The 144,179-nt window shown below is 39.9% G+C and overlaps 3 protein-coding genes across 8 annotated transcripts; all 3 read left to right on the top strand.

Moving 5' to 3' along the window:
- Positions 1-27,123: 27,123 nt before the first annotated feature.
- Positions 27,124-101,410, top strand: RGS17 (regulator of G protein signaling 17). 5 transcript variants are annotated; one of them, XM_032101892.1, is made up of 7 exons: positions 27,237-27,305; positions 28,625-28,787; positions 71,128-71,271; positions 92,714-92,791; positions 94,657-94,891; positions 97,923-98,044; positions 98,286-101,410. In XM_032101892.1, the coding sequence occupies exons 2-7, from the start codon at positions 28,747-28,749 to the stop codon at positions 98,383-98,385; spliced, it is 720 nt and encodes a 239-aa protein (XP_031957783.1). In that variant the 5' UTR covers positions 27,237-27,305; positions 28,625-28,746; the 3' UTR covers positions 98,386-101,410. The 5 variants fall into 5 exon arrangements, with proteins under 5 accessions (XP_031957787.1, XP_031957783.1, XP_031957782.1 ...); XM_032101891.1 differs by having other exon boundaries at positions 27,240-27,305; positions 92,702-92,791; XM_032101896.1 differs by lacking the exon at positions 28,625-28,787 and having other exon boundaries at positions 27,124-27,305; positions 92,702-92,791.
- A 3,083-nt stretch (positions 101,411-104,493) lies between these two features.
- Positions 104,494-116,358, top strand: MTRF1L (mitochondrial translational release factor 1 like). The gene is made up of 7 exons (XM_032101890.1): positions 104,494-104,885; positions 106,248-106,327; positions 107,556-107,739; positions 111,524-111,687; positions 112,596-112,713; positions 114,527-114,663; positions 115,262-116,358. The coding sequence occupies exons 1-7, from the start codon at positions 104,603-104,605 to the stop codon at positions 115,475-115,477; spliced, it is 1,182 nt and encodes a 393-aa protein (XP_031957781.1). The 5' UTR covers positions 104,494-104,602; the 3' UTR covers positions 115,478-116,358.
- On the top strand, positions 115,750-124,211 carry FBXO5 (F-box protein 5). Of its 2 annotated transcripts, none has more exons than XM_032101889.1 (5): positions 115,750-115,767; positions 119,758-120,494; positions 120,812-120,902; positions 122,061-122,222; positions 123,480-124,211. In XM_032101889.1, exons 2-5 carry the CDS (start codon positions 119,773-119,775, stop codon positions 123,729-123,731), a joined length of 1,227 nt encoding a protein of 408 aa, XP_031957780.1. In that variant the 5' UTR covers positions 115,750-115,767; positions 119,758-119,772; the 3' UTR covers positions 123,732-124,211. The 2 variants fall into 2 exon arrangements, with proteins under 2 accessions (XP_031957780.1, XP_031957779.1); XM_032101888.1 differs by lacking the exon at positions 115,750-115,767 and adding an exon at positions 117,834-117,914.
- Positions 124,212-144,179: the final 19,968 nt, after the last annotated feature.

Below are 144,179 nucleotides of genomic sequence, written 5' to 3'. Positions count from 1 at the left end.
ATATAAAATATAGATATTATACATACAGCTATACTATATATATATATATATATACACTATATAGCCGCTCCACTAAGACAGAGCTCCAACTCTAGCACAGTGACATTTCATCTACTATATAAAAATCAGGGAGGTTCAGGTGCTGAGGCTGAAGAAGATACTTCATGTGGCTGTGCATGTGTGTACCAACACCCACTCGAGTTCTATGCAGAAACAAGGCAACCTTGAATTTACTGCTGTCTTTGCAAGGATACTTAGTTGAAGACGGTTGTCTCTTGATTTTCACCATGACTCTAACAGTGTGGTAATCCCAATTAATATGTGGAAAGGAATATTGCCTCATCTACAATTCCTGTCATGACAATGACAAACAAAGGGATGACTTGTCTGTGGTGCTATGTCCTAATGCGTGTAGCAGCTGAGACATATTCAATAGATACAGCACTTTCAGAAGTTGGTCTTGCTTCTGCCTGATTCTGAGTTTCTAAATATGATCATGCAACATTTTGTTGCGTCTGTGAGCACAAATATCTAATGGTAATCATAATGGTAATGATGATCATGTTAACGATAATGATAATCAGCCCTACTGCCCTTTCCAAAGAGCCAAGTCCCACTTGTCAAAGCACTTAAAAAGTTCGCTGAAGATACAGTCAACAAAGGCTTCTGAAAAGTTCCCGATATTCTACAAGCTTTAAATGAGCCCTATTCCATACACTTTTGAACAGTGTCCAATAGGATTACCTAATCATAAAAGAGGGATGCAGAAAAAAGAGAGGGGAAAAAATTTGAATTTATCTCTGTCACAATTTGAATGTAGATCTGTCCCTGGATTAAAACCGGTCATTTATTTTTAAAAAAAAATTTAAAAAATCAAAAGCCTTATCAAGCAGAATAACCATTGTAACCATACCTCTGTTTCTCTCAGGAGTATGAGAAATATCACATTGATTGAAATCTTTGTCTCAAGAATAACATCCACAGGAATCTTTTATTGATTTTTAGTTAGTTAATCAAAGTGCACTGAGGACCAGAAACCAAAAAAAATAAGGTCTTTTGAAATCTTTTAGGAATTTGATTTTGCTATTTTTTTATGAAAGGCAACAAAGCACCATGAGAACAGCAGCATATAAGAGTGCATTACACCATAAGGGGTTAATACATGAGCAGAATGAGACCTAAAGTGGTTTCAGCTGAGCTTACTTACTGATCCACTCAAAAAAAATTAGCTTTTAATGCTTTTTGAGTTAATTTTCACTCAGCTTTAGTTGTAGCTTTGCTTGGCTTTGTAAGACACTTGAACAATTAGAGATAAATTTTATAAAAATATGCTTGCCTTCCTTGGAAAAATGCTGTTGTTGTTACTTTCAAGAACATCTACACACTTAACTCCTCTTGAAAATCCCAGTGGGTACATACCTGCATATTTTCATACTCAGGTACTTGTGTGAACTTGCATCATAACTGAATTTTCCTAAGCTGAAGAAACTTTTTTTAAAGGGACAAACCATGAGTATTAAGTGCTCAGCTTGAATCATTAGTTATTTTTATTTGCTATCTTGTCCAGGTCCTCCCATTCTTTTCTGCCTTCTGATTTAATATTTAAAAATTGTTAAGCAATTATTGCTGATTTAGAGGAAAACAGGCTTGTACAATAGTGATGATCCTTACAAGATTTCATTCTAGAATACCAGGAAAGCTTTGGTGCTACATGTACATATTTCTATAAATGAGAGCTATACACAGGTAATTTGTAAGTCCCTACAATAATGTTTCATGTGACCCAAAAGAAAACCTTTTAAATTCTGGTCATTACAACTACTGATTCAGGAGCCAAATAAACATCTTGTATTTGATGAAGTAAGATAATTTTCACAGTCTTAATATTTAAGGAATTATTCTGTGCAACCCATTAAAAACACTTTCCTAATATTTAAGGGTATCAAAGGAAAACCACATCAAGAGCACTTAGAAATCTTGATGCACCACTGTAAGGTAACCTAGGCTGGATTTCAAGAGCATCTTCATTGTGTTTATAGCTGAGAACTTGCTGAGACCACCAGAGCATTATAAATACTCTATGATATAGTTTTACGGCATTATAAACACTCTACCAAATGTTGCAGTGCATCTACTGGAGGCCATTGCTGCAGAGCATTCAGAGTCATGGAAGACAGGCCTCCAGAACACCAAGTCCAATCCTCCCTCACCCCGTGGTTATGGCAAGTTCCCATGTTCCCAGTGGGTCTTCGTTTACATGTTTTAAGTTTATTGGTTTAGGACTTCTCCACCCAGTTTTATGTAAAAGTTCATGTTTATGCATTTTCCTTAATTGCCTATGTATTAGTTCTGGAAAGTTCTCCCACTGTCGATGCCCCATTGGTCTACTCATGTAATTCCCTCCCTTAAGTTATCCCTATTGGATATTCCTCTGTTGTCTCCTCCTCCTCAGTCACTCTCCATTGGTTGTTTCCCTTTGTTCCACCCCCATATAAAATACTGCGTTCTCCCTTACCCCTGATGTTTGGCCCTGGACTCTCCCGGTGCAATAAACCGGCTGGGACTTATACAAAGACCCGGCTCTGATCCTTTGCCTCCACCGATGCTTTTACATCATCTATTTTTGGGGCTCTCTCCTTGCAAAGGAGCCAGATTTCCCTGCTTGCTGCAGCTGACACCAAGGACATCTGCAGCTGGATGCTGTGCTGCCTCGGGCAGCCCCAACAGTGTCAATGAAATAGTTTTAATTGACATATTCCTTTACTTAAACGTACTCAGTTAGAAGTGATCGTTTTGCAATTTCTAACAGACATTTTCTAACCAGTCTGCTCTTTTCAGTGTTGTTAAAAATGTGATGTACAGCTGATCCTATCAGCCTCAACTTCGGCTAAGAAACTTTAGCTTTAGCCTGAAATATTTTCTTTTTACATGGTAATAAACTAAGTCTTACGTTTCTGTGGCAATTGTTAATGACTGTGAATATGTTGTGTTACACAATTTAGTGTTACATTGTGCATGAGTTTTGTTAAATACTAGAGTTAATATATAATTTGTTAAATACTAGAGTTAATATATTAATATCTAGTATTAATATATAATACTAGAGTTAATATATCTAGTTAATACTAGAGTTAATATATAATAAATACTAGAGTTAATATATATAACTAGAGTTAATATATATATACTAGAGTTAATATATATATTAATATTAATTAATTGATTAATTAATCAATTAATATTGATTTTGTTTTCCACATAAAATGTATGTTTTAGATTTGTTTTGTTTTTTAACAGATAAATTTCCACTTACTTCTGTAACTGTTCCATGTTTTGAAATATGTAGTCATTTTCATAATTCTGGTGGCATTAACATCACTTCTTGAGAAAATAAATTTCAGAAAGCAGTTTGAAAGAGATGACTTTCCACTAAACAATTATTTTTCTCGAGTTTTGAAATGAATTTATTGCAAGAATTAATCTGCTTCTCTGATGACAGCAATTAAGTCAATGTGAGTCACATGAGGAAAAAAAAGTTTATAATTCTTAAGGACAATGGCCTGAAACTCTGGAGAGAGAAATTTTCCCATTTAACATGGAGTTATATTTATAATAGTAGGCTTAAAATTTTTTAAAGATCTGGCCCAGAACTTTGATAATTATAAATGCTGATTTTTCAGTAGGTGTTACAAGAAAAGCAGATTCCAAAGATTTGGAAGAAAAACAATGTTGTTCCAATAACTGGGAAGTATAAATAGAAATTATCTGCCTATTGATGGGTCTTTCAGTCTGATTTTGTTCACGAAAATAAAATGGAACTGTTCAATCTGGACTCAGTTAATAAAAAAAGTCAGTAGTCAATCAATGTGGCTCATTTAAAAAAAAATTACCAAGTTTTTATTATACCGATTAATTTCCAAGAAAAGGGGTTAAAACTAGAAATCTTATCTCTGTGTTTAGTAGTGATATAGTTGAAATACAGTTGCTGTCCTCATTTTTTGACGGTTGCACTGCAAGGAAAAAATATTGCTACGTTGGGAGAAACTTACAAAAGATCCACAAAGATGATTAAAGGACTGTGAAACAAACATTTTTACCAAGGATTAAGAAAAGATGGAGTTAGGACAGGTAATGTTATCACAGAGTAAAATCACCTATAGGCATTTAATAATAATGTCTTAAAATGACTGGCAATAAATAATTATTATAGCAGAATGAGATATAGCAAAGCTTGGTGACTGGGTGAAGAGGAAGTTAGAGAAATGCACAAATGTGCAAAAAAGATGGTATCAAAAAATCTGACCAGTTGTATTCTATTGTTCATCACAGTAATTTATCCATAAAAGATAACGTGTCTAGTTGAAAACATATGAGTTACAGTATATACATTGATTTAATCTTATGAAAGATTAAATATCACCATACTGTGACTCTATCAACTAAGTCAACGAGAGCTCCAAAGCATCTCAACTAGTGTTAGATAGGGTCTACTGAGAAAGTAAAGTGCTGCATAAGGAAGGATGGAACTAAATAAAACATATTTCACTTTCTCATTTATATAATACACATTTGTATCCTAACTTCTGTCTTACAGTCTCCAGCTTGTGCTTGCATAGTATTTGACATGAAAGCAGTGCTGTTTGCCCCATTTAGACTCACTAAACCCTCTCCTGAAGGTAGTAGGTCACTGTCTATTCTATTGAATGACCCATTTGGCCCAACAGATTGATTTTATTGATAAACCATCCACTTGCCCAATAGTCATCATTAGGCTGAAGCCATCTAGGGCAACTCAGCAGTTTATATCTTTCATAAATGTGTAAATAAATATATCTTTAATATAAATTTATTTGTGCATTTTTCTTATAATTGCAGGTGACACAGATTTAGAAGGTCAAATTCCATTTTCAAAAGTCCTTTACACTCTAATCCTCAAAGAAATTTAAGTCTCTAAGAGTCATTAAATGACAGAAATATCTTACAGTAAATACCACTAGTTAGTAAATGAAATATCAAACATCACTGCTGAAAATATGACTGGGCCACCTGAATCACTCAGGCAACATCAAGTATGTAGAAACCATGATACTAAATTCTGGTTTTCAACATAGTAGTGAGTGTTTACATATGAATTGCCTGATTCTCCAGTAACAGTAACTTGTCTTTAAACTATTCTTCAAACTGTAGAAAAGTTTAGAATTCTATAAAGTTCATGAACTTCATTTACTAAAACTTAAGGATCTGAGTAAGGTCAAAATAGCAGAGAAATTTCTGTGTGATCTCATGAAGAACCATGGTTCTTACATATCTGTAAGAAACCAGTGTTTATAATTATCAAATCCCTTATTGGACAGATGTGAAGTGTAATAGTCTCATTTCTTCCATGTAGGAGTTACACCCACTTCTAAGTAACTTGTTGGTCTTCTCAGTCCCACTTCTCAATACCAAACAGCAAAGGCTGTACTCTGATGTCCTTATCATCAGATTTGCATTTTAAGTATAGTTGATAGCACTGCAGAAAAACTGCCTGAGGACCATAGGAGGGTCCTTGTCATTGATAAACTCATTAGATCTAGCATTACAAGACACATTGATTAACTTCTAGGAAAATAAAGGAACAAATAAAAGAAGTTCTGGTACTGTCAATTGGATTACTATCATAATGAGAAATACTTTCAGAGACAGAGTAACACTGCCTTAAGAGAAGCAGTTTCACTGCTGATTTTACATATGTGGGTACATGATGTGGGTACATCACCTTACCGAGGGTATGTGAGTCACCCGCAGCCCTTCACCGGAGTGCTTCTCTGATAAAGCAGTCTTCCAGAGAACAGAGAGAGTAAATTTTCGTTCATGTAAAATTGTGCAGAGCTCCACTGAAAGGAGAAACTCAGCATGCCCAGGTAACCTGTCAGTGCTCCTGCCCTTGATTCCATGAACTACCATTCAGGTCTTTGGAATCAGAGTTTGTAGGGAGGCGTTCAGTCCAGTAATGCTTTTTTGGCATGATGGGAGTAATGATAGTGGGGGCCTGAGACTGAGAGCCCTGTTACTGCAAAATGTTTGAGGTTTCAGAAGTTTTGTGCATATTACATCAGCATGAAAGTAAAGCCTTCAGAAGATTTCCAAAAAAAAAAAAAAAAAAAAAAAGAAATCATAGTGATGACTTCATTTATGATCAAAAGGCTCTTTTTTTTTCATGCAAGTTTTCTTCTTTCCCCTGAGAACAGACTGGAGACTATATGTTGAACTGCAAAGGAGTTTTCCCTTAGGTAAAAACCAGTGTCTCTAAAGACATCTTTTTTTCAGTAGAACAATGCTTAATGATAAAAAAACCCCATTTTCTGAAGGTGATTGTCTGTTCACTTGATGAATTAGGCAATAGTCTAAGGTACTTGGATAACACAGAGCCTCTGTTATCCACAGAGACCAGATAGGTCATAATTCTAATTAGCTAAAACATAAAAATTTATGTGGAATTTGGCTGCAAGGTTATGTTTGTGATGACTTCATAGGTAAAACAATATTAAATACATCTCTCTTTTTGCACTACCAACGGCATTCCTGACTGTCTGTCTTGCAATTCATTTTCAAAATTCTCAGTGGTAAAAACCTCAAATGGGATCCCTCAACTCTGTCTGGAGATACTCTTACTCACTTGAAAATACTTCATTAGAGCTGTTAGACTTGTCATGTGTTTCTTTTCCTCATCTGCTTCCTTAAAATAGTCTGCTTTGGTTGGAAGTGACTGACAAATAGAAATGAACTAGGTTTTTTGTTGTAATGATTTAACCCCAGGTGGCAACTAAAAGCCATGTAGTTGCTTATTCATACTCCCCCCAGGTGGGACAGGGAGGAAAATTGGGTAAAAAAATGGTAAAACCTATGCATTGAGATAAGAGCAGTTTAAGAACTGAAATAAAATAAAACATAAGAATAATAGTAATTATGAGTGGGTAATCAAGCTCAGGTCATATACATATTCAAAATTAATATATATAGTCTCAGATTGTTGAAAATAGGTAGCAATATATGCATAATAATTTGCAGTAATAATTTGGTAAAGAGGTGAAATTCAATTCAATAGGAAGACATTTGAAAATTTATTTAGGTTGCTTTTGTCACAAGAAGTAAACCTTCAGGGAAGTTGGATCTTTCAGCAAGAAGAAAATTTGCTCTGAAATTTCTGCTCTCACAGAAATCAAATTAATGCCTATTATTTCTTTTTCCCATCCTATGTAATGTCACTACCACAGTCTTCTCTACTGCATTGGTAAAATCTTTCTAGTAAACTTAATTTTCCATGCTATTCTGAACAATTACAAAAAAAAGTGTGATCAACCTTTGCACTGAATTGATCAGAAATTCATAATATAAATAATTGGATTTTAATTAGTTCTTTCAATAGTCTATTTCTGAAATTTGCTACAGATAATCAGTCACTATACTAATGCAGACCAGCAGTAATTAACATTCAGCTTTCTGGCACTAATCGCCGGAACCATGGCTTGCTTCCTAGTATTTAGGGCAGTCCTTGAAAATAATGTGATAAAGCACTCAAGAGTGTTCAACCAATTAGCGTGCTTGGATGAGTGAGCTTTCCAAGCCATCTGATTTTAAAAGTGGGTGCCTCATGCTGTGGAATATTCTCTCTGCTGAATTTCCAAAAGACTGTTCCATTAAATAATGGGGCTGGAGAGGAAAACTGGAATCAGAATATATTAACCTGAAATGAAGCTCTGTTAGTTGGTCAAAGAAAATGGATGCCACTTAAAAAGGAAAAAGAAAAAAAGAAAAAGAAAAGAAAAGAAAAGAAGAAAAAAGAAAAGAAAAAAAAGGTGGAAAAAAAAAGTAGTGTCTGGTAAAAAAGGGTCTGGTTGCACTTGTGAATTTTTCATTCCATTCCAAAAGCCAGATTTGCGTCACGATAGCAAGCTTATAATGGGTAGGTAAACCATGGTTATGTTACTGTGAGAATTAACCTTTCAGAATGTTTTGTGGAATCAAGAGGGTTACACTCTCTGTGTTGTTTTGCTTATGATTTAAGAGGTTCAGCAGTCTCTGAATGCAGTGTTCTTCTTAATATTTATTACAAAGAGTCACATTTCATTGAAAAAGCATCCCACAAGTCTTAGGAAAAGTTCCAACATTTTCACAAGATCTAAAAGCAGCTGAAAATTCCTTTTGGTTAATACATGCCATTAAATAAACAAAATAGCTGTGTTTTCTGTGTTGGCTAAATTTGCACACAGCACTCTAAAAAATATATCTTTTATTCAAAGTCATGCTGTTAAGCAGAACCTGCAAATTATAATCTGTTTATTCTCAGGTGGTTTTTATCTAGTGTACTAAAAAAGTGTCTGATTTATACATTTGAGATTTTAAAGTTTATAATCTGCTAATAACATAGTACTTAACTAGAAAAATCTCAATTAAAATACACTTTTAGGATTTTTTTCCTAAAGCTCTTGAAAATTGTTAGTCTATGCTTTAATGGGGGGAAATGAGATCTATAGGATATTATTGGAAAAAAATTGAACAATTTTAATCTAGATGATAAAGATCATTTATATCTATGCTTTCTATGTTACATCTGAAAAGTAATAAGGTGTATGGAACTGTGAACTGCATCATTAAGTCTCACCCATACGCGCATGCCTTCATTTTCATGCAAAGAAAATGTGAGTATACTCTAGGGAGAGGAGCCACTGCAGAACATCTTGAAAATTACATTTGAACACAAGCCTATAGGCTCATCCATGGAGAGGAATTTTTTTTGTCTATGCTGACAAGTGAGAAGTTTCAGGATCACTCTGATAATACTGTGGCTAAAAGCCCCAATATGCTTGCTCCATTTTCAGTCTTAGTATTTCTTTCAATCTTTCTGCCTCTAATATGACATCTGAATTTCAAGGACTGTCTTTAAAGTTACACAAGTGCCTGTTAGACTGTCTTCATCTTGTGGGAATCACACAGTACACAAGCCCAGGAGGCCTAAGTTGTACTCCCCAAATGCAAGCACAAAGCTGAATACTGGTAGTTCTCACTATGACTGTTGTATTCACCACTGAATTGAATTAGCTGCATATTTTCCTTAAAAAACAAAATAAACCCAAACAAACAAACAAAAGCCAAAACTAAACAAAAAAAGCCCACAAAACCAAACCAAAACCAACCAACCAAAAACAAAACAAAAAAACCCCACAAAACAAAATCAAAAAACTGCAACACCCCCCCCCCCCCCCCAAAAAAACCCAACCAAACAAAAAGAAGCCCACCACACGCCCCCCCCCAAAAAAAAAAAGTGCTAAAATTGATTGGAAGAAATGACTGTGAGGAGCTAGGATGTAAGATGACTACATAGAGTTCTTTCAATAGATTTTGCTCTTTCAGAGATAAGCTCAGTGATGGGGAAGGTCACTTTTAGCTCCTAAAATCCTCACTAGCTGCTGTGAAAAATAATAGAGATTAAAATGTCAAGGAGCTCCCTGAGATGTAGGAGATCAAGAAAAATTTGCTGAACATTTCCTACATCCTGAAGATCAAACCTCTCAAGAAGATACCACACAACAAATGGTAGGCAGCAATGTGGAGAAATATTCAAAGAAACCCAAACCCAGCAAACCAACCAACCAACCAAATGAACAAACAAAAAAAAAAAAAAACCTGCAAAAAAGAATCTCCTTCCAAGAACTATAGAAGACAAACTCAGGAGATGTGTAAAGCTAAAGATTTCTGCAGTAATTTTAGCTTCCTTGAATATGCTGTGATTTGTCACACACATCCTCATCAAAGGAATGCAAAACAAGATTTCTACCTGGAGATACTAGCTCAGTCCTCCTGCCTTCACTATTATCCATGTGGAAAATCTTTTTCTGCATTTGAAAATAGAATTGAATGGTTTAAGATGTGCATGCTCTTTCCTAAGCCCTTTTTGTGCTCACAGTCCTGCAGACCAAGGGGGGTAGGTGGTATGATGCTTCCTGAGCTCCAGCATAATTCTCATAAATTCCTGTCGCTTGTGTGCACTTGTGAAAAAGAGAAACACATGGGTCTGCTTTCCTACTTTAATCATCCCAATCAAGTCATTCCTTTGATCAACATCACAAATCACAGTACATTGCATATTCTACAGCAAGTAAGGGAAGGGTGTGCTGTAGATTGATATTCAAATGGCACATAAAAGATGTGGAGCACAGATCAAAGAGGAGAATGTTGTGTTTGGGCTTGTCAGTTGTGTTGTACTGTATTACTTACGTCTTTGGTTAACAAGGGTTCTGAAAACAGGCTGGGTCAATGAGCTGCTAGGGGAAAACTCACTTTCTGTTGGCTATTCAGAGAGCTATCATGCCAACCTTTTATTGACTCTGTTTTCTAATTTGATCACAAAACAGCTGAAGAGGCATGAAAATATGTATCCACACAAGGAACATCTAAAACTTTTACTGTGCTTTGGGTCGCACAACATCATTTTTCAGCCCATTAAGTCCTTATATATTGTTTCCATTTGCATGATGCTTATATATGGCTTCCATTATCATGCGAATCTGGCGAGACATGGAAGTTCTGCTACCCCCTTCACAGATGGGAGACCTGAGTATCTAAAGCTTAAGATCAACACTGAGCTTCTTTTGCCCAATTCTCTCTACAAGATATGCTATGCCCTGCAAGGACCCCACATCAGCTCCCCTTCTGCACTCTGAACATACACATCACCAAATCTGTTCCTATCACATGGTTGTCAATTAGCAGCTGGCCCTTTTTTATCTCTCTGAAAATTAATAGCATGGCCCTCCTGTTCAGTTCTGTTCCTTCCAAAGCACTTCAAGCCTTCATTTATGCATGTGAGTATTGAGTTTTTTCAGGTTTGTTTTATTTATTACTATTATTATTATTATTATTATTATTATTATTATTGTGGTGGTAGTGAGTTAAGCATTATTTTTGTTTGATTTTCCTTAATAAATGAAGAATCACAGAATGGGTGAGATTGAAAGGGGCCACAGTGGATCATCTGGTCCAACCTCCCTGCTCAAGCAGGGTCATCCTAGAACACACGGCACAAGATTGTGTCCAGATGGCTCCTGAATATCTCCAGCAGGGAAGACTCCACAACCTCTCTGGACAATCTGTTCCAGTGCTCAGTCACCCACACAGTAAAGTTCTTCCTCATATTCAGGTAGAACTTCCTGTGCAGCAGTTTCTGTCTCTTGCCTCTTGTCCTTTTGCTTGCCACCACCAAGAAGAGCCTGGAAATGTCCTCTTGACACCATTCTTTCAGATATTTATAGACACTGATGAATTCTTCCCTCAGTTGTCTCTTCTCCAGGCTGAACAGGTCGAGTTACCTCAGCCTTTCCTTGTAAGAGAGGTGCTCCAGTCCCCATCATCTTCATTGCCCTCTGCTGGACCTGCTCCAGGAGCTCCATGTCTCCCCTGTCCTGAGGAGCCCAGAACTGGACACAGCTATCCAGATGAGGCCTCACCAGGGCTGAGCAGAGGGACAGGATCACCTCCCTCAGCCTGCTGGCAGTGCCCTTCCTAATGCACCCCAGAATACCATTGGCCTTCTTGGCCACCAGGGCACACTGCTGGCTCATGGACAGCTTGGTGTCCACCAGGACCCCCAGGTCCTTCTCTGCAGAGCTGCTTCCCAGCAGGTCACCCCCAGCCTGTGCTGGTGCCTGGGGTTATTCTTCCCCTGGGGCAGGACCCTGCGTTGGCCTTTGCTGAACTTCAGAGAGTTCTCTGCCTCTCTCTCCAGCCTGTTGAGGTCCTTCTGAAGGGCTGCACAGCACTCTGGAGTATCAGTCATTCCTCCCAGCTTTGTGTCATCAGCATACTCTCCAAGAAGGCATCTGTCCCTTTTTCCAAGTCACTGATGAGTAAGTTAAGCAATCATGTGCACAGTATTGAACCTTGGGGAACACCGGTATTGACAGGCCTCCAACTAGACCCTGTGCCACTGATTGTGACCCTCTGGGATTTGCTGTGTTTTATTTCTTAGAAATCCAATACTTTCATCCTCTAAAATCTTTAAAATTTACTGGCACAGATTGTCCACTCATATATGTAAAATTGACCGTATAAAATAGCCCATTTGCATATAAGTAAGCACATGCAAAACTGTTTGCAGAATCATGGCTTCACTGTGCACATCATAAATTTGGAGAGGGCTGCCTGTGGCTCTGGCTGGGCAGCTATACAAATGGCTGGCAAATAAGGAGCCAGCAGACACTTCCTTTTCCTTGCTTTTAGGAGTGGTCTACATCCCAAGGCACATACCTATTCAGTAAAAGAGAAACGCAGGCACTTCTTCCTGTGCTTCTGTTTCTCAGATTGAGGTTTGGGAACACTTACAGTGGGACAAGTAACTTATGCCAAGTCACAGTGGTTATTTGCATTGTGATCATCAGGGTGCAAGGCATGATTGGATGGTGATTCTCAGAATTAAATACTCTCCTTTTCTTGGAGTACTCAGTAAAGAATGAATAGCTAATTAGTAATTTGCTTTGGTGTTGTACGGTCAATGTAACTACCCTTAGATTTGTTGTTTCATTCAGTTGGGAGGAATTGAGCTAAAATAATGTGCAAAAAAGACTTGTGTGGGTTTTTTTTTGGTTTTTTTCTTCCCTAATCCATTTCAAAGCCTTGAGCTCTTACACAGGGCCTTTCGGCATATCTGAATGCCTTTGTCTGATTAGCTCTCAGAGAATGATTTCATGGGGGCATCCTTTTTACTGGGGTTCATGTGCTGGTAGCAAGATGTGTCCTTACTGGGCATTTTATTTGCTGAAGATTGAGAAAATGCTTGTGAAGGTGAGATACCGGCATGCTCATCACCTTTTACTAAGCATATTTCCATATTTCACCAAGGCTTTGTAAGTACTTGGTACAGAAACAGCTCTGTTTATTGGAGGTGCTTGTTCCCCAACCTCCTGGGACTGTGCCCAGTTGCAATCACAGCAGTGTTAGAGCAGTTCCTTCCTGTCCCTTTGATGTAGCATTTGCTTTTTAAATTCCTGCTGCTTTCACTCATTTTTCTCAGTCTGCTTTTTGGCTTGATTTCTGAAGGTACTGGAGCTCTTTCAGGGACAAAGCTTTAATAGGGAGCGCATGTTCCTCCCACCTCACTGTTTTGTTAATTCATAGTGTTAAAGCTTGAGCTATTTAATAGCTCAAACAACCTCTGCAAGGACTGCAGAGATCTGCAAGGACTACATCAAATACAGCATTCACGACATAATGCTTAGGAGAAGTCAGCTCTAATAACCAAGAGACTGAACTCTGTTTATTTCCCAGTTTCTCTCCTTAATCCTTCAAGTTACTGCAGGAGTTTAAAGAGTTTAGGGCTTTGGACGAGGCACTTGGTGCTTGCAGGATGAAACTATTAGATGTCAACTGCCTTGCAGCAAAAAGTGTAAGAATATCACTGTTAGAAAAACTGAACAGACTCTTGTATTTACTTTCATGATCCAAGAAGACCAAGGTGCAGATGGCAAATCTGACATCAACACCAGATCTAAATAGGTTATAAAGCATTTTGATTTAGACTGTCCAAGGTGTTTTATATAATTACAAAGCTTGTGTTTACAATTTTTTATCATAAAATTGGCAGAGGTCTTACAGCACAACACATGGATATTAGAGAACAACAGGCATTTTTCTCTCCATATACAGAAGAAGAATGAAGATATAAAACCCCAACTGAAAGCAGAAGGAATTGAATCTAGTATTTTTTCCCTATAGTGTGACTAAAAGCACAATATATATTCCAAGTATACCTGGTATACCTGGAGGGATTTATTTTCCTTTAGACAACTCTTTTAAACCAACTTTTTTTCTTTTTTTTACAAACACAACATGTGAGAGCTCAGGATTTCCTAAACAAATGTACTGTAAATTAACAGTTGGATTGAAAGAAACTGTAAGTGTTGTTTAATGGACTCAGCACACTTATTGTTCTTTATGTGAATAGTGTTATCTCTTCATTCGTGGTTAAGCAACTTACATTAATATTTTAAAATGGAAACAACACTCATTTCCTTTTAACATGTCCTACCTCCGTAGGATCAAGGTCCCAGTCCTACTCCAATGAAGTCTAGTAGGAGGAGGATCCAAGTTAATTTTAGGAACTGTCAGACAAATTTTGCCTTCAGTTAGACCGTATGGGCTTCTGTGGGAGTAAGTGGGTGGTACAAGAAGCAGAATTACTCTGTTGTCCTTTCTTATTCATACTGTGCCAATCATCACAGCATCTGAACACTTTCCCAAATTAAGACTAAACAAAGAAGACTAATGTCTCTGTCATGTGAAATTTCCTCTCTGTTCCTCCCCCACAGAGAAAAGTTATGTGAATTCTGTGTGGGAGGGATGTTGTGATAATCACATAAACAAAAAAGGTAAATGTACATTATAAAAAAAAAGGAAAAAACCAGCAGACATGCTTATTTACTGCATGTTGGGAAAGAAAAGCCTACATAAGTGAGCTTTATAATTGAACCAGAAATGCTTCTAGTTTGTTGATATACTCTTCCTTGAAAGAGATTTTCAAAATCCAGACGTGGTTTTCACTCACTGTAAACTTTCAGTAATGAACACTGGAGTCAAAATGGGAAGCCTAACAGTGTCAACCTAACAGTGGAAAGTATCATTATTACACACTGAAAAAAAAAATAAATGTAAAGGACATCTTATAATAATTTGAATTATTCACTAAAATCTACAGTGATAATATTTATATTTATTTAATAAATTAAATTAATTGATCCATACGACAGAGAAACTCTGCAGCGTCAGTTTGTTTTGGGGGCTAAATGCAATGCAGAAGAAAATCTTGTCAGTTACATTTCAAGCCATCCATCCCAATACTTAGACTTGCACGACCTTAGGTACAAATCTTCTGATGATGTTAATTAACCCTGTGTTAATTAATTCCCCGGTTTCAATGTTCCTGTGAATCTATTGATTGATAGCGTGCTTGCAGAAATTTTGCAAGTTCAAGGGACAACATCCCACAAAAAGGAGAAGACAAGGCAGAGACCAGGACATACTCCAGTCCAACACACATTACCAATCAGATAATCTTGCTGCTGCACTAAACCTGGAAAATGCTGGACTATTTAAATAGAATCTAGGCTAATACCTCATCATACTGAAATGGCATTGTCTTTGCTAGGCAGAAAGCAGGGATGCTACAAAGTTCCTAGAGAGAATCAAACCAGCCCTTTCCCTAGGTATAAACTCTGCTTTCTTCCAGGTTTCTGTGACCACACTTAACACTGAGCCCGTTAAGTGCTGGGTATCCTGGTTTCAGCAGTTACAGCTCTTTCTCCATAAAACAAGCACTGATGTGCACAACTGTCAGTCCTGATGGTCTATGCTGGTAGCTCCTTGTGCTAGTTTCATCTGGGATAGAGTTGATTTTCTTCATAGTATTGGGCTATGATATTATGCTGAATACAGACTGTTAATAATATTGAGATGTTTTTTGTTATTGCTGAGCAAGGCATACACAGAGACAAGGCCTTTTCTGCTTTTCATACTGCCATACTGGTGAGGAAGTTGGGGGTGCACAGGAGGCTGGAAGGAGACACAGCCAGGACAGGTGACCCCAAATGACCAAAGCGTTATTCCAGACCGTATTACAGAAATATTAAGTGGAGGGAAGAAGGAGGAAGGGTGGGACCTTTGGAGTGGTGATGTTTGTCTTCCCAAGTCACTGTTACACATGATGCAGCCCTGTCCTCCTGGAGATGTCTGAACACCTGCCTGCCCATGGGAAGCAGTGAATCAATGCCTTGTTTTGCTCTGCGTGTGTGAGTGGCTTTGGCTTTCCCTATTAAACTGTCTTTATTTAAACCTATGAGTTCTGTAACTTTTACCCCCCGATTCTCTCCCTGATAGTGCTGGTGGCGGAGTGAGTGAGGGACTGCCTGGCACTTGGCTCCTGGCTGAAGTTAATCCGTGACAGTCCTTTACACAGAAATGTTAAGCTCTCTGCCATTAGCTTTTTTCCTCTCCCTTTTTTCCTGTCTTATCAGCAAAATTATCCCACTCCTACAACTGTATTTCTTGTGTGTTGATCAGGTTGTTATTCTCTTAAATTGGATGTTCTCAAGCATTGCCTTTTTATTTACTTCGAAATGCAAACTTCATTTCCAATTCCAGCACAATAGTTCTACACCAAAACCCAGGGGAGCTGTGAGTGGGTAAGGAATAAAATACCAGATTCACTTCAGACATATATATTTTATATAGAAATCACATAGCCTTTGGTTTCACAGTCAGGATTTTTTTATAGTCTCCTACATTTAGACTTGCTCCATCCCTGGAGCTGCTCAAAGCCAGGCTCGATGGGGCTCTAAACAACCTGACCTAGTGAAAAGTGTCATTGCCCACGAAAAGGGAGTTGGAACTAGATGATCTTCAAGGTCTCTTCCAGCTCATGATTCTATTTGACTGGATGACATGATTTGTGATTTGACTCACAGCAAATTGATAGATTGAGCCAGGGCTTAAGAGTTTGGTAATTAAACTTCCCTTCAATTTTCTGTATGCACAAACAGATTACCTGGTGATTCAGAGATTCTTACAAATGATAATCCAGCTGTCAGCATCACCAGAAAAGTCGGACACCTTTCCTTTGTTAAGTTTCATAATAGGATATGATCTAAAAACCTCTAAAAGATGCTGTTGAAGCATGCTCCCAAGCCTGCTCAGAGCTGAGGAGGTGGGATTTATCATAAATCAGATGAGGTCTGGAAGGCACTGAGCAAATCTCAGGTACAAAAGCAGACTTATAAAGCAGTTTTCTCAATCTTGTGTAACTGAACTACATCTTCATCTAGGTTGTGAAGCAGAATTGAATTTGGCGATTGACTCCCAGACTGAGCTTGTATAATTGAAAGGACAACTTTATCCAAGATCTGAATTTATAAAGGGCTGTTAAAAGAATGACCTGGATAGTTGCTTGAGTAATTTTTTTCATCAAAATGATTTCACAGAAAGCCCACAGCACCAAAGGCATTGTGTGTCTGTGCATGCATGTGCAAAACCATTTATATTATTTTCTCCTATAGCCAGTGATTATGTATGTCTCTCAGAGGCTGCTACTGCATGTAACACTGTGAGAAACAGAGCAGAAATAATTTTAAAAATACACAGGCACTGCTTATACTCCTCTTTTCTTACTCTTATTGCCTCTTATTGGAAATATCAATCCTATACTAAAAAAAAAAAAAAGATTTTATTGTTCATTGTTGGTTTGCAGGGGTTTTGTTGTTTTGGTTTGGTTTTTAAGGTTGTATACCAAAGGTCCCTTTCTTGGATTATGTTCTTACCCATTAGGGATTTATATGACAAAGAAATGTTTTCATATTACTGGCTATGGGACCTAAATGTACTGTGAACTTCATTTGATCTAAATTAAAATAGCACTACTATATATACATGTACTTTTATATATATATATATATATATATACATACATTATTTCAATGAATTCTATTAAATTTGGTGGAGTTGTTTTTTAATTTATAGTCTTTTAACTGAGATCAAACTATGACCATGATTTTTATAAAATGGTAAGTGAATTAGAGGAACCAATTTAAGATGTTTCTAGAAGGTCATCATTACAGAGCAGACCATGCTTCTTTCCTGTCCTTTCTCTTTGGGTGTCTTAGGTTGTTAAGTCAAAATAATGAATAATTTCTGAAATACTATTTTTTTTAGTGTTGGCAACTTTATCTATCTGCCTTTGAAAACACATCAATCATGAGAAATACCTGGATCTCATAAATAACAGTTGGTCAGTATAAAAAAAGATCTGCAGTTTAAGGTGCTTTGATGTTATTTCATTTTATGTCCTTTGATTTGATTCATAAAGTGGTAGTTAGGAATTCTTTGTAGTACTCCTTAACTATATTCCCAGATGCTTTCCCTCTACTATAGCTTTGATTATATCTCAGGAGCAGTCCTTTTTGATTAGAAGGTGCCAGTTTTAAACTTCCATTCTTCAGGCTTAGTTTGCTGTTCAGGTTCTGGTCTGTTGCCTTCTGGGCTGTGACAAGAATTGGTCTCAAAAAAAACAAATCATTCTCAAAAAGACTCTTTTTCAGCTTGTTTCTTCTTTCTAAAGTATTTTATTGGGCAATATCAGCCACATGTCATTTTTTGAATTATTAGACTTCAGAGAGATTTACCAAACAAAGGATTGATCTTTAAAAGCTTGATTTTCACACTTGCAAAGAGTGATGTTATCCACAGCACATTTATAGTTCTATCTTAGTTTTGAGACAAACTAGAGTTGAAAAGACGTTGGGTTTCATTGTGGGGAAGAAGAAGAAACTTGGTGAGCAGATTTTGACTTTATACAAATTTCCCAGAGTTTATCAATTATCTTTTATTATAGAAGATATCATGAAACCTAATTTACCACACTGTGATTCTGGATTCTGTTAAATTAAACAAAGTTTCTCAGGATTTACAGTAATATGCCCTAAATTAGGTTCTAGCCAACAGTTTCAAAAGGGAGAGAAGGTTTTGGCTGATTTCATTTTAGGAGCTCACAGTGATTTTTCTGGAAAAAAAAAGTGTGAGTTCACATTTCTCTGTACAATGTTATTGGGTCATGTTTATGGATTAGGTTCATCAAACTGCACAATATTAAACAACTGACACAATGGCAAGCTCCTTCCCTTTTTTTAAAGTGCAGTAGGCATATGTGTTAGAAAATAAAGATGGAGTCTTCCTTAAGAGAAATGACGTAGGAATTCAAAACAAGGGTGACAGAAGAGGAAAATAAATACAGGAAATTTTTAAGGGAGGGAGGATAAAAATGAAATAACGAGCTGATGTGGCTGTCTGGTTTTAACTTCAGAATTGCTTTATCATTTTAAGATAAATAAAGACCAGTCGAAAAGTCTTTAAATAAAGACTTATCCAGGAGTCTACTTAGGGAACTGAGTTTTGACAGATAAATAATAACCATATATGAGAAATAAGCATGTATGAGAGTAACCTGATGAAGCCTGTTGGTTTCCAGTCAGGTACTCAGGTTATTGAGACACAATGACAAATTTGGGTGGCAAATTTACAAGTCTTCTTATAATTTGGATTGATGTTGTAATTATGATATACTCAAATAGAAATGCTTTCGGTTCTGCAAGTAAGGCAAAGACCTTCTTCTTTACGCTCTAAATGAACCATAAGTTTAGGACATAAAATATTACTTTAAAAATTAAGAATGAAGTCTTCAGGACTTTATATCATCTAAAATGATACATAGCTGGAATAAAGGACCACTTCCTTTTCTTGTTAGTGAGAGTGCAGCTTCGACTCTTCCAGAGTCATAAAGCCAGAGGTCCATAAGATTGCAAGAGTGATAACAGAAACAAAAAGCTGAAAAAGTCCAAATGGAGCCATAAAAAGGCCATTTTGCACAAACCAGCATATTTTCTAATTAATTCTTTACAAATCACTGGATTTACACCCATTCCCTATTTTTCACCTGCAAATTTCCAAAGGAATTAGGGATGCTGTTGGTCCAAACCTGATGCAGTTTACAACAGTAATGCTGGCCAAGGAAAGCTTGGTATAAGTCACTACTTACCAGCTTGGGATTGCCACACAAAGTGACTGTGGGAAAAGAGGAAACAGAACACATCCTAGATATCCTAACACCTGCAACTGAGAGAAGAAATTAAATTAGGAAAAGCAAGCTATATAAAAGCATTCTGAATTTATGCTAATTTTGGGCTGAGTGTAGCAAAACTGCATGAGCACTGGGATGTTCTCAAAAAATTTTAGATGGTCTTTAATAGGAAAGTTTGAAAAGCACCATTTTCTGATCAGCTGCATATGTCACTTGCAGGTCAACGTCACTCTATTGTTCAGTGAGAAGGACATTGAGGTAAAAAACGTCCTGATCTCTCAGCATTTCGATAAAGCCATTTGTTTTCAGACTAAACAGTAAATTTATCATGCAAGAAAATCCATCGGGGGACTGTCTCTTGATTTTCAGGAGAGTATTTCAGAAGTCAGGAAATTGCCACTAGGTTTCCAGTATCCTGCATAAGACTGAAATTGGAAAAAAAATAAAAAGTCAATAACTTAAATGAAAGCCACAGTGCTTGCACATGGCATATCCCTTCTGTGAGGGGAATTAAACTTACTGAAACTATGCTTGCTCAAGTAGGCAGAAAACACATTTCTGTTCTACCTGTGACCTCTCACCAGGTCAATTCCATGCCCATCTACAAAGTCTGTTGTTGGCTAGCTAACCTGTGGGTTGTGTCTTAAGGTCAACAAAGTCATTGATTTGTAAGGACTGATGGAAATTTCTTCATAACTTTTATTAGAAGGTTATTTTCAAATAAAAAGCATTGCTTTTTTATTATACAAATTCAAAGTTTTCTGACTAGGGCAGTAACCACTTCATTGTTCTTGCGTCATATACAAGTTTTGACATGACATTGCTTTTCAAATATTCAGACAAGTGATCAGACACAGCCAAAAACAATTAATTAAGAAAATGACACAAGAAGAGCTTCAAATTTTCTTGTGGTGGTCAGACTAAATAAGCCCTTGCAGTACATTTTGCAGCCATTTGTTCTGGTTTTATAAAAATGCTCCAATCACTTTTTTCAGTCTTTATTGATAAGTTCTTAAAACAAACTAAATCATCTGGAAGTGTTTGTATAAGTGCTTACAAGACAGAGAATTAAGTTCATACTTCCATTTACTATTGGCTTGAAGATGGGATACCCCAAAAGGATGTGTTACAGAATACGAGGCATCCTTCACAAGGACAATTTAATGACATTTGCTAACTCTCTTGGCTAACGTTGCTCACCTAAGCCACCTTGTGTGGACTCTCTTTGGCTGTGTACCATTTTACTTCAAAAACTTTTCATTTTATACATCACAAAGAGGAAAAAGCAAGCACTGACCAGAGAACAGTGTCTACATGGTTGTTTATATGCAAATAAAATACCATTAGAAAGACCTGACATCGTCTAAAGAGGAGTGTGTTAGAAGTAATCTACTGTGTTGAATCGCATAACTAAATTATTTGCCCCCACATGAAGGGCTCTAAGTCCGCAGGTAGAGCACAGTGGCCAAGCCCCGGAGAGGGAGAGCTCTGCCTCCATCTCTTGGTGATCGAGAGGAAGGGCAGCCAAAGGAGACTTTTTCATCTGGATTCTTCGTTGATCCAAAAGCCGGGTGAGCAGATGCTTGAAGGGAGAGGACAGCTGTGCTGTGACACACAGGGAAGCTCAAGTAGAGATCCATTCATGTAAGCTTGTCGCCCAGGGCCTTCCCACCACTGCTTTGGGACCCACCCTAACTGCAACCAGAGGCTGTGGAGCTGATTCAAGAAGACAGGAAGAAGGTCTAGTTTGCGGTAAGGAATTTTTTCAAATTACTATCAGATACTGATTCCCAGTCATTAAAACCCATATGAATTTGGCAGGGTTCTTCAATATGCAGTGACAAAGAGGGAATCAAGAACAGAGAAATGCCTTTGCAATGGGATATGACATTTACTGCTGAAGCCAACAAGGTTGTCAGCACAAGGACCAAAGCTAAATCCTCGCTGCAGTGCTAAAGGGTGCAGCTGCAGATGATAAGCCCGGGAAACTTCCCAGCTGCCTGGAACCAAGGCTACCCCATGTGTCTGGAGATGGTGGGAACACACAAACCCCTGGCACCAGCCTTTGGCACCAGAGCCAGGTGGGAAAGCTGCCTCTCTGATGCTGGTCAGCTCTGGGCTGAGTTAAAAAACTCCTGCCACACAAAATGGGGATGATTTACAGGGTGATACACCACCCATAGCAGAGGAAGCTGCTCACCCTGCTCCTTTGACCATACAATAAAACTTCTGAGGCTGAGAGCTGTAAAACCTGCCTTACAGGGTGCTGAGGAAAGGGGAAAGTCTCAGCCACAGATCAGATCCTCGCTGCCTTGCCACCAGCTGCATAGCATAGGCAGAAATATGCAGGATTAAAGCCACATAAATGTCAAAAGCTTCAGGTTAAACAACTTTTAAAGATATACCATGACCCTTTACTTCCATAACATATGGTGTTTCATGGTTTTTCTCCTTGAAAAAAAGTTCTTAGTTCTCTCAGAAACCCCGGGTAGTCACCTATATGTGCTCCCAATCCCAAGTCTTGCTACTGCTACCAACTTTGGAAGAGGAATTAAATATATTTCAAAAATAACAATTAAAAAAAATGGGCTCATCTAATTGCTAGACACAAAATTCATTTCTTCACATTATACTGAACACATTACCTGTACTTATAATAGAGAACAGATACCACCCAAACTCACAAAATAAGATAACCAACTTTATTGCAACACATCTACCTTGTTCTATATTTAGTTACAGTTTTCCACCTGGAATATTTGCCTCTTTTGAGAGGTGGGCTTGTATTCACCCCTATTCTGTGGTTTCAAGTGCTCAGAGGTTTTAAGTCGAATCACGCCACTTTGAATTTCAACAGTATAAGCTCCTATAGCCACTCTTGTGCTATGACCTGGAGGGGGTTTGGGGCTTTTTATCCACTATTATTTGCACTCTGACCTTTAGCTTCAGCTTAACTGAGATTTTCATGGAAACATGAAGTAGACCAACTAAGGAGAAATAATATATAAAGCACAAGTCTTTGTTATTTCCTTTTACCTCCGAAAAATATATGACATTATAAACTAAGTAAAAGACAATGAAAATTATAAACTTCTACTTGAGAAAGCAATCAACATGCTATTCTTACAAAACTTCTTAAATATGGAATTACCACTGAATCTCTATATAAGCCTCATTTACTGAGAACAAGCATGTGCTTACAGGCTTTCTTGAATCAGGGTCAATTTTTAAAAGTAATTATTCACTGAGAAAAAACAAAGTTTTAGGGACATCACGTTATGATAATCCCATGACTTTAAAGGGTAGGGATGATATCGTGGATGTCAACATTAAAAAAGAAACATTAAAGAGTTTGTGGATCAGCACACTAAGTAAAAACTAGTATTTCATTGTTTAACCTTAATCTTGATAATTTATTGTGAATTTGTCAAGATTCATTAACCCTGAGATTCTCAACCACTAAGGAAACAGACATGTTCCAAATACTTCATGCTAAATGTCATTTCTTGGGAGATACAAGTGGGGTTTATGACTCCTAGTCTTAAAATCTTACCATTGGTCCTTTCTGCTCAGTGCCACTTTAAGACCAGAAATGTTTTGCTGCAGAGCGCAAAGATCACTTGGTTACTGAAGCAAATCTCCATCTCCTGCTTTTGTGCAATGAAACCTTTTAAAATCTATTCGCTCTAGCTGCTAAAGAAAGGGAATGTAATACATTTAGCTCTAGGAATGGTGCTAGGAATCTGCCTAGCTTGCAATGAAAGAATATATTTGGTGAAATGGTAAAATGAAAATACCACTTTACTACTGAGCTGTGATTGAGACCACCAGGGCAGCTCAAGCCCGTATGAAGCCATCTCAAGCACTAGAGCTATAGTTCAGTTTGGTTTAGTGGCAGTGACATTTTTCTTCTGAGTCAACAGACTTTTGGTTTTTGGTGGCTGTTGGCACATAATACCAGCCTTTGAAACACTGATTGCTCAGCCAAAGTTAACAGAAACAGCTGCAAAACAAGATGTCATTATCTCTGGGTCTAGCTCTGAGTAAGATACAAGAGCATTGCCATCTGTAAAGAGCAGTTCTTTAATAAGGGGACTTCTGAAGCCTTTGTTTTCTGCATACAAACAAGCCAAATTATAAATGTTGCTTGGGGAAATCTGAAAGTGGACTCTCAGAGACAGACTCTGTGTTCAATTTGCTGCTACTGCAAGAAAAAAATCTCCCTTCCACTGAGATGCTGTAGCTCTAATCACATTTTACAAGCCAGCTTTCCATGCAAAGAGCCAACAGAAGATGATGACTTCTTTGACTCATTTGCTTTGGGATGAAGAGTTAGGTGGGGGAGTTGGTGGTAGTTTGTTTTTTTAAAATTTCATGGTTTTATGTATAGCAGCACAGAAAGGTCTATTTAATCCTTTAAATGAATCTTAATAGTGTCAAATAACATTAGACAGTCTGATAGTTATTAAAAAACCATGCCTGATAAAGAACCACAGTATTGCACAGACATAGATAAGAAAGATTTTTGCATGAAGCCAACCATAAACACACATAAATACATCTCTGTAACTGCAGGACATTTTACTGACCCATTTCCCAGCTGACGCTACAAATATAAGTGCCTTTAAGCTGTTACAGTACTGCTGCTTACAAACAAAAAGTAACACATTTTAAATATTTCATTTTGTATCACATTGAAGTCATGCTGGGGCCACAAAAGAAGATCATGACTTTATGATCAATATTAGGTCTTCAACTATTGAGTTGTTTTAATGTTAGCCTTTGATTTCTTTTATGTTGAAGATATGCAGGGAATACTATTAACTGACTCTAATCTTGAAGAGTTCATGACCGTGACAAGTGTTAAATGCCTGGATTTCTACAGGTAGAATATAAAGTTGACTGAAATTATATAGCCAACCAACAATTGTGTAGACTTAATACTGGAAAATAAGGGACCTAGCTTCATGCCCTTTAAATTCTACAGACATTTAATGCTGAAGTAAAATGATTTTATTAGAATTATTTGGACTCTTTGTTCCAGAAGGCCTTCGCAAGTACATGTTTTTATAGATCTTCACAAGTTGTTTTATAACACATTTCTCCATCCATTTCTATTTTTTCAAAAGACAGTGACAATTCTTTGGAAAAACAATGCAAACAGGTTTTAATTTGAAAAAAAAAAAAATAATGCATGGTAATAAGGAAACTGTTTGGGTTAAGAAATGCAAAGCATGGAACAAAACACATATACCAGGGAGAGAGGATAGAAAGGCCGGGAAGAAAAAGTCATTGAGAGCAATTGCAGGGCTCTAAAATAGGCAGAAGGATTAGGCAGTGGCCAGAACAGAGCAGTAGAACAGCTATTGAAAGGAAGTGGATTTATAAACAGGAGTTCAAGCAACAACAAGGAATGGCTTCAGTGCAGGAAGCTATGGTAAATAGGAATGGCTGGGCTTGTCCAGAGCTGTGGAAAACATTAAAAGAGTAAAAAAAGCTGAAGTTTTTTATTCATTTAAACATTTTAAGCATAGCATTTTCAAACTTATAGAATTTGGTATTTTTCTGATACATGGATAAAATTATTTTCTTTCAATCCTACCCACTACTCAGTCTCCCTTTTAAGTTGAACATCTCTATGTAGCTACTAAATCTGTAGGAGAAGACACTTGCTTTGATTGGTTTCATAGTTTTTGCCAGAGTGGAACTATCTTCCTAATATTAAGCAGGTATGAAGGCTCACAGTCTTTACTATGAAGTCATTAAACTTCAACATGTGAGTTTAAAGTTAAACAAATCTTCAGATTATTTCCTAAATATGCAGGTTTTTCCTAACTGAGGCCTTAGAATAGCACTGGTGCTCTTAAAAGCTGTGGACAGATACTCAAAAAATATTTTAAGCACTGCAATTAACTAGTAAAAACGCTGTTAATGTTGCATACATACATTTTATCCTTTACAATACTCTTTTGAGAACTGTTTCTAAACATAGGGAATATAACTTAAATTTCTATTAAGACTCCAAATTGCCATGCCATTAACCTTTGGTAATCAAACAGAGTTGTGGCTTCCAGTTCAAGGACTTTTCCTTCACAAGAATCAAGACCAGAAGAAAAGAGAAGTCATGGTTTTGTGGGGAGAGACTTTCAGGGAGCTTAACACTGGCTCTAGTCCTTGTGAGATTCAGAATTTGAAGCTCCTATCCCAGAAGACAAAAAATAAGCCAGACAACCAACACAACATACTGTCATGTTTTAAATGAGTTGTGTTTTGAACACAGATTCCCGAGAGCCGAGCTGATTTTGATGTGCCTATGCTCTTACAGCTCTCATGCAAGCTAGCCCTTCTGGACTGCTTTCAATCCTTTTAATTTCAACCCTACTAACATATGTGTCATTTTGGCTTCAGTTTTTGTAGCACTCCACTTTGGGCTTTAGATGGGATACACAGGTGTGTTGACCAGTTTTGCAAAGAGATTTGATACACATTGTTGGTGAGCCGCAGAACCACCTTAATGCAGCCTTGTGCCTTTTTGTACCATCTTGCCAGACTGTTTTAGTGGAGTGGTAAATACAGTAATGCATTCTCTCCTGAGATATTAACATTTCTGGATTCGTGGCATGATTTGACAGGATCCAGATGCCAAATATGTATTTTTCCAGTGCTGTTGCCTGGAGGCATATCAGGCTCCAGATTTCTAAGGTGCAGTAGGAAAGCTAAACAGCATTCTCTATTGAGCAAAAATTTGGAAACTGGAGTTTGAAAAGATCGGACAAACTAACTGGCATGACGTGGCAGGATTCAGGATTCAGACGCAGATTTTCAGAGCATCCTGGTCTTGATTCTCACAGTTGACACCAACAGATCCATGCAGATCCACACTGGTTCTTTATTCAGAAATTGTGCTTCAGGTGCCCAACATCAAAAAGTAACCTGGCCACTAAATCCCTGCCTCTCCCTTGGCTTCAGAGAAGAATGAAGTGTTGGATAGTGGTTTATAGACTTTTTATTTTTTTAAATCTATTTGGACATGCCGATGTGGGGACCAAAATAAAAACAAAACCGGAGCCCAGCACCGCTGGGCTTTCACTCCTCAGCACGGCGGCGTGCTGCTCCCGCCGTCACACGCTGCCAGCCCACGAGCGGGGATGCTGCCGCTCCGCCGCCCCGGCCCCGCCGCCTGCAGAGACCCCTGCCCCTGGCTGCCGGCGGAGCGTCCCTGCGACCCGCGACGGCGCCCGGCCGAGCAGCCCGGGGCAGCGAGCGGCGGTGCCGGCCCGAGCCGGGCCGGGCCGTGACTCACCCGCCGGGCCAAGCGGGGGAACTCCCGCTGCCGCCGGGCTCCGCCGCCGCCGGCAGAGCGCATGTGCGGGGGCTCCCTGCTCCGCGCTGCTCCTCGCACCCTCCCGCCCTCCCTTCCTTTCCGCCGCCCTCTCTCCCTCTCTCTCTCCCTCTCTCTCTCCCCCCCCTCCCTCCCTTCCTCCCTCCCTGCCTGCTGCCTGCCCGCCTGCCTGCCTGCCGCCGCCTCCCTCCCTCTCCCCGCCGGCTGGGTGCTGAAGTTGGGCGGATGGCAGCGAACCAGCTGCGCTAGGGACGAGCCGCACCAACCCTTCCCGGGATCTCAGCGCCAACTGCACGCAGCCGGGCGGGGGTGGGTAAGGCGCTCCGCGCTTATTTCAGCCTGAACCGTGGTAAACGGCACCAAAATGTCTGCTTTATAGTGATGCAAAGGGGGGGGGGGGAACCACACCGACCAAAGGGAGGGAATGGGGGGGAAAGAGGAAGGAGGGAGACGAGAGGATGGATGGATGGATGGATGGATGGATGGATGGATGGATGGATGGATGGATGGATGGATGGATGGATGGCGGTAGAGTGCAACAGCAAATGCATTCACCGGAGGGACAGGCTGTGTGTAAGCGTGCCTGTGTGTGTGTGTGTGTGTGTGTGTGTGTGTGTAAGTGTAACAACGGGCGGCTTCGGCGCCGAGGCTGCAAGGTGGAGTGTGTGTGTGTGTGTGTGTGTGTGTTTGTGTGTGTGTCCTGCCCGCGATGCACAAAGGGGTGGGGAGAGGTGCGCCGGGCTCTACCCGCGCCCCCCCCATCTCCGCCGCCTCCCGGTTTGTGTTGAGGGTGCCGCGGGGCATCCGCCGCGCCGGGCGATGCCTACCAGCCCGAGCAGGGGAGGGATTGGGCCGCCCCCGGGGAAGCCGGGGGCACGGGCTGGCGGTGTGACAGCCGCCAGCTCGGAGGCGAGGCAGCGCTCCTCCTGCCTTTCCTCTTGACCTTCCCCTGCCTGTAACGTGGGTCTGCTTCGCGCGAGGAGAGCTGGTGTATTTATTATTATTGTTGTTGTTGTTATTTCAATCCGAGGAGCCGGCGGAAGGTGAGGGTGAACAAGCGAGTTGTTGCTCTAAGATCAGGAGTTGGTTTCCCATCCCTCCCTCTGCCCCGTTTCTCGGCTGCCCCACCGGGCCGGACCGGACCGGCGCCGGGGAGCCCCTGCAGGCAGCGGCCGCGGAGCCCCGGGCGGCACCCAGCCTCTCCCGCCCGCCCTACCCTGCGGCACCGCCATCCCTCTGCCCCGGCCTCCTTCCCGCCCCTCCCCGGGAAATGTCGGCGGGAGGCGGGCGGGGGCCGCGGGAGGAGCAGGTGGCCGGGCGCGGTCGGCGGGGCAGGGATGCTCCCGGTGCGCCGCGCCCGGCTCTGGGCAGCGCGGGACAGAGGCGAGGCGGCACGGCCCCGGGCGGAGCAGGGCTTCCCCGCGCCGCTGGGGAAACACCCGCTGCCGCGGCGCTCGGTGCGGCGGGGATGCGGTGCTGCTGCCCAGCGCCCGAGACCCGCCGTGTGCTGCTCCTGCGGGCTGCGCCTCTCCTCGGGATGAAACCGCCCGCAATTAAGAATTCCGAGGTTACCTCGCTTGCTCGGCTGCCAACCTAACATTCATCTCTATCTGTTCTTTTTGATTTAGAAGGAAGCCTTACTGGTGCTGTCAGGCTTAGAAACAGCTGGGGTGAAATTTATGGTTTTCGGTATTCGGTTTCATTTCTGTATCTGGATTTTCACCAACGTGTGTCATAGGTTTGCAGCCAGATGCTTTTGCAAAATGGATGGAATCTGAAATACCTTGCTAGGTAAATATAAGTAAGTTACATATTGTCTGGCAATACTGTTACGGGTAACAGGTGAAAAATAGCTTCCTACAAATGTAATATTCACGCATTACAAATGTGGGGAGTTCTATAAAGGAAGTTGATTCTTTTTCACATCAATGGATGCCAGTGTCATCATCCTTACATAAATCATTGGGGAATTTTCCTGTGGCACAAGCCATTTAGGCAAACAAACTATTTAACCTTTAAAGAGAAACAGTGTTGCACACTGTTATCACTCTTATCAAGCACATATTTTTATTCTACCTCATACCCAGAAAAGCAAAGTCCTAATAAAAGATACATGAGCCCCACCCCAGTAAGTTTATGGCCTAAGATGCAAATGCTATGATACACACAAGTATTTGCCTCCCTGAAATAACATGAGCATTAAAGCATTTAAATGCCTTTCTCCATCAGGGCCTTAGATCCTTTTAAGTAGCCAAAATAAGAACATAATTTAATTAAAAGAATACGATCAAATAAATTGCTATAGTGAGTTGAACATCTAGTCCAATATCCTGGCTCTGACTACAGTCATTAGCAGATGCTGAAGGGAGAAAAACGTAAGAAACAGGATTGGCATACAGGGATCTTTTCCTGGTATATCCTTTCAAGTTTCAGCAACACGTAGAACATGGATTTCTTAAACTGGAGTTTGCTCCCAGACCATCATGTTTAATAAACTTTGAGTTTCCCTACTCCCTTTTTTACAATCTGTTTATGCTTTGGTCTCAACCTTGTTCTGTGGCAATGAGCGCCACAATTTAATTATGATTTGTGTGAAAAAGTACTTCCTTTTGTTTGCTATGAACCTGCTGCCTGATAATTTCAGTCAGTGCTTCTTAGCTTTCATATGTGACAAGGAGCACATACTGTGTCTGTGTAAGGTGCCAGGAGTGTCCACTGTCACCAGAGCAGGCACAGCACTGGCAGGCCAGGTCCCTTCATTTTACCAATCACCAAGCTGAGAGGCCTACCTAGGAGTGCAAAGCTGCACTCAGCCCTTGGTCTTTATGTTGAAATCTACAGATAGGAATAGTTATTCTTCTCCTTGTTGTGCAACATGGATACTTATGCACAAAGAATTGCCCTGAACCCATGAACTCATTTCAAGAAGGCTACTGAAAAGCTGTCTGTTGAAAAACACTCCCTGCACTATTGATTTGAATTGAAATCTGACTGACAGCATGGTGAAAAATTCCCTATCCCAATGCAGTTTTCTACCTACCCTGAAAAGAAAATGAACTATTTTATTCTTAACTGCAATTCTTATTTTTAACCAGTGTATTAAATACAAAGTGCAAGCTATATGTCAAGGGACATATATATATATATGAACTCTGTGCATTTGAAGTAGCATCATTTTCTAATTGTTCTGTGTAATGTTCATTATAAGGATGTGCATATTGAACAACATGCATAATTTCAAAAGTAAAGTTTAAATGTCCCATAAAATGTAGCTGATTTGTAAGGAGCTATGACACAAGGTCTCCTTCACAAGAGTACTCCTGAGTTCAGTCCTGCTTGGGGGGGTATTGATGAGACCAACATTGCAGAAAACTTCCCTGATCTCACTGGTAGCCCCACTTTGATTTTGTCATAAGAATAATAAAGGAATAAGAGACCAGTGGACTACAAAAACAGAACCTGGACCCAAAGACCCAGAAGTTCTCACAGTTTGAAATCAGCAGCAGACACAACTTGGAGCACAACAGGATCCACAGCAGAACGTGATGCAGTAGAGAAGGGTAGAAACCCATGGGTTGTGACGTTCTTCACAAAAAATAAAATGCTAGAAACCTCAGATGCGTTAATCCCCATCTCCCAAAAGACTAGAAGAAGGAGAGGCTGAGTGGTATTGTTATGGGGACAGGATAGGAGGAATGTCAGCCAGTCTTGGACATGATTTTCCACTTGAAAGTGGCATATATGTGTCTGTGTGTGTATATGTTGCAGAACATAGAAATATGTGTAGAGATATATATATGGTATATACATTTTTCCTAACGAAAAGTATGTTATCTTAAATAAATTTTACAATCCTAGTACCTTTAAATAGCACTTTCTTACTTGTATGCTTCACATGCATGCCTTTATGGATGAACATATGGAGATTTTCTTGAATATGCCAGAAGTGTACTAAGTGAAACAGTATTAGCTCTTACAGAGATGTTCATTACAGTTCCATTAGCTCCCTCCTGATCATGTTTTCATGATGTCAGGGATTTATTTTGCACTCATACCAAGGTTTCAGCTTTTTTAGTGAAAAATATATCCCCACTATATGAGTAGTGCTTATTATGTGAATACAGAATGAGTTTTCTAAGAACATAAAATTCATGTGCTAATTGGCTCGAGCTAAAATTAGTAAAAAATTAAATCCTTCACAAAATTTAGCATTTCTGTTGACGTACCCTTTGTTCTAAGTAGTTTTTATAATGAAATAATGCAATCAAAATTTCCATACCATTAATTAATTAAAAGTTTGTGCATAGGGTATAAAAACAAATGAATAGATTAAGTTGTAATTAAGTTTATCTGTTCGTGTTATAGCTAATGGCTATAGCTATACAGGCTGTAAGTAGAGTTGTGTGAATAGCTTGGCTGCAGACTCCTGGGGGTCCACTGAACCCTCCAAAGAAGCCCAGCCCTTTAAGCTTGGCGCCTCTGCAGGTCTTGGCTACAGAGGGTCTGAGGCAGGGAGCTGCATGCACATTTCACTGTGATTCTCTGGAAAGTTAACCGTTTCAGAGAGGTCTTTTCTACAGAGATTTTGTGTCTCTACTTGAAGTTGTGTGTTTGCTCTCAAAAGGTTTTCCTTGGCATTGCTGCTGTCTCTAGCGTGCACAGAGGAAGCAGCCAAGCAGTGTGACTGTGGCAGGACCTTAGGGAATGCTTAAAGCACACAAACAGATTAACTCGGGGTCTGCACTGCTCCTCCTGCCCAGCCACCATGTAGCCTTGTGCCTTGACCAAACCAGCATAAGGGCTTGATTCTCTAGTGTGTCTTATCTGATTTGCACTGCTCCAGTGATGGAAAATAGATGTAAACGCAATTTAAATTACTTGTGTGCTTTGAAAAAATTGTGGTTTTCTGGTATATTAGTGAATCTGGACTTAAATAAAAGTAGTTCAATCAATTTAAGGTTGATTCTATCATACTGTCATAAAAATTTTGAATCATAGTTTTGTCTTTAAGTTCTTTGTTTATGAAATATAAATGAAATGCATCTTACCTTTCATACAATAGGAATTTTCATACATTATTTACTTTGTAAGCAAATGGCAGTAAGTTCTTAGAAATCAGTAAATGTCTAAATAGAATGTATGTGGAAAATTACAGATAAGGAGATAGAACAGAAAGAAAATTTAATAAAATCTTAAATCTGGCAGCCAAGCATTAAAAACATGCACACATCATAAACATTACATCTGTGCTGCATAATCTTTCTCCATACAAAACCAGTATATAGCTAGCCTAGGTTCTTCTATCTAGTGAGAAAGGGGTAATTAGACAGTGATGCATTAACACAGCTACGTTGCTTCTGCTACCAAAGCAGCTTCATTTAAAGCAGTTTGGCTGCTCTCTCCAGTGATGCCAGCTCTGTGCTTGCTGAAATACAAGAGATCACAAGCTGAACCGCTGTCTATAGCCCATCTCTGTACATACAGACGAGCAGAGCGAATGTCACAGTAATGCTGCCTTTAAAGGACACGGCCACTCTGACTCAGGTCCCTGATTAACTGATTATGTCACTTTGCTAAGTTCAAGTCCAAGCAAGACTTGGTCTTATTTTTGTTTTAGGAAGGCTGAATATGGTTTGGGCAGTTTTGCTGTATTATGTTTTGCTGTACTGTGGTATACTGTAACAATGTCTTCCTTTATCGGCAGCTCATGTCAGTTAAAGTAAAATAATCCTATGGGAGAAAGCAATTAAAGTCCAGGAAGCATGGATGAAGGCTGTCATAGTATCCTTAGCACAGCAGTTTTATACCTGCTTCCGAGACCAGGTTTGGATGTGGCTTTGAGCAACCTGGCAGGGGGGTTGGAATTAGATGATATTTAAGATCTGTTCCAACCCAAAGCACTCTGTGATCCTGTGATTCTCTGATACTGTAGCTCAGGCTGCTTTCAAGAGGGAGATCTCAGAACACTGAGCACCCTTAGAGGCAGTGTGTCCTAGGCACGTCACAGCTGTGGCAAGGAGCTGCAGGAAGTCCTGACATTTCTCACAGTACCGCTGGCTGACTAGTTTCTCCATATATACGCTGGTGTCATAGAAGCTTAAATTAGAGGGAAGCCATAGAATGTCTGGGCTGGAAGGGGCCCTACATGTATTTAATTCCAATTCCCCTTGCCATGGACCAGGACACCTTCCACTAGACCAAGTTGCTCAAAGGCCAGCCTGACCTTGAACACTTCCAAGGATGGGGCATCCCCAGCTTCTCTGGGCAACCAGTTCCGGTGCCTCACTAGCCACACAGTGAAGAAATGTAAAGTAAATTTTTAATGCCATTGTTGCTGTTTATGTTTTGCTTAATGGGAACAATCTTCTGAAGTAAGGAATTTCTTATCCAACCCACCTTATTCTGACAGTATTGCAGACAGCACATGCTCTCTGATATTGACATTGCACCAGACCTTTGGGTAGTGTAAATGCTGCTCTCTCAATGATTTGCATTATATGAAAATTGAGAACAGTGAATAATAATTTCCTGTACAAGAGCTTCACAAGTAGCCTGGATTTAATGAATATAGGTGGGAAGTGTCATCCTTATTACTCAGTGTCCAAAAGGTACTTTTATTTCCAAGTCTTATTATCTTCAGAAATTACAAAGTCCTAAAATATTAATCAGATACTTCATAGCTTTCAAGATGGGTTTGGGAAGAGTGAGATGTAAAAGTTATTTTTTTATCATTCATATAGAATGGTTTAAAAATATATCTGGTTTGTTTTAATGCAGTTGTCTTATAATGGTCTGATAATCTGACTGATACAGTTTGATATGTCTGATAACCTGGTAACTGGAATCTAATGTGTAGAATTTTTTCATTATTATATGTATTACATTTGTCTAGATAGTTTTATAAACACTTACTGACCCTCACAAAGTAAAAACCCCAGAAGATGTTAATAAACAGAATCTCAGCTGTATGGTAAACATTGTGCTGACCAGAATAGATAAGGCTGTTTTCAAATTCTTTGATTATTTGATACGTAAAATTAAGTCACAGAGCAACCACAAAAAAGATAAGTACTCTGTGGTGAGAATCTTGAAAGGATTGAGGGAATACCCATACCCAGTTGTTTCGATCTGGTTTAAACCCAGAAGAGCAAGGAAAATTAAGTCTCTGAGTATAAACCGGAAAGAACTTAGAAGGTTCGAAATATACCCAAAAACGAGATTAAAACCAAACAGGGTTAGGTGTCGGTGCCAAATAATTGGTTTATTTTATTTAATAGTAAAAGAGGCAAAAAGAAAGAAAGAGAAAATAAAGAAATAGAGAAAGAAGTTTGTGTGGGGAGGGTGGAGGGCCAGGGAAAGAGTGACAGGGATTAGGTGGAAGCATATCACCCATGTGAGGGTCCCAATGATGTCTCGTTGCTCCCCTCCATCTGCTCTGCTGGTGGCGAGGGTCCCCCGTCGCCACACGCCACCACACCACGCGCGGAAGAGTACGGAATCCCGTGGATTAATGTACACTGTGGGCCAGGTGGGAACACCCACGTGTCTCCTCTTGCAGGGGCCGGCTTGACACTGTCCCTTGCAACACTGAGGGTCTTGTTGCACCATCTCTGGGGCTCCGGTGCAGGGTCTGGGCACCCCTTTGGGTAGAGGGGGCCTTTGATGGGCCATGTCACCCCCTCTGTCCTTCATGTGGATGCAGCTTCTCCCTGGTGAGGACCCCTCAGCTGGGCTCCTCTGCACAGTGGAGGATGGGCAGTCACTGCGCCTCTGACCAGAGGCCTTTCCAACACACACCCAAAGCCTCTCTCCCCCCACCCCTTGGTTCGAGGCAGCTGATAGCCCTGGGGCTGTGATCTCCACCTTGGAGGTGTTAAGCTTGTGCTCTGTGAATGTCCCCAGCCCTGAGTTGTTACTTTATCTTATCTTCATCAGCGAGCGGTGCAAGGCCTCAGTCAGGGCCCATCCAGGGTGCAGTAGTCTTCTCTGCAGCTTTTGTAATACAGTTTTAAAAGTCCTTCATGAAAATGTTTAAGTCATAAACTATAATATTTCGGTCTCTGACACCAGTGAATGCAGCTACTTCATAAACTATGAAGTTACAGAGGCAGCAACTTTGAGCAGATAGCTCATGTAGGACTGGGCATTGGTCAGTGATTCAGAATACAGAAATCTGACTGTTTATTGGATTTGTCCTCAGCTCTCTTTGCAGAAGGACCATCCCATATCCAGTATGTGTCTCAAAGCCTATGCCTGCACTGCCAGTTGCAGCCTAGAGATAGCTGACAAAGGTTGGACACTCCAAGAATCTAGTTAAAGCAACAAGACTAGCAAGAAAGTTACCTTATTTTACCTCTACTGTCTGTATGTCACCTTGCATCCTGCAGTATAGACTACTCAGAAACTGAGAAATACACTCCTGAAATTTTTCTGTTTTTAACCTAAATGGCTCCTGAGGACATTTGCCATCAAATATATCCCATACTCCTTCAACCATTGTCTTAGCTCCTCTTAACCTGCTTCAATTGATCAGTAACCATCTTCATCTAAGGATATCACAACTGTTGTTTCAATAGCAGTCAGTGCTAAAATACAGAAGTGCTAAGGTACAGAAGGAACATGGCTTTCATGTGGCTAAGGTTTCGGCTTTATGTAGCCAAGGTTGTAGCCACAACTCCTGTGGGTGCAGGATTGCACTGAGCACTTCTTTTAGTTGTCATGTCTGTTTTTGTTAACAGTCCCAGGTTTTTTCTCTGCAAACTAGCAGAAACCTGACCTTTTGCACCAGAACTTGATTGTCTATGTACTAAGTTGTTAAAATGGTCCCAGACCTGACTGGAAAGTTACCACATTCCAGGGATCATTCCCAATAAAATGCTAATACGAGACTGTCCTGTTATGCAGAGCAGGTCACTCTAATTGTATGAATGAAACTAAATTGGGCATTTAGCCCCAGAGCCAGAGAACAAGCCCTGGAACTGTTTAGCTTCCCCATATAGGCACATCACATCTCTTCAGGAAGGCCTCTGCCTTTGGCCTGCATTCTTTCTTTTCAGGCATATGATTTTAACCAAAGGAAACCATGTTTGCTGAGATTTACTTAATGATGGATCCAGATCATCTCAAGTCAGTGACTTGTCTTTGTTAGCTTATATTGTTCCCTTGATATTTGCCTACCGCAAACAAGAGCACTGCAGAGTTATAATGGTTTCTTCTATTTTGTTCACAACAGAGGGATAGCTTGTCAAGTTGTATAAATGAACATATTCCTGAAGGATCCAGTTAGTAACACATCTGCTTAATAGTTATTCCCCATGTTTAATTTCAGACCAAGATTTATCAGCTTTTAATACATTTAATGTTTATAATGTTGACTTTTATCATGTTTATTCTAGAATCACAATGTTGTGTTCACTAACTGACGTCAATGTATATATGACCATACCATCAATTTGGCAATCCTATATAAAATATTAATATAACTATCTCATACCCATCTCAAATATATATGGTTTTAAAAATTACATTTAACATAACTCATATTGAATGGCTTTGACTATACTGAGTTTACTCAGGTCCTTCATGTGTTTATTACTATTAATATTCTATCAAACCCATGGGACAAGGTCGTTATGATTTATGTTCAATATTATTTTTTTGATACATAACAGGAGAGAGAATTGTTTGAATATATTCTTAAAGAAAGTGTAAAGTTTAGGAAAGGTGAGTGGCTCCTATCTGTATGTGCATGAGGTAATAGGAAAATTATGTATCTTATTAGGTACCCTTACTTCTGCTGAGCACTTTTCTTGGTCAGGCGTATAACGCTGTGGCAAGTACAGTGTACTGGTTTCATACAGGTAACATTTCAGGAACTTTTAAGAAAATAGAGAATCCAGAAAGTTGAAAATAGTAAAAGAGGAGGGGACTACTCATCATCATATTATTATCCTGAGAGTCTAGCAATTTAGTGAGCACTGAGAATAAATAAAGAACACATTATGAAAAGGCCATTCCTGTCCTTCCAGATTTTTGGGATTTAGACCTAGTAAGTGCTTTGAGATAATCATTCCATCGTGCTGTCTTTTCTACAAGCTCACTTTTTAAACAACCACTGAATTACCTTTGCATGCTGAGACAACAGCACTGCTATTTCACAGAACAGAAATGCAGATATATATCAATTAAGCAATTAGGGGATCACACAGTAAAATAGTGGCAGATGAAGAAATTAAATATACAGGGCAAAATTCTCGTTGATTTCAAAGGTTAAAATTTAGCATTAAAAATCTTGTCTCCTGCTCCTGCTTCCCTGTTACCAAAGTAATGCTGACAGACATCAGAGAGAGCTTAAGATCCAGAAAATCTCCAGATCCAGATAATTTCCAGGACAAAATAAACAGAAGTTAGTCTTTCTGATCAAATATTCTTACTCATTTGAAGATGACCAGGTAAAACCTCTCCAATATAGTTACACTGTTCCTTTGAATATGTAATCTGAATATCAATATGAAAAATATTAATTAGGGCCGTGTTAGAAAAAAATTGCTCTGTAGGCAAAATGCTGCAAAAACATGAAGACTTTGGATGATTGAGCAATGTAGACCTGCATTTAAAAAATAAAAAAGAGAGAATGGAAGCATATGGCAAGTAGCATTTTACCTTCTGCATGTATGTATCCTATGACTTTCAGCTCATCAGTTCTTTAAAAAGATATGGGATTTTGGAGGTCCATTAAACCACTACCTGTAGATCTGTCATCCTCATAAAACTCCAGTATAGTGAGCTCAGTCCTGTTCATGACAGAATAACACCTGTCCAAGCTTTACCAAATTATGTGTTAAAAAAAAAATCGATGCATATTTATTTTAGCTTGGTTGGTTGTTTTTATGACATGAGTTCCTGTAATATCACAGTTATAATACAATAAAATATTTTTACAGGTAAAAAGAGGGAGTGGACTAACTAGTCAATGCATACCTAGTTCTAATAATGAAGGCAGCATACCTTTTCTAAACCCAAATTACTCTGAATTTTAACAACACTTCGTTCTTGGACATTCTTGGATCAGAACTATGGGAGATGTTTTAACTAGTCCATATCAGCATATGCTTTATACATGCTTATATATATTTCTTTGTAATTTAGTCTCAGATACTTTGAATAAATTGCCTTCTGGTTATCACAGTGAGAGAACACACCCATTGGCTGTGGGGTATAAGTTAACCACCAATCAGCTCCTGCAGTAAATTTCCCATGAAGTATGGTGATAGACCAAGTAAATGTAATTTAGTTTATTTTGTAATGAAAAGAAGTAAGCTATTGTATGTCCCTTGAAAGATGGGGGAAAGATCTCCTTGAATTCAAGAAAATATGGTCTAAAAGAGCTTTAATGTAAGAAGACTAAATTTATCTGAAAGCGTAATTTATTGTAGATCCAGCTACAGATGGGAGACAATTCATAGGGGTTTTAAGACTCCAAATAATTGAATTGCTGTTAATGTTCAAGACACTTTTCCATTAAATTGAATGGAATTCTATGGCAGAAACTATTCTTACATGCAATCCTAGTCATCATTCCCATTTCAAACATATGATTGTAAGGCTCTGTTTAGGCTCCATTAAGTAGAAATTGTTCTGAGGGGCAGTGAGATCAGACAAAACAAGGGGACTGAATGCCAGAGACACCTTGATTTTGACTGCTTAATATTTAGGTGAGACAGTTTTAAATTGTGCTACAGCCCTGTCCTCTAAGGTAGAGAGTGTATCCAGCAGGGTGCCAAGGAAATCAGCTGCTATTGGGCCAGGTGGGCAGTGTGTGCTCAGCAGTGCTCTGGGTTAGGCTGCTATTCAGTTGTATGGCTGTTTGCAGCAGGTGCCACAGTAGCAGCTTTAGGAACACTGGAAAATAGGATTGTATGGTGAGGGAAAAACCCTGGCTAATTGATTCCCAAACTCTGTCTGTTTCCATCAACCAAGGAAGGTTGTTACCTTTTTTTCCTTCTCTTGATCAAGTTGATATTAAAAGCAGGAAGCCTATTTTGGGGTTTTTGTTGTTGTTGGTTTGGGTTTGGTGGTTTTTTTTAGGGGGGGGGGTGGTGAGAAGGAGGTTGTTTGGGGCTTTTTATTTGGTTTGGTTTTTTGGGGTTTTTTGGGTTTTTTGTTTCTTTTTACATCTGTTCTTACCCAGAGGCTGTTCCAAACCTCCTGTTGAAAACCTTTTTCTCATTTCTAGCCACATTCACTCAAAGACTGGTGTTCTCCATTTGCTCTTGTGCAATCATCCATATTAAATTGTTCTTCCTCCCTTCCATTTGTTCACCTGACATATTCATATCCCTCCCCTTTAAACATTTGTCCCAGAAATGCTCTTTGGCTCAAATGGACATGAAAAAATGAAGAGAACACTCAGGATGAAAAATATGTATCTTGTGAAACAAGGGGGCTGAAATGTCATGACAACAGCTCTCCTCCAAATCACAAACTCCCTCCTCCAGCCTTTTCCCTTCATAACTGATCTGTGGAGCTCCCTGGAGCAGGAATGCAGTAAAGTCTGTGTAGCTGCTCCATGAGCATTCTCTCACTCTTATTTACATAAAGGGGATCCCTTGATAAGGAGTATTCAAGGTGCAGCTAACACCTGAAGACATCTTAGAAGTGTGCTGCTTGAATTTCAGTGCGGTGTGATCCTCGCTGTGAATAGTGGCAGCAAAACATATGAAGTCATGTGTGTAAGAAAAGATTCACCTACATAAACTTTGGGGCAGCCTAAAGGGTCTTTTTTTTTTTTTTTCGTCCATCATCAAAATACATTTCCATGTTGATTTGTATACAAAAAAAAGCTTGAGTATTAGTATAATTTCTCAGACAAAATGGCTCTTTCAGGAAACTCTTCTGTACATTACTTAAAAGTGCTTCGTAATCTTGGTATCCTGTGGGACTAGATAAAGGTGTAAAATATCAGTGTAGACATGTACTAGTCTAGAAGAGAAGGGTTCCAGCAATAGCAACTGTGTTGCAAATGCATTGGTTCACCTACATGAGATTGCACAGGGCAAACAAAAATGCCATCATTTTGATTTGTTGTTGCATGACTCACCTTCTAAAGAAAAGTCAGATCACAAGAGAAAATTAAACATTTGTCAAGGAAATGAAGAATCTGGGCCACTAAGATGAATTAGTGATTGTTGATGATTGTTCTCAGACTTCAGTTCTGTTATGTTGACCCACTTGCAGGCTTGAATGGAAACTGATCATTCTTCTTTATGAGGGTTTCAGAGTCACATCTAAAAAGTTGTTTTTAGAGCCAAGAAGAGGTTTGAACTGACAGTAACCTATCCTTTATTTCACCTGTTATCATCCTACCTGTTACTATGCACTGTGAAAAATAGCACTATCTCAGGACAGGCACTTCACTAGCAAAAAAAATTTGGCTGCACCCAAGCCTTTGGTGGCTGAATAAGGATTAAACATTTAATGTGATCAACAGGCAGCTCTGCCTCCCACACTCTCCCACAATTAAAACCTTTACTTTTTCTATTTAAAAATAATTGTATTGTTCAAACAAAAGTAAATCAATTCAGAAAATGTCTACATTTGGCTTTCAGACTCAGATTTTGAATGCATGGTCACTGCTTCTGAGTGATGTATAATAGAAATAGAAAGGTCAGTGCTATTAGCACATTGAAAACATTTCCATCCACATCTCCTTCCTAAGATGTTGCATGGGTGAAATACCAGCAGGCAACGTGTGTCACGTGTATTGTCTGTGTGTGTCAGAAAGCTGTCCCCTGATCAGAAGGAGCAGCCACTTCGAGGTTGTAGGTATGCACACGCCATTTATTAAAGGCCAGTGTGGAGCTCAGAGACTCCCAACAAGCATGTGAGGACAACACTGAGGTGGCCTGGCTGCACAAGATGCGCACTTATCTTTTGAGTGTCCAGTGGATGGTCCTCCATCAGGCACTGGACATCCCACCTGAGTTCCTGAGCCTCCCTGGCCCTGCTGCTGTTGTGATGCCACACAGGCACAACTAATCTTGTCATTTTATTCCCAGGAGAGTCATGGGGATGGACCATGGGAACTTGCCATGCTTAGACGTGGCAGGGAACTCTGGATTTTGTTCACTTTTAAGCAAAGTTTCTCAAAGGCAAACAGAAGGGTTCCTCAGCACATGCTTGCTCTTGCTAGGACTCTAATCTGCAACTCCCCAAAAAGAAAATTTCAGGTGTGGATTTAGACAGAACACTGTTGGCAGGAATAAAGAATATCTAACCTTTATCAGTCTTTCTCCAGAAGCCACGGGTCACAGCACAATTATAGCAATAAGGCTGTAATTTACAGTGAAGCCAGAGAAAGAAAATTCCAGGAGTTTTGAGACATTTAGATTGTCTTTGAGAAGTATTTAAAAATATCCTCCATCAAAGTATCACAATACTTGCCTACAGGTCTGCTCCAGAGAGGAAACATGTTAGTCCAAATCGGTAATTGCAAGGCAAAACTCCTTCCTACCTTTCCCCCCAATGAAGCTACAAACATGAACACAGGCTTTCACCCTAGCAGAAAAATCTGCAAAATCTTACTTTGTGACCAGACATGCAGGTGGTTCAATTTAATTCTCAGTAGTTCTTTCCACAAAGCTAAAAAAATTCCCTGAAGGAAGAAGTGCTTGAGTCAGCTCCACAAAGAACAGAAGTTTATCCTATTCACTAAGTGGGATGAATCTTCTATTGAGATGCTAAGTGTTGTTTCATTGCCTTCCATACAGCCTTTCCATAAGATCTAAAGAACTTTTTATGCCACATTTATATTCATTGTGAGATTTTTGCCCCTGGCTCTCCAGCTGTTTCCTTGCTTACATCCCGAGGCAAGAACTGCTGAACTTGGGGAGCAGGAAGACTGAATTATTGACAGGATCAGATGATTTTAGAGTGTGTAAACCTCAGAAATAACTATCCAGATGTTCCAGGTGAAAGGACAAATCTCAAGGGCAGAAGCAATGACCAGCACAGACTGAGAGAACACAGAAAATTTGAAAAGGACCTCTAAAGCCTGAAAGGGCAAGAAACAGGCATAATAGTGAGACTGAAATCTCAGCAGATAGCAGTGAAGGATACTGAGTGTAACATGAGTCTGGATGCTAGTTAGTGAAGAAAGAAGGAAATTAGTAAAGAACAGGTGAATTAAAAGGCTACAGTGATCAAGTCTTTGAAGTATGGAATAGCAGAGAAGGACAGTGAAAAAGTAAATGTATTAGAGTCACTTTTTAAAATATAAGCTGATTTATATTAGCTTTTGATTATTAGATGTTTGTAGCATTTGAGGAATTCAGTCTTATAAGAAGTTTGTTCAGCCTGGTTATTAAGAAAGATATTACAGAAGTCCTGCTTTTAAAAAAGTGTTAAAAATTAGAAAAATCCCTTTATGTGCAATAAATAATGGCATATGGGCAACAACAACAACAGCAACAAAAAACCCACACTAAACCAAGGTTGCTTTCTTTTCCTATCTGCACTAGAATTTCCTCCGGAAACACTCAAAACTATGTGCCATTTAACTAAATTTGCTTGATCTGGAGATAACAGGAGATAAGAGCCAACAATTAGATGATGCTTCTATTCCTGCTCCTCCTTTCTTTAAGACCTTTCTTATCTGCAGCATGCTTTCTAATACAAGACTATGGTCCTAATGAGGAAGGTACTGTTGAGTCAACTGCAAGTCTCCAAAACATTTTATTGCTGTTTGAGATAATTTGAAATTTCATTGTACCCTGATCAGTACCCTTAGCATTTAAAAACTTAATTTTGTTTCATTGTTTTTGTCTTTTGTTAAAAAATAGTAGTTTTCTACTATCCAAAATTTCCCTAAAATTATTTTCAGCAATTCTGTTTATGGAAGATGCATAAATATTATAGTAACATACTTATTGGCACCACTGGTATCCTGAATACCAACCCTCAGGTAAACAGAAAGTGGTCATTTCAGTAATGCCATAAATATGCGTTCAGGGATCAAATCTAAGAGCTCCATAATTCAGGGGATAGAGGCATTTCTAGTAGTCATCTTCTTGAGGAAAGCACTGGGATTAGATGAGAATTAAAAAATGCAATTAAAATATTTCTCTTCATTTAAACATTTTCTGTAGCTCCCTCCTCCATGCAGCCTTCCAGGGTGAAGTATCTGTGCAGTGGTGGAGCTGGCCTAGCATAGAGATGGACAAGGAGGGATTTATCTTCTTTACTCTAGCTGGGATGGCAGTAGCTGCTGTATGCACCTTGACCCCAAACTGCTACAGATATTAGGCATCCAAACTAGGACTTAGTTGGCTTTCAGTCCTCTAAGAGGACTTTGAGTATCTAAGAACACACAGTATCTCTTTCCCCTCTCACCCTCAGGTACCCAAATTTCCCCAGTCAAGTGCACTTAGTGCTTATTACTCATGCTTGAAACTTCTTCCTGCTAACTAGGTCACAACCAGCTCTCAGCAGGACGTGTTGTCTGCCAGAGATCTCAGAGGACCTTGGTCCAGAAGACACGCTGAGAGTGTGCTTCTCGTCTTCTAAAAGAGCTGAACTCATCACAAAACACTAGACACGAATGAACTGTCATTCCAAAACACAGCCAGGGAAGGAGGCTGCTCAGACATAAGGTTTGTGGTTATTTCATGCCTCCTGCCCTCCCCAGAACTCTTGCCATTTTCTCAATTTTTTCTCTCATAAAATAAAGCAGGAGGGTTACCTCCAGCCCAGTATGTGATACACCTGGGTTCATGCAATGTGAAGCTGAGGGAATTCAGACCTTCCCCTCCCCCTCACAAAAAGTCTGCCCTAATCACCAGTGTTGAAGATATTCAAAGGCAGGAACAGTCTCCACTGTTACCACTGACACTATGCTGTTTTGCAAAAACACTTACCCAAAATCCCATTAAACAATTAAAGAAAAATTAGCTGGGGACACAGCAAAGCACCCACTATTACAGTGTTCACTGTGGAGTATGAACACCTTGATTTCTGCCTTGTTCTAAGCACTAAAGACTGTTTAGATTGTGGGAGCCACAATCTTTTAATTAATTTAATCTTTGCAATATTGAATAAAAGCAAGAAAGGACATCCACCATCTCATTTTACAAAGCATATTCTAGTCCATAATGTGTTTTTTTTAAGGAATGACTCAGGCTCCTAAATCTAGGTGAGGGCTATGGCTGCAAATCTCAGTCATTCTGCAGTCCAGTCTAGGTTTCTAAATCCTGGGAAGGGACAAGGGCAAAGCACTCTCTTGGTCACCTATCCTTCACTCCTAGTTGTGCAGCCTTTTATGCCAGTCTAAGCCAGAACTGCTGCCCCTCTCTCCCTGCTACATATTAGTGACTGCAGTGAATCAATTAGGAGAGTTAATCCACCTGACAGCTAATCATTTGCTTCTAGAGTTAGTTTTCTGCCACAAAATTTAGTGGTGTTACTACGTGGTAGAAACACATCAACCAGAAAGCAGGAGTCAAAGGACTGATGGCTTGAACTTAATTTGACTGAAGTTGCCAAGGAGCCTCATGCTTGGGATGCTGCTTTTGGGAATTCATTCTGAGGTGTCTCGTGTTGTCACAGTATTGCAGATGCCCAGGTACATTACACCAGGCTGTTGTCTTCTGTGAGAGGGAAAAAAAATACAAATCCAACAAAAACCCTACAGAAATACGCACACACTCCCAAACCCCACAGAAACCACTCTAAGAGCAAACAGCTCATAGCTTCTCTGCACCCAGAGCTGTCTGGTCTGAGTGGGAACAGCTTTGGGGAACCTGGCACGCCACACAGTGCACACTAGAAGCAGGAGCATCACACTGGCTTTCTTATTTCCTCATTTTGGTAAAAGTGCACATGTAAACTGTGATTTCATTTTTTTTCTTCTGGTGTTCTATTTATTTGGCTCCAGTTTTAACTTTCAGAGTTATGCTTGTGTTTAATATTTTTTATCTTACAAAACATGTGATCATACGCAATAGGACTAACTTATAATAAATAACTGAATCAAAAGCTAAAAAAAGTGGTCAATTTACCAAATGTTGTTCAAATAAATAGAAAAATGTAATTAGGACACACATTAAAACCAGCACAGTCTAGGTGCCTACATGGGACAAAGGCTAAACCTACACTAAATGTTGCTTAGAACAGACAACATGCCAAGTTCTCTTCAAAGAACTGGACATCCTAAAAGCTGTTTATCCTTGCATAGAATTTTGGCAGCTCTGTGGTTATTCTAAACCTGTTATCCCATAGCTTCTTTCTCTTTTCTGTTCCCTAGTTATTCTATAATCAAGGCTCCTTAAACTTCACTGGGTGAAGATACTCACCAAATCTGGATGCTGGGTGCACTGAAGGCAGACCTTTTCTAAACATTTCATCTAACACAGCTTTTGGTCAGGGCAAAGACGAGCTCTTCTGGGAGTTGTCTCAGACAATTTTGAATTGTTGCTTTCTGTAAAAAAAAATACCATTTGTTTTTAATCTTTCAAGTGCCATGAGAACATCAAACAAAACTGTAAGGAAATCACTTCCTGGGGTCAGGACCCATGCTGATGGAAGCAAAATGTGGATGGATTTAGGAAACTCCACTTAACTTTTCTGAATTATCTGTCAGTCCCTGGTTTCAGAAACCCATGGAAGAGAAAAGAGAATGTTCCTCTAGTCCATGAAATTATCAGTATGACAGGAGTCATATGTGGAAGATGAAAGCTGTTGTTTAAAAGTGATTGTAAGACTGAAGCAAATAATGTACATCAGTTTTGGTAATTCCAGACAGGGCTTCCTTAATGCAGACAGGCACACTGCTGTGCCTCCCACACAGCAGCTTAGAGAAAAGCTAATAGTAAATTTTTACAAGTTAAAGTTTTTCTCTTGTCATTTACATTTCTTTTGTATCTGTCATTATCATCTTGTCCAAGTGCCTCAGAATCTTAAAGATCTTTTGCTCAAGTCCAAGCTCAACATTTTGACTATCTAGAGAAAAATAAAAACTCCTTTCTCCTCATCATCAGTCACTGATTCTTCCACCTGGTTTTAGAAAGCAAGGTTTAAGTTCATGATGAGCAGAAAAGGTATTTACACCTACATCTCTTGCATTCCCTGTTAGCTTTGTATCTGCTAACAGCTACATCCCCTTTGATGCAACGTACACACAAGGGAGAAGTCTGGAGCCACTCATTTCAAACCTGTAAAGATTTTTAAGCTATATATATGTTTCACAAAATGGAAAAATTATGTTTTATGAGAATACCTGACTTCACAACCTCTAGTGTCCAACTCCTTTTGAAAGAAGTAGCTTACTAAAAGACAATAAACAACAATCTAGTCAGATTTCTTGAATTCTAGGATAGTCCTCAGCTACTGGATCATCTTTCTTCTCCAGTGTGTTGACTATCTCTGATCAATGTGGCACGGTGCCTGACTTGGGCACAAGTGGAGCTTCCTTTCTTAGCTATTTATTAAAGTTGTAAACGGCCAGCTGTTCTAAAAAGTTTGATGCTTATGTTCTTTAGTGGAATCTGAACACTTGCTCTTGAAATGCCTCTGGCTTATCTACTGAGACACTGCCAGATGTGAATCATAGCAGATTTTCCTGCTGCCTTCTGTGTAGGGTTGCAAAAACTGAGAAAGTTTCCAAATCTCCATAACCAGATTTTCTATTTAGTTAATATAAGCATTAACTTTGTGCTGTTGGGTTGGTTTTTTTTTTTCCTGGAAGTAATGTCTTGCTTATACACTGACAAATTTTAAGATATGAGAGAGCAGTGAAGATGAACACAGAAAGACAAATCAAATAAAGAATCTGTGTGGTTTGTTAGGGGAATGCAACAGCAGAGAACACTGTTAAAACCAAAGTGCAGTAAGTGAGAGGGCTTTTTATGCTAAATTAAACTTTAATTATAAGGATTGCACCAGGAGCTCAGAACTTTTTTCTTTAGTTAAAAAGCATGCAAGCATCTTTATGTGAGTCTGAGAAACAGACTGACCAATTTTCTAAAGCCACTCATGAAAGTGTCACAAATGGACAGAAATGGGAATAAATGAATAAATGGGGAAGCAACATTTCTATCCATTGCTACAATAACTTAGATGGAAAAGGAGACACCATTAAAAGAGAAAGAGTGATAAAAGCATATCACTAGACCGCTAAGTTTGCCTTGCACTTTGTTGTAAAAGCTAGGGACCATCAGTCTGAGTGTTCTGAAAGCACCTCCACTCATCAGGACTCAGAAAAGCAGTTCCTACATTTTGTTATGAGTCAAGGCAACAAAATGTTTTTAATGGGCTTTCAGGCTTGATTTTGGAATTATCATAGCGTCACTTATGGTAAAACTAGAACAAATAATAGCATCTGTCTTGAATATAGCCATCTCAGCCCCATTACGCCATAGCAATGCCATTAGAAGCAAACTGGTTTTCCCGTCTTCTCTGCCTATTAAATTATCTTCCAATGTGATGTGTTTGCCAAGCACATCTAAAGAATGATTAACTGTTTATATATTACTTTAATTTCTCCATCTATTGAATTTTCTGATTTCCTTTCATTTATGTCTTGAACATCAAATAAAAAAAGTAATTTGTTGCCCCCACTTGATAAAGAATAGCCTCTGTATCTGAAGGAAACTAGTGGTTGGCTTGCATCTGGGTTAGCATAAGATAGTTGGGAGATTATGGATTAGGGACTCCAAATTTAAAGAAATTAACCTTTTCAGGAAACTGTGGTATGTAAGGTATGTTGCTGGACTTTGGTTTGGGGTTTTGGTGTTAGGGTTTATTTTAAACATCATCTTTCAACCTTTCCCAAAGGAAGCATGCTGAAGTAACCCATATAAGCTGCAAGTGTGCCCACAGGGTAACTAATGTCAGCTGTCACTGAAGAAAATGTTCAAGTCTGCAAAGGTGTAGACCATTTAGCATGGGATGGAAAACTCTGAATCTCTTTCATATCATTTTGGGGACCAAATATGACACAATGCTGAAGAACAAAGTATTGTTCTCTTGAATTCAGTATTGTTCTCTGCAGCTTATCCTTCATAAACTCGCTTGAACTAATGGACTTTGATAGCTCAACTACCAGAAAGGCATAGCTACAGCAGAACACCAGACTGAGAATATTTGTGAAATCTGAGGTCAGTCTGTTATGTAGTCTACATGGCTGCTGAACCTCACTGACTCAAATCAGTTTTCTGACATGGTAAAGCGTAAACCATCTTTCTTTTTGCCAAATGGTTGTGAGCTGCCACTAGAGCCTCACAGTAGATATCTCTGTGACTGAAGCATAAGCACTCACTGGATAACAAGGGAGGACAGAGAACAGAGAAAGGGACCTGAAAAAGCTGAGACAGCTGGCAGAACTGCTTTTGTAAAGGAAAACAAGGAGAGTGCCTGCAGACCCCTGCATCATGGCATATGTCATCCTCTTGAGCTAGAGTGGGGAGGAAACTGTCCTCTGCACTTGCCGAGGAGTAATCCTGACTCATTTAGAAGACACAGTGTTTCCAAGCTATTACGTGGCTTTTGGAAGAAATAATCACTTTGCTTCTGCTTGTTCTATAGCAATTTGATATCTCGTTATCAACCTTTTTCACTGTCAAGAAAAGTTAAAAATCTGAGTCCTATACTATTCCCTCATTCTTTGTAGGAGTAAAAAATGCATCTAAAAAATCCATTCTGTTTTAAGAACTTTCTCCCCCATTCCCCTGACCATAAAAAGAGAAGAAAATAGACAAAAAAACACCAAAACTTTAATTGTATCCAGTATGAAATATGTTCAATTCTGTCTGGGGACATTTGGGGCATTCAAGAAAACCTCGTGTTCTGAATACTTGGTGGTTTCCTGTATAACTCTGCAAAATATCCCACCAAAACCTGATGCACTTGCCTTTAAGTTTAGATGGACAGTTATAGGAAACCAAGACTCCTCTTCTTCTAGGGTTATTTGGGAACCTGATGCATATCTCATGTGTTTGCAATCTGATGGAAATTCTATGCAAGTGCATAAAGCTGCTTCCTTACCAAAATGTGTCTTTGCGATGGCTAAGGTGGAGTTAAACCAGAAATAAATCTGGGCAGCTTTGTTGGGTCATTGGTTGAAATGATTACTCTTTGATCTACACTACAGGTGCTCTTCAAATTATGTCTCCTCTCCGACAGCTCATGTAAAGCTTTTGCTCACTGTTCACTTTCTCATTTTAAAATGCTAGTTTATATAGTTTTCCAGTTTATAAATAAAGAGAGAGTAAATGGTGCCTAATAATTCCTAGATGTATTTATGATTCAGCAACACTGGAAAACAGCTACGCAAATAACAGATACCTGTGAAAGAAGTACCAGGGTAATTTCATAATCTTTGAACCAGAACTTTTCAGACACCAGTCACTGTGTATCGCTCAGTTTTGCATCCCTGATCCATTCAGTTGTCCAGACAAGAAACCTTTCACACAGTTCAAGTACTGAGGTGCAATCATGACTAAATATCTTGTCATAACATGCAGTAAATGTGACTGTAGTCGCTCCATTGCTTTATGCATGAAGAGGAGTAATTTTTTTTATCACATACTAGATTTTTTTTTGTACAGCTTTACCATAAATGTCAGATATTATAATTATTATAATATATCAGGTATTATTATAATATTATATTTCTCTTCATGCTTCTTGACTATTTGACACTACTTGACTGTGTGAAGCTCTAGCTTTTCCTGTCCATTATGCCCAAAGTGTCCTGTTCCTTCAGTTCAATCATCTACTTGTACTCAAAATGAATTGAGCTAATTAGCAGGTGTAGCCTAGATGTCTGTAACAGAAGAGATTACATTGTCTAAAAGTTCTAAATACTGTCTTTTTTTTTCTTATTGTGATATACATACTCAGAATAACCAATTTACTTGTAGCTGCCATGTATTTGCCTTTGTACATCCCATTGCCATTCCAGTATAATTGTTTTATTAAGTGAAAAAGCTTTGGTAACCTAAAAAGCTTTCATTAGTATTCATTCTAAGTTACATGCTAAGCTTGCTAGGGGGAACACTTTTCTCCTGTAAAATAACCAGGTATATCTAACTGAATCAGTAGCAATCAGTTGATTAGAAACAAAATTAAGGTATTTATTTACATCATAAAAAGCAAGCAAATATGGTTTGAGTACAAGAAGAATTCTCAATGTATTCACTAAGCATTGGTTTGGCTTTTTTTCTTAACCAAGTATTTATGAATTCTATAGCTTGAGCTCTGCTTTCTCCTCTGAATTGTTTGCCCATTTTCGGTCCTATTACAGCCGTTTTCACTATTCATGTGGAAGCACTCAGGGTGTTTTCAGCACAACTGCTTGAAAACAAGATAAATTGGATTCCAGAGGAGAATGAAACTTTTAAATCCAGAAAATTAGTGGTTTATACGCAAGTAGGAAATGGATATTATCATAAATGTTTATATTCTACTTTTCACTTGCTGGCATCTCTAGGAATGCGTTGACACAGAGTCCTAAATGGTTCCAGTCTAGAGCCAGAAAGATTTTCAAAGTTGTTACTGTCCTGAATAGTGACAAAAAGTCTTAAACACAAACACCCCTCATACCTGGGAAAATGTGGGTATTTGGTTGAACTAATTAAAACAAGGTTTTGTTATTCCTTTATTTCAATTCCCAATATAAATTGATTAATTTTGAACTAAAGATTTCTTCAAATGAAAAACTGGTCTTCATTGATACAAAACAAACTAACTAAACCATTTTAGTGAGATATTTTGGCAACTTCCAAACTTGCTATAAAAGATTTTTTTTAAGAAAACATCTGTAAAAAACAATTGTTTCAGCAGTCAGTTTTGATTTTGACAGTTGTATTTTTTTCTAATAAATATTTAATTGGAAATTTCCTGACCATACCTCTAGTAGATTGATATGGGAGTTGGCTAGAAGTTGGACACTTTGCAAAAGAAATATGGTATGTGTGTAACCCAAGGAAAAAAAGAAAAGCTGAGGAGTGAGGGCATAAAAATTAAGGTGATGTTATCTCAGGCAACTTCTTTCCCAGAAAAATCTTGTAGTGAGCAGAAAGCATTACTCATTTTATTTGCGATGACTGCAAGGGGAATTAGCATGGCCAAACTGGCCCTGTTTATTTCCCTGCCCTGAAGAGCACCTGCACACCTCTGCAGGACACAGCAGTAGTATATCAACATGCACAGTGCCAGTAGTTAAAACCTGGAATTTCACAGGAGATGGGTGTCATCAGTATCTCTTTTTGATGCAAAAAAAGATTAAAGTCTAGATTTTCCTTTACTCCGTGGAATAGCCTTTGTGACAGTGATGCCCAACAAAAAGTTTATGCTCTGCTAATTGCAGGGCTACAGAAAACTCTGTACGTGAACAGAGTTGCAGAGCTTCCTGTTCCTCTTGAAATACCTTAATAATTACTTTGCCAATTACAAATTAGCCCTGCTTATAAAGCATCTCCTCATTTTTAGGCTGAATTTCCAAGAAAAAAATGGGGTTGTTCTTTGCTGCTGTTGCACCTCCCACCAGATTTATTACTGCTGCCTCGAGCAGAGGTGGTGGTGAGGTGCACTGCCACAGACAGCAGTGGTACTTGCAGCAGGAACTGTACCTGTGGAGGTGGAAAAAGTGCAGTCATAAGAACAGTATCAAAAGAGTTGGGTACATGTAGGATGAGTTGGAATTCCTGCATTCCAAGGGAGAGGAAATGAGATGCTGGAGAGATTTTAAACCTTTTTATTCCTCCAAATCAAATCCTCTTTCTTTTCTTCTTTTTTCTTCTAGAGTGCAGGAGGATAAGAGTGATTACAGTCTCCCTGTGCAATTCCATCTTTCTAGCCACAGACATTTGGGGGCAGATATAATTAATCTTTTTCTTGTGCACTTGAGAATGCCTTGGGATACTCTCCAAGTCTCATCTTCAGCAGATACCTTTGTTGCCCAGGGGGAATTTATATATTGAATAAACTTGTGAATTTATTCACAAATCACTCACTTTGAACATCCTAATGGATACGTTTCAAGAGAGTTTGAATAAATTATGGTGGGAATCTCTGGTGAATAATTCTTCATCTAAAAGCAAACAAATTCTCCTTGAGAAGGTGTGCATCGTGTAATTCTGGAGCAGAACTGAAAAAATGACAGAGATACCTGGTTACCTGGTTCACTTCAGCAGCTACTCTTCAGTGTGAATTTTAGAGAACAATAAAACAAAAAGATAAAAGATACTCAGGGTTTTAGTGCAATGGCAGAGGTTGTTCTTTCAACCATAACAGCAAAAGTAGTCTCATTTCCATAGGCTTTGCTGACATTAAAGCCCTGGATGTACCAAGAGTGTAACAGATCACTTTCTCAGCCTCCATAGGTAATGAAATGAAGTCTGCAGTCTTGAAGTGCTGAATGAGAAGTAGGTGGAGACAGAGATGGAATCATTAGAAGTGCCAAAGTGGCTGGCATTCCTGATTAGTGCAAGAACACCCAGGCTCACCACACCTCTGCAAAGGAAGAACACTTACAATAAACTCGACATTGCATTTACCACTAAACAAGAAGATCAGAATTTGGCCTTTTGCCACTAAAGTGTCAATTCATTAATACAAATAATAGTTTCAATACAGGCAATTAAAATAATGAGTGATGAGAATAGGGAAGCACCACTCCAGTAAAATTATTCTTCTGGATTAATTTGAATTTGAAAAGAACACAAAGCTAATAGAAGCGGCAATGGACTTTTTGAGCATCTCTTCTGGCTCTATAGCATAAATTAACTTGCACAAAAATTAGAAATTCAATCCAGTGGTAATCTGCCTTACTTAAATATTTGTGTTCATTTCAGATGATTGAAATAACTTTGCAAAACATCTGACCTTTGATTATAACAACTCCAGTCAAAGTATTTCAGGCATTACTTGCAGAATAGCATCTTTCCATTGCACCAAGATCTTCTCTACCTGCTGTTTCCTAATCGGCACTTCCAGTAATGGGACTTCACTGATACATTGTGGGGTTTGGGCATTGAGGGAAAAGCAGTGCATCAGAGGAGATAAATCTAGCAAATGCTCCCAGCATTCAGGAAATTGATGAATCATGGCATCAGTGGCAGAAGCAGTCTAATGTTGAACTGAACAAATCTGAGAGGAGGCAGGGAGAGAGGAGAATCCCCCCAACTAGAAACATAGAACATAACCAGAAACATAGAACATAACCAGAAAAATCTTTCCACCACTACCACACTGTTGGAAACCCATAGTGTTGAAAAAATTCTGTTTTCCAGCACTCACAGGAAAACTTTGATTTATCCTTGGCAGAACAACATTAAACATCTTTCAGTAATTTGCAGCAAACACAACTGTTGGTTTTTGCAGAATGTTTTGCATTTTTTGAACTATATAGCTGAAATATCTCTCAAAAAGTTTGCCTAATATCTGCTGTGAGCAGCAACACTTAAGTCCATTTTTCTGGGAAAATGTGCAGTCATAGTTGTGAATTTTATTGAGTAATTCATAAGTGTTTCAGGATAGAACAGGTTATTTCAAAGTTTTGTTTATGGATAAATATATCACAAGTAAGATACCTGGTGAGTTCACAAGAACCTGAGCAAGAGTGTCCAGCAACATAATCCTTATAATTTTTCATAAGCCATTTTTTGGTTCAGCTGAATTAGCTTTTCTGTCAGGGCACATTTTACCAACAGAGTACACAACTTTCAGGTTCTCATCCATTTTCATTAACTTGATTCAGATTATCTGTAATGATTAATCAACTTGAAAAGAGCTGCCTGGCAACATGCCTTTAACCACTTCCTGCATATGATGGAAAGCACTGTCTTGACATGGGAGGGAAGGGTGGCAGATGTATTTACATAAAAATAGCAAAAAAAAATCTCCCTCATATTGTCATGTTCCTGCCTCCTGCTGTAAGAATTGCTTAGTGGAGTTGTCTCAGCCCATTCTGGGGGACCTCATTCCTGCAGTTCCCTCTATGGAACAGCATCCTTCTGTGGGCTGGAAGCAGGGATGGAGCCACATGTTGGGTTTGGAGGAGGGTGGATACACAGGGACCTTGCAAGGGATGTTTACCTCAGCCAGGCACCAGTCCAGAGATGACAAAGCAGTAATGGAACCTGTCACCCCAGCCTTAGGGGAAGAAAGGAGCAGGTCATCCTCCACTGAGAGCTGGAAATCTGGAAATGGGAAAGGCTAATAGAGAAGTTTTAGATATTCTTTTATTTTGACAGGAGTCAGTGCTATTTGAAAAGGAAGGTGGGCAGGAGCATTATGTTTCCAAAAGTAGATGGTACCAAAGAATCTGTTGTGTTTTGTTATTTTTGACAATTCAAGTAGAGGTGGTTAATGACCTGTGCTGTGCTCAAACTAGGAAAAATGCACAAAAATGAGCCCTAGAAACAATGAATTTTATAACAAGATACTACATGCAAGTAAAAACAGAGCTAAGGACTGGTCTAGATTTCAAAGGTGATTTGGGGAAGGTGAATTTAGATACAAAACCCCACTAGGACCGCAATTTGAGACAAATCCCTTGGCCTACTGAAAGATCCATAATTGACTGTTATTAATATGTTTAATAGGCAAAGGAAGTGCCTCTGCCTGAACTTTTGAATGATAAATAGGACTTTGACATTGTGGAAAATGAAGGCATACATAAAATGCATGCATAGAAATAGACCTGAAGTAGAATGGCATTCAGAAGTCAAAGTCCACCATGGGCAGCACCCCGCAAACAACAAAAGTACACCTGTCCAGTGTGGAAAAACTGAAGGAATTGTGTTGGAATTTGCCCTTAGGAAGATTCTGCAAATTTTAGGAAATGCAATGAGCAGAAGAAGGCTTCATTACAGTTGAAGACAACCCTGAAATGAAAGATGAATGGATTATTAACTGCAAATATATGGAATGCTCAGCTACCCCATGTTGAACGGTAGTCCAGAGACCTCTGCCCGCATGCTCTGTGGGTGCCACGTGTGCCTGCCATATCTGCCTCATTTGTTCCACATCTGTGAGCTCCTCTGTACAGCGCAGAGCAATTCTTCTCCATCAGTTGTCTCCAAGCATAACTGAGTAGTTCCACTGGGATTTTTTTTGTTCTCCTTGTCTGTAATGTGGAATGAAGCCAGTCCTAGAGATGTGTATTAGAACTAGCAAGGACTGGCAGAGTGGCATTAGGCATTCTGACTTTGTCAAGTGTGCTGGGAAGAAATGCTGAGTTTTGCTCTTTCAGTTGTGTGTTCACTGAATGTACCAAAACTTCACAAGAGGCATGAGTCAAATATAAAGCATAACAGGGAAAAATAATTTCGTTTGAGAGCTCTTGAAACAAAGCAGTGGTCTCTTTATTGAGAAATATTGTGTTTAATGTCGCTCTCTGAAGCCTCTGTTCTTACTTGTCATTGTGCTTAGTTGCACGCCATTCAGATATCAACAAGGAAAGACATAAAGTAGAACTCTACACAGTTGCATTAAATATTCGTCTTTGTCTCAAAGGATAAGGATTTATTTAGCTGTAGCAAATGTAATGTTTTTTGCTTTGTGAAAAAGCTACAGTGTCAGAGGAATCTCTGATCCACATCATGAAACTTTAGAAACCACTACTATGAAACAACCTTATGTCTAATACTTAAAACACAGATAGCTTTGCAGTAAATGAAATTAATTTCACACAGTTTTCTGCGATTTATGCATTTTTTTATAGATTCTGTCTCTAAAATCTTTTATGCCTTAGGTTTTGAGAGTATCTTCAGAGATGTTCACCTTCAGAGTGAGAGCTTCATCTTCACTTTGCTTCAAATTAGAAAAAATTTTAAGAGCTGATGCAGTACAAAAAGTACTACAATAGTAGGGATGTTTTTTAAAGTCCTATCATACAGAACATGTTGCATTTTTCATAAGAGGAAAGATATGTCTTGGTCCGTAACAAGCTCTGCTTGCTACAGTGCCCTGATTTCCAGTTTGCTCAGTCAACAAAAGCTTCATTATTCTTTTATTGTAAAAGGGATTGGAAGAAAAGGTACTAGAAATTTCTATGGTAGAGATTTTAATGCAACTGATATTACACATAAATATTATAGAATAACATACTCTACCTTTTGACTCAAAAGAATCAGCTGAGGCAAATTAAAACAGGACATAAGAATTTTGACCTGAAATGAGAGCTAAATAAGGCCTTTCAGATGGAATACTTTGAATTTTTAAGTCTTATGGGACTAAAAAAAAAAAGTCTAAAGAAACATTTTTTCTAATATTTGCCTTTTTAAAAAGAGACTTAGGTAGTTTCTAATATTAAACTTCTCCTTAGCCTGCTGCAAAGTTTGGTAGCTTCAACCATATTTTCTAGTTTTATTGCATAGCTTGTTTCTCCTCCCCAAAGCACATGAGAAAACTGCACAATTGACAAGACTGAATCCATCCTAAATATTCCTGACATAAAGAAAGAAATAAAACTACAGAGGGGTCTAGCTATGCCAAATTCAATGTAGCTGGGCTAGAAAGCAAGCACTATTCTCCTTCCACACCCTTTTCCAGCTACAGCCTTCGTCCTTTTCCTCAATGACTGAAGGTAGCTCTTGGTATTATTCAGTGGTGGGCTATCCAGCCAGGCTGTACTGCTCAAAGCTCTTCACATTCATCTCCTTCCTGACTTTCTGTGTTGGTTTCCCAAGCCGATGATCTTTGTGAGACCTTGCTGTGTCTGCCTCTCTCTCTCTCTCTCCACTAATTTCTTGTATGTCATTCAATTTCAACCAAATGACAGGTCACACTTTCAAAAGACAATCTCAAAGGCAGAAGATTAAGCCAAGTGCCTGGAAAAAATCCAATAGCCAAGTAAAGGAGAGAGGTCCTACAAAAGCTTTTGTGGAGAGAATCACAGCTGAATGTCTGGGAGAGGGAAAATTGTGGGGAAGGTAGAGTTGCAGATAGGTGGATGGGCCAGATCTGCCATGCCTGTAGCTCTTTTTAATCCACTTAATGCTGTGCTAAGCATGCAATCAACAGGCTTCCCAGAGCTCTTGCACAGTTATTTCAAATTAAAACATTACCTTGTCCTCTTAGGATTATAGACATAATTTTTCAAAAATTCAGCAAAATTCCCCTACCTAAGTATATTTCACTGGCTAGAGGATATATTTCTCTTTCTGCAAAGCTCTGGTTTGTTGGTTTGGTTGGTTTTTTTTAATGTTATGAAATATTGGATATAAGGATGGCTCTGAACTTCCCTTGTGGAATCTGTCATCTGTGTAGCAGTAAACAAGGACATCAGGCTGTACTGCCAGCGAGCAGTATTTAAGGGAGGAGGGATGCTAGACCAGACATTCACATCAAGCTCCACTCAGTCACGTGACAGCAGTGTTTCAAGAGGTCTTGTCTGCTGATCTTCAAAAATCTATTTTTTTAAGTCAATTCACTTTATCTCGTTGCATACTCTGGTGGAAGAGCTCCTTTAATGCCTTGCTGTGCAGTAACATAGGTAATGATTGCAAGTCTGTGCTAATGCTCAGCATAACAGTGGAGAGCTTGTAAATGTGACTATAGAAGGGAAACTTTCATACAAAACTTGCATGATTCCAGAGATTTCTAAGGTTTTAAGTTTTCACAGCATGTTTTCAGTCCCTTGTGGTTTAGCAGATTTTTTTTTACATTGGTATAATGAATAGACTCAGATTATGTATGAAAAATCATGAACTTCACATTATGGGAGAATAGTTTTAAGTTCCATCCTTTAAACTTTATACAAACCAAGTGTTAAAAGTAGACCTTTTATGTAAGCACCACAGTGTTCCCTAGGCACATATTGCTTCAAGTAAACATCATACAAAGAAAAGGGGGAACAAATTAAATTCTCTTACTGTTGTTGTTTGTCCTCCAAAGTAAAATATCCTTTCTGCAAAGGAAAAAATATGGATTCTTTCTATCAAAATTTTTATTTAGCATTTGTAGAAATTATAGAAAAAATAACTTGCATGCTTGATAGGGTAAAAAAAAGAGAAAAAAAAGGAATAAAAACTCCTATATTGTTTTTTAATACTAAGTTTTCCATACTGCAAGAACTGTCAGATTCTGCAGGAAGACATAATTTTTTCTTTACTGTTGGTGAATATGAAAATACATGCACAGCTTGCTATAAAATATTTGTTTACTGGGATGGTTGGCATATTGTATTTTCAAACTGACACATTAAAAAATGACCATGGGAAGAGAAAAGAAAGGAGAAGAAATAATTGGTTTTGTTTTCTTTCTCTGAACCTCCATACATCCCCTCCAACACACAACATGCTAAATACTTTTAGGGACTTTCCACAGTAGTTTCAGAACATCTCAAGCCCTCTGCCTCAGTGTGGTATTTTGGGAATTTCTATGAACTGAGAGATACCACTTAGACTGTTAGGTATTTTGTGTATAATTTAGACTTTATGGCTTTTTGCTTCACACTTGCATCATACCTCTATGTTTACAGGAGGGAGGCTGTGCTACAAGTGTTCACTGGCAAGTAGCTCTGAAGACGCCCATTGTTCCAGTCAAGCTAACAAACAAGACACTAGTGAGGATTCAGGCAGCTGAGGTAGATGCTCAAGTGATGAGGTACACAAAGGAGGCTGCAACTTTCTGCATGGGAATCCTTCCAGTAAGAGAAGGGATAAAACAAGGACAAGAGAAAGGAAACTTGCTTTCTCTCACTGAAATGACAGTAAGTTCTAGAATGCTCTTGTAATGGCAAGGGGATTTCACCTGGAAGTTGGATTTTTTTTTTTTTTCCTCCACAAATCTGTTTTTATTTTCTGTGCTGCCTAGTGAGTTGTAGTGACTCTTGGCTGTGGCAAGAGTCTATTATATTATATTGCTCTGCAGGTTATCAGTTTCACAGCAGAGCTGGCAGACACCTTAGCCAGGTAAAGAACATGAACTCAGAAGAGGGAAGGAGGCCATGGAAAAGGAACTGAGCTAGGACACTGGTGCAAATCAGGAGGAGGCAGATGGTCTCATGAAAGTCTATCACTCTGCTATTGGCTGAGTTCATCCTGCACCACTGCCTTGGATTGTTGCAGGTGAGTACAAATCAAAGTTTGAAGAGCACAGTGTCATAATTTTTAAAATCCCTCTGGTGTTTTTTTTGTGCTGTGAGAGAACCTTAGATGCGAACAGTTCAGGGCCTAGATTGGTGGCTTTCACTGCACAGAGACATGTTAGGCTTGGGGCATAGCTCACCTTTTCCATAAGATTTAGGTAGAATTTTTATATATTTGACCACATAAATGTTGTTGCTGAAATGTTCACTTTGTTAACACATAAATATAGTTCAAGGTACACATTAGTTGGAAGCTGTGTGCCTGTTCTTCTATACATTAAAAAAGCCTCCCATTAAAAGTTTGGCTTTTCAAGCCACATAGCTTGTCTTGTCTCAGACATCCACTCTCATCTCTTGCTCCAAAATGGTTCTAACCCAAGATTTAGTCAGGTAAATTCCTTATATTTTCATTGTCTTCCCATTTTCCAACTCTAGTCATCTGCCCTTTTTATTTCATGCCAGTTTTTCCTGGTAACTTGCAGAAAGAGATAAAAGAGCCTGTGATAGCTCCTCCCAGCTACTGTCCTCTGCTGGTGGCTGTGATCAGTCTCGCAGCTCTCTCTGCACTGGTGAAGCCCCAGCCAGGTTTCAAAACCAGCTGTTAGGGACACAGCTGGTAAGAGTATGAGGAAGGGAGAGCACCAGTTAAAGGATGCAGCAAAGCCTCGAGGAAATATGTGTCCACAGCACTCACTCCAGCACATCCATACATCCATGAGCCCTTCTGCTAATAAAGAAAAGGGCCACATTCTTTTTATAAGTGGGAAACCTCACATGTGATAGACCATGAAGGACCTGATGCTTGGTAGCAGCAGATGGAAAAACGAGTGTTGCTGCTGCAACATGCAGGTAAACAAAACAGGATTAAACACAGAATAAGCAAGTACAGTGAAAGATTCAGACAGTAGAAATACAGGATTTCAGGCAAAAAAAAACCTTCTCCAAGCATGGTAACAGTATCTGGTTCTAATAGCAAGTGCCAGGCTGGTGGAAAAGAGCACATCCCTTGCACAGAGTAGAACTGGTCTCCCCTTCCTTCCTCAGACCAGCAAGCATTAGCTCTACCTGGAGAAGCAGAAGTATCAGGAGCTTGCTATGAGTTTAACAGAAGTAGCACAGCTTGTGGGAGGGAAGGGGAGATTCATTACAGGTGGATATGTACCAGCCTGGCCACTCCCTGCCAAGGGCAAATATTTCTTTAGTTCTATGGTCATGAAGTTCATAGAAACTGTAAGGTGAGCAGGAAATGGCACCTGGACAATTCCAGCCCCTGCCTTTCATGTTGGAAGCAGCCTATCTGAATGTAGTGTTTGGATTCATCTTCTCCCCCTGTTCCAAGCCATCAGAAAGACCTTAAGGCTGTTTCTACTTCATGCCACCTTCTGCTACTCTCCCTCTCAGTTATACCACGTTAAACAAGTACCTTCTCTACACCATACTAATCTCCTCATTTTGTTTATATTTATTATTTTATTTTATTTTTTCCTTTTGAGGGTGGCTGAGGGAAAGAGGGCTGAAACACACAGAGATCATGTCAGAAGATACTTCAGAAGTCAGTCAGTGTAACTAAAATCAGCATGACTGCCAAATATCCAGTTATTTCAAAAAGTTATAGTCAGGAAGCCTTTTTCAAGCTCCTTCGGTTCAAATTTGAGACTTTCATTTTGAAAAGGAAATTGAAAAAATAAAGGGCCTTTGAAGTAGAGGATGCAAGTCTTCATCTTACCGTGAAAATACAGATTCTGTCATTTCAGAGACTAGAACCGTGTCCAGTGTGGTTTCAGAAAAGCTCTTCTCACACTAAAACAGTTTTTCTAATCCTTTCCTTTGTCTGCCAGGCCTTCATAGCACGTGCACCATAAACAAAAGTTATGTGCACTTATTTGATAAAATGCTGCCATTCCTGCAGATGAAAATTTTCCAGAATTTTCTTATCTGCAGAAAAAGTAGTTCCCCAACAATAAACTTTGTTTGATACTTGGATCGCACCTGCAAATCTGTTTAGCCTGTGTTGGCTACAAATTCTTGTGCTATGCTTATGGCTTTTTTCTTAAATTTCTGCTGAAACTTGTACAGAATCTTTGCAGTTCACATAACCCCCAAATGACAGCTGGCTTTTTATCCAGAGAAACGGCTTTGAGCACAGGAAAAGTTATTTATAAATTACAATGCTAATGCATACAGTAAAGCTCTCTGGGTTCTTAAGTGTCTTCTTAGTGTCCTCTTTATGAGAAATGTCAGAGACTTTAACAAAACACTTCTTTTCAGTGGTATGTCAAGGTCTGTATTTCCCCACTGTAATGAAATTATCTTCTTAGCTTTCTAAAGTGTACTGGCTTCATGTCAGTAAGTCAGTGGAAGCCATGCTAGCTGTAATGAATTAATTGTGTAAACAGGATTCTTAGATGTTTTTCAAACACACACGAATAAAAACGATACACTTAAAAATAAATAAAAGGTTTCCTGATCAGTTTTACATATTGCTTTTTATAAAATGTTCCTGAAGACTGTAAAGTGCTCTTAATCATAATTTTAGCACAGCTCCTTAAAAACTACATGCAACCATCTCAAACTTTTCAATAATGCATTACTGTCAGGCTTAATGTTTTGTTACTGAGCAGTAATGTCTGATTCAGAAGCACAAATGCATATCTACTTGATGATGCAGATATTTAAGAAAGGCTTCTTCAGGATACCAAGTTCAACATAAAATAATAAAAAGAAATCTCAGACCTCCTTTATGAGTACAAAGGTGTCTGGTAAAGTCATAAAAAGAATATTACTGTACAAAAGACAAAGATTTCATAGTGTTCAGACAAATTGCACAGTTTCAATTGAAATGAATATTTGCATAGCAATGTCCTACCCTAAATAAAACATTTAATGTCTGAGCACTTTTTGCCAGTTTTCCACTAGAATCCTTTTTCTATTTCTCCTATCCTATAATGGATAGAATGTCCACTTTATGATCTTCTCAGGGCTTGCTTTGAAAAACTTTAGAAAGAGTCCTACTTCTCCAGGTCACAAGACCTAATAGGAGAAAGATACCTGTATGGCTGTAGTGGACCACGTGTCTTGAAATTTTTTTGCTGAGTTTCAGTAACTAATAGACAAGCAAGATGTTTTCTGCAGTGTAGTGGTTTGGTCCAAAATACTCATTACTGTTTATCTGCTGTGAGATAAGAATTAGGAGAAATGCAAAGCAGGCACCAAACTTGAAAGAATATAAAGAAGTTTATTAACAGACCTAAAAGAGGGAAAAAAAGAAAAAAATTATACCATCTTCAGAACTCTCCTCCTCCCCCCACCTTCCTCCCTTTTCCCACTGACAATGTAAAAAGACAACCCTTAAGATGTTCAGTCTGTTTACCACTTCCATAATAGCCTTGTTCAGTCCATTTAGAAAGAGAAGTCTCTTCTTGCTCGTGCTATGAAAACACCATCACAACGAGACAGCCGCCCACTTCCAAATATTGTTCAGTCCATTTAGGAAGAGGAGTCTCTGCTCGTGATGTGAGTCCCTTCCCCCGACTTGCAGCTTTTCCTGCAACTGCTTTCGAGGGTCCACTCTTGAAGTTTTTTGGGGTACAATTTTAAGGTTGAGCCGTTCAAAAACAAAAACAGAGGCCCTTCTCCTTCCCTGGGAGCAAAGGGTCTTCATCATCTTCATCTCTAGGACTATCTCTGGGAGCATCTCTAGGAACTGAGGTTTTCTCCTTTCCCGTTTGGAGCAAAAGTCCTCATCTGGTTCATCTCTCCCTGTCCAAACTTCTCATGAAATTACAGCTGCGTCAGCATCTGCCTATCTCAGCACAGGTGCTTCTGCTCACGAGTTGAACACTCCACCCCCCAGATCTTCATGAAATTACAACAGGATACTCTGATGTATCATAGCTTCACAACAGAATTTCAGCTTTAAGCATCTCCTCTCTCTCTTCCCTCAGGTTTTCAGCTCTTCACAGCAGTAAAAGGGTTAATCTCACCTCGGCCTTGCAGCTTTGCAGCTGGAATGTTGAATTTTTCTTATCGCAGTGGAGAGCGGGGAGAGCCGAGCCGCTCCGGCTGCCCACGGCAAGGCAGTGGCGGGGGGTTCCATGGCTGGAACAGGTCCATGGCTTCAGGATGGCCGTGGCCCGGCCCGGCCTGGCCCAAGCAGGGCCTGGCTGGGCCCGCTGGCCCCCACACGGGGCCCGCAGCCGCCTGTCCCAGCACCGGAAACGAGAGAGAGCTTGAGGGGGAGTTTGCCTATTCTTAAATGTGGATCACAGAGGTGATCACAACTTTAAGTGGCTTAGAGAATTGTCCATATTCAAACTGGCCAGCTGATAGGTTCTATCAGTTCCCAGAGGAAACTGTAAGCACCCCTTAGCAAGGACATCCCTTCCGGGACTATGCTTGCTAACCTATGACATGCAGACACTCAAGTCTTCAGTTCTCCAAAAGCAAAAGTCAGTAGGTGCAGTAACCTGTTCTCTGAGCCAACAAGTATTTAAAACCTATGATTTCAAAAGTTACTACTGAAAGGTGGTAGTAATTGCCATTTATCCAAGAAGGATGACGTCATGGGGGCTGTGCAGTGTCTTGGGCACTGCAAGCTGCTTAAGAGAAAGAAATTCCCTTCATGGTTCTGCTACCTTGGTAATCAGTATGGGACCATCAAAGTTAAAATCAGTGGTTGATACAGCTTGATATAGGTAGCCAGGCATTTAAAATTAAAATCTTTTATATATGCATGCCCTTCCTTGGCTGAACTCATCACGCAGAACACAAGAATCTGTGCACTGGCCTGTATGGCACATCAACATGGGGTATGTACTCAATATGAAGTTCTAGTCAGAAATTCATGGGTCAACTTCTGTCTTTATTCAGACCTTCTTACACTTCACAATTTCTTTGAACTTAGACATGCAGCTAAACAAAGTTTTTGAAGAACCGAGAAAAGCAAATCTCTTAAAATTTGGAGTTATAATTCACATTCTGACATGACTACTGTTAACCAGAATAGTTTTTAGGAATTGCCTTGTGCATTGATCTTGCCTTCCAAAATACAAATTCTTAAAAATGCAAACATTCTAAACTTTCCATACTGCTGCAATATCAATTAAAGTGCAGTTAAGATTTCATTGCTGCCAATAGCTTCTAATTCTTCTGTAAAAGACTATGGGTACATTGAAACAAGTTAATGAAGTCCAAGATAACTCAATTGCACTTCTTCTGGTAGACTTCTTGTCCATTACTTTGCATGAATTTATTTGTGAAGTACTGAATGACTTTCAGAATTTAGTAGCAAAAAAAAGAATGTACCCATGTCAAGGTTTCTCTTGAAGAGCAGAGTAGTATGAATGCCATTGCTGTATGATGGCTGTTAAGTGGTCAGCAGCACTCAAAATGGTCCCTATGGTTCTGCTGTCTTGATTTTGCTACTTGCTCAGCATTGGAAGGGGTGGATGGAAATCTTTATAGCTCAGAGACATCTGGTAAAATCTTGTGGTCTGTCTTCATTTAGCTTTAAAACACTCCTCCAGATGAATGAAGACAGCACAAATAAGAAATCGATGTTGTGTTAGGGCTGTCTTTGCATTGCAAGTGCAGCACGTGCATCAGTGATATTATTTAACTGGCAGCTGTATCCAGACTCTGTTGCACGGTTCTGTTACTCTAGAATGTCTGTTCATAAAAAACCCCATGGATTTAAAACAGATAGCATATCACACTGGATTTAAAACAGCACATCACAGATCATTAGATGTATCACATCACGGCATTCTCTGAGGGTTTTTGCTTATACATTAAAAATTGACTGACCACTTAAAAAAAACCTCACTATTTGAAAAAAAAAGCAACTGTATTACAGGGTTATCTCTGTCACTCTCCTACTGACTGTTTTAGGAAACTAAAACTCAAGGAACCAATCAAAATATTGTAAAGGTCATGCAATTATCCCCAAACAACTCATTTAAAAAATTCAAGGAAGTGGTAATGTAACTCTGTTCTTATAAACGCTGAGATTTTCCAAATATATGGGAAATCTAAAATGGTAGTTTGAAGTCTTGAATTCATGGGATACAAAGCTTTCCTCAGTGTACATTTTGGTTCTTACAGTGAAGCCTGGATGGGGTCTTAAATGGATATTGTGTACCTTAATACTTAGGGTTTGAAGGCTTTCAAAATCCCTAAACTTAAAAAAAATCCCTGTTAGGAATCAAGTGAATGCCAGTAAAGACAGTGAAAGCAAGTATGGTTGAGATTGATAGAGTCACATCTGGATCTGAAATAAGCTGGTTTAAGGTATGAATTTATGTAAGCTACACAGTTGAGATTTTGTTCCTTTATTGTCAAAGTCAAAAGAAGTAAAGCAAGGCGGGAGAACTGATGTGATAGATCACAAAAAAAAAGAAAGATATTTTAAGGGCTAAGTTTCTTGCCTGGAGGGTAAATCACCCTTTATATCCTTAAGTCACTGACTGCACCTTTCTTTTGCAAGGTGATCTTTCTTGCCTATTGCAAAGTTTGAAAAAAGACAGATTGCTGTAGCTGATTCTGCACCAATTCTGTCCTAAAATCTTAGACATTGTGTCCTACCTGCAACAAAAGACAAAATGCCACTTCCTCTCTTTATGAAACAGTGCATGTTTGTCCTCACCCTTATACGATCTCTCTCTTTCAAAACAGCCATTAGATAATGGTTCCAGAAAATAGGATAGAAACTCTTCTCAATCCCCTGTGGAGTTTCAAGATTTTTCTCTGATTTCATAGTGCATGAGCCTCTCCAGGGAATGCCTTCACTATGCTAAGAGGGGGACAGAAATTATTACAAGAGGGTCATGTGCAAGGGGAGGCTCCAAAACAAGCAAAGAGGGCCAGATGGGACAGTGCCAAAAGTTCAGAAAATTGCAGAACTGTAAAGACAGCCTTTTGAGGCCAGGGGACAAAAAATAAAAATAAAAAAATCTCTTCATCAGAAGAGAGGCATCAAATTAAATGATTGAAATTATGCAGCCTGTGTTTTTTGCCCCATCCAATATCTTGGGAATCTCTGGGGAAAACACTTTAAAACCTAGCTAAAACAGCACAAATCATACAGGAGGGGGAGAGTCAGAAAGGTGCAACAATTCAGAAATTGCCTTCTTTTCATTTTCTAGAGGTACTCTATGCAATTTGAAAGGAGCGTAGCCTGTATTCAACAGGGCTTCCCACTATAAATGTAATAAACCAAATGATTCTTCCATCAGTTATTTCCCAGGACAGTGGTCTGTGCACAAGGGGATTTCTGTGATAATTACTCCTGGGAACCCAGTGGAATAAATGGTAATTACACTATCTAAACACAGAAATAGATCCTTATGCCATTTGTTCCAAAACTAATAGGAAACCTTACTCCAAATTTCTATGGGTTTTTTAGTATTCATAATCTTCCAGCATTGCAAGATTGAAGATACACACAGGGTTGCACAGATCTTGCTCTGCAGCTTATAAGAGCACCTGTCTCATAACTGGTATAATAAACAGTTGCTGTACCCTTGGGTTCCTTTCCTCAGCTACAGAGCAGGGACAGCAGATGTTCTGCAAAATGAAGTCCTCCGTGATTGTGGGATTGCTCAAAGGGCCATAATACCTACCCACCCGCAAGAGAATGAGTCAGTCAAGCAAGCTGGAATACTATTCCTATTTCCTAACAGTACAAATGGAAATCATAACACTGTTAGTAAACCATGCCACCAAACGGAGGCAAAGAACCAGATGCAAAACTAGCAGAAGAAATTGATACCTGTGACATGATGGTCTGAGAGATCATATGTAGTGTACCTAGGAGAAAAACTGTTCCATCAGAAAAAAGGCTCACCTTCACCATCTGGTACTTCTGCCAAGTTAGAGGGTCTCAGGAAGAATAAAAATGTTGAAAAAGCTAAAAGGCAAACTGAGGTCTTGGAGACAGGGTGTGTTATTTGTACTACTGTTCTAGAAGGTCTACTCAGAATCAGTTCATGACATTCTAGTCCTTCACAATGATGTACTAACTTTGACACTTCAGAAAAATTGTTCATTTCATTGGAGTGACTTGCTGAATCAAAGATTCTAAATTTCTTTTTTGTGCCTTGGGCCAAGGCACCAAATATAAACCCTCTGTCTACTCAGTCTCTAAATATAGCCAAGAATTAAGATATTCCTGCTTCTGCATCCTAAATAATCTAATTGAATCAATTACTGTTTTGCGTAGATGACATCTGGTATTTGCAAATAAAACATGAAACATGAAATCCAACCAAAATAAGCATGAAACTAAAGTTTCCACCCATCCAACTACATCCTCAGGAAACATAATAGTTTTGCATCACAGGGTGGGTTTTTCATATTTCTTACAGACTTCAGCTTAGAAGCTCTCCGAGAGAATGCAACACAAACAGAAGAGCAGGGCTGATGACTTTGACTTCAGCCAGTGGTTAAGCCAGTGGAGTGAACACTTCATGTATTCACTGAGAACACCATCCCATTGCTTGGAGTTTCAATGTCATGCTTTTATTGATCAGTGCAGCAGTCATGCCAAGAAAAATCACTTTTTTTGTACCGTGAGACACAGTAAGGGTCAGAGCAAACACCAACGTCAGCTGTGGAAAGGACAGAATCTGAAATGCATTAAATACAACTTTTTCCCACTGTGCCAGTAAGATCTTTCTCCATCATATTTGGAAGGTAAGGATAGTCCCAGTACATAGTATCCATGTTTACAACCCATGTCAATATATACCCCATTGCAGCACTTTGCTGACGTTGCAATTAATGCTTTATTGTACTAGGGCCAGAATGCACACTCTCCTTGGATGTATATACAGGATTTTGGGAAGTTGCTCACTCTTTCTTTCTTCCTACCTTAGGAAAAAAATTCTTTACTGTGAGAATGGTGAGGCATTGGAAAATGTTGCCAACAGAAGTTGTGGGTGCCCCATGCCTGGCAGTGTTCAAGGGCATTGAGCAGCCTGGTCTAGTGGAAGGTGTCCCTGCTCATGGCAGGGAGATTGGAACTAGATGATCTTTAACGTCGCTTCCAACTCAGGCCATTCTATGATTCTATGACTCTATGATTCTTTTCTTTCCTTTATCTGTTTGTTTTCCTTTTCAAATACAGCCTAAATAGATAAATATTACTGTACCTGCAATCAAGGACTGCCCTTTTCCTTCTCCAAATAATGCATGGCCAGACAGGGGGTGGGTTATGTGCCTTCCCATACTCCAGAGCAGTTAGAGCATAGCAAAACAAGCAACTCTGCTCTAAAGACTGGCTAGACTGGCACGGAGCAGCCTTGGAAGAAGCTATTTCTCCTGAAATGCTCTAGAATGGAGAGCCACATTTCCTCACAACTCTGTGTCCTGCCAGACATGCAAACCTCTGAAACAGTTGGCCATGGTAGTCCATCCCAAAAGATGAGTGCTGGAGAATTTTCAGTGGTTGAGGTTGCTGGGCAGGATTAAAGGTGTGAACCATTCCTGTGAAACCCCATTTCTGATTGTACCTCTCTGCCATGTTCTGTGTGTTGGGAACTGCAGATGCAGATTTTACCTTTCTGCAGCTGCACAATTCCCACCCATTTAACCATCACTTGCTGACAGTGTGAGCAGGAATGGAAGAAAGTGGTCCTCACATTCTCCTTGCCTGATGTTCAGTTTTCTCCCTTGCTCTGGCCCAAGTGCTCACATCTTCCCGAGGTAAATGAGAAAGTGACTTGAAGCAAGTTAAACCCATTTTTTTTTCTTTTCCCTCTAGATTAAATTTAAATCATGCCTACTCTTTTACCCAATTCACCAGGTACCTGTACAAATGCTGCCACCAGCACAGAGAAGGGGGACAGCTCAGGTGAGGGAATAAGTAACTGTGAGCTGAGCAGGAGAAAAGGGAGAGAAATAAATACCAGTGGCAGCAGCATCTTGCAGTTTGGTAAAGTTTTTGTGAAACTACAGCAAAGTCACCAATGTCATCATCATGTCTGAATGGATAACCTTCATCCTGTCCCCCTTATTTATAGTGCAATATATTCTAGCCATAGTACATTTTTTATATACAGCTAAAATTGAGGAAAAAAATGCTTGACTTCAGGTACACAGGTGGAATGAATGGGATTACAGCCCAAAAAATGACTAAATATGGGTAATTTGACTGGTTTCTGATACTAATAAATTTTGTTAGGTTTTTTTTGTTGTTGTACAAATATTTCTAGAATCACTGTCTTAAAAGAAACAAGCATTCCATTTGAAAATATCTGGCTTTAATTCCTTTAACTATAGCCGTTGCACTTGCTGAAGAAAATACCAATTTACAGCATGACACGGCTATCTATGAAATAATTTAACTGCATCACGCACAGTCAGCAGAAGTTCTGCACCGTAATTTGGAGAAAGAGACTTCATACTGTCACTTACTCTCTGAACTACATATTATGCTTCAAGAATTTTCCTGCCTTCCTATCTATTGTAAAAATTTGGGCAGTTACCCAGTTATGCCAGAGCATCCTTTGTTAACCCCAGAGGGTTGCATTTGACATGAAAAAAAAAAAAAAAGTGTGGGTTTTGTTTGCATGTCATTTTAATTTTCAAGAGCAGCTATAAACCATAAGTAATATCAGTAGCATAAGCAGGTGCACCTACCAGTGATAGTTAAATGGTTCTTCATTGTTTGATTTGACCAAACACTTCAGAAATTGCTTGATTCTACTCAGTGACAGTATACATGGAAAAGGTAGCTATGCAAGAAGCTGCAACAACCACCAACCTTGAGTTCTGGAGCATGAGTTTGAGTTCTGCAGCGTAGTATCCTTTCTTTGTGTGGTCGTGTGTAAGCTGTCATGAAGGACACTATTACAGAATAAAAACCTCGGGAGTTTTAACAACCATGTAAATGAAAACTCTCAAAGCTGCTGCTTGAGTGCATGTAGAAGAAGCAGCACATCTCTGGTTTGTGTATGGTGTACCCAGGTGGTAAATCAGAGTTTTCCTTTCCCCAGCACTCCTGGCTGTAGCAGGATGCCCTGGGAGTGTGGAACACAGTGCATGCTGCTCACACCAGGCCATCTCTACCTGCTTCTGTTTTAAACCAGGCTCCTCCCCACAGTAATCTGGTAATCTGTTAGTACTTTTTCTAAGGCAAAAGTACTAAATTTATTCTAATTTGTATGTTTGTACTAGCCATTACTGTGGGAAACTTACAGTTGTTGTACAAAGGTGTGAGCCATTAGAAGGACGCTGACATCTAAACCTTCCTAAGTAATGTAACTTAGCAATAAATGTTCAACTTCTTTTGAAAACTAGATAATGCATGGTAAACTACTTCCAGCTGCATATTTCAAGTCAATGGGAGGAAAAAAATCTTGGCCTAATAAAACCTAGGAAAAACTGTCAATGAGAAAAGATCTGTGACCAGAAAATAGTCTCAAAGGTGGAAAAGTACTTTATAAATTTTTTAAATACATATTTATTATTCATTTTATTTACTGAGAATAACTCTTAAGTAGCAAGCCTCTGAGTTATGACATCTAAAAATCTTGGCTCTTACCAGACAGCTGCCTGTCATATTCTATCTATTCCATTAATGTCGTTGGTCCAGCATAGACTAAAGAAGTCAAAAAGTGGAAAAGGTCAGTTTCCAACTCATGTTTAAGGTGAATAACCATCCTGCTGTATTTTTAGTACAATGGAAAGAGCTGTGATAGTCTTGTGGTAAGGAGCAACCTAGTCTCTACCAAGTGCTACACAAGTTGTGTGGCTTGCTGTTAAAAACACTGATCATAAACAGCCCTTTGAATCCTGCCAAAGCAGGAAGAATGCGTGTGATTCAACGGCACAGGAGCGTAAATGTGTCACTGAAATGTGGTCTTCTGGAAACTGCTTTTAACACAAAGGAGCTATTTCTTGGCCAGCTCAGTTGATGGTCACGTGCTTTTGTTGCCATGAGCTGTGAGAACCAGTTGCATCAGACATTGCTGTAGAAATGTGAATGTAATTTATGATGGTCTGTAGTAATTCTGTACATCTCTTATGTCTGTGTTCTTATAGCCACTTGGGCACTGAAGTAGCTGAAATGAGAAAGAGGCAGCAGTCACAAAATGAAGGAACATCAGCTGTGTCTCAAGCACCTGGAAACCAAAGGCCCAACAACACATGTTGCTTTTGTTGGTGCTGTTGCTGCAGCTGTTCATGGTATGTCCTGTAGTATATTTGCTTCCATATCCACCACAGGTAAACAATGAGAATGGAAAGCACTGGGAACATGCAAACTTCTGGGAGAGGAGGCACAAGTTAACTTTTTACTTAAAAATTTGATTTAAAAATTCCCTGATTTGGTTGGACATCTTTTGTGTGAATATGTGGTGTCCTGTTATATTACTAGTATAAATTCTGTAATCTGAAAGTACAAGCCTTAAATTCCACTTTATCTTTTAAATGGAGTGGCATAATTTTAGTGGCTGCTTGTCCCTTCCTCAACAGAGTTCACTTGTAAAGTCAAAGATTTAAAGTTAGTTTCAGAAATACCTTTAAATTCTCAGTGTCTTGAGATGCACCAGGTGTTTATTTCTTATTTTTATGAACACAGTATTGAAATATAAGGTAAATGACATGCAGTACTGTTCAGAGCCTGGCATCATATTAACTAGACAGTTCAGGTTTTTTGGAGTGACCATTCCTCTGTGTATCTGTGTTATTTTCACTTCAATCAGCCATCTGGCCCTAATCTAAAATCTGAGGCTATTTGCTTCAGTATATTTAAAAATACATACCAGCATGTATGCACTACGTACCAAATGGGACAGGTTTTTTTCCAAGATACTGACACACCCTGGAGGCAGTAGCGGGGTGGACCTGCCTTGGCTGTTACTTCCAGTTTCACCTTTGGAGCAAGGATGAGCCAGAGCTCATGTGTTTATCATTAAAGTTTGCAGTATGTTCAATCCATATTGCAAAATAGGTGGAAGGTTATTAAATAGGAAATAAAGAGAGGGTGTTTTGTCACTTTTCTCTCTGCTCTGGGACAAGGGCACAATATCAACTATACTGTTACAGGCCAGAGATTCATTTATCTCGGTATCCTATTTCAGGAAGCGACCTTTATCAGATACCACAAGGAAAGGATAAAACAAGTAGACATGCACCTCCTCAACTTACCCAATGTAAAATACCTCACAACTACTGCCAATCTGCAACTTAGGTATTTCCTGGCCCAGAGTTCATTTCCATGTGGTTTATAGACCTTGTTGGAATTTTCTTTCCTTAATTTGCCAAACCGTTTTCTGAAGTGACTTCCTGAACTCATCTAAACTTTTGACATCCAGGGTTCCCTCTAGCAATAAATTCTACAATGGGCCTGTGCACTCCATGAAGTATTACTCCCTTTTATTTGTGTTAACCTTCTAGAAATTAATTTCATTTGATGCTTCCTTGTTCTTATGTGAAGATCAGTGACTAATTGTTCCCAGGATGGTCAAGATTTTACAGAACTCTCTCATATCTCCCTTCAGCTGTTTTTTCTTCCACAGTTTTCTCTATTTTAATCTTTGTGAAACAGAAACAGCCCCAGACCATGATTTATCCTTATCTGTCCTATTTACTCACCTACCTTGTGTCTCTCTATGTACTCTTCCTATTCTACTATTTCCTGTCTGAGATGTGTGACTAAATCTACTTTAGACCAAGGTCAAGACATGGGTCCACCATGGTTTGTGTTTGCTCTTGAGTTTTGTTACTAATTTCTCTGCTTATTTTTTAACAACCCCAAAGATGATGTTTTCATGGAGTTACCCACCCTGAATACAACATCTCTTTCCTGAATGGAAATAAAGCCCATCATTGTGCATGTACAGCTAGGGTTGGCTTTTGCCTTGCATACTAGAATATGAATAGCCATAAAATATCCATCTAATTTACCAAGCTTAAAGATAACTAATTTTATTTTTTAAGCATGCCGTAACTCAAGAAAATTTATTTGACAACCATACCCTATTTTGAAGCTCTTGTGACCCTTGGAAGCCTCCAGTCCTTGGAAGGCAATACCATTATATATGTAAACAGATTATGCATCTTAAATCTAAATTAGAGTAATTATTGTTTAAAACATAGGAAGTATCTTCAACTGCTCTAGTAATTTTTTTTCTATCTTTCTGGGTTTTTCAGGGCTTGAGGTTGGGGTTTTTTTGGTTTTTTGTTTTGCAAAATAGGTTAGACTGAGCATGGAGAAATCCTGTTAGTTAGTTTTCAAGATTAAGTCAAATAAGTGATCAAAGGAATAGTTACATCACTCATGTTTGCTAAAATCAAGAAGACAGAAAAGGTGATGTATTAAGTATTTTCCAGCTGTATCTTCTATGATTCTGTAGTGGAAATTCCATTAGAGGAGAGATAGGACAAAACTTTGAAAAAAGCAGTATGAAATGTTTCAGAATCTCAATTAAAATGAAGTAACTGATTGTGGTGCCAAATGCGTTTTGTAAATCAGAACTGTCCAGGAGGAGTACAGATTACTGTTCTTGACTCAGTAGTCTACACTAAAAAATTACAAAAAAAAAAAATTTAAAAAGTAACTAACTTATTATTCTCTCACATGCAGGGGATTCTAGCTAATTAATTCTCTAGGGTAGTCCTCTGTAAGAGAAAATCCTAATCAGCAATTGTAACAGGTTCTCTGGACCTAATGTTATTACATGCTTTCCCTAGTTCCACAGGTCTTTATGTTTGAGTAACATGAATTTCTCAAGAGATACCTGTCTGGAAATGTTGCTGGATTCATTAATGGGAAAGGCAATGTTCTATCAAGATTAGAATTTTCTTCAGTTTTTCCACCTGTGTGTGACTGATGATAGCTCTTACATCACTAACCTCTTATTGCCTCAACTTCTTCACCATTCACAGAAATGGAGGGAGTATGTGCCGATTTTAGTAAAATATTTTCCTTTTTTCCTGTTCAAACAGTTAGTTCAATAGTTCATATATCCAAACAAATCATTAGAATTCTGAAAATACCTTTTTTGAATCATGTGATGCTTGTTTTCTTCTGTTCTACCCCATGTTAAAATCAGAATAGACATTAAGTCTTCTGTTTGCACAACAGCATAGGCAAATATTCACACCTTTGTTTGGGGAAACAACAAACTTCTTGCCTAATAGAGACTTGTTAACAGCAAAAAATTAGATTGAAAAACTATGCAGTACATCTTGTTCCAAACCTTTTTTTTGTTCTTCTCTATTATGTCTTTCTTAAAGGTAACAACTCTTTAGAGGTTTTCTCTATTGTTATGGGATAATCCTTGTAGGTAACTCAGCCCCAAGCAGATGCTTCTCACTCCTCACCAGCAGGATGGAGAAGAGAATCAGAAAAGTGAAAGCAACAAAACTCTTTCATTGAGATAAAGCAAAGCTGTGTGCACAAGTAAAACAAAACAGAAAATTCATTCACAGCTTCCCATCAGTTCAGCCATCTCCAGGAAAGCCAGGCTCCATCACATGTTACAGTGACTTGGGGAAACAAACGCTGTAACACTCAAACTCCATCCTTCCTTTTTTTCTTCTGCAACTTTTATTGCTGATCACAATGTCATATGGTACAGAATATCCCTTTGGTGAGTTGTGGTCAGCTGTCCCAACTGTGTCCCCTCACACTTCTTGTGCACCCCCATCCTGCTCACTGCCAAGGCAATGTGAGAAACAGAAATCCTTGATGCTGTGCAGTGACTGCTCAGGAGCAGCTATAGCATTAATGGGTTATCAACACTGTTTTGGTCAAAAATCCAAAACATAGCACCATAAGGATTCCTGTGAAGAAAATTAACTCCATCCCAGCCAGACTCAGTACATCTATTGGCACTGATAATCGTCAGGACAGTAAATTGCTCAGTTTACAGGGACAAAGCAAGACTTATTACCAAGCTTTGTTCAGATTGGAAAAGAATGGAGATAAACAGGATTATTAAAATGGTTATTTTTATTTTAATATGTATGCTCATGATGTTGCCCAACTAGTTTAAGCTCTAAACTTGTTTCTGAGTACAAGTAGTGAAGGAAACAGTCTGCCTCAGTGGAAAAAAATAAAGTGCTTCTGAAGTTCCCAACAGGAAAAGCTTGTCCCCTTACAGCAGAAGCAGATGATACATCCCTGTGAAGACCTTCTGTAGACCTTCCTCTCTTCACTGACCAGACATAGACCTTAGGCACTCATTTCAGGAACACTGCCTAATTAAAGCAGCTAACAGATAAGTACCAGTCACGTACCTACAGCTCTGTAACTGAATCACCCCATGTCTTAAGCTTTTGCAAAGCTCCATTCCAATAGAGGTCAGAAGAATGTGCTTCCTTACGAGGTGTAATTTCAATGACTTGGGTAGCCTGACTTGCAAAATTTGCAGCAAGTCTTCTAACATCACAGTCCATAATTTCCTCAATTACGCTTTCTCCAGAGAGTTGCCCATTTAGTACTTAAAGCCATGACTTTATAGTTTTGTTCTCAGCTTGGCAAGGTAAGAGGAGTAAGCCTGCTATTTCACCTCCCCAACCTTATTTACCAATCCATTACTCCAGCTTCCTGAGCAGACATAAAACTAGTTGCTCTCTTGCAAACACTTGCAAATGGCCTTCTTCAAAAAAACTCTTCAGGCACTAGCACAGGGAGGTTGGCTTTTCTGCCAATTTTTTTTGCTTCCTTCATTGTCTCCCACCTAGAGCAGGAGTCATATCTTTTTATCTCCTCTTCCTTTCATAAGGCGCTCAGTGAATTTGAAAACTCTGATGTCCGATAATCTGTCTCCTTTTACTGTACACAGAAGGCTCAGAAGGCATCTGACATCTACCCTGCAAGAGACCTTAGCAGTATGGCAGTCTGGGGGACATGGAAAGGCTTCCAGGGGATAAGTGAAGATGATCGCTTAGCTTCACTTGTAGCTCAATTGAAGGGAGTGAGCTGAAAGCCCTTTACCTGAAAAGGTAACCACTGGAACTGCTGAAGACTTGTGGAAGAGAGTTTCCCACACACAAGAGATGCCAGGGAAGATAGGGTATTTGCCATCTTGGCAGTAAACAAGAGTTGCTCTTGGCAAGAAACCTCTCTCTTCAGTTCTTACAACGTGTCTATGACTGCTGTGAGTTGCTCTGAAACTTCTTCCTGATGACGTTGCTACACAAATATTTTTCTTTATTAAAGGGAACATTTTCCTTGCAAGAGTTTAGCAGTTAACTTGAGCTTACAAGTCACTTGTGCCATGAATATGAAATGGCAGAAACAGTTCTAAGAACAACTGTAAATTGCATTAATATTTGTTCTCTATGGGGTTCAGTGTTATCCTCCTCCTAACAAACAGTGTGCTCTAAATGAAAAAAAAAAACCCAACAAAAACCCCACTTTTTTTTTTTGCACTTCCCACCGCTCTAGTATTTTGAGAGGAATAACATTTTCCTGGCATATTCAATGTTATTTTGCTATCAAAAAGTAGTGTCAAGGCTTTGCATGAGTCAATACAAGATAATCTCTGGGGGCTACAGTCATGGCTACTTTATTTTATTTAACTATGGTAGAAAGTTTGAAGGACAGAGAAGCAAAGAACACAAAAACAATTTAATGCAATAAATTACAGCCACATGTTCATAAGTATGTCAAAAACAAAACCCATATCCCTCTTCCAGTGCCTGTCTGCAGCACAACTTTTAGACTAGGAGCAGACTAGAGGTGGGCTGGCACAAAAAAGTCACCCAGGCTCCAGGATTTTGTTAAAGCTTCTGGCAAGGAAAGAAAATCTTTATCATTGAAACAAAAGCACTGATATTGAAGAATATATTTTTGCTTTAGATTTTATTTTTAATTCTTCTTTTCCTCCCTGAACACATAGGACAACATGTCTGAAACAAATGTACTCAGTTGTCTGTGTTTACCTTTTCAGAACATCACACCTGTGAAAAAGCAAATATGGAAAAATGCATCAGGAGTTACTTTACTCTAGTGCAGAATACAGAAGTGCAGGCTACTGTTCTCTATTTTACTGAAATAGCAGGGGATATTTTTAAAAATATTTAATGGGAAAAGATGTTCCAATCTGAGCCTTTTCATACTTTAAAATATCACAGAATATTACATTTTTACCACTTGCTGTTTCAGAGGTCAAAGATGAAAACATTCTGTCTCTTTCCTGGAGAATAATTTATTCTGAGGGAAAGTAGGCTTAACTAGCACAGGAGCTCATGCTTTGTGCAGCTATGGGACAGTACCATCTGATCATGAGAGTGTGATGTGCAGCACTGGTGCTTGCTTAAGAAAGTAGCATCAGTTCTTTGATGGGTAGTATTTAAAGCTGGATAAAATCCATTATCTGAATTGTCACACAACCTACTGAACATGGTTTTCATGAAAATCAGTCTTAAATCACCTTGTCTTTAAATCCACATATCCTCAGTTCTGAGGCCATGAGAGAAAGCTGGCAAACATTCCTGTTGTTGTTGGAATGCACCATGGGGTGAGTGTGGACTGAGGATTTAAATACCTAGTCCTCAGAAAAGGACCTCTCAAGGTTTCCTGAGATACTTAAAATAAAAGAATTAAATTCTCAGCATTTGGAAAAATAAGCAGAAGACACACTAAAAATAAATCGCTTGTCAAGTATTTATTTTTTCTTACTTTTGTAAGTTAACAGTACTTACTAAATAATACACAAGTAAATAATTTATTTTCCCTTTAAAGCAAAAGAAAAGGATGATCTCTAAACTGAAAAAAAACCAGAGCAGGGAAGCATGCCTTCCTAATAGGTATGAAATTTAATAAGCTCTTTCTCCTTTAGAGTTAAGATAGGGGAAGTGATTTTGCTGTAAATTTATGGAAGTTTAGGTCCTCAGGGCAGGCTGGGGACAGGTGGCTCTGTTCATGCTTGTTTACACAACTCTCCTAGGACAACACAGCCTGACTTGCCAACCTCTGGGCTTGTGCCCTTCTGTGACACTGGGCCAGATTGTCAGTGTTAGCCTAATAATTCCTGGAAGTCTGCTCTCTCCTTGAGCCAGACCACCCCTTTACCTCATATGTGATTCAATACACAGCTTATCCCAAAGCTCCAGAGCTGGCAAGTAAAGGCAGCTTTGGGATAAGAATCCCTATGAAGCAGATGTGAAATGCTACCTTTTCAAAAGAGCAGGGCACATTTCTTTGCCACAAGGTGTAAAGGTAGGGGAGCTCACAGATATGCTAACTTCTCCTGACTACAAGCCCATAAATTTTCCTGCTTCTGCTTCTAAAGAGTAAGATGTGAATGCAGGAAAACAAGATGTTACTGGCAAACCAAAAGGACTTTAGAAATAAAATTTACAGAAAACAAAATTTGAATGTAAAAAAACTAATGAAAGACTAAAGTTAACCTACTGAATCTCACGAGAACCTGTCTGGGTCACTGTGGAGCTCTCTTCTAAATTAATCAAATATATCTCACCTCCCCTCATCAAAAAGCAACTAAGAAATCCCTTAATCCAAGCTCATGCACCACCTTTTGTCTTCTTCCTTTCTTCTTCTCAGCCTCCTGCCACTTACCTCCAAATTCCTGTGGGAGCACAAGCTCTTGCACAGCCTTGGAATAGGGGCAGGTACAGTGAGCCACCAGCTCCCAGAGCAGAAAGGGGTTTCCACAGGAAATTTGCCAAGTAGATTTGATGCAGGCTATTGCTTTGTGGGACATGCAAAGCAAATTAAAATCATGTCCTTCTCTAGGAGAAGGCTGTGAGCTACACACTGCATTTATTTTGGCAAGTGGTGCAAAGGGGTAATCACTAAGGCACTGCCGGTCAACCGTGAAATCATGGTGGAAGCACAGAGATACACAAGATGTTACACAGATGTTCAGCATATATAAATAATTCTAAATTAATTTCCAACCAAGAACTCTGGTTTGAAAAAACTTTTAACACTGTAAACTGAGTCCAAGTCCATGCAAACTGATAAATGATTCTATTTTCAAACGTATGCGGTAAACTTTTTTCTCCCCATAAAAAAATAATAAAAATACAAGGCTAATGTGAAGAGTGGAGCAACAGCTTCTTATGCAGCTGCTCTGTTAACTTTCATCATAAGCTAGTGGCAGAATCCTCATTAACATCAAAATCAGACCTGGGCTCTCTGTGCCAAGCTTTCCTAGTATCAGGATTTTATTCTTAATAATTTAAACTTTGAAAGTTCATTTCATTTTGAGGAACAGATGGAGGCTCATGTGTTTACTGACATTTTTCCCCATCTGTGATAATGCAGGCAGGTTAGAGAATGAGTAGATTGTAAACATAATAGATTAGCAAATTTTAAATAAATGTTTCTGAAGATTCACAAATGAAATGCAGATTCCTTTGTGTGTAGTACTACTAAGATACAAACCTCTGATCAGTCTAACTGCAGAAAATAGTCCTATTTCAAGCAAGCATTTCTGTAAAGAAAATTACAGTAAAAAAAATTAGAACTACAATCCTTCTAAATTGAAGAATAAATACATGCTCAGAGGGGATTTGGGATTACACAAGGCTCATTCTAATTCAGTGCTGCAAAAGATACCAACAGTAGCTCCTTAGAAGGAGAGAGCAGACTAAATCTAGTTAACTTTAGAAAATGATCTTGATTCTGTCCTGGCACAGCACACAAGAGTGTATTCAGGGACAGCTGCTCTTGAGGAGACTAGAGGGAGAGAAAGCAGTGGCAGAATCACTTCCACTGCTGAAAAGCAGCTTGGTGTTTCCTCTGAGGCTGTTTAAGAGATGGATTGCTTCAGAGCATCAGCATCTTGGCTCTCCCTCACCCTTCATACCAATTTCCCACCTGCCTGCACCAAAATGCTATTCAGCTTGCTGTCTGTGGAACAGTGGCTGTAGGAAGATTCGTAATGTCATGACAGATTTTCTGTCACCAGAGCACAGCTTGACTGTTGCTGTGGAGAAAAGAAAAAAAAATAAGAAGTCATGAGTGCTGAGAATACCTGAGTGCAGCTTATGCTGTGATTTTCAGGTATTAGGATTTTGGAGCCTTCGAAATCTCCCCTGACATGGTTTGGGCTGGTTTTGGTTTTCTTATGACAAATTTGCAATTAGGTATTTACACAAATCTGCATTAACTCAGAAATCTGTTGAAAACCACATAAATGGAGAAGTACATGAAAAGTCACAATGGGTCTCAGATCAAAATATAAGCTGAAGTAAGGCATGTTGATAGATGGTGACATTTTAAAGGTGCCAAAGCTCCCTTGCAAACCCTCTGAACTTTATTCATTGTGGAATAATAAAAACGTTGATATTCAACATGCAAAAACTATAACAAAACACCCTTATCCAAATTAAGCACACAGGCAGTGTCTATACCAGCAAACTAAACAGGGCCAGGGTCTAACATGGGCTGCAGCTAGCATGTACAGTAAATTGTTGGCAAGTATTAACTCCCTGGCAGAGATTTGGCCACTGCCGAAGTGCAGTCTCAGTCAATGGCCTGTGGCAGGTGCAGAAACCCTGTTTTGGGTATGGGCTTTAGTGGGCTGTAGCTATGTGGTGCCAGTCAACCTCCAGACACTCCCAGACCATTTTATCTGCAAGAATAAATGCAGCCTGTAGTTCCAAACCAAAAGAGAAAAAAATAGGCTACTAAAATCTGTCAGCAGCAGAATTTCCATCTCACATAGGTTTATTTTTTAACCATGTATAATTCCAAATTGGTTTAAAATGTCAGTTAAAACAGGAATAAATGTCTAGCGCTTTAAAGAGAAAAAATGAGAATATTTCATGGAAATGAGTCTGGACCCCTAGTAAGTAGCACTTATTAGATGGAGATCCTCTCACTGGAAAAGTGGGTCAGACGTTCATTATGTGAGTCAGAAAGGCAAAGGAGATATGAGTCTTGTCTAGTCACCCTTAATAATTCCATAGCACATATATTTGTCTAGATGGCAGCTCTGGTTCTTCTGAAATACCTGGGTGAGGGCCTGATACTGGCAGATGCTGAGCACCCGTTGTGGAGGAATGGGTAATTTCAGTTCTTGTTGACATCCATGCTGAAAGTGCTTCCCAGCTGAGGGCTTTTTCTAACAAAATTTGGAAACCAGCACCAACACAACAGATGTCTGTAATACACACAGACTGGCATGGAGGGTCTCAATCCTGTTCGTTTTCTGGAAGAATGTTAAGTGGGAGATTCCCCCGTCTTACTTGACTGTGATGTGGATAAGCTTAAACTAGTTTAGTCCGGGCTAATTTCACAAAATATGGTGTCCATAAACATCCAAGTAGGAACTATGCTTTGAAATTTCCTAAAGCTCTCTTTAACTGGATTACTTTGCGACACCTTATGAAAAGAAAAATGTGAGTTTAGTGTGAATGTTTCCAGGCATTTCTTCCCATTTCGAAACTACATCAAAATCTGTGGAATCTATCTACATTACCAAAGTAATGACTGTATTCAAGCTCAATTCTTTACTGTTGCTCCTACTTTGATATCTGAAAACCAAGAATAATAAAGAAAAAGCCACAACAGAAACTGAGACTAGGCTCATTTATCAGAATTAATTGAGACCATTAGGCTTGCTTGCTAGTGATTTGGAGGGCTTTTATTCATCTAGCTACCCTTTCAAGGGATACAATTTCCATTTCTTTGAATAATACAGAACTGTCACTTTTAATTGTCTCAAATATATGAAGGAATTGTTTGCAAAACAGCTGTAGCCAGGAGTAAGGACACTGCAGATTGTCTAGTAATTAAATGTGTCCATCATACAAGATGGAATATGAATGGTAATATTATTCTGAAGGAAGGAATGAAGCTGACAGCCAGACTAGCGATCTGTTGGGTGACCTGAAAAGAGAAATACATCCTTGAGTTGAATGTTGCCTAAAGCAGAAGCCATCTCTAAAGTAATGGAAGAAAGCTAGAATAACTCCACTAGAAATCATTGGTAAGAAAACTTTGTCAAGTCTTGGGTTTCCTACCTGTACAGAAATTACATTCCACATATGAGAACAAAAATCTCAAGAACATATCCTAGAAAGGACTAAAAGTTTACAAAAGTTGTAATTACTCCTGTTGTGACTATCATTATGTAAAAGTAATATAATCTCTCTAAGGTAAAATCCAGCAGAAAGTATATTCGCTTACAGATTTTCAGAAGATCAGAAATATTGTGAGTAAAAAAGAGTATAGGAAAGTCAGATTGCTTTAAATCACTAGTTCTTTCCTCTCTTGCACAGTTACAAATTTTGCTCATGGCTAGTTTAAGTTTGAGGGAGATATTGTCCTTTATTTCAGAAGTTCAAGTACAGTGCACACTGGTAGTTTCCATCTGCCTTTGAGCTCCTGCTGAGCTGCAATATCTGGAGGTAGGTAGGTTAAATCAGTCACACAAGAGCAGAGGAAGAAAACAACACGTTCAGCAAGGCTGTCCATTAAAAGGGCCAGTCTTCTTTCACATAACATTTGACCTGCACTGACCTTGAGAACCAGTTCTCACCTTCACTCTGAAGTCATCCTGAAATGTAAATGTAATTGCATTTTTTTAAGTAGACCCCGAAAATATTCCTCAGTTGTAGTCTCTTTTTAAAGATGTTGTTCGTGGCACTATTGGCCACACCTGCAGCACTGTGTCCAGTTCTGGGCTCTTCACTGCAAGAGCCCTGTATATACTAGTGTCCAGCAGAGGGCCTCTAAAATGATTGAGGAGCTGGAGCACCTCGTGTGAGGAAAGGCTGAGAGACCTGACATGGCTCCACCTAGAGAAGAGAAGGCTCGGAAGGACCTTAGCAATATGTATAAATACCTGAACTGAGTGAACAAAGACGGTGGAGCCAGGGTGTTTTCGGTGGTGCCCAGTGAGAGGACACCAGAGGCAAGGAAAACAAGCTGCAACACAGGAGGTTCCCTCTCAGCATCAGGAAACACTGAACTCGGTGCGCTGAACTCAGTTTTAAGACTGAAACTCAGATCTTAAATGTTTGCAGAACATTTCTGGGGCTTTTGGGGACTATTTTAGGATAACGTCCCTTTTATCAAGGGTTTTCCAGGAGGTTAGTTTTTCCATTGACAATGTACTTCTGAATATTTTCTAAAAGACAAAAGAATCAATATAAAAATTACTTCAAAGATCACATTGCAAATATCAATCTATGATGTAAGATGTATTAACATGTGGATTTTTAATTCCACAAGGCTTTGCTTTCATATTTTTTCATGGGGTCCAAAAGGAAAATGTAGTTTGGACAAATTTGCCAATTTGTCTGCCAAACATATTCTAATTTCAACTTTGATGGAAAATACAGCAGGAAAATATAGCTTGTGGCTTTAGAAAGACACTGTTAATCTGACTGTCCTTTATGAAGAGAAAAGGTTACCAGATTTTAGATCTATTCCATTTTAAAACATTAAATATACAGGAAAGGGAAGAGAGTGAAACACTGCAGATTTGCTAAAACGTTTTAAGTACTTGCTTTACCGAGCACATCCCTCTATGACTTACTTTAATTTAGCACTCATATCTCAGTAAGGATGATCTACCTTCGAGGGGCTATGTGGGATGCAATTTAATAGCCTTATATAATGATCTTACATAAACTCCAAAATCTTGGCCAAGACTTCCCATTAACAAAGAGATGATTATACTCTTAAGCAGTAGATCATTTGGGTTCAATTCTGCTTCTACTCAAGCTGAGGAATAGCTTAATACTTAATACTATCAGGACAGAGCTAAACGTCTTAACTGACTAGACCTTGATAGCCTGAGGTGTTCCAGATGTCTTAAACTGTGATTTCCACCAATCTCCTTTTTCTTTTATGGTTTGTAGTTGAATCTATATTGACTTTTGACCAATTAGGCTGAATGCTGCACAATATTAAGAAAACACAGCAACAGAAAACCAGTAAGAAATTGAACCCACTCTCCCCCACATTCAAAGATACAATCACAAATGAACTGAGAAGTTTCTTATTTCTCATGGGAAAGTTCACAACTCTCAACATAGATGATCTGGCCTTATCATAAGCCTTTGAACAAAAGATCTCACAGAACTTAGTCCAGGTTTTCACAAGGAAGAAAAATAGGACCCTATTCATTTGTAGTATTTTAAAGTGTATTTCCTTCTGAAATCTTAAATATCTCACAGGGCTGAAAGCTATCCCTTCACACAGAAGAGTTGAAATAGCACTGCAAGAGCAGCACTAAAGAACAAACACAGGAGAATGGGCAGTGATTCTTTCAGTCACCCTGGATTGCTGCTGCATCACTGCTGTCAGAAGTAAGACAGTGAATGGGCCAAGATACCCATCTGTAGGCACGAGGGGTTTTGACTACATCTCTACTCCTGTGTCCACACACTCCACAGCCATACCATCAATGCTACCCTTCTAGAAATCTCAAGACTGTTTTAGGGAAGCAAGGATATTTCAAATACAAAAGAAAAATGCAGGTTTTGCTGTGCTTTGGGATTTTACTGCTGTAAGGCATTGTTCTTCACACTTCTCTGCACAGCTCTTAGTATAAACATGATTCTGGGTGAAAAATGGAGATGTTTGCAGGACTCTGAGAGATGAGGCTCTAGTAAATACTCCGTGTATCATGAAGTTAAGAGTTATAGCTGCTGGATTTCCTGATGAGCTGTTTTCTTAACAGAAAATCTCTTTTCTTGTTATCAGAAAGCCTACTGGAAATCTGCTATGACAGAATGTAATTTTTCTAAAGAGCTTCTTAAATTTAAGCATAATATTTCATTTAGATTTGTTCTTTTATTACATTAACTAGAATTACTCACAGAAGAGTAGTTAGAATTATGGTAACTAACAATTAATAAAACCAAGACAACTGATTGTTTAATTTTAAATTGTAACAATAATTATTTTTAAAACAATCAAAAGCAATTATGAAATGTCATTAAACTTTTCCACAAACACTATTTTGTTAGAAATCCAATTCAGAAGTAAACTAATTTTAACTGTCAAATCTGTGCAAAAACACAAACTCAATTCCAGTCAGCTGCATTCTCCATAAAACCCTGGTGGAATGGCCTGTGAAACAGCTTCTGCATCCATCCTGGTTAGCAAAAATCAGACCTGAAAATTTACACCTTATGCTCCTGCTTGGCCCACAGGATTTATGGTGTGCAGAAATGTGTGCATGGGAGCCAGAAGTTTGCCTGCATTTAATATTACCAGATCCTGAGTAGAGGATCCTAAGCTTTTTTGTTGAAAGCACATTCACAGCACATAGAAGTGCCCAACCATCTGTTACAGACTGTTTCTCAGCTGTATGCTCTTCAAACAGATTAAAAAAGGGAACAAATATGAACTACAACACTACACACACTACAACAAAACAAACTGAATCAAGGGGGAAAATAAAACCAAGAAAAAAATTGGAAAGAAAAAAATTGTATGTTTCCTAGTCATTGGAAGAGACAAAGCATTGGAAGAGAAAAATCACTTATTTCACTTTATCTTACTTTTTTGTGACCTATGAGAAAAAAAACGAGGCCGGTTTTTACTGCAGCTTTTATAGTTACAAGCAAAAACAATGAGACCACACTGTCAGCTGAACAAAGAGCTGGGAGGTTTGTGACTCTGCATTCTATCCCTCACCTGATGCTTTGAAATATCGGAAGAGTTGTTGCTACAAAATCTCCAGGATGGTTAACTTGCAAATAGTTGCATTCTTAAAAAAAAAAGTTTGGAGTTTTTAGTTACATGAGGTAAGACTCACAGAATCAGATGTCAATTTTATAAATTCAATTTGCAAACATATTTTTTTTTCTACTCTAAAACAACTGAGTCCAAGCTGGAGTCTATGCTTGTTTGTTTTTTTCTTTTAAAAACAATTTGGATTATACATGCCTCTTGCACCATCTTATCACCTAAGGCAAATATAACTCTGGCACTCAGAAAAGTTAGCACCACAGGTACCTGGACTTTTTGAAAGGAGTTTATAGTTTCAGTGGACACTGCCAAGTAGGCTGATTATAGCCTTATGGTAATTGTTGGCTTTCCCCCAACAGACTGCTTTCCTATGTCAGTCTGCTAAACACAATCTCATCATTTAGTTTTAAGCACAAGACAATTTTTTACTCAGAGTAGGATGTAGCTATTTTTCATTAAATTTCTAACTTGTTTTCAATATAAAATTTCACATCCTACATTTCTTTACTGAATTCAGTGAAGAGCTGTAAATCATTATCTTGTTCAAGAACTAGGATTGATACTAATGACAAAAAAAAACTTCAAATTTTTTTGATCTGTTTCTTATTTGTAAAAAAATTGTTATGTTCTTCTGACTGAATTAAGACCAGATTCTGATCAGTTTAAGCAAATGATTCCATAGGCTTTTGACCACCATTCCCCTTCAAAGTCTCTCACAGACTACCAAGGCAGACATGGGAATAACAAGTTTACTACACATCACTTATGTTTGCCTTGCAGACCTCCACGCATCCATGCAAGCCTCCACTCTAGAATTCATTTATTACCACAGATTTGGCTGACATTTTGGAAATACTGTTATTATTAGAAGAGTTTTAGAGTTTTAGTCTGTCTTGCTATTCTTACAAGGACATAAACTCAGAGGTCAGGTAAGAGATGGATTCCCTTTCTCTCTAATACAGCCAGGGGCCTGAAGGATATATTGCAAGTTTATCTGAGCCTATGAAAGTGTCTAGTACAAGGCATCACCTCTTCATAAAAATAATTATTGTAGGTCTAGTTCTTCTCAGAATAGCCATTCTGGATATTATTCACTTACTGTAACAAAGTGAATTCTTTTCCTAACTTTAATAGAAGCAAGTTTTTTGCCCTTTACTCAGCTACAAAAAACAAGTTATCCTTGGATAATATTGTTCATGTAACATTTCATTCTCATTGATGGCCTATTTTTGTGACATTAAAAGGGAGATAGAAGACAGTGATTTGAGATTAATCTAGCTGTATTATTCTTTATGAATGGATCACAATAATATTGCAGTTATTTTTCATTATTATTGATTTGCACAGTGTAGCAAAATCATCATTTGCCTCTGTGCATAAACAAACACAGTCTTGACTAGTATCCAATGACATCAAGGTTAAATATTCTAGCTGCCACGAAAAAATGAGGTGATAAATTGATTTTGAGTCATAAGTTAAATCAGGTTTCATAAAAGAAATTGATGAATCCCAGTAGAGTTGTCTTTTCCATTATAATACAGCATATGGGATATAGGGACCACATCTATCTCTGACATCTAACAGAGCATGCCTCGGCATTTAGGAGTGAGCTTCTGAATAGAACTGTGCAAACAATTGATTTTTCAGTCACTGACTGTTGAACCACAGTATTGAAGACAGTCTGATCAGATTGAACTACAATCAAAAATGAAAAAGATTCTATCATGCAGTTTTTTGCATCTGAATTAAAACCAGAAAAAATATATTTGTATTCATATAACATGTTTTAAGCCAGACACTTGTAATAAAAGCAAAGGTATCAGAGAGCATGGAGATCATTAGGAGCACACCCATTTTGAATGGAAGGGTGAAGGTATGTACCCAGCTGGCGAAAGATTGAGACAAAGAGGGGCACCAACACTGAGAGTTTTGAAAACCACCTTCCCCTCATTTCAGAAGAATGCACTAAACATGTGTTCTTGTTTGCATGTGCAGTAATTTGTTTGTTTAAAGGCTTCTCCTCTTCCAAACAGAAAAGAAAAGATATTTCCTATCTGAATCTATTTGGTAAATTCAACTTGTGTTTTTCAAGAGTTTTGGGGAAGGGTCATTTTACATCATCTACCACTGTAATTTTAAAATCAAAATTCAATCTCGATCTCCTGAGGTCTTCTGTGGGAAGAGAGATGTGGTGGGTTTTTTAAGAAAGTTAAAAATATTATGCCTCTTGATCTGATGATAATAAAAATTTCTAGGAGTAGGATAGGGAGAAGTGCAGTGCCAGTGAGATACATTCTTTCAATCAAAGGGTTGATCAGTGAAGGAAACCTTCAGAACATCTGTTATCCAGAAAATCTTATCTGAATATTGATTTTCATCTAAAAACAAAATTCTGCTTTTAGATTATGTATGAACAGTTGACTTAATGTGACCTTTGGCCTAGAATAAGGAAGATTTTTCTGTTACTGTTGTGGCTTGAGGGCTCATGGTCCTACTGTGTAACATAAACTGGTCCAGCCTAAAATGCAGTCACTGCCCAACAGAGACTACAAACTTCATCTACAAAGTAGAAACTGAGCACAGATCTCCTGAATGGCCAACCCAATAGCCTACCAAACTAGTTCACAGTGTCCCAGTTTGATTTCTGCTCCTTATCTGCATGTCAGCACAAAAAACACCACTAAGGCAAGAGGTTTTAATAGTCACATTCTCTTCAGTGCCAGACATAATTGCAAAATACTGTGATGATATACTGCATATGATGCACATAACAGAGAAAATACCTAAGTGAGTAATAGCTGGTATCAGCCATGCATGGGCAGAACATTAATCCTGGCACCAGTCACAATGCTTTCTTGACATAGTGATAACAGTAATTTCAATGATTCACCAGATTTAGGCTACTCGTCCATGAGAACCTGACTCTTGGGAAGCAAATTAAATACCATTTGTTCACAGAGAATGAAAGATCAGGTCCAAGCTCTAAATTACCTTCAGTTTTTTAATGGCAGTAGAAGGTAAGTGCATCAGTAGGGATTCAACTTACAAAAAGGCTAAAACCATCAGCTGGAAACACCTGGAGGAAGAGTCAGTGAGATATTTGCTCGACTCTCTTGATGATTCTATCCAATTAGCTTGGCTTTATCTTCTCATGCAACAGGATGCTTCAATACTGATTTAGCTAAGTAATTACTCAAAAGAACAATTACTTAATTGCTGAACTTGAATATTAACAGCCATATAAGAGCAGCTAAATAAATAAAGATTGGTTTTCTAAGTCCCAGCAGTTCCCCCAAAAACACATCAGCTAGGAACCTGGACCAGCTTAATCTTATTTGCGGTCATTTTTTCAGTACGTATGCTTCTTCAAGTAGTCCCTGATCATTAATTTTTTACTTATAAAGTGTGTGAAGTTGCAAAATAGAAATGCATTCACTCCAAGCAGAAATTACTCATAATAATACTGTTGCAGTAGTTCAAGAAACTTATTGGTTTTGTAGCAGTCAGGAACCCAAGATATATTTTAAAAGTGCATCAAACTCAGGCCACTGAAGTATTTTTACTGTACTCTCCAGAGCAATAAAATCAGCATATAAGTGGGCAGAACAAATCTTCCATATAAACAGAAAACAAACTCATGCTTGTGTTTTCCATTTAAACTCACCTTTAGACATCCCAAACTCTCCCGTTTTAAGGCATTAGTAGTTTTGTTGTGCTTTTATCATGGCTAATTTGCATCTCCAAATTTCAAGGATATCTGCTGGGTGTATTCCAACTAATAAATAATAATAGCACCAAAGATGTTAGTTTGTATCAGATGTCTCTCCTAGTACACCTCCCTTTCATTTAACTACTTTTTGATAAGGTGTATCAGCAATTTCCTCTTCTTAAAGCCTTAACTAAAATAATTTTGTTAATCTTTAGCCTGTTGCTTTTAGTCTGTTTAGTATTACACTATAAGCATAATCCTTCTGACACAATCTGATAGCTTCAATAATGGATTAATGTATCAAGGACATCAGCTCCAGGTATGCAGAACACCTTTGCTTCTGTGGACTGCTTGAATTCCACAGAGAAACGTGAACAGATAGGATGTTTCCAGCTGAAGACAGCAACATAGGAAAGAGCAGTGCAGTGTTGTCATTTCAAGTTAAAAGGAAGCAATCTGTTATTGTGATCAGTTACTTAAAGGCTGCTTTCAAGCTAGCTTTGCAGTCACAAATGCTTAAATATTTAATTATTTCTCTAAGAGATCATGAAGCAGTTCCTTGAGTGAAAACAGAACATGCCTGAATTGAATGTACTTCAGTATAAGAATGATAGTTTCATTCACAGGAAAAAACATATCAAAAGTAACATATTTGATGGAACTCTAGCCTTGATGGATGAAGATAAACAGAAGTTGAAATGTACTGCTGGTTTTGTCACAGGAAACATAATGCAGAATTTAGGCCAAGATTCATTACAAATGTAGCACAGTTTTAAATGCAATACTCAAACGTGTTCCAACCCAGTATGACACTTCTTTGAAGAGTTCTCTATTTTGCAGCGCTGACTAACTTCAGCCATTAAAGTCCAGTTATGAATGGTGAGATGAAGGAATCAGGGCCAAGTGTGTACCTTGCATTGTCACTATGGTATAGATACCAGAAAACTGGTATACTATGTTCCAGGCCCACAATCTGAACTCTTTATTGAGGTTTTTAAGAAAATCAAAGTGCATACTGTCTATCAGTTATTCTTTTGATAAAAAAACATTGCAATGAACTCAACATGGCCTTCTTGTTCCTATTCCTATTTCTCTTATTCACCACTCACTACTTCACTATTCATTGTTTCCCCTTCATCAACCCATGATGGTTTTCCCAAGTCTAGCAGAGATTTTGCATAAGCAAAATAAACAGTATTTGATCCCAGATAACAGATTAAATTAGTAGTGTATACTGACTGCTCTCAGATGAGTCACGTTCAACTTCCAGTAAGACTCTGCATCCAAACCTTGAATGTCTAGTGCTTGACAAGTAAATTATTTCAGTACAGCTTAGTTGTTGCTCATGTGATGAAGGAAGGAAAACAGGCAGCTTCATTCTCTTTTAGACAGACTCAAATGAACACCCTATTGCATTTGCAACCTACACAGGCTGTTTCCTCCTTCCATGGTGTTATTCTTCCATGGAACCAAAGGACACTCTGTTCTCTGCACCCAGCAGAGAAGACAAATGCTGCTCTACCTATGGACTGCAAAGGAGGGAAGGAGGGAGGGAGGGAGAGAGAGCTTTGTGCCTTCCCTGCTTCTCCCTCACTCCAACTTTGTGCTCTGTCCAGATGCAAGGTGACCCTAAGCAGTTACATGTGTGGACTTAAAGATTACAAGACAGAAAGAAAGTGGATGGTCCCTTTTTGTTTCTCCTCCTGTATATGGAACTCCTTTCTGTCTTTCCTGGGTGCTCCCTCTGTAGACTGATGAACAACAGGTCAGAGGAGACAGAAAGGCTTTTTACCTGCCAACCCCAGAGTTCAGGATGTGTTGTTTCTCCTGCAGCAGTTGATGACACCCTAACAACCTTAGCAGCACTGGAGCTGCATTCCTACGCTGTAACAGGGGAAGCAGGACCAAGGGCCTGAACTAAGGTCTTGGCAGGTAAGTGAAGGAGCAACCAGTATCAAAGAGCTTCATTTGCAAGTGTACGTCTTTGTAATGTTTAAGTCTTAATATGTGCTCTGCTTTACCTGGGAGCTTAAACTTCCAGTTTTTAGAAGAGTATTTGAGAATACCTATTAGCTCTGCCAAATGCTTTAAAAAATGTTGAAGAAACTCATAAATGCAGAGAACCTATAAAGAAAGATTATTTGTGCTAAAGATGTCTCAGAGCTGGGATTTCTTCTTAGAGCTGAGCAGAAGTTTTTCAGATTAGTGGGGGAGGGAGGAGCTTTATGCTACAAACGTATGTTTTTTAGCAAGACTTAGGGTGACTGAGAGCATCATTGTATGGTGAATATTTAATATTCAAAATATGAGCTGGAGATTGGAAAGGGGATTTTTTGCTTGGTTGCTTGTTTTCTTTCAACTGTACACATTTCCTGATGAAAGGAAATTTCCATCTCCTTACTACATTCCACTTCTTAAGCTTAATTATCAGAACCAGGGTTTCCATATGAATATCTATGTCACTCAAAACATACTTTATTTCAGTAGTTACCAGGAATTGTGGGCTTGCTGACAATACCATGTTCCAGAACATTCACAGAGAACACACACAGAGGAAGTCTTCACCACTACAGCAAATCTGATTTAAAAGATATTTGCAGAAAAATAAGTGATTCTAGTTAGTAGCTCAAAAAAGAAAAAAAAAATTAAAAACATCCTTGCATAAAGGAAGTCTTTCTTTCCCATGCTTGTGATAATATGAGGGTAATGGATGCCTTTCTGCTCAGAGGCCAGTATGTTTTATTTTTTGGAATGGAAAACAAGTTTAGGTCAGAAGAGGAAATCATAAGGAGCTGCCACATGCTAAGTTCTGTATCTGAGCCATCTACTGACTGCCACTGTATCTCGGAGAGAGAAAAGGGAAGATTCATAAAGACGGAAAAACTATCCAGAACTGGTGGGGCATCAAAGCCCCATCAATGTCCAGTTCAGAAATTCATATCCCCCCTACTCATACTGTTGCTAGCATTCTCAGTTAACTAAGTGAAATCACTCCAAAAGTCACCTCTAAGTATTTGCCCATATTTCAGTGGATAAACTGTGAGCTTCTAAAAAACTGTGTGGTAATAGCATGTGGTAATAGCAACTGTAAATTAATATTCATCAGAGTTCAGGGGAAAAGTAATTGTAAAAGTTTTTCTCCAAAATTTTAGAGGCAAGAGTGAAAAACGATACCCTATATAGGTCTATATCTTTTAAAAGTTTGCGTTACTATAGTCATTGTTTTAAATTAACTTTCTCTAGACAAAATAAAGTGTTGTACTACATTGCAGCCTCACTGTTAGGAATGAAGAGAGAGGAGACAATGCAGGAAGGCCAACACATACGACCAAACTGGAGAGTATCCAAGTCATAGAAGAATGGTAAGTTGGTCAAACTGTTGTGTAGTAAGTATTTTGTCTTTAACTAATATCAAGAATTGTCTTGCGTTTAATTCTTTGGGAATGTCCTCTTAATTGCTTTTCCTCCAAAAAATTCTATATGAAAGGAAGCAAAGTCTGTCCTGACAATGAAATGACAGCAGAGACATTCATAAGTCAAGCTTATTTACAGTTTCTTATTTGTGGGGAAGAACCACTGGGAGGAATGGAAGGTTCATGGGTGGTTCCATATGTGAGTCTCTATAAGAAGCCTCTGCTACCTGTGAGAGCATTTTTTCCTGTCTATCCAGACAAGAAGAAAAACTAATTGTCACAAGTGTACTTCATGACCAGATTTTTAATATGGGCGCTTTCATAAAACAGCTTGAACTATGGTTTCACTGGAATTAACCAAAAAACATATACCTTGCAAACTGGGTTAAACACACTGAAAGTCTGAGCTTCTACTTCTGTCTAAAGCTTGGGCCCATCTTTATTGTGTGGGGAAAAATGGTAATCTATCAGGGGCCCTGAGTTCTCTAATCCCATAAAAAGGAAATTAAAACTTTAAAGGACCTATATGATGCCAAAAACAACCCAAACAACTCATTTCCTTTATTGCTAATCATGGTCTTTTATGAGAAGACACTATGATAAATTTCTACAAAATACTATAGTGAAGAGAGCTTCCCAACAGACAATAAGGAAGCCCAGGTTGTTTGTCAGCCCCATCCACCTCAGCAGGTTCTTTGCACTCTCCTCAGCAGACAATGCAAAGTCCTGAGAGGACTGTTCACCTTAAAATCTGTGTTTAATCTTTTTTATTCAGTTTACCATTACTTTGCAAGATAGTTTAAACATTAAAAACTTTGTGATTTATCACAAATAGCTTCCCATGATCCAGTCCGCCTTGCATGCAGAGTAGGAGTTGATAAATTGACTTGAACAGAAATTATGTAGACAAATGTCACTTATTGTGCATCACGGTTATACAGAAGCTGTTGACAACAGCTAGTAAAGCTCTTGTGTTAGATCAAGAAGGAGAGGGTGAGTGCTCAAAATTAAGTTTGAAACTATGTTTAACTGTTAAGTAACCTGGAGAATTACTTTCTTAAGCTATTCATTGGTACATTAGTGGATAAGGGAGGCAAGTAAGTCCGATCAGTTACCCAGTGCATCTACTGGTAAAAGCCACAAATATTTTCCTTCAGGAAATGGGAATAAGGACTTTTCCCCATTTCTTCTATTTCCAGTTTTGCCAGCAAAATCCATCACATCTCATGCCAAAAGATCATCATTCAGGTCAATAGCATGAAACAGAAGGAAGCTTAGCAACCCTTAGGTGCAAGCACAGAGAAATATGCTAATTTAAAATCTCTCTGAATCACTACTTTGTTGGGCATCATTAGTATGCTTTTGGCTGCCAAGAGCCTTTTGTTTATCTTGTTCTTCCTAAACCAAATCATGTACTGTCACCATCAGAGGCAGGCAGGGACATCAGGTGTCATCTAAACTCCTCATGAAATAGAGTCTATTTCCAGTTTCTTGGAATCTCCTTTAACTGCAGAGGCAGGAATTTATTGCTGTTGTGGGGTTTTGTCTTTGAGCAACATGGCTAAGAACACTACCAGAAAACTCGTAGGAAGTCAAGTGCATGTCTCGTAACATTAAACACGTTTAGTGGGCTATTGGGATAATGGATGCACAAGTGAAGAGCAAATGAAATTCCCCTGTCACTGCTGAAGCCTTCTTGCTTCCAGTTTTCACTTTAGACTAAAGTGCAGTTGAAAGGAGAATTTTTGGATGAATGTATGAAAACACTGTTACAAAAATAGTAGCATATTTGTAATGATATTTGCTTTTTGCAGCCAAAACCCTACTGCAGATGAAATTTTGTCTTGGGCTCAGAATTTTGACAAGATGATGAAAACACCAGCTGGGAGGAACCTTTTCAGAGAGTTTCTTAGAACGGAGTATAGTGAGGAGAACCTGCTTTTCTGGCTTGCATGTGAAGATCTGAAGAAGGAACAGAACAAGAAAGTTATTGAAGAAAAAGCAAGACTTATATATGAAGATTACATTTCTATACTATCACCAAAAGAGGTAAAGCTATAAATGTTACATTTGCATTTTCTGTTATCCCAGAGCAGAGACGTTATATCCTGGACTGCGAGGTGAGGGTCCGAAAGTCTGTCATATAAAAGTCTTAGTGTGAACAATAAATCAGGAAAGGAAGGGACAGAAACAGTAGAGATGCAGGCACTGGGCCATTTAGCATTACCAGCTGCAACACATCCAAGTTTTCTATAAGGCTCAAAAACTCCAGTAAGAGAAGGCTGAGAAACAGGTTTGCTTCTTTAGTAATGCTACATGTCTGACATAGAGAGGAAGTAAGTAATGCAAATGGATTTCTGGAGAAAAAGCACGAAAATTAAGGAATTTAAATCAGAATCATTATAGATTTATCTGCTGCTACAGCTGTCTGGGAGAAAATCCAAATTTCCGCTGGTTATTCCTATGTGAGAGTCCAAGAATGAAACTGACATATTTTATCTAATGAAACATATAATATCTAGGAAATTATATAAGATTTTCTTCAACCCTTTAACTGACATAGACAAATTTTGAAATTATCTTTGCCTGTAGTGAAGAAAAAGCAAAGCTTCCAAACCGTGTTTTGTAATACAGAGAGATATATAAATATATAAGCACTATAGAAGAGTTTTTCTTAGGCCACATCATGTACCTTTATCTTCTTCGCCTTGTCTCTGTGCATTGCATTTGAATTCCTACTCAATGGCATAATTTATGCTCACTGTGGACCTTGATTCCTACATTTTACTTCTTCACTGCGTTCAGTAATAATTTGCAACTTAATCCATATGAATGAAGCCAAGTGATTTATAACTCCATTATCTTCACTTGTGCCATAGTGTCTACTTTTGCTTTGGGGTGAAATACAATTGCCAGTACAGCAAGCTAATAATAAATTTTTCTTCTAATACCATATTTTTACCAGATAGGTATGTGATGAATGCTCAATTGTCTTTTTAAGCTAAGACCAATGAGCATTTAAAATGCAGACACTAAGCATTGTTTGACTTAGAGTTTAACAAAGCTACTCGCAAACTTGGTGCACTGGATGCATACAGATCTCATCAATCCAGTTGCTCCTGCCCATACTGGAAATCTTAGGAGGCAAACAAGAACTGTTTGCAATGCATTAGAACAGCATGGGAACTGAAAAATTCTTGTTCATCCAGGCATCCCATTCCAGATGTTACCTTTTGGCATAAGAGCTGAAATATTTAGCATGACCCATTCAGTGAAGAAGTTATTGAGGCAGAAGGTCTTAGTGTTCTAAACAGATACTTCGTATTCATCTGTTTAGTAAGAAAATACCTTTAGTAATCCCAACTAGTTTTGCCATCTGGCTTTAGTGAGTCACTGAAAAAATACAATGCAAATTAACAGTTCCATAATTAATTTTGTTTTTTGCATTCTCTAAGTGCAATTAACTTTTATTATGCTCAGTGGCTCAAAACCCCACTATCCTGCCAAATTTGAGGGTTTTTTTATCCCAGCTATTATGTTTGATATTGAAGAACCAATTAGATGTACAAACTGTTTTTGTTGATATAAATGTGTGTGCCTGTGTGTCAGGGGGAGAAATGCTTAAATCTTAGTGTGTCCTTTCTGTTCTGCAGAAATGCAATGGCCTGGGCTTGAAAGCTATTCAAACACATTATGAAGACACATGGTTGCAATACTGCCACTCAAAGCTACCATAGCACTGTAGTCCTGCCCACACTCACTGGCTGAGCAGCCCCAATGGTCTCTCATAGTTGTCTTGTATCTGATAACCAAGTGACAGCAAATATTGGAGGAGAATGAGCTTGTCTGCTCTGTCAGTAGCATACTCCAATATGCCAACAAACCAACAATGCCAGATCCTACAGCGGGTACTGAAGATAGAATGAAAATGTATATTTAATTCTCAATGCTGTACCACATCACACCAGTGTATTTCAGAGTGCTTCACCATATATGAAAGCACAGGCTCACACATCCTAAGATATTCTGCGTTTCCATCTTGGTTACCATCCTTCATGTGTCAAGGTATCTTACATGGAGCTTTCCAGGGTTGAAGTCAATCCTTCAGAAAGTATGAATATCTTCCTGTGGTTGCAGAGCAGTAGAGTCAGATTGCAACTTGGTATAAATCACAGTATCTTAACTGATCTCTGCTTGGCATTTCTCTACTCAGGAGTTTAGCCCTTTTCCTCTTAGCTGAGTAAATCCTTGCTGGCCCCAGTGGGCTTTGCTGCTACTGCCATTTCATTTAATCCAGAACGCATTAATTTACTAGGTTTTAGAGCATTTTATGGATAAACTGTACATTCACTCAAATTTCTAAAGGATATTCTAAAATCATCTGTGCATTCATCCCAAGCATAATATGTCCTTTTCTGCCTAGGCACAGGAGTTCATCACAAATGGTAAGTAAATGAGAAGCTAAAACTGAAACTTGCTATCAACTTCAATATGGATATATGATCTCCTGAAAGTATAAATTACCAGATGTTAAAGAATCCTGAAAAGAAGAACAAATCTGAAGTAATTAATATTAATGGGGAGATTAACACTATAAAAATGATAAAAATGCCTGGGTAATTTATAAAGAACAAGCGTAGTGCCTGAAAAAAAAAACAGAAAAAAAAATCTCTAGGGCAGCCAGATAAGAATGGTGAATAGAAATCTTCCAAAGGTTTAACCACAAATGCTCAGAAAAAACCCCTGCAGCTCTCTGAATGAGGGTAATTCAACATTCATTTCAGAAAAGTAATTTTAAAGACATATAAATTTTTAAGGTAAAATAATATATTTTCAAAAACTGCAGCTGCATTTCACTGTACAGATCTTAGGATGGATGCAAAGACCAAATCAAAATTGAAATAGAGTTGATGGTCTCAGTGCATTACACAGCAATTGTGTGATGATTCTGAAAGAAGCACAGAGCATTACTTGAATAACTGATAAACTCAGCATGTTCAGTGGAGCCCTGAGAATTAAAGATACATATTACAGCTTTTCCACTGTTACTGTTTTATTATTCTGTGCTCATCTTCTTCAGGTTAGTCTTGATTCCCGGGTGAGAGAAGTGATCAACAGAAACTTACTGGATCCCAGCCCTCACATGTATGAAGATGCCCAGCTCCAGATATACACCTTGATGCACAGAGACTCTTTTCCAAGGTTTTTGAACTCTCAGATTTATAAGTCTCTTGTTGAAAGTATTACAGGCTCTACTTCTGAAACTTAGTTTTAATTTTCAAACAAAATAACTTGATTTTTTTGGGGGGGGTGGGTGGGATGGAAGAAAAGTAGTTTAATAACATCTGCAGCTGGGTTCCTGGAGAACTACAGTTTAGCACTACTCAGGCTACTGTGAAGAAAACAAATACATATTATGGTCTCTGTCTACATTTTTACCAAGGTCCTTCTTGCTCAAGATGGCGTGGGAGGGGAACAATGGATTTGCCAAAATACATTTGTTTCACACTCCTTTCACCCTACTGCAGTCAAGATTGCAATGATGTATTTGTAGTTTTATGAACAGTCTCCTTGTGTATCCTCACACTGCATGTGCAAGGTAAAACTGCTTCACTTACCACTTAGTTGTTGCAATATTTAATCCAATAACATAAATTATATCCGTATTTAAAAACTTTTTTTTGTGCAATACAATCCTATGGTACATAGAAACAATTGCAGCAAACCAGAAAGAGGCTTGCATTTTTTAATATCACTAACTAAAAAGCCAATTTTTAAGGTGTAGCATTACTCTACATGCTCTACTGAGTACAATACACTGACTTTTTGAAGCCAATATTTCTGTACAGAGAAAAAGCTATTTATCACTGTTTATTTAAAATAAATCAAGCGGAGGATTCCTCTGGGTGTTCACTGCCAAAACTGTGGCATTTTCATTACAGAGTTTGCAATGTCAAAGAAAAAGAAAAAGAAAAGAAGAAAAAAAAAGCACAAATCACTTAAAGGGATCCATTTCTGGGTGACACAATCTATGCGCTGATATTGTTTAATTGTTAAAAGAACAAAGATTTTCAATGTACATTTCAGATGTCAGATACTGTAATTGATTTATTAAAGACTGGCTATCCAGTTCTAACACTGTTGTATAATGTTATGTACTTCAGAAAAAAAAAAAAGAAACAAGAAACAACACAAAAAGCTTGATAATTTAGTTTTTTGAATAAAGAAATTTAATAAAAGATTGCCTACATGTAGCATTTTAGAGCATTTTAGAACATTTTGATGAATTGCATCTGTTCTGTAAGATATTTTTTTTTTGAAAGCTAAATCCGGTAAAAAATGTTTTTAAATGAAGTAATGTTTTACGAGGTGGCGGGTTAAAGAAGACTTATCTTAGCTTCTAGCCTCATTTATTTTGAATAACTCCTTGAAAACAAGGGGTTTGGAGAGTAATATTAAACCAAACTTCAAGGGCTTCTAAACCCACAGATCTTACCCAAGCAAAATGCCTACAGAAACACAATGGGTATCTTTCCTGGGTAAAGATTCCTGTACTGAGCCCTTAATGAGAGCTAAGGCAGCACAGTACTCCCATCACTAGGCTGCCATGGTGTTTTTAATAGGTGTTTGCTTGGCCTTTTTATCAAAAATTGTCCAGTTTCAGGACACATTTTGATGTTTAAAGAGACAGTGACTTGGAACTTAAAAAAACCCCATCTTTCATACCTATCATATACAAGCAAAATGAGTGTTAGCATCCCTCATAAACTGCTAAGATATACCAAGAAATCGCTCTGAATACTTGTTAAATATATATATATATGTGTGTGTGTGTGTATATATATATATATTTAATACTGACAACCATACTAAGACTTAATAGGCAAGGTTCTTCTCACTTACATAGGACTGAACATGGCATAAGCCCATCGCTTTCGATTGGACTGGAAGGTCTGGCAGTTGTGTCCTTGAGTGGAATCTGGCCCAAACACAGTTGGCTCCAACCACTCAGTTACTTCCTGCGGGCAGTGTCCGGTGCCGGCTTTGGTGGGAGCTGCTGCTGCCGAGGCAGGTCTGCGGGGACACAGTAACTGGGAGGATGCAGGTCTTAGTTTATCTTCTGGGACTTATTTTTTTCCCTTTGTTTTACTACCTCTCATTTTCTTAATTTATTGAACATGCTTCAGATAGCAAGTTTGGGGAATTTTTTTAGTCATTCTTTTTACTTGAAACCTGTGTGCTTTTTTTGGATATATATGAACAATTTAACAAACTGTTTCTTAAACTCATTTGGTTTTGTAATTTATATAGAATTCAGGAGATGATTAAAAGGGCTATTCTCTATTCCCTATGCAAATATTTTAACTGTTGTAGTGTTTGACAAAATGGGATCTAAAACAAAAATCTGCAAAGTGGAAAAAACAAATCTGTTTACAGTGGCATTGCTGACTATCCTACCATATTCAGCACTTTTAAATATTGTTATTTATGAAAATGTAGTTTAAAATGCAAGACAAAATATTTATAAATGTTTCTTTTAATAAATACCTGTTTTGTCTGAAAGTGCTACCGTGTTATGACAACTTTATTCATGTTGGTTAGCTACTTACCATTATGAATAAAATATTCAATTATTATACTGATAGAATATGAGCTATGATGTTTACAAATCCTGAGGGGGGAAAATTCAGTGAGAAAGGACTGCCTCCTTCTACTGTGAAATTCTGTTAGAAAAAAAATTTCTCACTTTTTTCTTAATTGGAATTTAACTATGGTCCTATATATGTCTAGTATCATTTGACTAGTTATATTTACTTGGTACTAAACATATACAGCATCATATATGTATATATTTACATAGTGTAATTTCAAGTTGTTGGTGTTTGAGGCACAACACATTTAGTGCACACATCTAAGCAATGTGTAAGAGACAAAACTGCATGCATAAGTCTTGACAAATGTAGACTTGAATATTCTTAATGTTACTATTTGATGGTGACCTGCTAATCATAAGCTATCTTTATAAGATATTTCACACAGGTAGAAGTTCTTGTCAACACAGAAAAGTCATCCTTTCATGACAGTTATAAAGCTAGATGTGCAGGCCCTAAAATATTACCTTAATTTCTAGCATAAGATTCCAAAATCTGTATTTGGAAACTGTGACATCATTTTGAAAAATATTACACCAATCTTCAGTGTAATACAGCAATGAAATCACGTTCAAAATTTATTGTCTAAAATCCTCTATTGGGAAGGATTTAAAAATTAAACATAGGATGTAAAGTTTCTTTCTTGGAGCAAATGCTCATATTAAAATATTTAATATACATTTTGTTTATCGGTTTGGGTTTCCCAAATTTTTTTATGACAAAAAATGGATGTGGTCCAAATGGACAATAAGTCATGGTGTAACATGATCTCATTGCCTATCATACAGTTCTTTGAACACAAATTGTAAAACAGTCAAGCTATTAAACTGATTTATTGTGCATGCAGTGTACAATACACTTTGACAAACTGCCTAAATACACTTATTCTATAGCTTGGAATAAAATAAGTATGTATATAACTTGTATTTCAGTTTTTCATGAGAATGTATATAGCAAGTGCACTACAGAAAGTGAGTTATGTTTTTGTCACTTTTGCCAAGTGTTTAAAATTTCTGTCAAATAGACCCTAATGCCAAAGAGCCAAAAATAAGCAGAGCACTTCTGTACCCTCCTGTCCTTCAGGCTGCAAAGAAGCTGAATCTATATTGTGTTACACGTGTTCAACTTAGCTGTTTACAGTCGGCTTTCACATAACTGAGCTTAAAGTAGCTTGGGATACCCAGGATGAAGCAAAACATACAGACAGTATTATGAGCATTCAAATTAGCCTGAAGGCACATGTGGTATGAAGGGCACTAGAGGTTTGATGGAGAAAAGACATTTGAAAAAGAAAAGAAAAGGAAGATGGCTGCAGGTTAAACAGCCACAGCATGGTACTATGGAAATGTGGCCATAGTGTGTCCAGGTCCACAGCCAGTCCATAACTCACTTGAGTACCTGTAGAGTCCACAGTCCATTTGCAGGACGACAGAAAGTGGACACAAACCAGACTTCAGCTAGCAATAGCTATTTTTTAAATTAAAAGCATGCTGAAGTGCTGCTAGGCTGTGGTCTAAACCAAGCAAATAAAGGAGACCTACACTCTACCTTCAACAGCCAGGCTTTAAGATGTCACCTCATGCCGAACTTGATTCCCTAGGCAGCAAATTCAATTACAAGGAACATTTGTCTGTGGAGCCAATACCTAAAATCAGGTGGGGGGCTTTTTCAGTAAGAGCAGCTTGCTGGACTGACCATGCTGTGAGCCCACTCAGGAACCCACAACTTCATATGCAGGAAGTGGTTGCAAAAGCCATTTAGCAGAAGTGTTCCACACCACCAATTCAAAAGCAATCAAAGCTGATACAAGAAAGTCTCTAACTTCAGCTACTCTCTACATCACAAGGAGTAAAGCCTCTATTTCCACAGTGTCTGTGAGCCTTCTCCTGGCATTGTTGACCCATCCAACAGAGCCTGAGTCCTTATCAAATCCAACAAAGCAAAAAATTAAGGTTACACATAGACAGACAGCTGCAATGTCTTCTCCAAGTTGATTTGAACCATGTCTAACTACCAGCTTCCAAATAGGGTTTTTCTCAGCCTATAATGCTGGGTTTTTTTAGGAGACACAAGAGTAGCACTGTAGCACATCCTGAGACTTGGACACAGCACCAAAAGTCCGGTCCTGTTCACCAATTCCCTGAATACATGTGCAGTGACAAAGCATCAGCCCTGTTCGAACATGTCCTGAATACTTCTGCCAGCAGTACAAGTGATGTTGGTGGGATGAAAGAACAAAGCTGGACAAAAATTTGACAGAAATAGGGTCTGCATATTACTTTAACATTATACCAAAAGCCAGGTTTGCCCCTTCCTTTATCCATGAACTCACTCTGTAGAAACCCACCCTTTTCATTTAAAACAGGAGTATGATTCTGGTGATTCAAGTGCTGACCATCAGTCTCAGACTACTTTCTTTCTTTTCTTTTTTTCAAAAAAGCTTTATCTTAAATTACTCCTTACTCTAAATTTCCTGAGTTTTCCATAGGTCTCTTCACAAGCTGGGCTCACACAGCAGTTAGACTCTCATTCACTGTTACAGAACATCAAAATATTATGTCCGTTAAAGCATTCATTTGGTAATTTTTCCTTTATGCTTCTGGAAGAAGACTTCAAGGAGCTTCATGGGCAGACAATAGTGGGTGCAAGGGAAGCTTTTGGTGGGTGAGATTTCATAAGTGATGGCCTGGGGTTTTTATCAGTGTCAGACAATTCACACAGACTGTACATTCTCCACAAAGGTCTTCAAGTGTGATTTTTACTTATAAATTATTGCTACACTGTATTTTGCCAATATACCTTATCCAAAATTATGCATTTAAAATCATAGGGAAACATTTTTATCTAGCCATTAATTTTAATGTTTAATATTTTGAATAGCAAATTCTCACACTGGCCTCTGGATTTCCATCACGGAACAAAAAACTTCCAAGTTTTCTTTTTTGACTACCAAAACTACTTAGGTTTTCAAGAATTACTCTTGCTTTTTATATTACATTAGTGAAAATAAGAATTTACTAATGTTTCATAAGGAAGTTACTGTTATTCCAACAGTATGATTTAGTTGTAAGATATGATTGCCTAGTTCCAGTAAGACATGAACAAGGACAGAAGAAAGGCAAGGACACAACACTGACTCCTCCAATGATTGTAATATAAAATGCTGCCTAATAAAATTTTATGGATAGTTGCACATTTTTATAATAAAGTATATTCTTCAAACTGTTTTGAGTTAAGCCAAGAATCTCATTAATGGTGTTATCTAAAACAAGGTTAATATGCACTCATGGTCTGCATACCAGGAGGGATTTACCCAGATCATCCTACAACACACATCACACCACTGTTCCTAAATGGCTGCATCTTCACTGCCTTCCCACTTAAAATTTTGATATGAAAGACTGTATTCAGATCTGTATTTTGTAAATGGGTTGTCTTTTAGTCTCACCGCTAATCTCTGATGTGAAGGCACTGTCAATTGCCCTCTTTGTACCTCTGACAATTAATTAATTTTCTTTTAAGTGCTTAATGTTGCTCTGCTTTCATTGTGGGGTCATCCTTTCACAATATTTGCATGTTCCTTCTCAATGTACGTTAATTCTGAAGATTTCTTCTGGAGGGAGAGGAGAAGGTCTGCAAGAGTAACCTGGATATCCAAAGCCCCAGCTCACACTTCCCACCAACCTCACTTTCACCTATGCAGCCTTTAAAGCGCCCCGGTAGGAACCTCAGTACCCTCGAGGCTCTTGCTCAGAAGTCTTGCTATAAGCTTGGGGTCCCGACGATTTAGAGCGGTTTGAGCCTTTTTGATTTCCTTTTTTTTTTTGGTTCAGAATTACTAAAACTCCCCTCCGGGGCCTGCAGGGGGCGCTCGGGGCGCCCGGCCGGGGGCTTGAGGCGGAGCCCGCCCGCCCCACCGCGTGCCGAGGGAAACCGAACCCCTTCGGCCGTCTCCGATAACTTCCGACTACAAACGAGGCCACCGCCGAACCTCTTCGGCAATTTCCGGAAACCCGGAAGGGAGGCCGCCGAGCGCGCTCGGGCACCTCCGGCACGGCAGTGACGCCCGGGCGGCAGGAGGGCGGCCGCGCTACCGCCGCAGCTGGACATGCGGCTGCTCTCGCGAGCCCTTCGCCTGGCTCAAGGCTGCCGGGCGGCCGCGCTGCCCGCTCGGAGCCTCCGGGCAGCGCCGGTGGGATGGCCGCTCCCGCCGCGGCGCGGGCTGAGCGCGCGGCCCGGCCTGGAGGAGCTGTTCGCCGCGCCCTCCCTGCGCCGGCTGCTGGAGGAGCGCGCGCGGGGCGAGGGCGGGGCGGCGCCGCAGCTGGCGGCGCGCGTGAGGCGGCTGCGCGACAAGGAGCGAGAGCTGCGCGACACGCGGGAGCTGGCGCAAGGTGCGGCGCGGGGCGCGCGGCGCGCGGCGGGGTTGTCTTGCGTGCGTGACGTCACCGGGGGCGGTGCTGAGGGGGAGGGCGGGCGGAGGCCGGTTCATTTGCATACGCCGACGCGATTGGGGGAGCGGCCCCGGGGGGGCGGGCGCAGGCCGGTTCATTTGCATACGCCGACGCGATTGGGGGAGCGGCCCCGGGGGGGCGGGCGCAGGCCGGCGCGTGGCGCCGCGCGCGTCCCCGGGTGTGGGGGGCGACGGCCACGCGCGTGTCAGTCGGGGGAGCCCGGGGCGGGCCCCGCGGGCCTTCCGGAGGCACAGAGACGGCCCGAGCACAGGGCAAGGGCACGAGTGAGTGGGGAAAGTACTTCCGCCGGCATGGGAAGTGCTGATACTGGAAGAGCGCCTGTTTCATACAAGACGAAGATAACTAATCGGGGATAGAAAACTTCTAAAGTTTTGGTGGTGTTTTTTTAATCCATCTTTCCCTTGCTGCCAAGACAGACCAGCCCGCCTGCCTGTCTTCGTTTTGGCAGTCACAGACGTCAGCACCTGAATCTGCTCTCTCTTTGTATTTGACTTTGTGTTGTGTCAGTAGCTGCACACTTTTAGTTCTGCCAAATGATGGAATATTTTTTTACCCTGAATCAAACTTCATTTTGATAGCAGTTAGAAAACCAAAATGTAGAAAAGGAGTACTTTAGGATCGGTAAACATTCGTGAGATGATTAAATGTTGCCTAGAACTGTAGTATTCAGATTTCAGCATGCAATGATAGGGGTATTAGTCGTTTTAACAAAGAGTGCCGGATGTGGAGCCGCTGTGCTCTTTAAATCCCTGATGTTCTTGCCACACTTAAATACAGAAAGTAGTTTCTTAGAGCCATGGAATGGCTGGTGTGGGAAGGGCCAGTCCACCTTCCTGCTCAAGCAGGGACACCCACAAGTTGCTCAGGGCTTCGCCCAGTTGGGTTTTGAGTATCTCCAAGGATGGAAATTCACAACAAATCTGTGCAATGTGTGCCACTGTTTGACCACCAGCACAGTAATCATTTTTTATCATTGGCTCGGATTTTGCTTTCTGATGTTTAGGCAGAACTTCTTTTATTTCAGATTTTTCTCATGTCTTATACCTGCACAGGATTAGAAAACACTTCATATGTACTTAGTATCATCTTTATAGATCATATTAGTAATTTGATTTTCTGACAGGTTTAGTGTGTTGGGGGGGTGGGTTTGTGTGGTAGTTTGATTTTGGGTTGGTTTTTTTCTTTGGTAGAGTAAGTTCTACATGTGGTTATTTTTTCAGAAGGTTTTGTCAGAATGGCACTGATAAAAGTCTGAGGATTAACCATACTTAAATATTCCAGATGAGAACGAAGATTTCCGGAAGCTTGCAGAAACAGAAATTGCTTCCTGTGAAGAAGAGATAGCTGAACTGAAACAACAGGTTAGATACCTTTATAAAGCCTCTGTTCGCTTGCCATTCTTAAATTAACAAAGCCAGATTGTCTTCTTGGGGGTGTTGGAACTAGGTGATATTTAAGGCCCCTTCGAACCCAAACCATTCTATGAGTCTTGCCAAGATGTATGTGATAAATTCCTCTTCTCCTCCCCTCTGTGCTAGTTGTACTGCTCAAATAGTGTCTGTTAGATATGGAAAATGAAAAAATCAGGTGCTATAAAGACATCCTGTAAGCAAGTGCCCATTTGTACCTGAAAACTTTTCAATCAAAGTATCTTTTTAAGTAGGTGCTATAGTTTGTCTTGTCTGGGTGTACCTTTATGGATGTCAAGCTCTTTAGCCCTTGGAAATGTTAAGCTTACATAGTATCACTCACCAATGGTTTTGAAAAAATTTAATACTATGTAACTACTTTAGGCTGCTACTTTATATCAATTTTACAGCGTATGTATGTTATTTAACAGAAAAAAAAAATATCATTATGTAAACAGACTGTTTTAACTTAATACTACTGTTGAAGTAAAAACTGCTATAGTCACATTGTTTATTCCTCAGACAAGAGTACAACAGTCACCTTATAAATATTTTTTGTAAGTATTTATGATTCTGCCAAAAGAAGTCATCGTCTGTGGAAAGAACCATCACCTAATGCTAGTAAAAGATGAGGATATGAAAGCATTTGCAAATCATCCAGAGTTTTGATCCAGCAAGCAAAATTTTGATACAGTTTTTTCGGTTTTGATGTATCTTTCTTCTGCAGATCAGGCTTTTCTTTTTAAAATAAATAAAATAATAATACATTTGAGTTGTTCTTGAAGGACTGTGCTCCTGAACATCCATACCTTCTTAGCTCTGCAGTTGAGATGGAATTAAAGAGAAATCTGATTAGAAAGAAGATATTCAGTTGTCTTGCAAGAGCAGGCATGTGTCCTGAGGTTTATCCTCACAGTGCTCCTGATGGATTAAAAATTTCTGTGAAGTTCTATGGCTCTCGAGAGAGAGGCCTGTGTAGCTCCTGTGACTGTGAACAGACACAGGGAGCCTTCCTGCAATGGAGCATCACCCTTACACACCTCTGCCTGGTTGAAGCCTGTCCTCAGGGCAGGAGAGCACAGCCTAGATCAGTTACAGACTTGTCTGGTGTTTTATACTGTTTCAGGTGTGGATAGCAGTGCCAGAGAGGAGTCTTAGCTGGGTGCTTTTGTGTTCACAGATAGCGTTGCTTTTGATTCCTTCAGAAGAAACAGATGAGAGTGATCTTGTCTTGGAAGTAACTGCCGGAGTTGGAGGGCAGGAAGCCATGCTGTTCACCTCGGAGATATTTGATATGTATCAACGATATGCTGCTTATAAAAAGTGGAAATTTGAAGTATTAGAGTACTTTCCCAGTGAAATAGGTCAGTAATGAAAATACTGTAACTCCTTAATTCAAGTTGAAACACTCGTTCATATGACGTAATCTTCCTAAGGAAACTAATTTGCACTATCTTAATTTTAGAAGTGGAATATTGTTTGAATGTCTGAGTACAGTTTTCCTCAGCTTCTGTGTTTGGGAATGAAACCATTTCCGAAATACTATTAAAATACTAAAGTGCTACAAAGAAAACTTGTCTTTCAATAATTTCATTTCTACATTTTAAAACTATTGAAAGACAAGCGCTTGGCAGAAGGAAATTTAGAAAGTGATGCAGATATGTTGGTTTAGCTTTTTTTTTTTTAGAGATAAAGATTACGTAAACTTTACTTGACTACACTGTTCTTCTTAGTTACCTAATGTTTTAGTGTCTACAGATTAGTTTGGTGAAAGATAGAAGATCTGTCTATTATTGTGGCTCTATTAGCAGAAAGGAATCAGTTTTATTAAAGTAATTCTTGGAGTTTAATCTAAAACATCTTAAATTTATATGTAATATTATCTCATTTATAAAATAAGGAAATGAGATGTTTGGCTATAGCTCATCTGTAACAGCTGTTAAAATCTTTATTAGAACTTGATTTTAAAAAGTGTTATATATGTAAAATGTTCAAATAACTTTCTTTAGAGTTCTTAGCAAGTATTTTATTTCAAGTTGATGAACATGAACTCAGACTCCCTTCTGGTGTGGCTGCTGATGATTCAATTAATATACTTCTTTTAAAATTTTATGACACTTGAATTCTTTATTTTCTATTACCTAGATTTGTTAATATTAATAAATTTCTTGTATGGTCAAGAGGTCCTTTGCCAAGTAAACTGTTTTTACAGTTTGAGTGGAGGCAGGGATGAGAAACTTCGTGTTACAGTGCATCTTGTTGCTGAAAGAGCAGTCATGTCCATCCCTATTCATGACCAGGCAAATACTTTGTGAGGAGCTGAACCAGTTCAGCCTTCAAAGCCAGCAGAAATCTGTTTACTTACTTTTTTTAAAGTAAACAGAATGAACATTGTACAGGTTAGATTTCTGTAAACAGAAAAGAGGAAATGTCTGAGTCTTCTTTTTTTCACATACTAGGGGGAGAGGAGAGTTGCCCTTTCCATTAAGGCAAGACTTGGATCAGGTAAACCCCAGCAGTCACATGCACTTCACCTACAGAGCACAGTTTCAGTCAGCTTAAGCAAGGCCTGGCTTACCTTCTAGCCAGCTGTATGTTTCTTCTTTCTCAGCTCTAGCAGTTTTGAGGCCACCATGCTAACTGGATTAGTCCCCTGATTTGGCTTAGAAGCCCTGTTCTGGGATAGCTGTAAGTCAGGTCTGACTCAGCTTACAGTCCCGTGATTAGAAGAAAAAGGGAGTTGGGCTTGGCTACCGTTTTGGTAAAAGCTCAGTCCTTGGACAAGGAGCCCACATCCTCAGAGACAGTCTCATTAATGCCTTAAATGGGAAACTGAAGTTATATATTAACCTAGTATATATCCATCCATAGTTTCTCTTTGAAAGGGCTAGGTTTTTTTAATGCCTATATGTTTAAATATGTATATTTAAAATCTGTTTTGCTGAGGGCTTGTCTGTGTTCCAAAATTAACATTTAGGATGTGAATCTTAGGAAAAATAAAGGCAGCCCTAGCTTTTGTCAGCCTCATGCAGTGTATTTTTTGATTTTGCATAATCACATATTATTGAAACAGATGCTGGAAATAAATTGGGAGGTAGGGGCTCTATATGTGACACGGCCAATGAAATGGATGTTTGAACCCTCGGGTTCAAAGTGTCTGTGCTGCACTGAGTAAGAGTGGGGCTAAGGATGCTGGTTACAGTAGGCTGTTACATCCTACCCATGTTCCATTTTTATTGGTTGCATGAGCAAAAGCAAAGTCCTATCTTGAAAGGTCAAACTGCTTTATTTCAGAGAACTCCTGAATTTGAAATCTGGAGGTGAGCATGTATGAACAAGGTGAATGTTAAATAAAGCTGCAATAAAAAATCAGTTATAGTCAACTCTTAGATGACTTTATTGACCTACCCCAAGGGATGCCACTGTGTAAAAATAGCATGTTGAAGATTCAGAACACATGTTAAAGCACAAATTCACATGTCATTATTTATCCACTGCTTCTCACCTTGTAGTGTCAGGCAGAGACACAGGTGTGGGACTTTTCCCCAATATGGGTATAAGATCCCACGTAAAAAATTAGTGCAAACTTATACCCTTGTTCTGAGTAAATCAGATTTCAGGATAGAGTGGGACATTTTATATGAAAGGGGCAAACACAGTTATCAAGAGCTAACTATATTTGACAGGCCTACAACATGTCTGCCAGGGTAAAAAAAAAAAAATCATCAAGATTTCATTAGATTTAGCTGCAGTTCATAATAAACCTGTGTTGGTAATAGTCAGTTTGAAGCAGTATGATCTAAAATACCTGTCATTTGAACCAGTTTCTTGGTCATCATATGCTAAGCACTATAGGCATACACATCACTACAAACTTTAAAAGCAGAAGGACAAAAATGACGTGAAAGAGAAAGCCAAACTGCCTCTTCCTATCTTTCACAAACATGACTGTAATACAAAATATATTTTAGTAAAGTTATGAGTGAACATTACATTTCTGTAGAATAAAAACATTTGTGAACCTTGTCCATGGAGGAAAAAAACCTGGCCTGTGTTCTGGCTGATGACTTTTTCCTGTTCTGCAGGGCATTTTCAGATTTCATGTTGTCTTTATTTTCCTTTTTTAAAAAGCTGCTGTCTTGTCGGTATGGCTGAGTTCCTTAGTCTGAGAGATAGCCTTAACCAGTATTTCTGAGAAGTATGTACCTCTTCTTTTCCTCAGCTCTGGTTTCTTATTGCAAGACTTGAAAAACAATACTTTTTCAAGGCCACTTGTGTCTTCTTCAGTCATTCCCTTGGCACACCATCCACTGTGCAGAGAATGGGATCTGGGAATTGGGCTGCATTAAAAAAAAAATGGGTGAAAAATTATATTCATTTAAAGTGCCATCACTTCTCTGATCCTTCATTACACTGCACACCAATAAGCAATGAAGAGCAAGAATGTCATAAACTAGTAGAGCAACAAACTCTATCCCGAAGTCATGATTGCTTTGGCCTTGACTTCCAAGTTCCAAACTGTTCAATGCTTGTAGGATGTTGCTGCCAAGTGTTTTGCTGGAGGTATTGGTAAGAGGTGCAGGAGCTGGTGTTCTGTTCACTCAAGGAAAGCAAAAGAGTAAAACTAAATTAAAAGGCAAATGTGACACGAGTAGATGCATAGAGGAAAATGGATAATAAGAAGAGTACGAAAAGTACTCAGTTATACAGAACTGGGGTATTTTTCCCATTGAGTGATAAGGTTCTAAACTAACAATAAAAAAAAACTATGTTTCTGAAAGTGCCTTTCAAAATTTGATCTTTATGTGGACTAACTACTGGTATTAGAGTTCTATTGTGTTTTATGATTTTATGTGTACATGTATGTACATTGTTCATAGACAAATTTTTTACATATATAAAAAATTAAATTGGACTCTATATAAAATAATTGGACAGTCCTTTCCTTTTTGAGATAGAATGTGAGCAAATGGCTTTAGGATTGTCCTTGCATTTTTGGTGTAATTTTGCCCAAAAATGATGAATGGTAAATTCATCATTTTAAAAAACAAATGCCAGTGATGTGTAAATACACTGTTTGAAGTATAACAGCATAGTACCAACAGTTCTTCTTAAAGGTTTTGCAACTGTTTCTCTTCTGTGTTTAAGGTGGCCTAAGACATGCAGTAGCCAGTATAGCAGGTGCTGAGGCTTACAAATACATGAAGTTTGAAGGAGGAGTGCATCGAGTTCAGCGGGTACCAAAGACTGAAAAACAAGGACGCATTCACACCAGCACAATGACTGTTGCTATATTACCCCAACCTACTGAGGTAACATTTATCTTTTAGTATAACAGACATTACCAGGAGCAGTGTTTGATACCAAGTGTTTTCTGCCTCTTTTGTTATTCTCACTAAATGACTATTTTAATCTTAAATTTAAAGTAGGTCATATTTGTTTATTATTTTTATCACAGGGATGAAATAAAGAATTTCTGTCTTTTCTCATGATGATAATTTCAAGAAAGTCACCGACAGTTTACTTGACTATGACTTGAAAATTCACTGTGACTGTCTTGTGTGTTTTGTGGAAAACTACATTTTCTGCAAAGTAACAAAAGACTGAATCATTTTACCAGGCTCATAGATTACTTCTTTTAGCACTTCGTCTTTCCCATTTTTGTAGTGGCCTCACTTGCCTGTTCTAAAGTGTATGGGTAATAATTCGATCTTGCTATATTTGCTTGATTAAAACCAATAGACTAAGAATTAAAGCTTTGTTTTGATCTTAGTTTCATGTTAACCTAGCAGGTTGTCAGAGATGTCACTCACTCCTGTACTTTCTTGAAATTGTCTTGCTCCTTCCTCACAGAGACTTTTGCTCCACCACAGAGCCAGAAAAGGGAATATCTTCTATTTTATTTAAAAACCATCTGATCAAGCTCAAATACTGGTTAACTCCTCTAGAAGAGGATGCAGATCTCTCATAAGAGGGAGAAATTAGTGCTATGGGATGGTTATGCATTAAGTTATTATTTGGCTGATTTCTGGGGTTGCATCGTGATGCATTCCAATCTGATTACCAAGATTTGTTTATGTGAACTACAACTCATAAACGTTCAGAGGTTTGCTCTTGCATGAATGTGCCTTCTAAAGTAAACTGACTGTGCATATTTGATACCTGTCTAGAAAGAACACAATAAAATACTTTTTTTCTTTTTTTCTGTCTCCCATGACAGATGAGGCTGCAAATTAGTCCAAAAGATCTACGGATAGAAACAAAGCGAGCTAGTGGAGCTGGAGGCCAGCACGTCAATACCACAGATAGTGCTGTACGGATAGTTCACATTCCAACAGGTTCTGCTTCATTTTTTCTGTTGTACAAGATCTACATTCCAAAACTGTTGTCAGGATTTCCTTTGAAACAACGGCTTTATTTTCAAACCTGGGCAACAGTAGAGCAGAGGTTTTATGTAGTTTTCATGTCTATTCATACTACTTTAAATGCACCATCTTGTGCCCAGTCCAATTTTTAACAGTGAAGGCTACTGGCTTCAGTAGGTAAGCTATCCATTTTGCTATTAAACATGACACTCTAAAAGCATCCAGATCAGTTTCTATCAAAAAGTTATATTTAAGTTTTCAAATAGTGAAAATGACACTGAAAAATGGAGTAAGTTGAAATCTAATGATTTGCATTTTCTTGACTAGTCTCCAAAAGAGAGATTGCACTATTTCTATATTAAGACATTACTTTTTAATTGCAGAGTCTACTCAGGATGACAGCTCCCATTTGTCTGCTGGCTCCTTTCCCATAGATGACACACATAATTAGGAGGCCCATCCCTCTGGCTCAGGTTAGGAAACATAGCAGGGATAAGATACACCCTCAAACACTACCTGATTTTAGCTGTCCTATGGGGGCTTTTTATTGCCATTCCCAAGCCTTTTACTTCCCTTCGAGCAATCCACAACAGCCTTCTTGACTTTCGTTGCATTTTAACTTTTCCTCTTCTCTACTACAAACATTGCTCAGGCTTTACAGCCTCAGGGTAATCCCAAGTGCTTTTTATCTTCATGTATCCACATTTTTGCCACCCGTTTCTTTGTATTTGTTTAAAACATTAATCCATTCAGCACTTTTTGCACCACCTTAGTAAAGCAGAAGGTAAGCAGTGGAGAGGATAAAATTCTGTTGACTGTATGGTGACAAAAAGTTACTCTGGATTAAAAACGTTTTGGATTGCCTGCATGTTTGGATAAAAACACAACAAACTAAAGCCAGCAACTGACCTTAGTTTTTGCTGAAGGCAGTTATTAGGGTGTATTAGAGAAATCTTAAAGTGTATTGCAATTTTTTTGCAGTTATACATGGTTAATAGGGGAGTTCATACCTCACATTATCTCCTGACTTCTTCCTGTTCCACCTTTCCCTTCTTCATTTCTCTGATCTCTCTTCCCTTAAAACTCTCCTGTTACTACTTCTATTTTTCTCATCCAAAATCTTTTTATAAACCTTCCCCACAATCCAAAATGTTATTAATAAACAAGTCTTCCATAAAGTAATACTATGTAATCTTATAAAATCATCCTCTAATATTACCAGAGCTACTTAATAAATCCAAATAACTACTTAGCTTGTGCTGTATTTCTTCTCCCCGCTCCTTTTTTTGGGCTGTTGGTTTTGTGTGTTTTGGGCTGTTGGTTTTGTGTGTTTTGGGATGAGAAAGCACACCCTTTTATTTTTTTAAATAAAACAGTGCTGCCTTTTTTATATTCTGATCATATTCTATGCACTCACTATCTCATGTGTTTTACTGTTGCTTAAGTCCTACTTTTCCTGGAACTGTGGCCAAAATTTACAAGTATTCAAGGTGTCTTTTATTAGTCAAATCACATCACATATCTTTTATTTCATTATCTATCTGTTGCCCAGGTGAATTAAATTTCCACTGAATTAAATTTCTTGTCTTATGGCATAAAACACCTGTACAACTCAGCCTACACTTCTCTCCCAAAATGTATTATTACTCATTAATAAACCTGGACTTTTACATTCCCAGTCCAAATGTAACAGCCTAATGTAACATAATAAAAATCTTCCAGAAATTGCAGAACTCTTTTAGTATGTGCTAATCTGAAGTGCTAAATGTCATGATATTTTTGACAGGGATTGTGTCTGAGTGTCAGCAAGAAAGATCCCAAATTAGAAACAAAGAGAAGGCTATGCAAATGCTATGTGCTAAACTATACAACGCCAAACTAGAAGAAGAAACCAAAAAAAGAAACAGTGCTCGAAAGATTCAAGTAAGTTTAATTTAGTTGTGATATAAATCTGTACAAGCATGTGTTTTTAGGGTAACCCCTTTGTTGAACAGCAAATAGTAAATGGAAATATAGAGCAACAGGAGCCCAGGAAGGACTTACATGAGGCAAAAAAGTCATAGAATCATAGAAAGATTTGGGTTGGTAGGGACCTTAAAAATAATCTAGCTTCAACCCTCCTACCATGGGAAGGGATGCCTTCCACTAGGCCACTCTGGAGAGCAAAATTTGTGAACTCCCCAAGCTCTCTAAACAGCAACACTACATTTTACTTCAGCAATAAAGGTCATGTATTAGCCAGACTTAAAATTATGGTGGTATGTAAGTCCTAGAGATCCAGTGAAACAAACTGGATTGCAGCATGAAGAACCAGAATAGAATTAGAAAAAGATGCAGTAAAATTGTTCTTTTACATGTTTGAGAACAATTACTGCAGCTGTTGAAGTGATCTGAGTACTATGTAACTAACAAATTTTGTGTAGTCATGGGAGGAAGAGAAACCTTTTGCTTTATATGCTTCATCAATATTTCATCATTTTTGTAAGATGATGGTGATAAACTGATTCTTCTTCTTCAATAGATTGGGACTAAAGGAAGATCAGAGAAGATCAGAACATACAACTTTCCACAGGACCGGATTACAGACCACAGAATAAGCAGATCAGTGCATCATGTTGAGTCTTTCATGCTAGGGGAAGAAATGCTAGATGAAATGATACAAACTCTGAGAGAGTATGCTGATTATGAATCTCTACTGGAAATTATTTCAGAAAATGAAAAAAAGAATTCCTCCTGAACATTGTTCTTGCTCAGGCCATTACAACAGATGCAGACCTTGGTCTGCAAAGAAGTTTCTCAGAGCACCACCCAGAAAATGGAGCTTCTTTTCAGGTCATGAAAAACATCACAACTTGTTTCCTCATGACTATTAAACAGTTTTCTTACTTGCTGAGTAAAAGACTTTATTATCTTCATATAAGACATTATTGCTGCAGCAGTCCTTTTGAAAAGTAAATTTGACTGCACCAGAAGTAACAGCAGTTAACTTTTTCCACGGAGAAGATACTGATACACCACTCTCAAAAGGTATGCATGCATTAAAAAAGGAGTTATTTCTAGTTCCAGTTTTCATTTAAACTGTAGCTTAACCATCACACATCAGTGTGAAATAGCTTACTTGAGAGAAGAAAAAAAATCCTATTTTGTTTGAGTGATTGGAAAAAAGTGATAAATAAATGACCCCACTCTACCTATCTGCATATTTATTAATCACTTATATGTATCATGGGAGAGGGAGTCAAAGTGTACCTCTGTCATGTTTTCAAGGCCTTCTGGCCCTTATTTATAAATACAAAACAAGTTTAAGAATATCCCTTGTTCCAGAAAAAAAAGCCATGGATGCCAAGCGATGAATCATATGAATTGGTTTTGGAATGAATGTTTGTGTTCCTGAGTCAAAAATGAAAAGAATTGTTACAATATTGTTCACCTGATATTTTAGTATCCACTTGACTTCAGTTTCTCCTTTATGGTTTTGACTGTCCAAGTCATTGATTTTCTGAAGGTTACATGCTATGACTGGCATCTTTGGTTTTGTCTATTTATTTAACAGGGTCTTAAAACATTCGATACCTTTATCAGCTTTGTTTTCTAGTAAACACTGCATGGTGACTATGACTGAGTTCCAAATCTTTTAATTTAAGATGCATACGTTAACTTCAGATGGAGTGTGCACAAGATGAGGCATACATATTTCCTGTTGGTAAGCATGAGACCTAGGTCTGCATTTACTAGCAGTTTTACAACTCCCAACTGGCCCACAAAAAAGTAAAAAGAAACATTGACTCATTTTTTGTGTAAAATAATTAGATACTGATTGGAGCAGAAACTAGGGCTGAAGTCTTCGTTCTTACTAGATCAGTATTGTAAATAGAGAGTACTTGTGACAGTCCTACTGACTTGACTTTAACCAAGGCCCTCTTACACCAAGTGATAGATGGAGTTTGCTGTTCTTTCTTGCTTCAGCTTCATATTCCTCCAAACAAATAAGGGCCATTGATTGGGCCTACACACTGGACTACTGCATGAAACTTAGATAACTGTTTAGGTCTTTGTCACCCTAGACCTTCCCTGATGTTCCAGCTTGTAGCCTGTCTGGCCAGATCCTGCCTCCCTATTCTCATCTGGCTCTTGAACAAACACTAAATGTGTTGTTGCCTTGCAAGTGGCCAGGCTCTGATCAGTATGAGAAAAACCAGACATCATGTGGTTCTGGCAGGAAGCCAGAAGTATTCCAAACCCGTCATCTGGCAGTGCTGTACAAAGGGGGACTTCACTGTCCTCCTTGGCCTGTCATGGCAAGCTTTACTGTGTAAAGACTTGAAGTCCTGTGCTTGCTTTGTATGAATTTTAACACAAGGGATTTTGTCTCTGCAAACGCAGCCTCCTTGAGCTGTGAGCAGATTGCCTTTCCAGCAGTGGCAGGGATCCCTGCACTGGTGTCCAGTCAGCCTAGCTCCCAGTAATGCTCCTGCTCACTCTGCAACTGCTGGTAGCACTGGTCATATAAAATAAATACAATTCTTTTATGGGAAAGAGCCCAAATCCACCGCCAGACTCGAATTACAGAACGGTGAGGTTGGAAGGGACCACCGTGGGTCATCCAGTCCAACCTCCCTGCTTAAGCCTAGTCATCCTAGAGCACATGGCACAGGATTGCATCCAGGCGGTTCTTGAATATCTCCAGTGTAGGAGAGAATCCTCCCCCGGTAGAGGAGCTTTGCACGTTCGGAGCGTGCCAGGGTGATGGGAACATCCCGGGCGCGTCCATTTAAAAAAGCAGACGCAGATGCAGCTGGGCGCCAGGCTGTGCTTAGGCGGGTGTCAGTGCCGGGACGGAGCAGCCGCTGGTTCCTTGGGGACCAAGAGCGGTGTGGGGCAGGAGGGCGGGAGGAAGGGGCGGGCGGGAGCGGCCGCCGCGCGGGAGCCGCGACCGCGCCGCTCGCGTCCCTCCCTGCGGCCGAGGAGGGAAAGCGAGGGACGGGCCGGCTCCGCCCGCCGCGCCCGGGATTGGCCCCCGCCTCCTGCCCGCCTCCCATTGGCCGCGTCCCGCTCGCCGCCGCCTCGCCATTGGCCGGCGCGGTTTTGGATACCAAATTTAAAGTTTTTAAAAAGCGCCGGGCGAGAGCGGCCGCGCACTCACTGCCCGCGGCGGCGCCGGCGCAGCCCTGCAGGTGAGCGCGGGGTGGGCGGCGAGCTCCGCCGGGAGCCGCTGCGGGGCTCCACGGCCAGGGCTCTGCGGTCGGGCCGGCTCGGGGACAGCGGGCTCCGCGGTCAAGGCAGCGCGGTTAAGGCTCTTCGGCTGGGGTGGCGGGAGCTGCTGGCGTACGTGGTGGCGGGACTGTGGGGTGCTAGCGGCGCTGCGGCGGGACCAGACGGGCTGGGCACGGGGGTTCCTGGCGGCCGCCCGGTCCCAGCGCTCTCCCCAGCCTAGCCCCGCAGCTATCCCGCTGGCGGGACGGGACGGAGTGGCGGCGCAAGGGTGGCTAGGGAGCGTCTGGATCCCGCCAACGAGCCACGTATGGGGTGGTCCCGGCTGCTCGCCGCACTGGCGGGGCCGGGCCGGGCCGGGATGGGGATCGCAGCTCGGCTCCCGCCGGCGGGCAGCTGCGGGCGGGAGGCGCCGCGCCGCGCTTCTCCCGCCCGCCGGGCCACGCCGTCGGAAGGGCATCCCCTCGGCGCGCTCCTGCCCGCCCCGCCACCACCATTTGAGGAGGAATCCTCCAGTGCAGGGGAAAGGGGAGACTTTCGAAGGCGCGGGGTGAAGTTCCCGGGGCCGTGGGGCACGGCGGAGCCGGGACCTGGTATACCTGCACCGACCCGGGCCATCTTGAGCCCTGGGCGGGAGTAGCCTGACAGCGCCGCGGGGGCCCGCGGCTGAGCCCGCTCCTCCGGGGGTCGGGGCAGGCCCTGGTGCACCGAAACGTGATGGGGGGACATTTTCCAATTCATCAGGATTTCAGCCCAAAAGCTTCTCTGCTCGTTCGCAAGGAAGCTGGGAAGGGGAGGAGGAGGCTTAGGAAAGGCTTGTATTTTTCCCCCAACTCACACGATACAAAACCAAAAGCCTATTTGCTCCTTTCTCCCATCAAACGTAGGTACAAAGAAGGAACTTTGTCTCTAAATCTTTAATGGAATACATTTTTCTCATGCCTCTTTCCAGAACTGCTGGAAGTGCTTAAATCCTTTAAAATTCGTACTCAAATGGGGAATCTTCTATTTCCTACGGTTTGCAAAGTATGTTAAAATTTACTTTCCCCTTAGATTTAGCAGGGGAGAGATGGCCTCCTTCTCCCCTCCAGCCCTCGCCCATCCCCCCGCAATTGTTAATATAGATAGCACCGTATTTCGCGGGGGAGGGGAATGAAACAGGGCAAGAAAAGCTCGATTTCCCTATGATATCTATTGACCTCCCACCCTCTTGAAATCATGCTTGTAAGTAACCTTTATTTCACTCTGACCATTGTTTAAGGATAATTTGCATATACATGCGAGCACTCAAGTCTTTCCTGTGCCACCCAGCCTCCTCCCTTTTCAAAAATGCCAGATATCTGGCTGCAGCAGCAGCAGCATTGCCTCTGGTCTTGGATGCCAACTTCAGGCTTCTCTGGCCTGCACAGGCCTACAGTCACTCATGGACCCTCTGCCACTGGTGTCCCTTTCAGGGACCTCAAGTGTCTTGACTATGTTGCTACCTTTAGGGAAGGAAGTGGAAGCACTGGTGTGTCTCATCTATGCTGGTGAAATGGTGACCAAGTAAATCACCCAGTCAGTTTTCTTGCCCTAGTTATATGCAGCACAAAACTCTTGTTTTTTTGAGAAGATCTTACATAGATTTTAATCAGTGGCCATTCAAATCCTTAGTTCCACTAGTTGTATTTTAGACACTAGAGGGTGAGTTAGATAAAAGCATAAAATTCATAATGCAGAAGGGAAGCATGGTAGAGTCTTTATAAGAAAAAGAATTTGTGATCTAGTTTATGCTGTGTTTTAATACTGCCTTGTTGTTTCTTGCAGGATACAAACAACACAATGAAATCAAACCTTAACCGCTCTTGCAAAATGAAGCGTGATTGTGATTGTGTGTCTCTTCATGCTGGGTTTACACCATTGAGATGTGCTGTGGAGAAAACAAGGCTGGAAAAATCCTGCCCTTTGAATTATGAAGGAGGCTTTTGTAAAAGCTGTGCAGAAGAACATCAGAAAATACTCCTTAGTGACTCATACCATGCAGCCACCAGAAGTCTAGATCTTGAAGATGGAGAAAGACCCATACATAACAAAGAAAACAACCAAATAACCCAGAGACTTGATGAATGTATCTGTGAAATGGAGGCAATGGAAAGCAGTAAACTTCATGAGGACAGCGGTTATTCCTCTATGTTAAGTACTCCGTATGCTGATGCAATAGAACATAAGGATAGTTTACCTTTGGCTGGGAATCTCTGTGGCACACCAAAACATTGTCTCATGAAGAACCAAAATGAAGAACAGTTTTCAAAGAAGACACTATTGCCAGTAACCCATTATGAAGAAGTGATTTGCTCAACTTTGAAAAAAAGTGGCAAAAGAAATCTTAAGTCTTGGGCTGCTGTAGACAGAATTGTTTTCAAGGGAAAAATTGAACTTTGTAACTTAATTGGAAAGAAAATGGGGCTAGATAGAATAGACATTCTCACTGAACTCTTCCAAAAGAACCTGAAGCATATATTAGCAAATATTTTAAGGCATCTCAGTGAGATGGATTTAGTAAAGTAAGTATATTGATGTCATTGTATTTCACAAGGAAAGGAAAGGAAAAAAACCTAATCCGATGCCTTAATGTTTTATATATGGGGCTTGTGACATTTACTCAGTGTTTAGTATTATGTGTTAGTATATTAAAACATGAACAGGCAATGTAAGCCATGATACATTGGGAGAATGTCTTTTCCCTAGAAAGCAGATTAAAGACTACACCTGTGAACATATTCTATCTTTACATAGAAAAAGAAAGAGATTACAGTTATTCTTGCTCGTAAATAAATCCCTTTTCTAGGAGGCAACTGATATGTTTGTACTGTCGTTGCAGTTTTGCCAAAGTCAGCACAACATGGCAGAAGATTCTACAAGAAGATAAATGGATTTTCCAAATATATAGCAGAGCTGTGAAAAACCTTTCTGTAAGTTTCTGCACTGAACCCTCAGTGGCTTTCTGCTATTTCAGGTCTCCTCCTAGCCTTAAGAGATCACAGAAGAGTTTCTTAGATTGAAAACTGTCACTGGAGTGTCTGAGTTTGTCCTGTTAGGATGCCCTGTCTCAAGTATTGCTAGTTACATCAGTGACTTTGGGGACCCCAAGGAAGGTTGACTGAGAAGGTGACCCAAGGAGAGATGCAGATATTGTTAAGAGCTTTCACATGTCCTGTGTTACAGAGGAAGGCAGGAAGGAGAGAGTCACTGCCAGCACAGCCCTAGAGACTCCCAGCAGAGGCTTGGTTGCTTCAGCATTCCCCACTGATCCAGAAGGGAGAGAGACAGAGATAAACCACTCAGCTGGCTCTGTGAATCAGGTTCTCTGTTTATAGCAGTAGTCGCTGAAGTCCACCATGCCTGCTATGGAAAACTGAAAAGTTTTTTGCACTATGAGCTATTCCTAATGCCTCTTTGTCCTAAGAAATAAAAATTCTGGATCCATTCACACTAGCCTTGCATTTTATCAAGTCAGGACCCTTAAAACACTAGGAGTGTTTTTCCTTCTTGAGACAGAGAGAGACAGACAACAAACATAGGCTTAGGATCTGCCACAGGGTGAGGTTGTCAACCAGTTTGAGTTTTATGTGGTATTTTACAGTACTGTTGGGGTGAAACATTTGTACACCACTGAATATTCATCCCACAAAGTTTGATTTCTTCCATTCTGTTGTATGCTTTTTTGTTTAGCTTAAACTGGAAACTTGGTGGGTGGAGTGTATTTTTCACAAAGAAAGCTTCAAGCACTCCTGTTCACCATAAAGAATGGGAAGTACTGATATTTGCTTTGAAAAATTGATTAATAGGTTACATGTTCTGCCTAAATAATTGTGTTAATATGACAGTAGGATTACATAATACAAGATGGTTGGTTTTGAACCAGAAACTAGGGAGCTGTTCTATGCATTTATAACAGAAGTGACTCTGAAGGTTATGGTAAAATCAGTAGCACTCCTTGGTGTGATGCTTTATTATTGGAAACCTGGAGGAAGGATCAAAAATTACTTGTTGACTTATGTTAAACAAAAAACACAGTATCAGGTAAGTTCTCTTCTCAAATTGAAGTCTTTTGTTTTTCTTTTCATCAGAATGTCACTAAGGCGCCAGAGCATGCTGCAACAAGAGAGTATGTTCTCTACAGAGTGTCCTTAGCTTCCATTCAGAAAGCAGCCCCACCAAAAAACTCCAACAAAAAAAGCACCAGGTCCAAAGCATCTAAGAATCACAGCAGGCTCACGGAGTTTTCTGAGGTAACTGGTGATTTCCATTAATTTTTAATTTCTCACATGTTTTCTGGAAAACAAACACCTTGTAAAGTATATTTTTGAAAGTAGTATCACCAATTTCAAGTGCTTGTAATTATTAGCATGGCTGCCAAATTTTGTTTAGCGCACCTATTTTAAGACAATGTCAGAAGCTAAGTAGAGTATATTTATATACTGGGATGTTCTACATCCTTTTTTTTTTTTTTTTCTTTCTTAGGAATTTCACTTAGGGATTTTTTTTTTGGCTTAAATTTTGTCTTGGTCAGATATGAAAAAGTTTAGTCATTCCCTGTTCATTTCCATGGGTTTATAATGAATCACATGTTTTTCAGACAAGTAATATCACAAAAACTGTCAATTTTACCTCAAAACTGAGGGACAATTAAAAAAAAAAGGACCAAAGATTTAATAGTTCTTAGTTCCAATCTTTAGAAAAATAAGCAATGTGTATTTCTTTTTAGTCATTTTATGGGTTTTTTTGCCAACTAATTATCTGGCATTCAAATGACTTTTTAAGCTACATATTTACAGTGTGTAACACACCTGGAGTTGTCAATAACTGCTAACAGCCTGTTTCCCTTCACCTTGTTATTTTTCTTAAGCTGTCTTTTTTCCACATACTTGCAATGTAGACCTGCACCTATATCTTGTAAGACTTTTAAAAATGCTTGATGAAAGTTATTGCCTGTTAATAAGCAAATGATTTTCCCAACTAGAAAAAGGTTTCATGCTGAAGCTCAAAAGTCTTAGTCTGCAAATTGGTGGAATAAGAGAAGACGATAAAAAGTCATTGGAAAATATGATCAAGATTAATATTATTATTATAGGACTTTGTAGCACTAGGAATGTAAAAGTACAACTGTTTAGTAGCAGTCTAAAACTTTATTCTTGTTATATGTCTATACACAACTACATCACCATCCTTGAATGAGGTTTGGAAGATTCGGGAAGGCTGTTTTTCTTACTGCTTTTGATTTATCCTGTCCTTTAACTTTTGAATTTTAAGAATACAAAATTGGCTGCCTCTATTCCAGTACAAAATACTTGCAATTATAGACTGATTATTCCTGTTCAGTCTTCATCAGAATTTGATGCAACAAAAATTAGGCTAAATTTTTAATTTATCCCTCCATATTAGGAGAAGTTATAGTATGTTTTGTGGCACTTAGATAATATCAGGAAGTATTTGGAGAGTGTATTTACCCCCTGCTCATGATTTTCTGTGTATGCTTTTTCCAACAGGCTGCCAGGAACTTGAAAAACACTGAAAGCCTTAAAGCTTGCCATCGCTGTGGCTCACCTGCCAAGTATGATTCCTACCTCCAAAGAGCAACGTGCAATCGTGAAAGTTGTGGCTTTGACTTTTGCACCAAGTGCATGTGCAGCTACCACAGCTCCAGTGACTGTGTGAGCAGCAAACCCGTGAAACACAACTCTACGGCAGGGCCGCTTCCTGGGACTAAGAAAAGCAAACAGAATCTAAGGAGATTGTGATCCATCCCTCCCAATACAAATTGGCAAATGGCCCGTATAAGTTATTTTTAATCATCCACAAAAGAGAAGGCTTTCTGCTATTCCATATTAATAAAAATGGTTAATTCTGTTATTCCTCTACCATTTAATCATCCTGTTCAGAAGGGTTTTAAAAGCATTTCTAGTGCTGTCAAGTGAGGTGAGTGAAGCCCCTTTTAATGTGAAAATATGAGGGAGACTAGATTTTATGATTTTTCAGAGCTTTGCCTTTGATTTTAAAATGTCAACATTCATAATACCATTTTCTCTGATGGTTTCTCTTCTGTGAAGCTTAAATTGCTCTTCCTTCATTTCTTTCAGAAAGTGCAGCTTTCTTTGAACCTTTCCCAAGTTTAAAAAAAAAAGTACTGTATGTTGGCTATACTGCTAAAAAATACTTTGACTTTTTTTTGAAATCATAAGCTAATTTTAATATTTGTATATATTTGTAAATATTATTCATATTTGTCTTGTAAATGTGAAAATAAACGACTATTCTCAACAACTTGGTTGCCAAATCTGGCCTTCCTGTTTATCGTCCTAAAACATTGTTTCTCATGCTCTCTTTGCAGGTTTTCTAGTATGTGCTTCTTAAAGTTGTTGATTTAACAAAGTGCAAGTCCTCCTGGGTTTGTGTAAAATGTACTGAATCAATTGTCATCCTGTATTCTTGCAGCTTTACCTAAAGGCTCTTAGCAGTAATTGCCACTAGTGTCAAAAGTGCCAACACTTCCTTTTCATTTCAATGGAAATTTTTCTATTGGCTGAACTTACGCTGCTGTTGCAGAACTAGCTCACTGTCAGTAAAATATTCGTGATCCCACAGTAAAGAAAGGCAAACTTTTGAGAAATAGACTAATAATTTTGTGGAATTATCTGGGGTGGTTTTTTCCCCTGTTGGTAAGTAAATAGCAGACTAGGACGATGGAGCTGTAGGTCCTGCTTCTTGAGCTATAGTGTAGGTAGTGACAGGATAAGTGGCAATGGCTTCAAAGTTAGGAGAGAGTAGGTTTAGAGACACTGAAATGGGTTTCCTAGAGAAATTGTGCATGCTCAACTCAGGAAGTGTTTATGGAGCTCTGAGCAACCTGGTCTAATGAAAGGTGTCCCTCTCTGCAGCAGGGGAGTTGGAATGAGAGAGTGAGGATGATGGGTGTTACTACTAGTAGGTGCCCCAACCAGTGCTGAGGAGAGTGATTTATGCGCCAAAGGTGTGAAAGTCTGTAGATGCAGATCGTTGTTAATGTCTCTGCTGAGCCTATCTTGGCCCTGCCTTTGATATGCAATCGGTGTGAGTCATACCTGGGGCAAGAGCACAGCACTTGCCATATGGAGATCGGTACTCCTCAGGTACTGCAGCTGTTGTCAAAAACCACTTCCAAACTCAGCGGTTGGCAGCTCCAGTGACTTTGCAGGAATGTGATAAGCTTCTTACCCACACTGCATTTGCCTTTCAGATCTACAGAGGGTGATAAATACTTGCAGGCTGCCAGAGTCTCCTGCCTGGCTGGTGCAAGTACAGATTTCTTCCAGTTATTTGCTTATCTCTAGGAATGGCTCTGCCTGGTAAGGAAGGGCGGGACATTTCTCTGCTCTGTAAATTGCTGTGTCTCGAAGCTGTTCCCCTCCATCTTGAACAGCTGTGAAGACAGATTATCCCTTAACTTCATCCCAACCTTAGCTGGGAGACAGGCAGAGGTAGGCATTTAGGACTTTCTGAAATCAATATTGAGTATCTGTGTTTTGCAGCTCTTCTCTCTTGCACTTACTGTGCTGTCCTGGAAAACCCAAGGAGCTACTCGAGGTGCTTACACCTTTCTGCAAATCATTAAAGGCAATTTCAGCTCTCACCACAGCAAGGAGAGAAGCTGAGGAGAAGTGCCTGATAGTGATGATAGAATCACCTGTATGAACAGGGACAAGTTTGGATGCACTTACCAGTTTAACATATCCTCCAGAAGAAGCCTTTGTGCTCTGAGGACCGTGGAACCTGTAAGAATAAAAACAAGAAAAAAACAGCCCTCTTACTTCAAGTCTGCAACTGCTGGCACCTTTGATGCCATGAAGATTTTTTGCCTTTTCTTTTATACCCGTTATACCTTTTTACAATTTCTGTATTCCTAGTGCGTTTTCCCTAAATTCTTGGACTTCTTTGTCAAGCTAGGAGACTAAACATTTTAGAAGCTTTGTAGTTAGGGATCAGTGTGCCCCAGACCCCAAGGTCTTCTCCAGAACACATTCTGTAAACTAAGATAGAACCATCCAGGGGAAGGTTCCTTGGGGAGGGGGGCTCACTTGACCCTCTCATTGGGTAATCTCTGATAGATATGCTAATTAGTAAGACCTATAATGATATACCCGATCTTTTGGGGATAGACTCGGCAGGGTGCATTTCGATGCATATGACCTGGACGTGTGCACCTAAGGATCCTTAAAATAAATACCAAGGTAAAATCCCTTTTCCCCTTCTAACCGTGTTTGGCTCCTGATTTTAAGACCAGGAAAAGGCATCACCTTAGCCCAGCTGGTCACCTCAGAGCCTGATTTCTAACGTGTGGCAAAACTGCAGCATGTGCCAGATGTGCTCACTAGCCAAAGGTTTCACTGTAAGGAAGCAAAATTTAAGCATGTTGAATGGGTTAAAAAAAAAAAAAAAAACAAAACAAGAAGTGTAAAGTCATAGCTCTGTCAGTGACCACTCTCAAAAAAGTTCTGTTTGTTTAGCCCTAAAACGTAAAGTTTGCCCTGACTAGGAGAGTTTAAAAAGAAGGAATCTAGATTAAGTTTCTAAATAAGAACTCCCTTCCCACCTCCTAAAGCCAAGGACTGACACCCCTTTTGAGGAAATTATACTGGAGTTTAGGGATTTTTTTTTAAATGAAATTGTTCTGGAAAGGGAAAACCACGAGATGGTGCTCTTGTCTCACTCACTGCGTGAAGCCGGATTCATTGAGCTCTCTTGCAGTGGTCTCTTGCGGTGGTTCCCTCCACCTCTGCTAACTGTAGCTGTAGATCTAGTTACTACAGTCACGGGGAATCAGATTACATCTGCAACTAAAAGAAGAGAACCCAAACCTTGAATTCAATTACTGATTTTAACATTTATTTCAAACATATTTGTCTAGGATATGTACACATTTGCTAAACCTAAACATATACAGGTGCCTTTCATAAAAGCTTTGTCATGCTGCAAAATGCATGTGCCTTCTTCGAGGAGTGATTAACTGCTCTAAACATGACGTTTACTTTGCCCACCTTGTGCCCCCATAGTGACAACTGGAGAGCAAAGTCACCACTCCTAAGCAGTGAGTGCAAGCTGTCCTGTGAAGCCATCAGAGCATGTCTGGAGCAAGCAGCAAAAAGCTTTACCTGGGATTGGACAAGGTTTTCCTGATTGATGGAGGTTTGGTGAACACCTCAGCAGCATGACAGCTGTGGTGCCACCTTGATGTGTCTTCTGGCAGGAGCTAATGGTGCCAACTTACAAAATATCTAAGAAGCACAGCATGCATATGTCACTTCTTGTGGAGTGCCTCCACTGTGCTTAGGAGGGGCTGGCATCTTGAGCTGAAATGCCACTACCTGAATGCAAGGATGGATCAGGCCATTACTGTGATAGATGCGGGATTTTGGAAGACACTTGCTGTGATGAAAAGATCCCCCTTCTAATATATTTGAAATTTGGAGTAGAGGATGAGGATTTACAGAGATCGACAACTCCTGGATTGTCAGTCTTTACCTAAACATGTACAAAGTGTCAGGTCCACTCAGTTTTAGTATAACCTTGTCAGAATGGTTTCTCCTCTGAAGTAGTCTGGGGGAACTTAAGGATGAAGGTCAAAACATACTGCTGATATTCCCAACAGAAAATAAAAGCAGCTAGGTTCTATGAGCCTACTGGCACATGCAGAAATAGTTGTAAGATTCAAAAGGTGGAACAGACGTTGTAGTGGCCACTGAGATGGTTCAGCAGCAGCTGAGGTCTTGTACCTTAAGGTTTAATATTGTTTTGCTTTTTGCATTCCGAGCTGCCCACATGGTACCTCAGTCCAGCATTCTGTCTGCAGCGTTCAGCCAGATGCAGTGTCAGGGCCAGCCCATGGCCTGAAGAACAGCCCTGAGGATGCCCTCTGGCCATGCAGGTGCATGGCTGGAAAGAGGAGGGGAACCCTGCCCCTCCACTGCCCTATTTCTCACCTCATAAATGCTAGCTTTTGGGAGGTGCCAGTAGTACTGTTGCCCTTGGCTGGTGTAACTGTGCCAGGACAGGGCTGAAAAACAAAGGCCTCTGGGCATTTGAGGTTTCCTTGTAGCCAGACCGTGACAGTAATGGTACATACTGGTTTGGGGTTAAAAAACCTCTCTGGCTTCCTCAGGCCCCCAAGTCAGACCCACACTGAGAGGGTCAGGTGTGCCTCTAACTTAAAGTATTTGCTGTGGGCATATAAAGGCCAGGCAGCCCTCAGCTGCTGGTAGAAGGACTGGGCTCAGGAGACACTCCTGCATGTTTCAGGAGGAGGTGCAGCTTTTCCAGGGCTAATGCATGGCAGCTACAGCTTCACATGAGGGACTAGGGATGGGTACAGCTGTGGCGGCCACCACCTCCCAAAACTCCCCTCTGCTTTCTGCCCATGGCAGCTCTGTGCCCACCAGAGAGCGCAGTACCCCTGCTCAGCAGGGATGAAGGCTGCTTCCAGAGGCTCCACTGGAGCTGGCTTATGCATGAATCATAATACAAACGTGGCACAAGAGTTCTGAGACTTACTTCTTGTGTTTAGTGTCATTTTCTGAGGGTCTACCTCAGTTCAGTTAATTACACTGTACAACAGATTTTTGTTAGTCATATGTAGATCTAATTTTCAAGATTGTCCCTGGGTACCAAATTAGCAGAGAAAACATCAACTGCAATTTTCTTACAAACATACTTTAAACACCAGCTGCTTGTAAAAATGCGTATGATGTCTCTAAATTAAAAAGCTCTGTGTTGCTTTAAAAATACTTGCAACAAGTAGCATAGAAATACATTTACTCTCTGCAACATTTACTTATGTACCCATGGATACAAAATCTTTGTGCCAGTAGGAAATCCAGAAAGTTTGAGTTGTTTCATGTCCCTTTCTTTCTTTATTCAGCAGGAATATTACAGGACGTCCAATCTCACTGTATATATTTTAGTAATGGTTTTGGCAAAGTAAGCAGTTCACTTTTGTTCTGACCTCCTCACCTCTGTTAAAGAGCAGTTATAGCCTCAGTATTTGTACTTGATACACAAAGGTAAAATATAAAAAATAAGACGTCTCAATGTCCTACACCACTACCACAGCCCCACCACTCTGCTAGGAATTAACCATGCAGTAGATAACAAGTACACTTTTTAGTATTTCTATTTATACTCTCAGCGTGCTAATACTCATATTCTCTTGTCAGTACTGATAATCTTCACTTTTCTCAACACTCTTGTAAATAGCTTATATCCTGAAGACTGACTTTCATATAAAGATTAAGACAACTCTTTTACTGCTTAACATATCAGAAAAGAAGACATATTCTTTCCTTGGAGTTACAATCAAAAGCAAAGTTTTCACTGTTCATACAGAATCCTTTTTCCTCACTATAGCAAGGTTTTCACAAAATTTCTGGTGTAGACGGTAATTCACTATATTGCATTATGTTTATGTGCCAGTCTCAAATATTATTAAAATTCTTTCAGATTTCCTATCCATAAAAATTGACACTAAAGCAAATTAAATGCCTTTTTTGTACTTATTTTACTGCATATCAATTTCTTAAATTCTGATGACCAAATTCAAAGGTACTGGTTGTGCATGTTTTTGGAAGATTTGTATTTTATGTTACCTGGTGCTCAAACAAGCAATGAAACTTCTGGGAATGTGAGTAGTCTACGAGAGACTACTGGTATAATTCGTTAATGTTTGAAACTGAGTTACTTATTGATTAAATAATATATTGAGATATCCAAATATAGATATACAAAAGATGTTGTATGAAATTATAATACTAGGCTCAGCTCATGCCTCAAACACCTTTAAGACCAAGCGAAGATCAGGTGTAACAAATATCTTTATTTTTCTTTCTGATAGGAAATTCACCTTTTGAAGCAACTTTTTACTGCAGGTAAGTGATGTACACTTCTACAGCCCTCCTAAGTCTACATCACATATTCATTGCTTATGCAGCTGATAAAAACAGATATTTAGGCTCCTGTATAGAACCAGGATAAATATTTATCACTGCTAACTGAGATGAAATAGTTGTCATTCCGAGTGAAAATACCTGTGACTTGACCAGTGGATTAGGCTTCCAATGTTTAACAGATGTTAATTATGGAGAGGATGGTAGAGGGTAAATATTGCTTTTCCTTTTCTATCTTTCCTGAATAAATTAAGTATATGATTTAATATGGGCTTACAAGGACTATAAGCTAAAAAGAAACAGCCATCAGCTATATTACTATTTATTTCTGTTCCTTTGATCTTAAATTAGTAGATTTTTTTTCAGAGAAATCATTAAATAAAATTGTAAAGTTCAAAAATATTTCTGAATGTTGTCATTGCCATAAGAACAGAAATTCTTTCTTACAAACCAACTAAGTTTTCATTCAGGGAATAAGATTCTCCTGTTCCAGAGTTATCTGTATACTTAACTCTAGTAACGGTTCACAGAAAATTTAGTCAATTTCAAAACAAAATATGTTACACATGGAAACTAGAAAGTTTCTGTAAACTGTAATGCTAGGACCTAGTTGCAAGTAGGGACATTATATAGTCATTTTTTTGAAGTACTGAGTTTAATTGCAGAATTTCAGACTTGTATTTTTGTCCCTGTTTCAAAATGTAAAGTGTGTTTTATTATTTTTTTTTTAATTTCTAACCTTATTAAAATATATAAAGAACATGAAGGAAAACTGCAGGTATATATTTTTTTCTGATAAGTTGCACTTTTGAATGTGATTTTAGCCTCTTTTTTTGCTTTTCCATTATCTCAGACCCTTTCAGAGAAAGGGAGAGAGAAACATTATGCCAGCTCTTTGTTCAATCGGTCTTTTACTTTTACTAGCATTTAACAGAAATTTCTGTGGGAGCTATGCTGAAAAGATATCAGTTGTATAAACTTGTGAACAGCAAATCATGAAAGTATGAAAAATAAAATATGTATGCCATGTCTTTGTTTCTAATGAAAAACATACGAACTAGAAATAATGTAATCTGGCTTTCAGTTTGTAATCCAGCTTCCTAGGGTTATAAAGGGGAAATACATGGTTATTGTTTATTACACAGCTTAGAATAGTTGGGGAAATGTTTAATCCAGTATGGTAAAAGGTATTTGTTTTAATCCAGTACGATAAAAGGTATTTGCTTAAAAAAAACAGATTTTAAACTGGTGTGTAAGTGAAAGTAGAGTGTTCCCTTTCAGGCCACCACAAGTATCACACTTCACTAGTGGTGAGCTGTACACCTGGAAGGAAAAGTTTGAAGGATTAGAAATTAAAAGAAGTCAGCAAATATTTTAGTTACCATCTCTAAGACTTTTTCAAAGCCAGCAAGAAAGCACATAATTTTAAAAACTTACATGGCAGGAAACGTGATCCAAAAGGCTTCTCCTTAAGCTTGCCCTTAAGGGCATGAAAGAAGCTCAATACAGGATTGTGATACACAGCCTACAGGCAAGAAATTGATCCATAAATCTTTGTAAATTAAGCCAGTATTTGTGTTACTGAAAAATGGATTTCATCTGCTGGTGAACTCAGAACACTCATAGGCACAATATATCCTCTGTATGAGCTTGGTTTAGAGGTGCTGCTGTATTGCATTAGAAGCTGCTGCAAAATTGCCACAAAAACCCTACTGAATGTATTTTCAATGTCCTTCTAGTCTTGATGTGTTTTGCAGGTAATGAATGTTAACTCTGAGGAGGATGAAAAAGCATTATGATCATTTTTGTATTAAACCTCAGTTAGAATGACTTAATTTTAAATTCAGAGGAGTAGTGGCATGTCATTTTTTATTTATGCTAAAATTTAAACACCATGAAAAGAACCTAGAATATATAATTTGGGAGATCTGAGAGATCATAGAATTTAGTCTAGAGAGTAGAGGACATGTCTATAATGAGACTTTATTGTCTTCTTTATATGTGCCAAGTAATTTTAAATTTGTTGATTCAAAATGTGCAATTTTAATGTAGTTGTCTGCTTAGTATTTCTTGATTTTCATCACCTTATTCTTGCAATACTGATGACAAATTTCAATACTTTTCAGAATATTTTACTATCTTTCGAGCTAAGACTCTGAGTCAGCAGGCTCAATCTCTCACAAGGTCATCTTACACAATGACCACTGGGGAACAACTCCAAAAGAAAAAAACCTATTTCCAACAGCAGAGAAAAGTTTTAGTAAACCCTTCTGCATCCCAGATAATTCAGAAATGATGAAATGGAACAAAAGTTGCCATCTGAAAGCTCAGTATTTATTACTTGGACTCTGCCAGTGTAATGTCCACATCACGAACGCTTGTGACATTAAACACGGTACGGCTTGAAGGGGGCCTGGGCCAAAGCCTGGTCCCTCCTTAGCTAGTAAGTGCTTGTCCAAGAGATTCTTTTTGCATATAAAACTAGTCCTCAGATATCTCTTTTGCCTTCAGTATGAGCATGTAATGAGGGTGTGCCTGTATAGCCTTTCTCTTCTTATTTTTCTAGACTTGTGATTTCTCTGTCCGTGCCCTGAACCAGCAGGTAGCATGACAGGTTCTACCCAAAACCAGGCATGCAACTGATTTAGCACCATCCTGAATGCAGGCCAGTGAGTTCAGGATTGCCCCTTGGCTTTGCTCTTTACAATGGTATGACACAGTGATGCCCATGGGCATGGTTATCGTGTGCACCCCATTTCTCTCCTGTCCCATCATTCACACAAGCAGGTGCTGCACATACAAGTCTCCTGCTCTCAGCTTACAGCACTCTACCACACAAAGCTCACAGCAAGAACACTGAAAATAATTTACTGTTATTTTAACCAAAAACAGGGCTGTAGAAGACTTGGTTCTCCTCTTGGACAAAATCATGTTCAAAGTAAAGAAGAGCTGAGTTTTTAAAGAAAATTGTAAGTACTTTTGTACTCCCCCATTTGTGGTCAGCCAGACGCAGATGAGAATACGCTGGCAGGGAGTGGTGCTGTTTTCCAGCACTGTATAAACATTCCCCCAGCAGTGCTTCCCTGCTCAGGCTGCTTCCTCCCTACCAGCATGGGAAGTGCAACCACCCACCTTCATGCCATTGGAACCGCGGTGTCCACCCTATCTCCTGAAGCAGCTGGAGACTACACTTTTTAATTCTAAAATACTTAGTAGGGATAATATAAAAAAAAAAAATAGAGACATCTTTTTACCTGCTTTCTGAATGGATGTGAAACAAGCAGGTGAAAGCACGTGCACATATAATTCTTGATATTTGAGTGGGGCTGTTTGTACTCCGTGAGTTCCTTGAGGAAACTCTCACTGATACAAACACAGAAATCATTACACTAGCACAGTGATACTTTTCTTTCCTGCTGCAAGGTTGGCTATAAAAAGCCTAAGAGCTCATGCCATCAGTGCTACCCTACATCCTTGGTATTAAACTTGGCCATGATTTCAAGTTTGCTATCATGTTAATCTTTCTGTGGTGCCAGCAGCCATACCAGTACCCACACATTCTTCTAAAGTTAGGATCCTCTATGAAAGAGGAGGAAGGCAAAGTAAAGGTCACAAAGTTAGTACCAAAGATTTTTTCCTTCCATTATGTATTTGTCATGCATGATGTTTTTGATTCCTATTTTGCCATAAATTACAGCACAGTGTTCCTACATTGTTGATTATCATTAATTTCCAAAAGTAATTTCAGAAAAATATCAGAGTTCAGCATAAGATAATATAATTTAATTTATCTGTTTATTGATGCATTCATGAGTGGTGTTTAGAACACACATATTTCTTGAATTACTACCTTGTTTTATAGTCAATGTGTTTTAGTTTTAAATATTACTTCACAGAAGTTATTTCTAATTCTGTTCCTAGTGTTTCCTGTCTTATTAAAAATGTAAAGCCGTCTCTCTGTATACAGACTTGCAGGCATGATGAGTTGGATTCAACGTTAATGAATCTTCCTCTTAATTTTAACCCCCGAATATAGCCATGACCTTCTTCTCCTACACTGTTGAATTATAATGAGGTTGGGGGTGGTTTAATCTATTGATCCTGGTGTCCATGACAGCACTGCTATATCACTAATTGCAGACACAAACTACATGTGCATACTCATCCCTTGCTTTAAGAAGAGATACTTTTCAATCTTTATGTAACAGAGCCATGCTCGGCATCTAATTATCCCAGCTTAGGCTTTCTAACTAAAGTATGCCCTTAATTTGTCATGGAATATTACTCCCTGTAAGAGCAACATATATTACACTACAAGGCATTCATAACATAGCTGTATTTTAGGCATCAAATGTATGATGAGTATGTTACAGAGGTTTAAGAAAATACTGGGTATCTTACTGGGTATCTTAGTCCTGGTTTGCAAGATGCGCTTTAGTTAAAGGCCATCCAGTAGTGTTCACAATAATTTTTTCTGCTTTGCAATATGAGTGGGTTTAGAGGATACCCACTCATAAACTATAAGCTGGCAAAATAACAGTGTCCAGAAATGTTTACAGTAACTGAGGCAAACTAGTACAGAACAGCCCATGCCTATGCTAATGAATCCCCTGTGCCTCCAAAAGAGGTTGACAATGTACATGTGACCTCCTTGTGGTGACTTCCATTCAGTGTTAAGTTTTGAACGGTACCCAGCAATTATTTGGGAAAAAGTTAGTTGCTACAGGCTAACGGCATGGCTCTAGCACTAGAAGACAGAGTATTCCTATGCCCAGGTAAGTCCTCAGGTAACTTATAATTTGCTTGCATAGAGACAGCCACAGTGGACCAGCTAAGCTGCAGTTAACACCATCAGTTGAGGTTTTAGAATACAGAATGACCTTTACTGAAACAACGTCATTTTTAAAAGTGATTGGAATTTGGCCGACATTCTTAATTACATTTATGGCAGAGATATAATTTGTTGGGTAACAATTGGTTCACATTCAGATCTTTAACCAAAGGGGTAAAGTTTAGGGAAATCTATGGACTCTAAGCAGGTCAATGGAGACAATACCAGGTTGGGGTGCTAAGACATCACCTGGCAGTCTGTGCCAAACTGCCTCATCTTATTCCTGTTTCCAGTGACTGAATCCTGTTTAAGAGACAAGTAAAAATGCACTGATATTGTAAGAAATGTGTGCAATTTCTGTTGTTTCCCAAAGGATAGTATACCTATTAGATAGATAGATAGACAGATAGATAGATAGATATAGATAGATAGATAGATTGATTGATTGATAGATAGATAGACTGTAGAAACTTAAAAAACAATTATAGTGAATAAATTATCATGCATGTATAGATCTGAGCCCCTTTCAGGAAGGGAGCAGATCCCTAAAAATGCCATGGAAGAAAAGTGCAGGAATGATACATATCCTCAGAGAACTGAGCTAAATTGAAGGGACTCTGTTCTGTTTTGCCCCAGGAACATGGAAAGGAAGGGTTTTGTCCTGTTCTGGGAGAAGTAAACAGAGAGGTAAAGAGGGTTGTGTATGATAATAGGAGGGCAGGGGCAAAAGGCTTCCAATCCTGAGCAATGTCAAGGAAGTGGAAAGAAAGACTTTTTTCTGAAATTCCTGCTGCAGCTTAGGAAGAAGAAGAGATGGCTGAGAGCTGAAAGTATGGCTCAACTTCCTGACCTTCTTGCTGTGCCTGAGTATAACCTGTAATATTCAGCAAGTTAAGATATTGGCTGATAATACAGAGACTCTGCATGTGAAAACAGCACATAGATTCCATGTCAGCCAAAGATTCACAGAGATTTACCTCTCAGATGAAGCCTGTAATTTATGTTTGGTGAGACAGATCTTTCAGCTTCTGTAAATCAAAACACCTACATCATTCACAGCACATGAGGCTCTAGTCCAAATAGTGTATAGATCATTTCTGTTGTACTGTAAGGATTATGGGGCCTGTTTTTCTTGCAAATTCTGTGAGCATAATTTTGAAATAATTGCAGTGAATATAAAAGTTTTTCTTCATTGAATGAGAAGAGAATTAGCTCCAATATGTGTATTGCAAAGAGATAAATGTCAGATCATGTTGTGTTGCTTACAGTCGTTGTCAAGTTTAAACCCCAGCAGGCATATATTTAGGTCCATTGATAATTGTGTTAAATTGAGCACGTCATCATGTTAACTATACAATAAATTTGTGGCTAAATCACAATAAATTTAGCTGATTCCCTCTTTTTAGTACTCTTCCAGAGAAAAAACACTGATTATTCAATTCAATTGATGCTGCTAAAATATCAAGAATATTGAAAGAAACAAACTTTTTCCAAGCAGAAAAGAAAAGCAAACAAACATATGTAATACTCTTGAAAATGTGCTGAGAGTTTATAATTTTGAACAATTCAGCAAGGAATTGTCATCAGATCTGTGAAAGATTTTTATGAGATGTTTCCTTAATAACAGTGTTAAGAACTGGTGTTCCCCTGCGGAGTATCTTTTGCAACTATTGTGCTGCTAACAACTACTGCTTCTGTCTGTACAAGGAGAAAAATTTTCTAGAGTGTTGGGGTTTTAGTTTAGTCTGTTTTTTTCTCTGTTAAAGGAATTTTCTCCCATATGCATGTTGCTAGGGGACAAATAGCTGTACTTAAGAAAGACAAAAAGGGGGGTGGGGCGGGCCTGGCTACTCCTTTGTCTACACCTGGGTGTGGGTCCAGTTCGCTCTGAGCGTCCGGAGAGAGAAGCTGCAGAGAAAGGAGCTGCTGCTTCTTTCTTTTTGGCCGTTCTTTCTTCCTGCTGGAAACAACGCCGGGACCCCAAAAGCCGCTTTCCCTGCCCTGCTGGAGACCGAGCTGTGGCTGCCCTGCTCCGCTGCTGCTTCGAGCTTTCGCTACGCTGTAGCCCTGCTCGCCCTGCCTGCCTGGGCCTCCGTGGGTTTTTCCCATCTGGATACATCTCGTCTGCCACCCGGGATTTGCGTTCGTCCCTGCCATTCCAGCCTGCTGTTCCTGAGAGCCCGGGATCAGCTGCCCAGCGGTTTGTGAAGCCTTTGTTCCATCCTCCCCGGGATCCCAGGGCACCGGTGCCGCGTGTGTCCCGAGCTCGCTCCGGAGCGCCCCCTGCAGCCGCGGGGGAACCATCGCACCTGCCCTGCTCACCGGGAGCCGCCAGCGCCCCTGCCGGCTGCGAGCGGAACTGCACCCGAGGGGAAATAGCCTGACAGCCGAGAAAGCTGGCACTGGGTTTGTGATTGCTGTTACTGCCAGAGTTGTTGTTGTTTTGTTTGACTGGTTATATACATATATATATATATAGTAAAGAACTGTTATTCCTATTTCCCACATCTTCGCCTAAAGGCTCTTGATTTCAAAATATAATAACTTGGAGGGAAAAGGGGTTATATCTGCCACTTCAAGGGGGGCCTCTGCCTTCCTTAGCAGACACCTGTCTTTCAAAACCGAGACAGATCTTGGCGCCCAATGTGGGGCCTAAGGGCATTAAGAGATAGAGGTGAAAAAGGAATAACAGTTCCTGGATAACTTTATTTTGTGTGCTGGATATTGGAACCTTGTTAGGCAGCACTATGTGGTCTAGTTTACCCTGGTTCGGGTGGCATGTGGCCGTGGCTATATTCTTCCCCTTTGCAGCTCCTTACTTGAATATGGGTCCTCTGACTAAGGCTACCATTGCTGTTATCCAGCTTGCGTTATGGGTCGAGAAGGTGAGGAATTCATGGGTTTTTAACTTCCTCCGGAATGTGGGCACATGGATAAACAGCTATCACACACTGAGCACATGTTTTTGGGGTTATGTTAACAATGGTACCTTCTGTGAGGAAATGACACCAGGGGAAGTTTTCTCCCAACCCCTCAACCAGTTCTTTGGGCCCACCCCATCAATTTTCGAAGGGTTTAAATTCCCTCTGAATACTAACCATCTGCTGCTGATAGGCCTACTCTATTTAGCATTCAAGGATAAGTTGAGATTGGCTTGGATATCTACCCGGACACCAGCCCCAGAGACTAGAGATCCTACCCCAGAGCCTGATCCTGCCCCAGAACCTGACATGGCCCCAGAGAGTAGAGTTCCTACCCCAGAGCCTGATCCTGCCCCAGAGCCTGACACGGCCCCAGACACTAGAGATCCTACCCCAGAGCCAGAGCCTGCCACAGCCCCAGACACTAGAGATCCCGCCCCACAGACTGATACTGCCCAACAGTCCACCTCAGAAATGGACTACCCAAACTGGGTGGGGGTACTGGCAAAAGGGATGCAGGAGATGTGCCAAGAGATGGGTCAGGTGCGCCAGGGGATATGCCAGGAGATGGGTCAGGTGCGCCAGGAGATATGCCAGGAGATGGGCCAGGTGCGCAAGGAGATGTGCCAGGAGATGGGCCAGGTGCGCCAGGAGATATGCCAATTGCTAAGGGAATACACCTCCTCAGCTAGTGAAAAACCCTCTCCCTGCCCCAAAGAGGGTGAGTCCGATGGTGCAGCAGTGGAACCCACGGATGTTACAACCATCCAGGCTTCAGCTGAACCACAAGGACAACCACAGCCAGCAGCAGTCGCCCCTGTGCAAAGGAGGAAGTATAAGACCAAATCAGTACGACCAGTTAATGATGATGGGCAACCAGGGCCCTCACAACCAGCAGGAGAGCCAGAGCCAGAAGTCATCACTGAGTCCCTGTCGCACGACAGTCTCCGTGCTATGCGAAACGACATTGTGCGAAGGGGGCGTGAGCCTTATACCACCTGGCTGCTTCGGGTTTGGGACCTTATGGGCACAAGTGTGCAACTGGATAGTGGTGAGGCAAGGTATCTGGGATCGTTGACCCAGGACCCAGGTGTGGACCAGATATTTGTGAGGGAGCCAGGGCCTCTCTCTCTTTGGGAGCGGCTCTTAATGAGTGTGAGAGAAAGGTTCATTCACAAAGAAAGAATGCAGGAGTATCATCATAGAATGCAGTGGAAGACACTCGAGCAAGGGATCCAACAGCTAAGAGAGGTGGCAATATTAGAGGTACTCTTTGGGAAGGATGGACAGCATGATAATGACCCCGATAAGGTCAGGTGCACAGGACAGATGATGTGGAACCTGGCAAGGCTAGGGCCATCGCAATACACCACCTTCATTGCAACGATTGATGCTGACAATACCCGAGAAACAGTGGGCTCTGTTGCCAACAGGCTCAGGCATTATGACAGCATGATCAATGGCCCGCTAAAAGCTCATGTCTCTGCTGTGGTCCAGGACCTCAAAGAGGAGATGAAGGAGATGAGGGAGGAGATGAGGGAGGAGATGAGGGAGGAGATGAGGAGGGTCAGCGTGGCACCAGTGCGAGTCACAGGCCCCCAAGTCAGAGCCCGTCGTCCCCCTGCGAGAGAGAGAGGGTACACCCCACGAGCTGAGCTGTGGTTTTTCCTGTGTGAGCATGGGGAAGACATGAGAAGGTGGGATGGGAAACCCACCTCTGCCCTGGCAGTGCGGGTGCGTGAACTCAAGGAGGGAGGCACTAACCGAGGGGGTTCCGCTAAGGTGAAGGTAGCCTCAGCCTCCCGTGACCGAGCTGCCAGGCACTACAGAAGGGAGGATGATATGTCGGATCCCCTTGGAGGTACCTCGAGCATGTACGCCCAGGGAAAGAATGATAACCAGGGCTAGAGGGGCCCTGCCTCTAGCCAGGAAGAGGCACGGGAGAACCGAGTTTTCTGGACGGTGTGGATCCGATGGCCTGGCACATCAGAGCCACAAAAATATGATGCATTGGTTGATACTGGGGCACAGTGTACTTTAATGCCATCGGGACATGTGGGGGCAGAACCTGTATCCATCGCTGGGGTGACTGGGGGATCACAGCAGTTGACCCTTTTGGAAGCTGAGGTGAGCCTGACTGGGAAGGAGTGGCAAAAGCATCCGATTGTGACCGGCCCAGAGGCCCCCTGTATTCTGGGCATAGACTTCCTCCGGAATGGCTACTACAAAGATCCAAAAGGACTCAGATGGGCATTTGGGATTGCTGCTGTGGAGGCAGAGGGCATTAGGCAATTGAACACCTTGCCTGGACTATCTGAGAATCCTTCTGCAGTTGGGCTCCTGAAAGTGGAAGAGCAACGAGTGCCAATTGCCACCTCGACAGTGCACCGCCGGCAGTATCGGACAAATCGAGATGCTGTGATCCCCATCCACAAGATGATCCGCGAGCTGGAGAGTCAAGGGGTGGTCAGCAAGACCCACTCACCCTTCAACAGCCCCATCTGGCCTGTGCGCAAGTCTGACGGGGAATGGAGATTGACTGTGGACTATCGTGCCCTGAATGAAGTGACTCCACCGTTGAGCGCTGCCGTGCCAGACATGTTGGAGCTCCAGTACGAGCTGGAGTCCAAAGCAGCAAAGTGGTACGCCACTATTGACATTGCCAATGCATTCTTCTCCATTCCTCTGGCAGCAGAGTGCAGGCCTCAGTTTGCCTTCACCTGGAGGGGCGTGCAGTACACCTGGAACCGACTGCCCCAGGGGTGGAAGCACAGTCCCACCATCTGTCATGGACTGATCCAGACTGCACTAGAAAAGGGTGAGGCTCCAGAACATCTGCAGTACATTGATGACATCATTGTGTGGGGGAACACCGCAACCGAAGTGTTTGAGAAAGGAGAGAGAATAATTCAAATTCTCCTGCAAGCTGGTTTTGCCATCAAGAAGAGCAAGGTCAAGGGACCTGCCCGAGAGATCCAGTTCCTGGGAGTAAAGTGGCAAGATGGACGACGTCAGATTCCCATTGAGGTCATCAATAAGATCACAGCAATGTCTCCGCCGACCAACAAGAAGGAAACACAAGCTTTCCTAGGTGCTATAGGTTTCTGGAGGATGCACATTCCCGAGTACAGCCAGATCGTGAGTCCTCTCTACCTGGTTACCCGCAAGAAGAATGATTTCCACTGGGGCCCTGAACAGCAGCAGGCCTTCGCCCAGATCAAACAGGAAATTGCTCACGCCGTAGCCCTTGGCCCAGTCAGGACAGGACCAGAGGTGAAGAACGTGCTCTACTCTGCAGCCGGGAACAAGGGTCTGTCCTGGAGCCTCTGGCAGAAGGTGCCTGGTGAGACTCGGGGCCGACCACTGGGATTCTGGAGCCGAAGCTACAGAGGGTCTGAAGCCAACTACACTCCCACAGAGAAGGAAATCCTGGCAGCTTATGAAGGAGTCCAGGCTGCCTCAGAAGTAATCGGCACAGAGGCACAACTCCTCCTGGCACCCCGACTACCGGTGCTGGGGTGGATGTTCAAAGGAAAGATTCCCTCCACGCATCACGCCACCGACGCTACTTGGAGCAAGTGGATTGCCCTCATCACGCAGCGCGCCCGAATTGGAAACCCAAGTCGCCCTGGGATCTTGGAAATAATTACGAACTGGCCGGAAGGTGAGACTTTTGGGTTATCTTCTGAAGAAGAAGAGGAGCAGGTGACACGTGCCGAAGAAGCCCCACCATATAATGAGCTACCAGAGAGTGAAAGACAATACGCCCTCTTCACTGATGGTTCCTGCCGAATTGTAGGCGCTAGCCGGAAATGGAAAGCCGCTGTATGGAGCCCCACACGACAAGTTGCACAGGCTACTGAAGGAGAAGGTGGATCGAGCCAATTTGCTGAGCTCAAAGCTGTCCAATTAGCTCTGGACATAGCTGAAAGAGAGAAGTGGCCAAAGCTCTACCTCTACACTGATTCATGGATGGTAGCCAATGCTCTGTGGGGTTGGCTGGAAAGGTGGAATAAGGCAAACTGGCAGCGCAGAGGAAAACCAATCTGGGCTGCTGAAGAGTGGAAAGACATTGCCACTCGGGTAGAGAAGCTATCCGTGAAGGTCCGTCATGTAGATGCTCACATCCCCAAGAGCCGGGCTAATGAAGAACATCGTAACAACAAACAGGTAGATCAGGCTGCGAAAATAGAGGTGTCCCAGATAGACTTGGATTGGCAACATAAAGGAGAACTGTTCCTAGCTCGATGGGCCCATGATGCCTCAGGTCATCAGGGCAGAGATGCCACCTATAAGTGGGCACGAGACCGAGGGGTGGATCTAACCATGGACAGTATCTCCCAGGTTACCCATGATTGTGAGACATGCGCTGCGATCAAGCAGGCCAAGCGGGTGAAGCCTCTGTGGTATGGCGGGCGATGGTCCAAATACAAGTATGGGGAGGCCTGGCAGATTGATTACATCACACTGCCTCAAACCCGCCAAGGCAAGCGCTATGTGCTCACAATGGTAGAAGCCACCACTGGATGGCTGGAGACCTACCCTGTGCCTCACGCTACTGCCCGGAACACCATCCTGGGCCTGGAAAAGCAAGTCCTTTGGAGGCATGGCACCCCTGAGAGAATCGAGTCTGACAATGGGACTCATTTCAAGAACAGCCTTATAAACACCTGGGCTAGAGAACATGGCATAGAGTGGGTGTACCACATCCCTTACCATGCACCAGCAGCTGGGAAGGTTGAGCGGTGTAATGGACTGCTTAAAACCACCTTGAAGGCACTGGGTGGGGGGACTTTCAAAAACTGGGAGATGCATTTAGCAAGAGCCACCTGGTTAGTTAACACTCGAGGCTCCACCAGCCGAGCAGGCCCTGCCCAATCTGAACCCCTACAAACAACAGACGGGGATAAGGTTCCAGTGGTGCACATGAGAGGTATGCTTGGAAAAACTGTTTGGGTAAAGTCTGCCTTGAGCAAAGACAAACCCATCCGTGGGGTTGTTTTTGCTCAGGGACCAGGTTGCACCTGGTGGGTGATGCAAAAGGATGGAGAGACCCGATGCTTACCTCAAGGGGACCTTGTTTTAGGGTGAAATACCCATGGCTCTGTACTTGTATCAGTATCAGCATGTATATTTGTATATAATTTGGGTAATGCATAGATTTATATGGTTAAAAAAGTTAAGTTTCATGTAACATGTTAGTATGGGAAAAAATTCGGGGTGGGTAATGTTGGGGTTTTAGTTTAGTCTGTTTTTTTCTCTGTTAAAGGAATTTTCTCCCATATGCATGTTGCTAGGGGACAAATAGCTGTACTTAAGAAAGACAAAAGGGGAGTGGGGCGGACCTGGCTACTCCTTTGTCTACACCTGGGTGTGGGGTGAGTTCGCTCTGAGCGTCCGGAGAGAGAAGCTGCAGAGAAAGGAGCTGCTGCTTCTTTCTTTTTGGCCGTTCTTTCTTCCTGCTGGAAACAACGCCGGGACCCCAAAAGCCGCTTTCCCTGCCCTGCTGGAGACCGAGCTGTGGCTGCCCTGCTCCGCTGCTGCTTCGAGCTTTCGCTACACTGTAGCCCTGCTCGCCCTGCCTGCCTGGGCCTCCGTGGGTTTTTCCCATCTGGATACATCTCGTCTGCCACCCGGGATTTGCGTTCGTCCCTGCCATTCCAGCCTGCTGTTCCTGAGAGCCCGGGATCAACTGCCCAGCGGTTTGTGAAGCCTTTGTTCCATCCTCCCCGGGATCCCAGGGCACCGGTGCCGCGTGTGTCCCGAGCTCGCTCCGGAGCGCCCCCTGCAGCCGCGGGGGAACCATCGCACCTGCCCTGCTCACCGGGAGCCGCCAGCGCCCCTGCCGGCTGCGAGCGGAACTGCACCCGAGGGGAAATAGCCTGACAGCCGAGAAAGCTGGCACTGGGTTTGTGATTGCTGTTACTGCCAGAGTTGTTGTTGTTTTGTTTGACTGGTTATATACATATATATATATATAGTAAAGAACTGTTATTCCTATTTCCCACATCTTCGCCTAAAGGCTCTTGATTTCAAAATATAATAACTTGGAGGGAAAAGGGGTTATATCTGCCACTTCAAGGGGGGCCTCTGCCTTCCTTAGCAGACACCTGTCTTTCAAAACCGAGACATAGAGTGGCATAGTCCAGCTGAATATTAACAGCTAAATCCATGTAAAATTCATTTAATCTCTAGGAGACTTCTGCCTGACTCTTCAGCCTCTCCTCAAAGGGGTGGTTATTCAAGTAATGTAGTTAGTCTTAGAGATATATCCAAAAATTTCCCAGCACATCAAGGCAAGAGATAAAGTCTCTGTCACTGTGGGAGAGCAGGTGGAAAGCGGGGCAGGTGTTGTCCTGCATCTCCATGTGCTCCGCACTTAGATTTGCTTCTGGAGCAAGCCAGTCGAGAGACACATCCCTCATCTGGGATACGGCCCTGGTGCTGACTGATTTCAGGCTACTGTCTGAAATGTAATTATCTTTAATATGTATAACTGAAAGTCTGGAAGAGACTTTGAATGCT

This window comes from Corvus moneduloides, chromosome 3 (genome assembly GCF_009650955.1).
Source record: "Corvus moneduloides isolate bCorMon1 chromosome 3, bCorMon1.pri, whole genome shotgun sequence".
NCBI classification, from domain to species: Eukaryota; Metazoa; Chordata; class Aves; order Passeriformes; family Corvidae; genus Corvus; species Corvus moneduloides.
The sequence above is the reverse complement of the archived record's forward strand: the minus strand, read 5'-3'. Positions and strand labels throughout refer to the sequence as shown.

Coding starts and splice junctions, on each gene's coding strand:
- RGS17 (XM_032101891.1), top strand. CDS start 28,747: ATGCTTTTGCAAAATGGATGGAATCTGAAATACCTTGCTAG. Junction 28,788..71,127: donor AATCTGAAATACCTTGCTAG/GTAAATATAAGT, acceptor GTGTTCTTATAG/CCACTTGGGCACTGAAGTAG. Junction 92,792..94,656: donor ATCCAAGTCATAGAAGAATG/GTAAGTTGGTCA, acceptor TGCTTTTTGCAG/CCAAAACCCTACTGCAGATG.
- MTRF1L (XM_032101890.1), top strand. CDS start 104,603: ATGCGGCTGCTCTCGCGAGCCCTTCGCCTGGCTCAAGGCTGCCGGGCG. Junction 106,328..107,555: donor TAGCTGAACTGAAACAACAG/GTTAGATACCTT, acceptor TTGTGTTCACAG/ATAGCGTTGCTTTTGATTCC. Junction 107,740..111,523: donor GTACTTTCCCAGTGAAATAG/GTCAGTAATGAA, acceptor TCTGTGTTTAAG/GTGGCCTAAGACATGCAGTA.
- FBXO5 (XM_032101889.1), top strand. CDS start 119,773: ATGAAATCAAACCTTAACCGCTCTTGCAAAATGAAGCGTGATTGTGAT. Junction 120,495..120,811: donor AGTGAGATGGATTTAGTAAA/GTAAGTATATTG, acceptor CTGTCGTTGCAG/TTTTGCCAAAGTCAGCACAA. Junction 120,903..122,060: donor GAGCTGTGAAAAACCTTTCT/GTAAGTTTCTGC, acceptor TCTTTTCATCAG/AATGTCACTAAGGCGCCAGA.